This window comes from Ammospiza caudacuta, chromosome 36 (assembly GCF_027887145.1).
Source record: "Ammospiza caudacuta isolate bAmmCau1 chromosome 36, bAmmCau1.pri, whole genome shotgun sequence".
In the NCBI taxonomy this organism is placed as follows: domain Eukaryota; kingdom Metazoa; phylum Chordata; class Aves; order Passeriformes; family Passerellidae; genus Ammospiza; species Ammospiza caudacuta.
The window spans coordinates 630307-767327 of record NC_080628.1 but is presented as its reverse complement, the minus strand read 5'-3'; the positions used below and the strand labels follow the sequence as shown (position 1 = coordinate 767327).

Genomic DNA, 137021 nt, shown 5'->3' with positions numbered 1-137021 from the left:
AGCCAATGGGTGGGGCTTGTTTGTGATGTCTGTTGTGGGCGTGGCTTCACAGAAAATGGGTGTGGCTTATATAAATTGTGGGCATGCCCCCAGAAGTGGGCGTGGCTTAAAACCCACCCTTGTCCCATTCCCTCCTTGTGGGGCGGGCTCCAACAGACGTGGGTGTGGTTTTCTCTGTGTGGGCGTGGTTTTCTGTGGGTGGGCATGTCTTCCCCAGATAGGCGTGGTTTTCTGTGAGTGGGCAGGGTTTTCTTTGGGTGGGCGTGGTTTTCTTTGGGTGGGCGTGGTTTTCTGTGGGATGGGTGTTGTTTTCTGTGTGTGGGCATGGTTTTCTCTGTGTGGGCGTGGTTTTCTATTGGATGGGCGTGTCTACCAGTGGGTGGGCGTGTCTCCCCGTCGTGGGCGTGTCTTCCCGCGGGTGGGCGTGTCTTCCCGCGGGTGGGTGTGGTTTTCTGCGGGTGGGCGTGCCTCACCACTTGTGGGCGTGTCCCTCAGCGGCGCCCCCCGAGGCGGCCGAGCCCGAGGGCGCCCCCTGCCTGCACCCCGGGGCGCTGCTGTCCTGGGCCGCGCGGCGGCGCCGCCTGCGCACCATGGCCGAGGCGCTGGCCCAGGGCGCCGACCCCGGCTGGGCCAACGGCGCCGAGGGAAACCGGACCCCACTGCTGGAGGCCGTGGCCGTGGTAACTGGGAGAGAGCTGGGAGGGAACTGGGAGCACTGGGAGGGAGCTGGGAGCACTGGGAGGGAACTGGGAGGGAACTGGGAGCACTGGGAACAAATGGAGCACTGGGAGGGAGCTGGGAGAGAACTGGGAGAGCTGGGAGGGAACTGGGAGCACTGGGAGAGAGCTGGGAGGGAACTGGGAGCACTGGGAGGGAGCTGGGAGCACTGGGAGGGAACTGGGAGATGACTGGGAGCACTGGGAGGGAGCTGGGAGGGAACTGGGAGAGAGCTGGGAACACTGGGAGAGAACTCAAGAGACAACTGGGAGCTCTGGCAGCAAACTGGGAGCACTGGGAGGGAACTGGGAGCACTGGGAGATGACTGGGTGCAAACTGGGAAAGTGTGGGAGCCAACTGGGAGCACTGGGAGAGAGCTGGAAAGGAACTGGGAGCACTGGGAGGGAACTGGGAGCACTGGGAGAGAACTGGAAGGGAACTGGGAGCACTGGGAGAGAGCTGGGAGCACTCAGAGCAAACTGGGAGCTAACAGGGAGCACTGGGACCCAACTGGGAGAGAACTGGGAGAGTCCTGGGGAGGCTCTTGGAGGGTCTCCTGTGGGGTTTTGGGGGTCCCAAGGGGGTTTTGGGGGATGTTATGGCAGCAGCCCGCTGCTGGTGGCCGTGCTGGTGGTAACTGGGAGCACTGGGAGGCTGCTCCTGTTTTGGGGAGGGGTCCCTGAGCCTGTCCCCCCCTCCCCATTCCCCGAGAATTCCCTGCTGGCCTGCGAGTTCCTGCTGCAGAACGGGGCCAGCATCAACCAGAGCGACAGCCACGGGCGGGGCCCACTGCACCACGCCACCATGCTGGGACACACCGGGTACTGGGAGCGACTGGGAGGCACTGGGAGACACTGGGAGGGACTGGGAGGCACTGGGAGGGGACTGGGAGGTGCTGGGAAAGACTGAGAGGGACTGGAAGGGCACTGAGAGGTACTGGGAGCATCTGGGAGTGACTGGGAGCTACTTGGAGGAACTGGGAGGGACTGGGAGGTGCTGGGAAAGACTGAGAGGGACTGGAAGGGCACTGAGAGGTACTGGGAGGGCACTGGGAGGGCACTGGGAGTGACTGGGAGCTACTTGGAGGAACTGGGAGGGCACTGGGAGTGGACTGGGAGGTGCTGGGAAAGACTGAGAGGGACTGGGAGGGCACAGGGAAGGACTGAGAGGGAACTGGGAGGGACTGGGAAGGACTGGGAGAGACAGGGACCAACTGGGAGTTACTGGGACCAACTGGGAGTTACTGGGAGGGGACCCTGAGTCCACCCCCATTTACTCAATGGTAGTGTTGCACACCCCTAAGGTGAATGTGTGCTGAAGCTAAGCAAGGTCTGCCCTGGTCAAAGCCTGTATGGGTGACCTAATCTAGGTTGTTTAAAGAGGGTTCACCTCTTTTGTTTGGATGGTGGTTTGTTTCCTTTTGGGGGTCCTGCTGCACTTTAGGGGTTCCTATTGGCTTTTATGGAGGCCCCTGTTCAGTTTTTAAGGGTGCTGCTATTTGGTAACAATGACTAAATATCTTGGGGGGGTTCCTGTTCCCTTGGGCTGCACCTTTTCCCTTTAGGAGGTTGCCCTTCTATTTTCGGTGGTCTGGTTTTTTTAGAGGATCCGTATTTCATTTTGGGGAGATCTCTATTCCATTCTGAGAGTCCCTTTTACCTTTATGGTCTTTTTTCCATTCAGGGGTTCGTATTGTCTTGGGGGAAACCCTACTCCATTCTCGGGGGCCACTTACCCTTTAGAGAGCCCCAATCTCATTGCTAGGTGTCCGTTTTCCCTTGAGAAGGTCTCTTTTCCCTTTTAGAAGTGCAAAACCCCCAAATCTCTCAAAATTCTCCCCATTGTGGGGGGCCCATAGCACAGTTTTCCACATGGGAAGCTCAGCAGGGTCTGCCCTGGTCAGGGCCTGGATGGGTGACCTCAATATTGCTACATCCCCTCGAATCTCGGTATCTCCCCCGACCCCAATGTCCCTAAAACGTCCCAAAAATGTCCCCAAAACGCCCCCTCAATGTCCCCCTCCCCAAATTGCAGCCTGGCCTGCCTGTTCCTGAAGCGGGGAGCCGATGTTAACGCGGTGGACGCGGACGGGAGGGACCCCCTGACCATCGCCATGGACTTGGCCAACGCCGACATCGTCACCCTGTGAGACCCCAGGGGGCGCCCTCGGCCGGGGGGGGGGACACCCCAAATGCAACCCCCCCAAAAGTGACCCCAAATTCCCCCCCAGGCTGCGATTGGCCAAGATGAGAGAGCTGGAGGTGGCCCAAGGACAGACAGGTGAGTTTGGAGGGGAGTTCTGGGATTTTTGGGGGGTCTCTGGGATTTTGGGAGGTCCCTGAATTTGGGGAGGTCCTGAGGGGCATCACGGGTGGAGTTGTGGGGTGGATTCTCAGATTTTGGAGAGTTCACGTGGGAATTTTGAGGTGGAATCTGTGGGTTTTGGGGTGGATCTCTGATTTTTGGGGTCCCAAATTCGGGGTCCCCTCCCCTGCCGCCCCCAGGTGACGACACCTACCTCGACATCTTCCGCGACATCTCCCTGATGGCCTCGGACCACCCCGAGAAACTTGCCCGGGCCCCGCCCCCCAAACACTCCACCCTCTAGCCCCGCCCCCTCAGCAAAGCCACGCCCCCTCAGCAAAGCCACGCCCCTTTTACGACCAGTAGCCAATGGAATAAAGGCTCGGTTTGATCAAAATTCACTCGGGTGATCAAGAACCAAACCTGACTTGGGTGACCTGGAACCGATCCCGCCCCAAATTGTCCCCCAAAAATTTGGGATCCTAAAGTTGGGGATTCCAAAATTTGGGACCTCTCTTGGGTGATCTAGGACGGAATCACCCCCAAAATGGAGACCCCAAAGTGACCTAGAACTTATCCCCATCCAATGGTTGGGTGATCTAGAGCAGCGCCCCAAAAAAACTAAAAAAAAATTTTTAAAAAACTCAAAAAACCCTTAAAAAAACTAAAGAAAAAACAATTCCAAAACCTCCAAAAAAAACCCCCAAAAAAGCCCCCAAGAAAATCTCAAAAAAAAACCCCCAAAAAACCTCCCAAGAAAATTGAAAAAAAAAACAAAAACAAAAAAAAAAAGAAAAAAAACCCTAAAATCCCTAAAAAAACCAAAACCCCCCAATACTCCAAAATCGAGGGATTAAAAGACCTAAAAAGAATCTTAAAACCAAGGGAACAAACCCTTAAAAAAACCCAAAAACCTTGCCCCCCAAAAAATCTCCAAAACCCAAAAATAAGACCGAAAAAAGCACCAAAAAAAACCTAAAAAACCCCTCAAATACCCCAAAATCGAGGGACTAAAAAGACCCAAAAAAACCCTAAAATCAAGGGAACGAAACCTCAAAAAAAAACCCCAAAAAAACCCAGAAAACCCCAGCCCCACCACCACCCCCCAAAACCATTTTTTTGGGTCCCTCTGACCCCCCCCTCCCCCACCTTTGCCCATCCCCCCCAAAGGACGAGATCTGGGGCCGCATTTTGGGGTGATTTGGGCGGTTCTAGAGCGGCTCGGGGGGGCTGGGGGGGGGGCTCGGGGGGCGCCGGGGGCAGCGTGAGGATGAGGAGGCTCGAGGCCAGGAGGAAGGCGCCGGCCGCCAGGAAGGAGACGGTGAAATCGCCGGTGACGTCACGGAGCCAACCTGGGGGGAAATGGGAATGTTGGGGGGTCGGGAACCGCCCAAAATGGCGGCGTTGGGGGTTGGGAACCAACCCAAAATGGCGGCATTGGGGGTTGGGAACCAACCCAAAATGGTGGCGTTGAAGGTCTGGAACCACCCAAAATGGCGGCGTTGGGGGTCAGGAACCACCCAAAATGGCGGCGTTGGGGGTCAAGAACCACCCAAAATGGCGCCGTTGAGGGGGGTCAGGAACCACCCAAAATGGCGGCGTTGAGGGTCTGGAACCACCCAAAATGGCGGCGTTGGGGGTCGGGAACCAACCCAAAATGGCGGCATTGAGGAGGGTCAGGAACCACCCAAAATGGCGGCGTTGAGGGTCTGGAACCACCCAAAATGGCGGCGTTGGGGGTTGGGAACCAACCCAAAATGGCGGCATTGAGGAGGGTCAGGAACCGCCCAAAATGGCGGCGTTGAGGGTCTGGAACCACCCAAAATGGCGGCGTTGGGGGTCACCCAACCCAACTGGGACCTCCCAACTCACACTTGGGTGCTCCCCCCCATTTGAGTTCTACCTCACCCAACCCCATCCCCCCAAAACTCAACTTCTAGACCCCCAACCCTTCCAGTTCCCCCCCATGTTCTAGACCCCCCAAGCCCCCCAAACTCCCCCATGTTCAAGACCCCCAACTCTCCCAATTCCCCCCAGTCCCTCCCAGTCCTCCCAAACCCCCAGTCCTGCCCACATTCTAGACCCCCCAAACCCCCAGTCCCCCCCAATCGGCCTCAGTGCCCCCCAGTTCCCCACCACGTTCTAGACCCCCCTAACCCAAATCTTCCCCCTCTTTCTCCCACTCCCCACCACGTTCTAGATCCCTCAATCCTCCCCAAATTCTCCCCACACTCCAGACCCCCCCAGTCCCTCCCACATTCTAGACCCCCAACCCCAATCTTCCTCCTTTTCTCCCACCTCCCACCATATTCTAGACCCCCAACCCCCCGAAGCTCCCCCATTTTCCAGACCCCTAACTGCCCCAATCCTCCCCAGTCCCCCCATTCCCCCCCAGTCCTGCCCACATTCTAGAGCCCCCAAACCCCCCAGTCCCCTCCAGTGTCCCCCAATCCCTCCCAGTTCCCCACCACGTTTTAGACCCCCAAACCCCCAATCTTCCCCCATTTCTCCCACCCCCCACCACATTCCAGACCCCCCAATCCCCCGAAGCTCGCCCATTTTCCAGACCCCCCAAATCCTCCAGTCCCTTCCAAATCCCCCCATTCCCCCTCAGTCCCCCCCCATGTTGTAGACCCCCCCAAGTCCCCCAAACTCCCCCATTTTCCAATCCCACAATTCCCCCCATCGCCCCCCGTACCGGCCAGCGGCGCCCCCAGCAGGGACCCCACGCTCTCCACCATCTGCATGACGCCGATGGCCATGGCCGCCCGTCCCGCGCCCACCACCTCGGCCACGCCGGCGAACTGCAGCGGCGCCACGGCCCCGGCGCAGCCCCCGTACGCCGCCGCCAGCGCCAGCAGCGCCCCGAAACTCGTCCCCAGCGGCGTCGCCAGCGCCGCCAGCCCCGCCAGCGCCGCCCAGGCCGCCAGCTGCCGCAGCAGCACCGCCGCCGGCCGCTCCGCCAGCCAGCCGGCCAACAAGCGGCCGGCGCCGTCCAGCGCGGCCATGGCGGCCACCACGGCGGCGGCGCGGTGACCGTCGCAGCCCAGCTCCAGCGCGCGGCCGGCGCCGTGCACGAACGGGACGTAGTAGCCCAGATCCAGCAGCGCGAAGGCGGCGGCGTAGCGCAGGAAGGGCCCGTGGCGCAGCAGCCGCGGGAGGGTTCCGGAAGGTTCCGGAAGCTCCGGAGGGGCGCGGGGAGGAGGGCGGAGCAGGGCGGCGGCGGCCACGAGGTGCAGGGAGACGGCGGCGAGGAGGAGGAGGGCGCCGCGCCAGCCGTAGGAGTCCAGGGCGGGAGGGAGGAGCGGCGCCAGCGCCAGGCCCGAGACGGCGGCGCCGGAGACGGTGACGGAGGTGGCGAGGGCGCGGCGGCGCGGGAACCAGAGGGACACGGCGCCCAGGGCGGGCGTGAAGGACAGGGACCAGCCCAGGCCTGAGGGATGGAGAGGGTTCTAGATTGTTCTATGGGGCTATGTGAGGTTTGGAACCAGCGGGACACGGCGCCCAGGGCGGGCGTGAAGGACAGGGACCAGCCCAGGCCTGAGGGGACACCAGCATGGAGACGTTCTAGATTGTTCTATGGGGCTACGTGAGGTTTGGAACCAGAGGGACACGGCGCCCAGGGCGGGCGTGAAGGACAGGGACCAGCCCAGGCCTGAGGGATGGAGAGGGTTCTAGATTGTTCTATGTAGTTAGATGGGTGTTTGCGGGGTTCTAGATGGTTCTATAGGGTTAGATGGGGGTTTGGGAACCAGCGGGACACGGCACCAAGGGCGGGGGTGAAGGACAGAGACCAGCCCAGGCCTGAGGGATGGAGAGGGTTCTAGATTGTTCTATGGGGCTATGTGAGGTTTGGGAACCAGCGGGACGCGGCGCCGAGGGCGGGCGTGAAGGGCAGGGACCAGCCCAGGCCTGCTGGGGAAACCGGGATGGGGAGGGTTGGGAGGGTTCTAGGTCATTCTATGGGGTGAGGGTTTGGGTTTTAGGTCCCCAGTCCCTCCCAGTCCCCCCCCAATCCCCTCCCAGTCCCTCCCAGTATACCCCAGTATACCCCAGTACCTGTCAGCCCCCCCAGGCTCAGGTACAGATGTTCCCCAGTCCATCCCAGTATATCCCAGTATACCCCAGTACCTGTCAGCCCCCCCAGGCTCAGGTACAGATGTTCCCCAGTATATCCCAGTATACCCCAGTACCTGTCAGCCCCCCCAGGCTCAGGTACAGATGTTCCCCAGTATATCCCAGTATATCCCAGTATACCCCAGTACCTGTCACCCCCCCCAGGCTCAGGTACAGATGTTCCCCAGTATATCCCAGTATATCCCAGTATACCCCAGTACCTGTCACCCCCCCCAGGCTCAGGTACAGATGTTCCCCAGTATATCCCAGTATATCCCAGTATACCCCAGTATCTGTCAGCCCCCCCAGGCTCAGGTACAGGTGTTCCCCAGTATATCCCAGTATATCCCAGTATACCCCAGTACCTGTCAGCCCCCCCAGGCTCAGGTACAGATGTTCCCCAGTATATCCCAGTATACCCCAGTACCTGTCAGCCCCCCCAGGCTCAGGTACAGGTGTTCCCCAGTCCATCCCAGTATATCCCAGTATACCCCAGTACCTGTCAGCCCCCCCAGGCTCAGGTACAGGTGTTCCCCAGTATATCCCAGTATACCCCAGTACCTGTCAGCCCCCCCAGGCTCAGGTACAGGTGTTCCAGGCGGGTGGCGAAGGCTCCCAGGAACAGCCCCGCCCCCGCCAGGGCCCCCCCGGCCATGGCCACGCCCCTGGGGCCGAACCGGGCGCTGAGCGCTGCCGCCAACGGGCCTGGGGGGACGAGATCCTTACTGGGAGCACTGGGAGCACTGGGAGTGCCCCACCAGCCCCTACCAGTGCTCCCAGTGCTCCCAGTTCCTCCAGTTCTCCCATCAACCCTAATTCCCCCATTACCCCCAGTGCTCCCAGCCCCCCCCAGTCCATCCCATCCCTCCCAAGTTACCCCCATTCCTCTCCCAGTCTCTCCCAGTCCCTCCCAGTTCCTCCCAGTCCCTCCCAGTGCTCCCAGTTCCTCCAGTTCCCCCATTGCCCCCAATTCCCCCATTACCCACAGTGCTCCCAGTCCCTAGCAGTCCCTCGCAGTGGGTCCCAGTGTTCCCAGTGTCCCCTCCCGGTGCCCCCAGTTTGTCCGTCTGTCCGTCCCTCTGTCCCTCTTACCGCCGAGCTGCAGCGCCGCCAGGGGCCAGGAGCCTGCCCAGTGTCCCCATTGCCCGCAGTATCCCCAGCCTCTCCCATCGCTCTCAATGCCCCCAATGTGCGTCTGTCCGTCTGTCTGTCCCTCTGTCCCCCTTACCCCCGAGCTGCAGCGCCGCCAGGGGGCAGGAGCCCACCCAGTTCCCCCCAGTTCCCCCCATCACTCCCAGTGTGTTCCAGTCTCTCACAGTGTCTGTCTGTCCGTCTGTCCGTCTGTCCCCCTTACCGCCGAGCTGCAGCGCCGCCAGGGGGCAGGAGCCCGCCCAGTTCCCCCATTACCCCCATTACCCCCAGTCTCTCCCATTGCTCTCAATGCCCCCAATGTCCGTCTGTCCATCCGTCTGTCCATCTGTCTGTCCGTCCGTCCCCCTTACTGCCGAGCTGCAGCGCCGCCAGGGGGCAGGAGCCCACCCAGTTCCCCCATTACCCCCAGTCTCTCTCATTGCTCTCAATGCCCCCAATGTCCGTCTGTCCGTCTGTCCATCTGTCTGTCCGTCCGTCCCCCTTACCGCCGAGCTGCAGCGCCGCCAGGGGGCAGGAGCCCGCCCAGTTCCCCCATTACCCCCAGTCTCTCCCATGGCTCTCAATGCCCCCAATGTCCGTCTGTCCGTCTGTCCATCTGTCTGTCCGTCTGTCCCCCTTACCGCCGAGCTGCAGCGCCGCCAGGGGGCAGGAGCCCACCCAGGCCTGCGCGCGCGCCGCCGCCCCGAAGGCGCCCCCCAGCGGCGGCAGGCACAGCCCGAGCGCGCGCACGGAGCCGCTCACCAGCGCCACCTGCAGGAACGCGGCCGAGAGCGCCGGGAGCGCGCCCGGGGGGAACGGCCACCGGGGAGCCAGCGCGGGGCGGGGGGTGGACAGACGGACACCGGGACAGACGGACAGGGAGGGGAGAGAGGGACAGTGAGGGGACACAGGGACACTGGGCAATGAGGGTCACAGGAGCGCACCTGGGGGGGAACGGCCACCGGGGAGCCAGCGCGGGGCGGGGGGGACAGACGGACACCGGGACAGACGGACAGGGAGGGGACAGAGGGACAGTGAGGGGACACAGGGACACTGGGCAATGAGGGTCACAGGAGCGCACCTGGGGGGGAATGGCCACCAGAGAGCCAGCGCGGGGGGGGGGACAGAGGGACAAGGACGGGACAACGGGTAGTATGGGGACACCAGGACAGTGAGGGGGTCACCAGGGGGACACCAGAAACACCAGGGGGACACGGGGACAGCGGTCGGGGGGGGTCACAGGAGAGCGCCCGGCGGGAACAAGGATGGGAGCGCCAGTGCGGGGGGACACCGGGACAGTGAGGGGATATGGGGACACGGGGACAGTGAGCGGACACTGGGGACAATGAGGGGACAATGAGGGGACTCCGAGGGAACACCAGAGGTCACGGGGGGCTCATTGATTTAGGGGGTCACAAAAGGTCAGGGGGTCACCTGGAGGGTGATAGGGGGATTTAGAGGGTCACACGAGGTCAGGGGGAGTCAGGAGTGACCCAGGAGCTTTTGGGGGGGTCCCAGGGGGGTCCCCAAGGTGCAGCGCCTGGAAAGAAAAGGGACCTGGGGTCAGGGGGGGGGGGGTCGCAGGGGAATTGGGGGGGGACGTCCCAAGGGGCTCAAGGACCCAAAACTCTGGGGGGGACACTGAGGTCAGAGGTCACCAAGGGGTCAGGGGGGACCCTAGTGGGATTTAGGAGCGTCCCAGGTAATTGGGAGGTCCCGGGTGGGGGGTTACCAGGTAATTGGGTGGTTCGGGGCGGTGGTCCCAGGTAATTGGGGGTCCGGGGGGGGGGGGGGGGGTCCCAATGTCCGGTCCCGCTCCGTACCTGGCGCAGCTCAGGGACAGCTTTGGGGGGGGGGGGGGGAGGGGGGGGGCGAAGTCCCCTTGAGGGGGCGGGGGGGGTCACCTGTGTCCTGTGGGGGGGGGGAGGGGTCGTTGTTAATTAATCATCGATCCATTCCCCCCTCCCCCCACCACCCCCAAACCCGCGCAAAGGGCGCCCAAGAGGGGGCGGGGCCTCCTGCTCTTAGCTCCGCCCCCTTTCTGGCCCTTAGCCATGATGGCACCGCCCATTTGCCCGCACTCAAAATGGCGCCCGCAGTTAAACCCCGCCCCTTTTTGCCCTCACACAAAATGGCGCCCGCCCCAGCTCAAAATGGCGCCCGCCCTCACCAAAGATGGCGCCGTGGCTTCAAGGGCCCGCCCACCCGGCCCCGCCCCCGCGCGGGGCACGCCGGGAGTGGGGATTCCCCAGCGCGTGAGGCGCGGGAAGCACCGGAGGTACCGGGGAGGCCCCGGGGGGGGTTTGGGGGATCCCGGGCGGATCTTGGGGTGTCCCGGGGGCTCCTGAGGGGTCTCGAGGGTCCCAGAGGGGATTTCGGGGTCCCGGGCGGATTTTGGGGGTCTCAGGGGGGGTTTTGAGGGGTCCCAAGCGGATTTTCGGGGGTCCCGGGGGTTCGGGGTGCCCCCCCAGCCCTGAGGAGTCAGTGAGGGGGGGGGCACCCGAAAAACAGCGAGAGGGGAGGGGCCCAAAATGGCGGGGGGGCCCCCCGAATTTTGCCCAATTTTTCTCCAATTTTTAACCCAGATTTTCCCCAATTTTTACCTGACATTTTCCCCAAAATTTTACTCCAATTTTATCCAATTTTACCCAAATCGGGCGATTTTTGCTGCCGGAAGGGGGGAGGGGGCGTGGCTTAAAGAAAGGGGGCGGGGCTTGCGCTGGTTTTTCGGGACCCCCCTTTTAAAAAAAATGGGATTTTGGGGTGACCCCCAAAAAAAGGAGATTTCCCCCCAAAATCGGGGCTCCCCTCCCCCCTCATTGGTGGATTTTGGGGGGTCCCGGGTTTGAGGGGTCCGTGGGGGGTGGGGGGCACCCCAAAAACGGGGAGGGGATCAAAACGGGGAAGGGGTGGCCTGAGGGGATCCCCCAGATTTTACCCAAATTTTGTCCAATTTTTGCCCAAATTTTACCTAAATTTTTGTCAAATTGTACCCATAATGTTGCCCAATTTTTCCCCAACTTTTACCCATTTTTTCCCTAAACTTTACTGAAATATGACCAAATTTTGCCCAGTATTTACCCATTTGTTTCTCAAATTCTGCCCTAATTTTCACTGAATTTTACCCAAACCTTACCCAAGCTTTACCAAACTGTTACCCAAGTTTCATCCAAATTTTACCCAAATTTTATGCAAAACATGCCTGAATTGTGCCAAAATTTTTCCCCATTTTTTACCCAAGTTTTGGCCAACTTTTACTCAATTTTTGCCCAATTTTAACCCAAATTTCCCCTAATTTTGTCCAAATTTTATCCTTTTTTTACTCAAATTTTTCCTAAGCTTTACCCATTTTAACCCAATTTTGCCCATTTTTGTCCCAAATTTTACCCAATTTTTACCCAAATTTTATCTGAATTTTGCCGGGATTTTACCCAAATTTTACCCAAACTGAGCAAAATTCGCTTCCGGAATGGGAGGGGGCGTGGCTTAGAGGAAGGGGGCGTGGTTTAGATGAAGGGGCGTGGCTTGGGCTGGTTCAGCGGGACCCCCGGTTAAAAATTAAAGGGAATTTTTGGGGTCACCCCCAAAAACCCGAATTTTTCACCCAAAATCCGGAATTTCCCCTCCCCCCAGGGGTGCCCCGGGGCCGCCCCTCCCCCGCCATGGCCGAGGATCTGGAGCCGCTCCTGGGGGGCGAAGGGTTCCTGGATTTATGGAACATGTGAGGATTTGGGGCAATTTCGGGCATTTTGGGGTGTTGGGGATTTTTGGTTTTTTTTTTTGAGGGGGGTTTGGGGTGGACTTTGGGGTTTATTTGGGATTTTTGGGGCGTTTTGAGTGGATTTTTGGGTTTATTTGCGATTTTGGGGGGATTTTGGAGGAAATTTTTTGGTTTATTTGGGATTTTTTGGGGGAAATTTAGGATTTTTTGGGGGGGGACTTGTTTGGTTTATTTGGAATTTTGTGGGGGATTTGGAGAGATTTTTGGGTTTATTTGGAATTTTTTTGTGGGATTTTCGGGTTTATTTGGGGGGTTTTGTGTGGATTTTTTGCGTTTATTTGGGATTTTGGGGAGAATTCGGGGTTTTGGGGGCTTTTTGGGGGGTTTGGGATTTTGAGGGGTTTTTGGAGGGGGTTTTGGAGGGGATTTTTGGGTTTTTTTTTTGGATTTTAAGGGATTTTTGGGGTTTATTTGGGATTTTGGGGAATTTTTGGGGTTTTTTGGGGTTTGCTTGGGGAGGGATTGGGATTTTTTTGGGAGGGGTTTTGGGATTTTTTTGGGTGACCTTTGACCCTTCCAGGCTCCCCAATAACATCAGTTACATGCCCGAGGATCTGCTGGAATGGGTGAGCACCAAAAATTGGGGTCAGACCTCCAAAAAATGGGAAAAATTCCCAGAAATTCGGCCAAGTGGGTGGGGAACCCCAAAAGCGACGGGGAGGAGTCAAAATCCCCCCCAAATTAGGATTTTAACCCCCAAAAATGGGAATTTTAACCCCTAAAATGATCCCAGCTCTTTCAAAAGCCCCGAAATTTGGTTTGCCCTAAAGTAGTCCCAAACACGCCAAAAATTTGGATTTTTTCCCCCAAAAAATCCTAAAACCCCACAAATTTGCATTTTCACCCCCATAAAAATCCAAAATTCCCCAAAACCCCCCGAAGCCCCAAAATTTGATTTCCCTCCCCCAAAAAAATGCCCACAAGAATTCTCCAAGAAATTGAATTTTCTTCCCCTCAAAAAACCCCCAAACCTCCAAAAATTTGGATTTTCACCCCCCAAAAATCCCAAATTCCCGAAACCTCCTCAAACCCCTAAAATTGAATTTCCCTCCCCCCAAAAAATGACCCTAAAATCCCCCAAAAATTTGAGTTTTTCACCCCAAAAATTTGAATTTCCACCCCGCCCAAAATTTGGATTTTCTATCTCAAAAATTTGAACGTTCTCCCCCCCCCCCCCCCCAAAAATTTGAATTTTTCACCTCAAAAATTTGAATTTTTCACCCCCAAAATTTGGATTTTTCACCCCAAAATGCCCCAACCCCCCCCAATTTCTGTGTCTCTCCTCTCCCCCACAGCAGCTGAGCCCCCCGGAGCCCCCCCAGGAGGGGGAGGGGCCGGGGGCGGGGGTGGGGGAGGGGCGGGCGCTGCCCCCTCCCCCCGCCGAGCCCCCCCCGCCCCTCCCCCCCCCCTCGGCCGTGGTCCCGTCCACCGAGGATTACGGGGGGGAGCACGACTTCCGGGTGGAGTTCCGGGAAACCGGGACGGCCAAGAGCGTCACCTGCACCGTGAGTGGGGGTTGGGGGGAAAAACGGGAAATTTGGGAAAAAACGGGGAAAAAAACCGTGAAAAAATGGCAAAAAACGGCTGAAAACGGGCAAAGAATGGGGTAAAACCAAGGAGATTCTGGGGGGAGCGCGACTGCAGGGTGGAATTCCGGGAAATGGGGACGGCCAAGAGCGTCACCTGCACTGTGAGCGAGAAACGGGGGGAAAAACGGGGATTTTGGGGAAAAAATGGTGAATTTTGGGAAAAAAAAGTGAAAAAAATGGCAAAAACTGGCGAAAAAATGGGCAAAGAATGGGGTAAAACCAAAGAGATCCCGGGGGGGAGCGACTGCAGGGTGGAATTCAGGGAAACTGGGACGGCCAAGAGCGTCACCTGCACCGTGAGTGGGGATTGGGGGAAAAACGGGGATTTTGGGAAAAAACGGGGAAAAAAACGGTGAAAAAATGGTGAAAAACGGCTGAAAAATGGGCAAAGAATGGGGTAAAACCAAAGAGATCCCGGGGGGGGAGCGATTGCAGGGTGGAATTCAGGGAAACGGGGACGGCCAAGAGCGTCACCTGCACTGTGAGCGAGAAACGGGGGGAGAAACAGGGATTTTGGGGAAAAAATGGTGAATTTTGGGAAAAAAAAGTGAAAAAAATGGCAAAAACTGGCGAAAAAATGGGCAAAGAATGGGGTAAAACCAAAGAGATCCCGGGGGGGAGCGACTGCAGGGTGGAATTCGGGGAAATGGGGATGGCCAAGAGCGTCACCTGCACTGTGAGTGAGAAATGGGGGGACAAACGGGGATTTTGGGAAAAAACGGGGGAAAAAACGATGAGAAAATGGCAACAAACGGCTGAAAAATGGGCAAAGAATGGGGTCAAACCAAAGAGATCCCAGGGGGGGAGCGCGACTGCAGGGTGGAGGAATGGCCAAGAGCGTAACCTGCACCGTGAGTGAGAAATGGGGGGAAAAACGGGGATTTTGGGAAAAAAGGGGTGAAAAAACGGGGAAAAACGGTCAAAAAATGGCTGGAAAAGAGTGGGAAACAGCGAAAAAATGGGGACAAAACAATGGGAATAATAAATGGGAATAAAGGGAACGGCCAAGGGCGTCACCTGCACCGTGAGTGAGAAATGGGGAGAAAAACAGGAAATTTGGGAAAAAATGGGGAAAAAATGGCGAAAAACGGGCAAAAATGGTTGAGAAATGGGCGAAAACCAGCGAAAAACGGGTTAAAAATGGGGGGAAAGAGAGAAAATAATGGGGGAAATGGGAGGGATGGGAACGGCCAAGGGCGTCACCTGCACCGCCAGTGAGAAGTGGGGGAAAAACGGGGATTTTGGGAAAAAACGGGGAAAAATGGGGAAAAATGGGGCTAAAAAACGGGAAAATGGGGCAAAAACCGGGGAGATGCCGGGGGAAAGGGGAGTAACGGGGTTTGTGTGGGGTTTCTGTGGGGTTTTGTATTTCAGGGGGTGTTTTTGTGGGGTTTGTGGTTCTGGGGTTGTTCCCAGTGCCCTCCCAGTGCCCTCCCAGTAACTCCCAGTAACTCCCAGTCTGTCCCAGTTACTCCCAGTAACTCCCAGTAACTCCCAGTGCCCTCCCAGTAACTCCCAGTCTGTCTCAGTAACTCCCAGTAGCTCCCAGTTCCCTCCCAGTAGCTCCCAGTAACTCCCAGTCACTCCCAGTACCTCCCAGTAGCTCCCAGTGCCCTCCCAGTAGCTCCCGGTAACTCCCAGTCTGTCCCAGTAACTCCCAGTAACTCCCAGTAGCTCCCAGTAACTCCCAGTGCCCTCCCAGTAACTCCCAGTCTGTCCCAGTAACTCCCAGTAACTCCCAGTACCTCCCAGTGCCCTCCCAGTAACTCCCAGTAACTCCCAGTAGCTCCCAGTCTGTCCCAGTAACTCCCAGTAGCTCCCAGTAACTCCCAGTAGCTCCCAGTCTGTCCCAGTAACTCCCAGTAGCTCCCAGTAACTCCCAGTAACTCCCAGTCTGTCCCAGTTACTCCCAGTAACTCCCAGTAACTCCCAGTGCCCTCCCAGTAACTCCCAGTCTGTCCCAGTAACTCCCAGTAGCTCCCAGCTCCCTCCCAGTAGCTCCCAGTAACTCCCAGGCACTCCCAGTAACTCCCAGTAGCTCCCAGTCTGTCCCAGTAACTCCCAGTAACTCCCAGTGCTTTCCCAGTAACTCCCAGTAACTCCCAGTGCCCTCCCAGTAACTCCCAGTCTGTCCCAGTAACTCCCAGTAACTCCCAGTAACTCCCAGTAGCTCCCAGTCTGTCCCAGTTCCCTCCCAGTAGCTCCCAGTAACTCCCAGTCACTCCCAGTAACTCCCAGTAGCTCCCAGTCTGTCCCAGTAGCTCCCAGTAGCTCCCAGTGCTTTCCCAGTAACTCCCAGTAACTCCCAGTGCCCTCCCAGTAACACCCAGTCTGTCCCAGTAACTCCCAGTAGCTCCCAGTACCTCCCAGTAGCTCCCAGTAACTCCCAGTAACTCCCAGTAGCTCCCAGTCTGTCCCAGTAACTCCCAGTAGCTCCCAGTAACTCCCAGTGCCCTCCCAGTAACACCCAGTGCCCTCCCAGTAACTCCCAGTAGCTCCCAGTAGCTCCCAGTAACTCCCAGTAACTCCCAGTAGCTCCCAGTCTGTCCCAGTAACTCCCAGTAACTCCCAGTGCTTTCCCAGTAACTCCCAGTAACTCCCAGTGCCCTCCCAGTAACTCCCAGTCTGTCCCAGTAACTCCCAGTAGCTCCCAGTGCCCTCCCAGTAACTCCCAGTAACTCCCAGTAACTCCCAGTCTGTCCCAGTTACTCCCAGTAGCTCCCAGTACCTCCCAGTAGCTCCCAGTTCCCTCCCAGTAACTCCCAGTAACTCCCAGTGCTTTCCCAGTGCTTTCCCAGTAGCTCCCAGTGCCCTCCCAGTAACTCCCAGTAACTCCCAGTAACTCCCAGTCTGTCCCAGTTACTACCAGTAACTCCCAGTGCCCTCCCAGTAACTCCCAGTAACTCCCAGTAACTCCCAGTGCCCTCCCAGTAACTCCCAGTAGCTCCCAGTCACTCCCAGTCACTCCCAGTAACTCCCAGTAACTCCCCGGCGCTGAACGAGCTGTTCTGGGGATTTCCATGGGGTTCCTGTGGGGTTTGTTTGTTCCTGGGTGGATTTCCGTGGGGATTTTAGATTTCTGGGTGGATTTCCATGGGGATTTTTGATTTCTGGGTGGATTTCTGTGGGGATTTTTGATTTCTGAGTGGATTTCCATGGGGATTTTTTGTTCCTGGGTGGATTTCCATGGGGATTTTTTGTTCCTGGGTGGATTTCCATGGGGATTTTTGATTTCTGGGTGGATTTCTGTGGGGATTTTTGATTTCTGAGTGGATTTCCATGGGGATTTTTTGTTCCTGGGTGGATTTCCATGGGGATTTTTTGTTCCTGGGTGGATTTCTGTGGGGATTTTTTGTTCCTGGGTGGATTTCCATGGGGATTTTTGATTTCTGGGTGGATTTCCATGGGGATTTTTGATTTCTGGGTGGATTTTTCTGTGGGGATTTTTGATTTCTGGGTGGATTTTTCTGTGGGGATTTTTGATTTCTGGGTGGATTTCCATGGGGATTTTTTGATTTCTGGGTGGATTTTTCTGTGGGGATTTTTGATTTCTGGGTGGATTTTTCTGTGGGGATTTTTGATTTCTGGGTGGATTTCCATGGGGATTTTTGATTTCTGAGTGGATTTCTGTGGGGATTTTTGATTTCTGGGTGGATTTCTGTGGGGATTTTTTGATTTCTGGGTGGATTTCTGTGGGGATTTTTGATTTCTGGGTGGATTTCCGTGGGGATTTTTGATTTCTGGGTGGATTTCCGTGGGGATTTTTGATTTCTGGGTGGATTTCCATGGGGATTTTTTGTTCCTGGGTGGATTTCCATGGGGATTTTTGATTTCTGGGTGGATTTTTCTGTGGGGATTTTTGATTTCTGGGTGGATTTTTCTGTGGGGATTTTTGATTTCTGGGTGGATTTCCATGGGGATTTTTGATTTCTGAGTGGATTTCTGTGGGGATTTTTGATTTCTGGGTGGATTTCTGTGGGGATTTTTTGATTTCTGGGTGGATTTCTGTGGGGATTTTTGATTTCTGGGTGGATTTCCGTGGGGATTTTTGATTTCTGGGTGGATTTCCGTGGGGATTTTTGATTTCTGGGTGGATTTCCATGGGGATTTTTTGTTCCTGGGTGGATTTCCATGGGGATTTTTGATTTCTGGGTGGATTTTTCTGTGGGGATTTTTGATTTCTGGGTGGATTTTTCTGTGGGGATTTTTGATTTCTGGGTGGATTTCCGTGGGGATTTTTGATTTCTAGGTGGATTTCCGTGGGGATTTTTGATTTCTGGGTGGATTTTTTTGGGGGGATTTCTGGCTCCCAGTAACCCCGGTCTCCCGCAGTACTCCCCGGCGCTGAACAAGCTCTTCTGCCGCCTGGCCAAGCCGTGCCCGGTGCAGGTGCGCGTGGGGGTCCCGCCGCCCCCCGGGGCCGTGCTCAGGGCCGTGGCCGTGTACAAGAAATCCGAGCACGTGGCCGAGGTGGTGCGGAGGTGCCCCCACCACGAGCGGGCCGGGGGCGGCCCCGACGGTGAGAAACGGGGGGGACACCCCAAAAATATGGGGGAAAATACCCCAGAAATATTGGGGGAAAATGGGGGGAAACACCCCAGAAATATTGGGGGAAAATGGGGGGAAACACCCCAGAAATATTGGGGGAAAATGGGGGGGAGACCCCAAAAATATTGGGGAAAAATGGGGGGGGGTGACACGCCAAAAATATTGGGGGAAATGGGGGAGGACAACCCAGAAATATTGGGGGAAATGGGGGAAAATTGGGGGGAATTGGGGAAAAGGGAAAAAAGGGGGAACACCCCAAAAATATTGGGGAAAATGGGGGGGACACCCCAGAAATATTGGGGAAAAATGGGGGGGGACACCCCAGAAATATTGGGGAAAAATGGGGGGGGACACCCCAGAAATATTGGGGAAAATGGGGGGGACACCCCAAAAATATTGGGGAAAAATGGGGGGGGGACACCCCAGAAATGTTGGGGAAAAATGGGGGAAAATTGGGGGGAATTGGGGAAAAAGTGGGGGAAAAGGGGAAAAATGGAGGAACACCCCAAAAATATTGGGGGAAATGGGGGGGAGACACCCCAGAAATATTGGGGAAAAATGGGGGGGGGACACCCCAAAAGTATTGGGGAAAAATGGGGGAAAATTGGGGGGAATTGGGGAAAAAGTGGGGGAAAACGGGAAAAAACTAGGGGGGAAAGGGGAAAACATGGGGGAACACCCCAAAAATATTGGGGAAAAATGGGGGGGACACCCCAGAAATGTTGGGGAAAATGGGGGGGGGACACCCCAGAAATGTTGGGGAAAAATGGGGGGGACACCCCAAAAATATTGGGGGAAATTGGGGGAGACACCACAAAAATATTGGGGAAAAATGGGGGGGGACACCCCAGAAATATTGGGGGAAATGGGGAAAAAATTGGGAAAAAATGGGGGAAAATTGGAAAAAATGGGGGGAAATTGGGGAAAATGGAGGCAAAATGGGGGAAAAGTGGGGGAAAATTGGATTCGATTCTAGAAAAATTGGGGGAAAATGGGGGGAAATTGGGGAAAAATTGGGAAAGAATTGGGGAAAATTGGGGCAAAGTCAGGGGAAATTGGGAAAAAATTGGGGGAAAATCGGGGGGAAATTGCGGGGAAATTGAGAAAAAAATTGGGGGGAAATTGGGAAAAAATTGAGGGAAAATGGGGGAAAATTGGGAAAAATGTGGAAAAATTGGGGGAAAAGGTGGGGGGAAATAGGGAAAAAATTGAGGGAGAATTGAGAATAAATGGGAAAAATTGGGAAAAAATTGGAGGAAAATATGGGAAAAAATGTGGGAAATTGGGAAAGTTTGGGAGGAAATTGGATTGAATTCTAGAAAAATTGGGGAAAATTGGGAAAAACTGGGGGGAATTGGGAAAAAAAATAGATTAAATTCTGGTAAAATTGGGGTTGACTTTGGGGTTAATTTGGGATTTTTGGGATGGGTTTTGGGGCTGATTTTGGGGTTAATTTGGGGCTTAATTTGGGGATTAATTTTGGATTTTTGGGGTTAGTTTTGAGGTGGATTTTAGGGCTAATTTTGGGGTTAATTTTGCATTTTTGAGCTTGGTTTTGGGGGTGATTTTGGAGGTTTTGGTGCTGATTTTGGAGCAGATTTTGGGGTTAATTTTGGATTTTTGGGATTTATTTTGGGGTTAATTTTGAGGTGGATTTTGGGGCTAATTTTGGGGTTAATTTTGGATTTTTGGGGTTTGTTTTGGGGTTAATTTTGAGGTGGATTTTGGGGTAATTTTGGGGTTAATTTTGGATTTTTGGGCTCTCCCCAGGCAACGCCCCCGCCCAGCACCTGATCCGGGTAGAGGGGAACCCCCAGGCTCGGTACCAGGACGATGAAACCACCAAGAGACACAGCGTGGCTGTGCCCTATGAGCCCCCTGAGGTGACCCCAAAAATCCCCTGAACCCCAAAACCCCAAAAGAACCCGAACCCCAAAAATCCCCATTGAAATCCCTGCAGAAATCCCAAATAAAATCCCCAAAATCCCAAATAAAAACCCCAAAAATCCCCTCACAAACACAGCGTGGCCATGCCCTATGAGCCTCCTGAGGTGACCCCAAAAATCCCCTGAACCCCAAAACCCCAAACCCCAAAAATCCCCATTGAAATCCTAAATAAAAACCCCAAAATCCCAAATAAAAACCCCAAAAATTCCATCACAAACACAGCGTGGCTGTGCCCTATGAGCCCCCTGAGGTGACCCCAAAACCCAAAAAATCCCAGAAACCCAAAAAAAACCCGAAATCCCAAAAATCCCCATTGAAATCCCTGCAGAAATCCCAAATAAAATCCCCAAAATCCCAAATAAAAACCCCAAAAATTTCAAATAAGAGCCTCAAAATCTCACATAAAATCCTCAAAAATCCCAAATAAAAACCCCAGAAATCCCAAATAATGACCCCAAAATCCCAAATAAAAACCCCAAAAATCTCCCTATCAATGTTCCCCCCATCCCAGGTGGATTTTTGGGGCTTTTTTAGGGTTTTTTGGGGTTGGTTTGGGGGTTTTGGGGGGACTTTTTGGGTGGTTTTGGGGTGGATTTTGGGGTTTTTTGGGGTGGATTTTGGGGTATTTTTGGGTTGGTTTTAGGGTTTGTTTTGGGGGTTATTTCGGGTATTTTTGGGGGTTTTTTAGGGTATTTTTAGGGGTTTTTGGGGTATTTTTGGGGGTGATTCTGGGCTCTGTTTTGGGGTTTGTTTTGGGGTGTTTTTTGGGTTGGTTTTGGGGTTTGTTTTGGGGGTTTTTTGGTGTGGTTTTTAGGGTATTTTTAGGGGGTTTTTTGCAGTTTTTGACCATTTTTTTCCATTCCCAGGTGGGCTCGGAGTGCACCACGGTCCTGTACAACTTCATGTGCAACAGCTCCTGCATGGGGGGCATGAACAGGAGACCCATCCTCACCATCCTCACCCTCGAGGGACCCGGGTGAGCCCCAAAAACCCCCAAAAATATCCCCAAAAAAATGCCCCCAAAAATCCCCCCAACAATCCCTCAAAAAATCCCAAAATCCCCCCCAAAAAAACCCAAAAATTCTTCCAAAAAACCCCAAAACCTGGGCACGAACAGGAGACCCACCCTCACCATCCTCACCCCCGAGGGACCTGGGTGAGCCCCAAAAAACCCCCAAAAAATTCCCCCAAAAAATCCCAAAAAACTTCCAAAAAATTCCTCCCAAATCCCCTCAAAACAACCCCAAGAAACTCAAAAGAAACCCCAAAAATCCCTGCCAAAATACCCCAAAAATCCCCCCAAAAAAACCACAAAAAAACCCTCAAAAACTCCCCCAAAAACCCCCAAATCCCCCCAAAACCAGGAGACCCCATCCTCACCCTGGAGGGACTTGGGTGACCCCCCAAAACCCCCAAAAAAACCCCCAAAAATCCCCCAAAAAATCCCCCTAAAAACCCGAAAAAAAATGCCCCTCAAAAACTGTACAACCCCCCCCAGAAAAACCCCCAAAAGCTCCAAAAATCCCCCCCCAAAAAAACAAAAACCCCCCCAAAAAAACCCCAAAAATTCCCCAAAAATCCAAACTACCCCCCAAAAACCACAAAAATACCCCAAAAAACCCTACAATCCTCCAAAAAACCCAAAAACTCCCCCAAAAAAATCACCCAAAAACCTCCAAAACTGAGGAGCCGTCACCCTAAAAATCTGGGACCTCTAACCCCAAAAAATTGAGATTTTTTTTTTTTTCCCCCAAAAATTGGGGGTGTTTTTTCTCTAAAATCTATGAGTTTTAGCCCTCGAAGTTTAGGGTATTTTTAAAATATTTTGAGGAATTTCTGGATGAATTTTGGGGTCCTTTGGGTGGATTTTGGGGTATTTTTGGATGATTTTGGGGTTCCCAATGCCGTTTTCAGGGGTCAGATCCTGGGCCGGCGCTGTTTCGAGGTTCGGGTCTGCGCCTGAATTTGGGATTTTTGGGGTTTCTTGGTTGGGATTTTGGGGTTCCCCAGGTTTTCAGGGATCCCCGGGGTGTTTTTGGGGTTATTCTGGATGATTTTGGGGTTCCCAATGCCGTTGTTAGGGGTCAGATCCTGGGCCGGTGCTGTTTCGAGGTTTGGGTCTGCGCCTGAATTTGGGATTTTTGGGGTCACTTAGAGGATCAGGGTGGGGATTTTGGGGTTCCCCAGGTTTTCAGGGATCCCCGGGGTGTTTTTGGGGTTGTTTTGGATGATTTTGGGGTTCCCGATGCCGTTTTCAGGGGTCAGATCCTGGGCCGGCGCTGTTTCGAGGTTCGGGTCTGCGCCTGCCCCGGGCGGGATCGGCGCCACGAGGAGGAGACCCAGCGGAAAAGGGGCGGGGCCAAGAGAGGTGAGGGCGGGGCCAAAATGTGAGTGGGCGTGGCTTCGGGGGGCAGGGCCTGAGTTCTTAAAGGGGTGGGGCCAAGGGAGATGATGGCAGGAAAGGGGTGGGGATATAGTGGGCGTGGCTTAGGCTTGCATGGGGTGGCATCAATTCAGGAGAGGGCGGGGCTTCAGTGGGGGCGGAGCCTGGGCTGGGAGAGGGGCGGGGCCAAGGGAGATGGGGCAGGAATTGGGTGGGGTGGGGCTTTGTGGGCGTGGCCTAAGTTTGGATGGGGGTGGGGCGTCCAAAGGGTTGTGGCCTAATGCAGGGTGGGGTCAGGATAATAGTGGGTGGGGCTTGATCCAGAAGTGGGTGTGGCTAAAATGTGAGTGTGGTCTAGAATTATGTGGGGGTGTAGCTAATAGGGAGTGTGGGCGGAACTTATGGCCTGGGTGGGTGTGGCTAATTCTGCTGAGGGTGGGGCTTGTAGTGGGTGGAGCCAAAATATGTGGGCAGTGGAGTCAGGTGGGTGTGGCCTATGCAAAAATAATTGGAGGGGCCAACTTGGATGGGTGTGGCCTAAATGGACGGAGTCAAATGATTGATCAGTGTGTGGCCTAATTGGGCGTGGCTGCAGCTGCACAGAGGTGTGGTCTTAAAGGGTGTGGTCAAATATGCTAATGAGCATGTTGCTCATTAAAATGGGTTTGGCCAAATTGGGTGTGGCCTAAAAAGGTGTGGCCAATATGCTAATGAGCAGTTCTCCTGCTAATTAATAATGGGCGTGGCCTTAAAAGGTGTGATCATGGATGCTAATGAGAAGCTGTTCTGCTAATTAATAATGGGCACGGCCAAATTGGGTGTGGCCTAAAAAGGTGTGACCAAATATGCTAATTAGCAACTACCATTCTCGTGAATAACGGGAGTGGCCTCTCAGGGATCCCCCATTGATTCTGGGGGGGGTCTCTGGGTCCCTTTGGGGGTCCCTGACACCCCCCCCCCCCCCGCCCCTCCCCCAGCCCTGTCCCCCCCGGCCGAGACCCCCGAGAGCTCCAAGAAACCAATGCAGGACCCCGAGAGCGAGATCTTCCTGCTGCAGGTGGGACTGGGGGCGTCTGGGGGGATCCGGGGGTCCCAGGGGGGAAATTTGGGGTCCCTGGGGAGGATTTGGGTTCCCAAGAGGGAAATTCGGGGTTCTAAGAGGAAAATTTGGCGTTCCTGGGTGGAATTTGGGGTCCTAAGAGAGAAATTTGGGGTCCCTTAGGGGTTCTAAAGGGTGGTTTGGGGTCCCGTGGGGATACCAAGAGGCAAATTTGGGGTCCCCGGCGGGATTTTCGGGGTCCCACAGGGATTTTAGGTGTCCCAGAGACAGATTTGGGGTCTCAGGGGGGAAATTTGGGGTCCCAAGAGGAAAATTTGGCATTCTAAGAGAGAAATTTGGGGTCCCAAGAGGAAATTCGGGGTTCTAAGAGAGAAATTTGGGGTCCTGGGGGCAGATTTGGGGTTCCAAGAGGAAAACTCGGGGTTCTAAGAGAGAAATTTGGGGTCCCAGGGACGTTTTTAGGGGTCCTAAGGAGATTTTAGGGGTCCCAGGGGGAAAATTTGGGGTCCCAGGGGGGAAATTTGTTGTTCTAAGAGGAAAATTTGGGGTCCCAAGGGTGAAATTTGGGGTCCCAAGAGGAAAATTTGGGGTCTCTGAGAGTTTTTAGGGGCCTCACGGGGGGAAATTTGGGGTCCCAGGGGGGAAATTTGGGACCCCAAGAGGTAAATTTGGGGTCCTGGGGGCAGATTTGGGGTTCCAAGAGGAAAACTTGGGGTTCTAAGAGAGAAATTTGGGGTCCTGGGGAGGTTTTTAGGGGTCCTAAGGGGATTTTAGGGGTCCCAGGGGGGAAATTTGGGGTCCCAGGGGGGTTTTTAGGGTTTCTGAGGGCTGCTTTGGGGTCTCAAGAGGGAAATTGGGGTTCTAAGAGGGAAATTTGGAGTCTCAGGGGGGAAATTTGTGGTTTTAGGGGGAGATTTGGGGTCCCAATGTGACAATTTGGGGCCTCAGGGGGATTTTAGGGCTCCCAAGAGGGAAATTTGGGGTCCCTGGGGCAAATTTTGGGCTACCTGGGGAAAATTTCGGGTCCCAGGAGGATTTTTGGGGGGCTGGGAAGGACAAATTTGGGGTCCCAAGAGGGAAGTTGGGGGTCCCAGGGGGGAAATTTGGGGTCCCTGAGGGAAGTTTGGGGTTCCTGAGGGGTCTCAGCCCTTTTGGGCCCCCCCGACCCCATTATTTTTGGGGGGTTTTTGGGGGCTCTCACCCCTTTTGGGGCCCACCCTCACCCCGTTATTTTGGGGGGTTTTGGGGGGTCTCCACCACTTTCAGGGACCCCTCACCCCAATTTTTGGGGGATTTCTGGGGGATTTCCACCGCTCTATGATGCCGATTTTTTGGGGGGTTTTTGGGGGGTCTCAGCCCTTTTGGGGCTCCCCCTGACCCCAGTTTTTTGGGGGGTTCAGGTGCGGGGCCGCAAGCGCTACGAGATGTTCCGCATGGTCAACGAGGCCCTGGAGCGAACCTACGATCGGGGGGCGGCCCCCCAAAAGTGAGACCCCAAAAAGGGGGGGGGGGAGGGGCTGGGGGGCATTTTGGGGGGAGTTTGGGGTCAATTTGGGGGGATTTGGGGGCACTTTGAGGGTTTGGGGTCACTGTAGGGGGGCTGGGAGGGGTCTGGAGTCACTTTGGGGTCATTTTGGGGGGGGTTGGGGTCATTTTAGGGTCATTTTGAGGGGGTTTGGGGGTTTTGGGATCATCCTGGGGGGTTTGGGGGGATTTGGGGTCACTTTTGGGGGATTTGGGGGGGGTTGAGAGGATTTGGGGTCATTTTGGGGGATTTGGGGTCACTTTGGGTGGGTTTGGGGTCACTTTTGGGGGGTTTGGGGAGGATTTGGGGTAACCTTGGGGGTTTTGGGATCATTTTGGGGGGGGTTGAGGGAGTTTGGGGTAACTTGTGGGGGGGTTTGGGTCATTTTGGGGGGATTTGGGGTCATTTTGAAGCGGTTTCAGAGGGTTTGGAGACAATTTTGGGGGTTTGGGGTCATTTTGGGGGGATTTGGGGGCGATGTTGGGGGGAGTGGAGGGGTCTGGGCGTCACTTGGGGCAGTTTGGGGTCACTTTGGGTGGGTTTGGGGTCAATTTGGAGGGGTTTGGGGTCACTTTCGGGGGTTTTGGTCATTTTGGGTGGGTTTGGGGAGTTTTGGGGTGTTTGGGGTCACTTGGGGGAGTTTGGGGTCACTTTTGGGGGATTTCGGATCATTTTAGGGGGGTTTTGGAGTCATTTTGGGGGGATTTGGTGTCACTTTGAGGGGATTTGGGTGGGTCTGGGGGTCCCATTTTGGGGTTTTTGGGGGAGATTTGCAACCCCAGGATTTTTGGGTTCCCTTTTGGGGGAAATCTTGGAGGAATTTGGGACTCCCAGATTTTTAGGTCCCTTTTTGGGGTTTTTTTGTGGGAATTTGGGACTCTCAGATTTTGGGGGGGGGTCCCTGACTCTCCCCTCCCCCCCCCCAGGTCCAAGGGGCGGCGCCCGCGGGGGGAGGGGCGGGTGCCCCGTGGGAAAAAGCTGCTGCTCAAGGCGGAGTCGGGGGAGTCCGATTGACCACGCCCCCTTCGCCTGGAGGCCACGCCCCCTTCATATGGGAGCCACACCCCCTTCCTGACCACACCCACCCACCCTCACTTCCCATTGGCCCATTTATCTTGGTTAGCCCCACCCACTTTGGTGTAACCCCGCCCATTTGTCCTGTTCAGCCATTCCCACTTGCTGCTTAGCCACGCCCACCAATCAATCAATGCTGTAGCCACGCCCCCAGTCTTTAACCACGCCCCTTCCCCATGATAACCACCTTGCTTTAACCACGCCCACATGATTATGCCCTGCCCTTAAGCCACGCCCACACAAGTTTTATAAGCCACACCTCCTCCTGCATGACGTCATTCCCTGGCCCCGCCCCTTCGGGTTTTTAATGGTTTTTATACAATAAAGGGATTTTTATAGCGCCCCTCCCCCACCCGGGGGGTGTCTGGGGGTCCCAGTTTGGTGGGGGGGGGATCCCAGTGTGGGGTAACTGGGAGGGAATGGGGGGGTCCCAGTTTGGGGTTACTGGGATCCCAGTGTGGGGTAACTGGGAGGGAATGGGGGGTCCCAGTTTGGGGTAATTGGGATGAACTGGGATTCCAGTTTGGGGTAACTGGGATGAACTGGGGGGTCCCAGTTTGGGGTAACTGGGAGGGAATTGAGGGTCCCAGTTTGGGGTTACAGGGATCCCAGTTTGGGGTAACTGGGATGAACTGGAATCCCAGTTTGGGGTAACTGGGATGAACTGGGATTCCAGTTTGGGGTAACTGGGAGGGAATTGGGGGTCCCAGTTTGGGGTTACAGGGATCCCAGTTTGGGGTAACTGGGATGAACTGGAATCCCAGTTTGGGGTAACTGGGATGAACTGGGATTCCAGTTTGGGGTAACTGGGAGGGAATTGGGGGTCCCAGTTTGGGGTAACTGGGATGAACTGGGGGGGTCCCAGTTTGGGGTAACTGGGAGGAGCTGGGAGCCCAGTTTGGAGTAACTGGGGGGTCCCAGTTTGGGGTAATTGGGAGGAACTGGGGTTCCCAGTTTGGGGTAACTGGGAAGAAATTTCAGGTCCCAGTTTGGAGTTACTGGGAGCCCAGTTTGGAGTAAGTGGGATTAACTGGAATCCCAGTGTGGGGTGACTGGGAGGGAACTGGGATGAACTGGGATCCCAGTTTGGGGTAACTGGGAGGAACTGGGGGGTCCCAGTGTGGGGTGACTGGGAGGGAATTGGGGGTCCCAGTTTGGAGTGTCCCCGTTTGGGGGGGATCTCTCAGTTTGGGGTGTCCCAGTTTGGGGTTACTGGGATCCCAGTTTGGGGTAACTGGGATGAATGTGGGGGTCCCAGTTTGGAGTGTCCCAGTTTGGGGGGGATCTCTCAGATTGGGGTGTCCCAGTTTGGGGTAACTGGGATGAATGTGGGGGTCCCAGTTTGGGGTGTCCCAGTTTGGGGTGTCCCAGTTTGGGGTAACTGGGATGAACTGGGATCCCCGTTTGTCCAAACTGGGATCTGGGCTCTCCTTTAACTGGTCCCAGTTCAGTTCCGGCCCGGGGGGGGTTAAGGAAGGGGGCGGGGCCTCCTCACCCCCCCATGGCCCCCCCCCCCCCTTCCGACTCCTGCCAAGGAACGTTCCGGAAAATTCCGGGAAATTCCAGAAAATTCCTCCGTGCCCTTGAGCCGCCCTTGGAGCCGCCGGGATTTGGGGGGGGGTCCCCAAAATCGGGGAGGGGTCCCCAGAAACCGGGGCGGTCCCAAAAAGGCCCCGATTGAGCCCAAAAACGGCCCCAATGGCGGAGGGTGGGGGAGGGGAAGGGGGGGGCGGAACCATCTGGACGGGATTAAAGGGGGGGGGAGGGGATCAGGGGGGGATTGGGGTCAGGAGGGGGAGGGGAGGGGCCGGGCAGGCGAAATTAGTGAGGTCATCAATGAATTGATTAATTAATGAATGAGATAATTACGGGAAGGGTGATTAATATGGAGGGGGGGGGATTTTGGCATGGTTTATTCCAAAAAAAGGGAAATTTGGGATTTTGAGGGGCAATTAAGGGTTAATTAATGAATTGGTTAATTAATTTATGAGATAGTTATGGGTTAATTAATGAAGTCATTAATTAATGAAGGTGGGAATTGAGGGAGGAGTGATTAATATAGTGGGGGGGGATTTTGGGGGTGTTTATTCCAAAAAAGGGGAAATTTGGGGGGGAAATTTGGAATTTTGAGGGGTAATTAAGGGTTAATTAATGAGGAGGTGATAATTTGATAAATTAATACTTATTTTATAAATATTAACTTATTATCATGCCTTAAATTAGAAGCGTTTCTCTTAGGGGATATTAATGAGAGGTTAATTGGGTCTCAGTAATCATTAATTAGTAATTACAGGGGTCGATATTAATTATTAATTAGTGTTGCAATCAGGGCTGATCATTAATTAGAATGCATTAATTAGAAGTATTCATATTAAGGGCTAATAAATGGGGGGTGATTTAGGGCCTCCATTCAGGGGTTTTAATTTGGGTTAATTAAGAGTTATTAATCATGCGGAGGTAATTAGATCGGTCTGTATTAGTGACTATTAATTAAGCACATTATTAATTGAGAAGTATCTTGGGGTATTAATTAGGGGTTTGCATGGGGGAATTAATTAATTAGAGGATTACTAATTGGAGATCTCTATTAGCTGCTGTTAATTAGGGGCTGGTAGGAAGTGAAATGTTTATTAGGGACTGTCAATTAGGGGTGTTAATTGTGGAGTGTTATTAATTGGGGTGGTCTTAATGGGGGTCTTAATAGGGGGTGTTAATTGGGAACTGTTAATTGAGGTGACTTAATTAGAGGGTTCATTAGGGAAGGGGATTTGGGGTGTTAATTAGGGGGATGTTAATTGGGGGGTTGTTAATTTGAGGGGTTAATTGGGGGTTGTTAATTAGGAAGTTGTTAATTAAGGGTTAATTGTAGGCGGGGTTTAATTGGGGAGGGAAATTGGGGCGGGTTTGGTGGCCCCGCCCCTCCCCGGTGACGTCACTGCCATGGCCCCGCCCCCTGGCCTGAATGGGGGCGCCCCTGCCAAGGGGGGGAGGGGACCCCGCGGCCTGGCAGCGCTAACGAGCTCATTAAGGCTCATTAAGGGCCCAGCCCCCACCCGTGGCCTAATTAACGAATACACACAAAAATTCAACAAATGAACCCAAAAATCAACAAAATATTAGCAAATAAACCCAAGAAATCAACAAATGAACCTAGCAAATTATAAAATAAACCAAAACTCAACAAAATATCAACAAATAAGCCCAAAATTCAACAAGTGAATCCAAAAATCACTGAAATATCAACAAATAAATCAAAAAATCAACAAATGAACCCAAAAAAATCAACAAAAAAATCAACAAATAAACTCCAAAATCAATAAACCCAAAAATCAATGAAAAAACCCCCAAAAATAATAAAATTAACCCAAGAATTCATCGAATAGACCCAAAAAATAATCAGATATACCCAGATATCAACAATAATCAACGAATAAACGCAAAAACCAGGACATGAACCCAAAAAACAACAAAAACAACAAAAAATAATCAAATAAACCCAAATAATTGACAAAAACCACCAAAAAATCCTAAATCAACCAAAATATCATTAAATAAACCAAAATTTAACAAATATACCCCAAAAAAATCAATAAATTTTGGTCCTTTCCCCTCACGCACGGCAGCCATCTTGGCAGGCGGCCATCTTGGTCCTCATCCCCTCATGCATGGCGGCCATCTTGGTTCGTATCTCCTCACTCGCAGCGGCCATCTTGGTCCTTATTTTCCCGCCCATGGCAGCCATCTTGGGCCTTATAAACCCGCCCACAGTGGCCATCTTGACAGGCGGCCATCTTGGTCTTTATTTCCCCACTCACAGCGGCCATCTTGGTCCTTATCACCACACCCATGGCAGCCATCTTGGTTCTTATCTCCATGCCTATGGTGACCATTTTGAGAGGCAGCCATCTTTACAGGTGGCCATCTTGGCAGGCAGCCATCTTGGTCCTTATTCTCTCACCGATGGTGGCCATCTTGGTTTTTATCCCCATACCTATGGCAGCCGTCTTGACAGGCAGCCATCTTGGTCCTTATCCCCATACCTATGGGAGCCATCTTGGTAGGTGGCCATCTTGGTCCTTATACCCCCACTCACAGTGGCCATCTTGGCAGGTGGCCATCTTGGTCCTTGTCCCCTCATGCGTGGTGGCCATCTTGGTCCTTATCCCCACACCTATGGCAGCCATATTGGTAGGCAGCCATCTTGACAGGCGGCCATTTTGGTCCTCATTCCCACACCCATGGAAGCCATCTTGACAGGTGCCCATCTTGGTTCTTATCTCCGTACCGTATGGCAGCCATCTTGGCCGGCGGCCATCTTGCCCTCCCCCAACATCACCAAACTCCTCCAGACCCCCCAAAAACCCCCTCAAACCCTCCAAAACTCCCCCAAAACCCCCCAAACTCCCCCCGGACCCCCCACCCCCAAACCCCGAGCACAAACCACGACCACTTTTATTCCACGACGGAGGCGGGAGGGGACGAGCCAGGGCCCTACTGCACCGTTTAATCGATTCCTCATATAAAAAATATCTATGTACATTTATTATCCTCAGATTAGGAGCATCCCGACGGGGGCGGGGCGGGCGATTAGACCCGAGCTGGGGGCGGCGATGGCGGCGCTGGTGGGGGCGGAGCCGGGGGGCTACGGGGGGCTGGGGGCGGGGTCAGTCGCGGTTGATGCGCAGGCGGAAGGCCACGCGCCCGGCGAACTTGTCGCGCTCGTCGTCGGTGCGCAGGCCGGCGGCGTTGAGGCGACACTCGACGTGGTGATCCACGTTGGCCGTGGCGTTGGAGAACTGCACGGCCACCACCGGCTGCGTGTAGTTCACCTGAGGGGGCAAATTGGGGGGGCTTTTAGGGGTTTTTGGGGGGCTGGAGGGGGGATATTTGTGGGTTTGGGGGTTGGGGGGATTCCCAAAATTCTGATTTCTGGGAGTAGGTGTAAAGGGGATTCCCAAAATCCCGATTAACAGGGGTTCAGGTGTCCAGAAGATCCCAAAAATCTCGTTTTTCCAAGGATTTGGATGTCTTGGGGGTTCAAAAAAATCTCATTTTTTAAGGATTCAGGCGTCCAGAAGATCCTAAAACCCCATTCCCAAGGGTTTGGATGACCAGATGATCCCAAAATCCCGATTTCCAAGAATTTGGTTGTCCAGAAAATCTCATTTTCAGGAATTCAGGTGTCCAGGTGACCCCAAAACCCCTTGGGGAGATCTCCACATCTCCAGGAAAAACCCCCAAACCTTCCCAAAATCCCGTCAAAATCTGTTCGGGGGACCCCAAACTTCCCCCACATCCCTTTGGGGTGATCCCAAACCTCCAAGAAAAACCCCAAAACCTCCAGAAATCCCCCCAAAACCCTTTTGGGGGACCCCAGGTGCGCCTGAGCCCCCTCCCAGGGGAATTGTGGGGTCTCCCCATTCCTCCTAAAGGAGTCCCAAGTTTTGGGGTGCCCGGGTGGGATTTTGGGGTTTTTAGGGTGCCCGGGGGGGGGATTTGGGGTGCCCAGATGGGGGAGGTTGGGGTGCCCAGATAGGGGGATTTTGGGGTTTTTGGGGTGTCTGGAAGGGAATTTGAGGGTTTTGGGGTGCCCAGAGGGGTTTTTGGGGTGCCCGGGGAGGGTTTTGGGGTGGATTTTGGGGTTTTTGGGGTGCTCACGTGGACGCGTTTCCCGTAGTAGGGGAAGTACATGAGGTCGATGGTGCCGTTGGGGGGGAAGAGCTGCATGGGGCCCAGCAGGGCGGCGTCCTCCTCGCGCTGTGGGGTGGGGGGGACACGGGGGGTCCCCAAATGTCCCCTGAAGGGGTGGGGGGACACCCCCCCAAAAAAAACCCTCCATATCCCCCCAAAAAAATCCCCCATATCCTCCCCAAAAAATCCCCCATATTCCATCCCCAAAACCCCCTAAAAAATCCACAGAACCCCCCAAAACAATCTTAAAATCTTCCTGACCCCCCACCCCAAAAAAAAGACCCCGGGAGCCCCAAAAGTGAAGACCAAAATAGCCCCAGAACCCCCCCCAAATATTCCTAGGAACCCCCCAAAAAAAACCCAAGAGCCCCCAATAAATTCGCCCCCAGAACCCCCCTGGGACCCCCAAAATATTCCAGGAACCCCCCGAAATAGTCCCCAAGCACCACCCCCCTTTTATGCCCCCCGAAATTTCCCCCCAGTGCCCCCCAGTTTGTCCCAGTTTGCCCCAGTTTGTCCCAGTTCATCCCAGTGCCCCCCCAGTTTGTCCCCCCAATGTCCCCCAGTTCATCCCAGTTTGTCCCAGTTTGTCTCAGTGCCCTCCCACTTTGTCCCTCCCAAATTGTCCCCTCAGTGTCCCCAATGTCCCCTAGTTTGTCCCAGTTCCTCCCAGTTTGTCCCAGTTCATCCCAGTTTGTCCCCGTGTCTCCCCAGTTTGTCCCCCCAGATTGTCCCCTCAATGTCCCCAAAGTCCCCCAGTTCATCCCAGTTCATCCCAGTCTGTCCCAGTTCATCCCAGTTCATCCCAGTCTGTCCCAGTTCGTCCCAGTGTGTCCCAGTTCCCTTACGGTGGTGGCCGAGTGTCCCTGGGCCTCACGGGCAGCGAGAGAGAGACAGTGAGAGGGACATGGGGACAGTGGGGACATTGGGGACAATGGGGGGACAATGAGGGGACATTGGGGACACGGAGACATTGGGGGGACATTGGGGACAATGAGGGGACATTTGGGGACATTGGGGGGAGTGGGGACAGTGGGGACAGTGGGGACAGTGAGAGGGACACTGGGGACACCCTGGGGACATTGGGGACAGTGAGGACAATATGGGGACACTGAGGGGACATTGGGGACAATGAGAGGGACATGGGGACATTTGGAGGGACATTGGGGGAGGCAGATTGGGGACAATGAGAGGAACAATGGGGACATGGGGACATTGGGGACAGTGAGAGGGATATGGGGACATTGAGGGGTGCATTGGGGGGATTGGGGACAGTGGGGAGGGACATTGGGGGGACATTGGGGACACCCTAGGGACACTGGGGACATTGGGGACAACGAGAGGAACAATGGGGACATTGAGGACAGTGATAGGGACATGGGGACATTTGGGGGGACATATGGGGAGGCAGATTGGGGACAATGAGGGGGACACTGGGGACATCAAAGACATTGGGGACAATGGGGGGACAATGAGGGGACACTGGGGACAGTGAGAGGGACAATGGGGGGGCATTGGGGACAATGGGGACACATTGGGGGACACTGGGGATATGAGGGACATTGGGGACATTTGGGGCGTTGGGGAATTGGGGACATTGTGGGGACACTGGGGACATTGGGCTCAATGAGGGGACAGTGGGGGACATTTGGGACATCAGGGGGACAGTGGGGACAATGAGGGGACATGAGGGACATTGGGGATATTGAGAGGATTGGGGACAGTTGAGGACATTGGGGACACAGACACTCTGGGGACACCCAGCGGGATTTGGGGTGAAATCAGCAAATTTTGGGGATCTTAGAAGGATTTTGGGGCGAAATTCTGGGATTTTGGGATTCCTAAATGAATTTTGGGGTGAAACTCCCCAGTTCTTGGAATTACAAAGGATTTTGGGGTGAAACGAGCAGATTTGGGATTCCTAGAGGGATTTTGGGATGAAACTCTGGGATTTTGGGATCCTAAAAGGATTTTGGGATTCCTAAAGGGATTTTGGGGTGAATCTCCCCAGATTTGGGAATTCTAAAGGGATTTTGGGGTGAATTAAGTAAATTTTGGGACCTTTCCTCCCTTACCAGGTCACCCTTAGTCCGGGGCCGCTGGGCAGAGACAAGAGACAGTGAGGGGACAATGGGGACAGTGAGGGGACATTTGGGGACATTGGAGACATTGGGGGACATTGGGGCACTGGGGACATTGAGACATTTTTGGGACATTTTGGGGACATTGGGGACCTTGGAGACAATGAGGGGACATTGGGGACTTTGGGGACATTTTGGCAATTGGGGACATTAGGGACATTGGGGACATTTTAGGGACATTTACACCAAGGGGACATTGGGGACACCGGGGGGACAATGAGGACATTGGGGGACATTGAGAGGACATTTGGGACATTTTGAGACATTTGGGGACATTGGGGGGACTGGGGACATTTGGGGACATTTTTGGGGAGACACCAAGGGGACACATTGGGGACACCTTGAAGTGACACTGAGGGGGACACCTGAGTGGACACAAGATGGACACTGAAGGTGACACTTGAGGACACCTGAGGTGACACTTGGGGACACCTGGGGGACCTGGGGACAATCCAGGTGACACCTGGGGACACTGGGGGGGGGGGTTGGTGACACTGAGGGGGGGTTTGGTGACACCGGGAGGGGACAGTGACGTCACCTTGGCGGCGCAGACGATGTTGATGCTCTTGTTCTTGCCCGGGAAGAAGTTGATGACCTGCGGGACCAGTAGGGACCAGTATGAACCAGTAGGGACCAGTACAGAGCGGTATGGACCAGTGTAAACCAGTATGGACCACTGTGGACCATTATGGTCTAATATGGTCCAGTATGAACCAGCGTAAACCAGTAAGGACCAGTACACTGTCCCAGTACCTCCCAGTTGCTCCCAGTTCATCCCAGTCCCTCTCAGTCCATCCTAATCCAACACAACTCATGGCGAGACACCACCAGGCACCATCCCAGTGCTCCCAGTATAACCCAGTATATCCCAGTATAACCAGTATAGCCCAGCTCACCCGGTTGACCTTGACCAGCACGCAGGGCCGGCCGCTGCCGTAGTGGTAGTCGCCTCCCAGTATAACCCAGTATATCCCAGTCCATACCAATACTCCCAGTCCATCCCAGTATAACCAGTCCCATGTCTCACCCGGTTGACCTTGACCAGCACGCAGGGCCGGCCGCTGCCATAGCTGTAGTCGCCTCCCAGTATATCCCAGTATAACCCAGTATAACCCAGTGTATCCCAGTATATCCCAGTATAACCCAGTATAACCCAGTGTATCCCAGTATATCCCAGTATAACCCAGTATATCCCAGTATATCCCAGTATAACCAGTATACCCCGCTCACCCGGTTGACCTTGACCAGCACGCAGGGCCGGCCGCTGCCATAGCTGTAGTCGCCTCCCAGTATATCCCAGTATAACTCAGTATAACCCAGTGTATCCCAGTATATCCCAGTATAACCCAGTATATCCCAGTATATCCCAGTATAACCCAGTATAACCCAGTGTATCCCAGTATATCCCAGTATAACCCAGTATATCCCAGTATATCCCAGTATAACCCAGTATAACCCAGTATATCCCAGTATATCCCAGTATAACCAGTATACCCCGCTCACCCGGTTGACCTTGACCAGCACGCAGGGCCGGCCACTGCCATAGCTGTAGTCGCCTCCCAGTATATCCCAGTATAACCCAGTATATCCCAGTATAACCAGTATACCCCGCTCACCCGGTTGACCTTGACCAGCACGCAGGGCCGGCCGCTGCCGTAGTGGTAGTCGCCTCCCAGTATAACCCAGTATATCCCAGTCCATACCAATACTCCCAGTCCATCCCAGTATAACCAGTCCCATGTCTCACCCGGTTGACCTTGACCAGCACGCAGGGCCGGCCGCTGCCGTAGCCGTAGTCGCCGTGGGGCCCCAGGCCGGCGCACGGCCCCAGCTGGGAGCGCTCGAAGCGACACGCGCGCTTGGGGTAGTTGGGCACGGCGTCGTCCGGCTGCTCGTTGTAGCGCCCGGCCGGGCACGCCGCGTTGCGGGCGGCCTGCACGCTGTCGTTGTACGCTGCGGAGGGGACAGGGTTGAGCGGGGCTGACCAGTACGGGTTAGGGTCATCCCAGTATGAGTTTGTTGTGTTCCAGTATAGATAAAGTCATCCCAGTGCGGACTGGGAGCAGCCCCGAGTGTGCCTGGTGCCATCCCAGTATGGGTAGGGTCATCCCAGTATGGGTGTATTGAGTTCCAGTATGAGTAGGGTCATCCCAGTATGGGTTAGAGCCATCCCAGTAAGGGTTAGAGCCATCCCAGTATGGGTTTGTTGTGTTCCGGTATGGGTTAGAGTCATCCCAGTATGGTTATGTTGTGTTCCAGTATAGATAAAGTCATCCCAGTGTGAGTAGGGTCATCCCAGTATGGGTTAGAGTCATCCCAGTATGGGGTGGGGTCATCCCAGTATAAGTAAGGTCATCCCTGTATGGGATTGTTGTGTTCCAGTACAGGATAGAGAATTCCAATGTGGGTTTGTTGTGTTCCAGTATAGATAAAGTCATCCCAGTATGGGTTAGAGTCATCCCAGCATGGGTTAGAGCCATCCCAGTATGGGTTAGAATCATTCCAGTATGAGCTTGTTGTGTTCCAGTATGGATACGGTCACCCCAGTATGGGTTGGGTCATTCCAGTATAGGTTAGGGTCACCCCAGTATGGGTTTATTGTGCTCCAGTATGGGAAAGGTCATCCCAGTATGGGTGAGGTCATCCCAGTATGAGTAGGGTCATTCCAGTATGAGCTTGTTGTGTTCCAGTATAGATAGGGCCATCCCAGTATGGACTGGGAGCAACCTTGAGCGTGCCTGGTGCCATCCCAGTATGAGTAGAGTCATCCCAGTTTAGATGAAGTCATTCCAGTACAGGATAGAGTCATCCCAGTATGAGCTTGTTGTGTTCCAGTATGGGTAGGGTCATCCCAGTATGGGTAAGGCCATCCCAGTATTGGTTAGAATCATCCCAGTATGGTTACAGTCATCCCAGTATGGGTTTGTTGTGTTCCAGTATGGGGTAGGGTCATCCCAGTACGAGCTTGTTGTGTTCCAGTGTAGATAAAATCATTCCAATATTGATAAACTCATCCCAGTATGGGTTAGAGTCATCCCAGTATGTGTAGGGTCATCCCAGTAAGGGTTTATTGTGTCCCAGTATGGGTTACAGTCATCCCAGTATGGGTTACAGTCATCCCAGTATGGGTTACAGTCATCCCAGTATGGACTGGGAGCAGCCCTGAGCACAGCTGGTGCCATCCCACTATGGGTAAGGTCATCCCAGTATGGGGTGGGGTCATCCCAGTATGGGGTGGGGTCATTCCAGTATGGGTTCGTTGTGTTCCAGTATAGATAAAGCCATTCCAGTATTGATAAACTCATCCCAGTATGGGCGTGTTCCATCCCAGTATAAATATGATCATCCCAGTATGGGGTTGGGCCATCCCAGTCCTCTCCCAATGCCTCTCAGTTCCTCCCAGTCCCTCCCAGTCCCCTCCCAGTATAACCCAGTCCCTCCCACTCCCTCCCAGTCCCCTCCCAGTATAACCCAGTCCCTCCCAGTATAACCCAGTCCCCTCCCAGTCCCCCCCAGTGCACTCACGCTCCAGGAACTGGTGCAGGGCTCTCACGTACGGCTGCCAGGTCTGGCTCTGGCTCACGTTGAAGGTGACATCGAGACCCTCGGCGCAGGGACGGATCATCAGCCCTGGGGACATCGGGGGACATTGGGGACATCGGGGGACATTGGGGACATCAGGGGACATGGGGGCATTGGGGGGACATCGGGGGCATTGGTGGCGGTTGGGGACATTGAGGGGGTTTGGGACATTGGGGACATCAGGGGACATCGGGGACATTGGGAGGGTTGGAGACATGGGGGGGATTGGGGACATTGGGGACATTGAGGGGACATTGAAGGGATTGGGGACATTTGGAAGACATTGGGGACATTATGCAGGTTGGGGACATTGGGGGGACAATGGTGACGTTGAGGACATTGGAGACATTCGGGGGATTGGGGACATTGGGGGGATTGAGGAGGTTGGGGACATTGGGGACATCAGGGAGACATTGAGGAAATGGGAACATTGAGAGGACATTGGGGGGATTGGGGACGTCAGGGGCAATGGGGACATTGGGGACAATGAGGGGACATTGGTGACATTGGGATGACGGGGGACATTGGGGATACTGGGGAGGTCGTGGACATTGGGGACATTTGGGGGATTTATGGCATTGGGGACATTGAGGGGACATTAGGGGATTGGGGACATCAGGGACAATGGGGACATCAGGGGGACATTGGGGAAATGGGGACATTGAGAGGACATCAGGAACATTGGGGACATTTGGGGCAATGGGGACATTGGGGACATTTATGGGATGTTGGGGACATTGGGGACAATTGGGACATTGGGCACATGGGGCAATGGGGACATTTTTGGGCATTGGGGACATTGGGGACATTGTGGGGAGGTGCCACAGGGTGACAAGGCGAGGGTGACACAAAGGTCACAAAGGGGTCACAGGAGGACATGGGGGAAGGGGGGGGGAGAGGAGACACACAGGGGGTCCCAAGTCTCCCCAAACCCTTTCCCCATCCAGGACCCCCATCCAGGACCCCAAATTCAGGAACCCAAATCTCCCCCAGACCCAAATCCAGGACCCCAAATTTGGGTTCCCAAATCCAGGACCCCTCCCAAGGACTCCCACCCAGAGACCCCCACCTAAGACCCCAAATCCAGTACCTCAATTCCAGGCCCCAATCCAGGACCTCAAATGCCCCCCAGACCCAAATGCAGGAGCCCAAATCCAGGTCCCCCCACCCAATACCCCCCACCCAGGACCCCCAACCCAGGACCCCCATCCAGGATTCCAAATCCAGGACCCCAAACTCAAGCCCCCCACCCAGAACCTCAAATCCAGGACCCCAAATCCAAGCCCCCTCCCAGGACCCCCATCCAGGACCTCAAATCCAGGACCCCAAATCCCCTCCAGACCCCAAATCCAAGCCCCCCACGAAGGACCCCAAATCCAGGACCCCCACCCAGGGACCCCCCCAGGACCCCCCGTGCCCACCCCGGGGGTCTCACCGGGGGTCAGCAGCCGGTCCTGGTACTTGGGCACGTGGGGGTCGACGCTCTGCAGCATCACCCACATGGTGAGGGCGAAGAGCCCGGCCAGGAACCCGTAAAACACCAGGTAGAACAGCAGGATCAGCCCTGGGGGGGCAAATTGGGGCGTCGGGGACCCCAAAAATGAAACCCCCGAGAGGAAAAACCCCCCAGGGGACAGAAACCCCAAAAATCCCAACGGAAATGGGTGAAAAAACCCTCAAATTCTCATTAATTTACCCCATAAAAGTCAAATAATCCCAAAAACTGTCCCAAATACCCCCAAAACTGCCCCAATCCCATTAAAACCCCCCAAAACTGCCCCAAACACCTCAAATTCTCATGAATTCACCCCATAAACATTAAAAACCCCCAAAACTGCCCCAAATAGCCCCAAAATTGCCCCAATCCTGTAAAAACCCCCAAAACTGCCCCGAACACCTCAAATTTTAATTAATTCACCCCATAAATGCCGAATCCCCCCCAAACTGCCCTGAACACCCCAAATTCTCACTAATTCACCTCATAGACATTAAATACCCCAAACCTGCCCCAAATACCCCCAAAATTGCCCCAATCCTATAAAAAAAAAAACAAAAAAACTGCCCTGAACTCCCAAATTCTCATGAATTTACCCCATGAATGTCAAATGCCCCCCAAAACTGCCCCAATCCTATAAAAACCCAAAAAGCTGCCCCAGACACCTCAAATTTTCATTAATTCACCCCAAAAACTCCGAATCCCCCCCAAAACCCCCCCAAACGCCACAAATTTGCCCCAATCCCATTAAAAAAACTCCCGAAAATCTGCCCCGAACCCCCCAAATCTCCACTCGGAGACCCCAAAATTCCCATAAAATCCCCCTAAAATCCCATAAAATCCCCCAAAATCAACCCCGACCCCTCCCCCCAAAACCCCCCCTGAGCCTCCCCAAATCCCCCAAAATCGCCCCAAATTTGCCCCAATTCCATTGAAAAAAAACCCAAAAATCTGCCCCAAAACCCCCAAAACTCCACTCGGAAACCCCAAATTTTCCCAAAATTCCCCTAAAATTCCCCTAAAATCCCCCAAAATCAACCCCGACCCCCCCAAACCCCCCCCCTGAGCCCCCCCAAATCCCCCCAAAATCGCCCCGAACGCCCCAAATTTGCCCCAATTCCATTGAAAAAACCCCAAAAATCTGCCCCGAACCCCCCAAATCTCCACTCGGAGACCCCAAAATCGCCCTAAAATCGCCCTAAAAATCACTCGGACCCCCCCAATCCCCCCCGAGCCCCCCCAAATCCCCCCCCCCAGACGCTTTAAATCCCCCCGCAGCCATCTGGACCTTTTGGGGGATGGGATTTTTGGGGGGGTTTTGGGGATTTTGGGGGTTCCCCGCGCCCCCCAGCCCAATTTTGGGGGTTCCCCCGTTATGGGGGGGGGTCCGGCTGGTTCGGCCCCCCCCGTTTTGGGGGGGGGTCCCGGCCGTTCCCATCCCCCACCCCCAGCCTGACCTACTTTTGTCGCCTCAGCGCGACAGATGGGGGGGGGTGGGGGGGGGCACAAAGCCACCCCCGCCCCCCCCCCCGCCCCCACCCCCAATTTGTCCTTTTGAACCCCCAAATTCCCCTCCCCCAACGCCGCTTTTTGAGGATTTTGGGGGGGTCAAGCCCTAAAAAAAGAGGGGGGGGCTTTAAGCAGCCCCCACCCCAAATTTTGCTCGTTTTTTGGGGGGGGGGTCTTGCGTTAATTCCGCCCCTCCTCGAATGGAGCCCCCCCCCAAAAAAAGCGGCGTTAAAAGGGGAGGGGTCCCCAATTCTCACCCAGGTTTGGGGAGGGGTCCCCAATTCTCACCCAGTTTTGGAGGGGCTCCTATGGGGTGGGGAGACCCCCCTAAAAATTGATGGGGGGGGTTTTAAGCACCCCCACCCCAAATTTTGCTCATTTTTGGGGGGTCTTGGGTTAATTCCGCCCCTCCTCAAATGGAGCCCCCCAAAAAAAGCAGCGTTTAAGGGGGGGGGTCCCCAATTCTGACCCAGTTTTGGGGGGGTCCCCAATTCTGACCCAGTTTTCGGGTGCCCCCATGGGGTTGGATTGGGGGGGGTCTCCGCACATTTCGGGGGGAGCTCTGAGCAGCCCCCCCTCATTTAATGCACAAATTTGGGGGGGGGGGGGTTGGGGGGTCAATGCGCCCCCTCCCACCTCCCCCTTATTTAGGGGGGGGGTTTTAGCATTTTTTGAGTGGGGGGTTCAAGGACACCCCAAAATTTCCTTCCCCCCCCCCATTAACCTGTTGAGAGGGGGGGGGGGGGATCCCAAAACCCCCTCATCCATCGTCACCCCCCAAAAAAAAAAAAATAAAACAGGGACTCCCCAAAAAATAATTGGGGGGGGGGGTCACCCCATAAACCCACCCCCCCAAAGAATAAAAATAAAAATAAAACAAAAATAAAAATAAAAATAAAAATAAAAATAAAAATAAAAATAAAAATAAAAATAAAAATAAAAATAAAAATAAAGCAAACTAAAAGCCCCAAAAAGCGCGGAACTCACCCCAGCTGGAGCCGGTCCTGCCCAGGAACTGCCGGGTGCGGGGGTCCCACAGGAACGCTCGCCACTCGGCCACCACCTGCCCGCAGCTCCGCTTCTCCTTGTCCCGCGCCATGCTCGGGCCCCCCCCGGTGTCCCCGGGGCCCTCCCCGCCGTCCCCCCCCCCCCCGCCCGGTGTCGCTGTCGCTGTCCCCGGTGTCCCCCCCCCCCCCTCCCGCTGTCGCCGCCGCTCCCGCCGGGACTCGAACCCGCGAACGCCGCGGGGGCCGCGAGCGCCGCCGCGCTTTATGGGCTCGGGGGACACGCCCACCGCCGCCTAGGCCACGCCCACAAAGGGGTTTACCACGCCCCGTCCTGCTGAGGCCACGCCCGTGGGGATTTTTCTGACCACGCCCCCTTTTAAAGCCCGTTTGGCGCAGCCTCTTCTGCTGGCCGTGGTTTATAAATGGGTGTGGCCACGCCCCCTATGCTAATGAGGAGGGTTAAAGCCCAGTTTGGGAGTGCGAAAGCTTCATTTGCAATGGCCAATATGCTAATGAGCAGCGCTTAATCTCTGTTTGACATGCCCCTTATGCAAATGAGGAGGATTGAAGCTCAATTTGCAACACCCCTTATGCTAATGAGGAGGGTTAAGGCTTAATTTGCCATGCCCCTTATGCTAATGGGGAGGGTTAAATCTCTGGTTGACATGCCCCTTATGCTAATTAGGGCTGTTTAAGCTTAATTTGCCATGCCCATTATGCTAATAAAAGGTGGTAAAAGTTAATTGGGAGTGTTAAAGCTTAATTTGCCATGCCCCTTATGCAAATGAGCCTTGTTAAAGCTTAACTTGCCATGCCCTTTATGCTAATGAGGAAGGTTAAAGTTCAACGTGTCATGCCCTTCATGGTAATGAGGAGTATTAAAGCTGGCAAGCCCCACCCCTTATGCTAATAGCATTTATGAACCCCCAGAATGCCCCTCCCCTTATGCTAATAATGACAGGTTTTAATTATGCCCCACCTCTTATGCTAATAATCCATTATAGAGCCCATATGCCCCGCCTTATATGCTAATCACATTTAAAATCCCATTTACACCATCCTCTATACTAATAACTCATTATAATATCCTGATACCCCACCCCTTATGCTAATTCTCCATCTTGAAGCTGCCTGGCCCCTCCCCTTATGCTAATATTGATTGCCAAACCAAACACCACGCCCATTATGCTAATTAATCAATATTTAGCCATGCCCATTATACTAGTAGACTTTCTAAGTCCCCAAACTCCACCCCTTATGCTAATTACGCACTCTGCATGTCTGTGCCCCGCCCTTTATGCTAATAACCAGGTCAAAGTCTCACAAGACACGCCCCTTATGCTAATCCCAGGTTTAAACACCCCTAGACCCTGCCAGGCCCCGCCCCCAACACTGCTCCACCCCTTTATCCATATAAGGAGGTTTAATGCTCTATGCTAATGAAGGGGGCGTGGCCTCAGCTGCGTTCCCACCGTCCCCATTGAGAGATTTGGGGCCGGCGGTGGTGGGGGGGGGGCTCTTAAAGGGCCCGCGCGGGAACGGGGAGAGGGGGCATACTGGGGGAACTGGGAACACTGGGAGGGGGAACTGGGGGGAACTGGGAGAGGATACTGGGGGGTTACTGGGAGCACTGGAAGCACTGGGGGGTACTGGGAGTACTGGGAATGGGAACTGGGGGGACTGGGAGGGAACTGGGAGCATTGGGAGCATTGGGGGGGGCACTGGGAGTACTGGGAAACGGGAACTGGGAGCACTGGGAATGGGAACTGGGAGCACTGGGAGCACTGGGGGGGAACTGGGGGGACTGGGAGGGAACTGGGAGCATTGGGAGCATTGGGAGAGGATACTGGGGGGAACTGGGAGCACTGGGAGCATGGGGGGGGCACTGGGAGTACTGGGAAACGGGAACTGGGAGCACTGGGAATGGGAACTGGGAGCACTGGGAGCACTGGGGGGGAACTGGGGGGACTGGGAATGGGAACTGGGAAAGGATACAGGGGGGAACTGGGGGATACTGGGAGCACTGGGAATGGGAACTGGGAGCACTGGGAGCACTGGGAATGGGAACTGGGAGCACTGGGAGCACTGGGGGGGAACTGGGAGCACTGGGAATGGGAACTGGGAGCACTGGGAGCACTGGGAGCCCTCAGACCACCCAGGCTCCTCCGTAATCAAAGCGGTGGGCGGGGCTAATTTGAGGCGGGGCTAACTGGGGGCGTGGCTATTTGGGGGCGTGGTTTGCACGGGGTCACTCGAGGTCAAGTCCGTCCCCCTCCCCCCTCCGGGGGAGCCCCCAACGCTCCCAGTTCGCTCCCAGTTCAACCAGTCCCGAACTGGGAGACCCCTCCTCAAACTGGGGGGGCTCGGGGGTCTGGGGGGGGCTCAGGAATCCCGGGGGGGTCCCGGAATTTTGGGGGGGCTCCCCAGAATTTGTGGGGGGTTCTCGGAATTTTGGCGGTGCCCAAGAATTTGAGGGGGGGTCGGGAATTTTGGAGGGGGTCAGGAAATTGGGGGGGGGAGGGAGTCAGGAACGCGGGGTGGGGGTCTGGAATTCGGGGGGGTCGGGAATTTGGGGTGGGGGTCCCGTATTTTTGGGGGGACACCCGAGAATTTGGGGGGGGGTCGGGATTTTGAGGTGGTGGGCCAGGAATTTAGGAGGGGTCAGAAATTTGGGGAGGGGTCGCAAAGGTTTGGGTGGGGCTGAGGAGTTCGGAGAGATCCCAGATTTTGAGGGGGGGGGGTCCCCAAAATTCCAGGAGAGACCCCCAAAATTCCAGGGGGGGTCCCAGATATCAATGAGAGAACTCAGATTTTGGGGTGGGGGTCTCAAGCATGGATGGGGGGGGGGGGATCCCCAAAATTCCGAGGGGAGGATCCAATGAGGGAACAGATTTTGGGGTGGGGGGCTCATTTTGGGGGGTCCCGAAAATTCCACGAGGGACCCCAAATTTCCAGTGGGGGGGGGTCTCAGTTATCAATGAGAGAACTCAGATTTTTTGGGGGGGGGGGCGGGTGTCTCATTTTGGGGGGGCTCCACGAGGACGCGGTGACCCCAAAGCGTTCCGGGGGGCCCCAAAAAGGATCCGGGGGGGCCCAAAAGGGATCCGGGGGGTCCCAAAAAGGGATCCGGGGGGTCCCAAAAAGGATTCGAGGGGGGCCCAAAAGGGATCCGGGGGGTCCCAAAAAGGGATCCGGGGGGTCCCAAAAAGGATCCGGGGGGTCCCAAAAAGGACCGGGGGGTCCCAAAAAGGATCGGGGGGCCCCGAAAGGATCCGGGGGACCCAAAAAGGATCGGGGGGGGTTCCCAAAAGGATCCGGGGTGTCCCAAAAAGGATCGGGGGGGCCCAAAAAAGGATCGGGGGGCCCCGAAAGGGCCGCGCGTGCCCGGGCCGGCGCTCCCGGCTCCCCGGTAACGGCGCGTCCCGGCCCGGCCGCCGCCAAAACCCCCCCGGGGCCCCCCCGGAACCGCACCGGGAACAGCGGGGGGGGGGGGCACGGTTACCGGGGGGGGGGGGGGGAAACCGGGGGGGGTCAGAAATTACCGGGGGGGGGGTCAGAAATTACCGGGGGGGTCCCGATTTCTGGGGGGATCCAGAATGGGGGGGGGGGGGGTCTCGAAATTACCGGGGAGGTTCCGAATTTCTGGGGGTTCCCGAATTCTCGGGGGGGGTCCAGAATTTACCGGGGGGGTGGATCCCAATTTCTGGGGGGGGGGTTGTCTCAAATTTCTGGGGGGTTCCCGAATTCTTGAGGGAGTCCAGAATTTACCGGGGGGGGGGGGGGTGTCCTGAAGTTTGGGGGGGTTCTGAATTTCTTGTGGGGGGGGGGTCCCGAATATTTTCGAGGGGGTCCGGAATTCCTGGGGGGGTCCAGAATTTCTGGGGGGGATTCCAGAATTTACCGGGGGGGGGGGGGGTCCCGATTTCCCGGGGCCTTCCCCGAGCTATGAAAGAGATCCGGAATTTCCGGGGGGGGGGGTCCTGGGGGGGTCCCGAATTCCTGGGGATTCCCCAGGATTAACTGGGGAGGGGGGGTCCCCTGGGTTTCATGGGGGGTCCTTGGGGATAATTTGGGGGGGGGGGCCCTGCGGTATAATGGGGGGGGTCCCCTGGGGTTAATATGGGGGGGTGTCCCGGGTGTTAAGGGGGATTGCCTGGGGTTAATTTAGGGGGGGGGGGTCCCGGGGTTTAAGGGGGGGGTCCCTGGGGTTAATTTGGGGGGGTCCTGGGCGTTATTCGGTGGTCGCGGCTGCCTGAGCCCCCCGTTATTAATGAGTGGGGGGGGGTCCCGCGACAATTTGGGGGGCGTCCCAGCAATCCGGGGGGGGTCATTGGGGGGTTTGGGGACGGGGGGTCACTGGGGGGGGTTTGGGGGGGGTCACTGGGGTTAATTTGGGGAGGGGGGGCCATTGGGGGTTTGGGGAGGGTGGTCATTGGGGGGGGTCCCTGGGGATAATTTGGGGGGGGTCCCAGCAATTCAGGCTCCCTGTGATCAATGAGGGGGGTCACTGGGGTTAATTTGGGGAGGGGGGGTCACCGGGGGGGGCCGCCCCCGGGGGATTTGTCGCCGTTTAATCCCCGGGCGGGGCTAATCCGGCCCCGGGGCACCGGGACCCGCCGCGGGCCGGGGCAGCTGCGCAGGTGAGAGCGGGGCGGGGGTCCCGGGGGGGGCGGGGGTCGTGGGGAGGGGTCCTCGGGGGGGGTGACAGGGTGGGGGTCGTGGGGTGCCGGGTGTCGATGGGATTTGGGGTCCCTGGGGGGGTCCATGGGAGCGGGGGGGGCTCTAAGGGATGAATGGGGGGATTATTGGGGCGGGGGTCCCGGGGGGGAGGTCACAAGGGTGAGGGTCGTGGGGTCTCGAGTACCGGGGGGGATTTGGGGTCAGGGGGCTCTGGGGGGGTCCCTGGGGTTATTAAGGGATGAATGGGGGGGTTATTGTGGGGGGGGGGTCACATGGGCGGGGGTTTTTATGGGGTAACTGGGCTCCCAGTCCCTCCCAGTTCCCCCAAACTGGGACCCCCAATTCCCTCCCAGTGACCCCAAACTGGGCTCCCAGTCCCTCCCAGTTACCCCAGACTGGGACCCCAGTTCCCTCCCAGTTACCCCAAACTGGGCTCCCAGTTATTCCCAGTTACCCCAGACTGGGACCCCAATTCCCTCCCAGTTACCCCAAACTGGGCTCCCAGTAACCCCCAGTTCCCCCTCAAACTGGGAACTCCCCCAACTGGAACCCCCTCTCCAAACTGGGTCCGTGGATTTGGGGGGGGGTCTCCCCAGAGAGGAGGGGTCCCGCAGGGTCAGGAGTCACGTGGACACCTGAAGGGGCGGGGCTAATGCGGGGGAGGGATGGTCTCTCCCCCCCCCCCATCGGACCCACCCTATTTTTTGGGGGGTGGTCTCTCTCCCAGAATCCTTTGCGCCCCGTCATTTTTTTGGGGTGAGGGGGTGTGACCCCGTTTTCCCATCGCCCCCCGCGGCCCCGGGGCCTGTCGGGATTCCCGGGGGGGGGTCCCGGGGTTGGGGGGGGGGAATCTCGTGCGAGGGGCCCCGAAAGCGGCTTAAGGCACGCGCTGAGCCGCTTAGGCTAATTATAGCGCGGGCCCTTTAAGAGCCGCGACCCCCCCCCCCCACCCCTCCCCATACACACACCCCCCCACCACCAACACCTTACCTGGGGGTGGGCAGGGGGCGTTAATCCGGGGGGGGGGGCGTGGTCACATCCTCGTGCAGCGCGCGAGACCCCCAGACCCCCCCACGTGTAACAAGAGGGACCCCCAGACCCCCATTTGGCACAGGAGGGACCCCCTGACTCCCCCATTTGCACCGGAGGGACCCCCAGACCCCCCAGTTTGGCACAGGAGGGACCCCAGACCCCCCACGTGTCACATGAGGAACCCCCAGATCCTCCCATTTGGCACAGGAGGGACCCCCAGACCCCCCAAACCCCTTCATGTGTAACAGATGGGACCCCCAGACCCCCCCTCGTGTCCCATGAGCACCCCCAAACTGCCCCCCACCCCAAAACCCCCCCCAAAACACCCCACCAGTGCTGCCCAGTCCCACCACCAGTCCCACCAGTATCCCCCCACACCCATTCCCAGGTGTGCCACACCCCAAAACCCCCAGAAGATCCCACCAGTCCCACCAATATCCCCCCACCCATCCTCAGGTGTCCCACCACCCCCAAAGCCCCCCAGAACATCCCACCAGTCCCACCAGTTATCCCCTGACCCCTCCCCAGGTGTCCCATGACGCCCCACACCCCCCAAATCACCCCAGAAGATCCCGCCAGTCCCACCAGTGACCCCCCACCCCATTCCCAGGTGTCCCACACCCCAAAACCCCCAGAAGATCCCGCCAGTCCCACCACCAGTCCCACCCCCCAGTCCCACCAGTATCCCTGACCCCTCCCCAGGTGTCCCACCGCCCCCCACACCCCCCCCAGCCATGGACATCGGGGGTCTGGAGACCGTGGTGGCCAACTCGGCCTACGTGTCGGCGCGCGGCGGCCCCGGCGGCGGCACCAAGGACCGGGGGCGCTCCAAGGCGCGGCTCCGCCTGCCCCACATCTCCCAGTGCGAGGCCCTGCGCGCCCAGCTGGGCGGCACCGCCGGCACCCAGAACGGGGGGCCCGGAGCCCCCAACGGGGCCCCGCCCGGCCACACCCAAGATGGCGGCCAGGAGACGTCGTTCCGGTGGCAGTGCGTGGAGCAGCCCATCGGCAAGCTGCTCTTCCGGAGGTTTCTGGAAGGTTCCGCCGAGTTCGCGGCGGCCGGGGCGTTGTGGGCGGAGATCGAGGCCTTCGAGCAGTGCGAGGACGCCGAGAGGGAGGAGGCGGCCAAGAAGCTGCGGAGCCGGTTCTTCACGCCGGGAGGGGCGGAGCACTGCGGCTTCCTGAGCGCCACCGCCACCGCGCCGCCCACGGGTGAGGGGGGAGCTGGGTGGGGGCCAATATGGCGGCTGTGATGTTGGTATGGCTGACATGGCTGCAATATGGCGGCCGTGAGATTGATACAGCTGACATGGCTGCAATATGGCGGCCGTGAGGTTGATATGGCTGACACGGCTCCAATATGGCGGCCGTGAGGTTGACATGGTTGACATGGCTCCAATATGGCTGACATGGCTCCAATATGGCAGCCGTGATGTTGATATGGCTAACATGGCTCCAATATGGCTGACATAGTGCCAATATGGCAGCCGTGATATCAACATGGCTGACGTGGCTCCAATATGGCGGATGTAGTGCCAATATGGCGGCCATGATTTGACATGGCTGACACAGCTCCAATATGGCTGACATGGCTCCAATATGGCTGACACGGCTTCGATATGGCTGACATGGTTCCAGTATGGCTGCCATGGCTTCGATATGGCTGACATGGTTCCAGTATGGCTGCCATGACGTTGATATGGCTGACGTGGCTCCAATATGGCTGACATAGCTCCAATATGGCAGCTGTGACATCAAACATGGCTGACATGGCTCAAATATGGTGGCTGTGATGTCAACATGGCCAACATGGCTCCAATATGGCGGACGTAGTGCTAATTTGGCGGATGTAGTGCCAATATGGCGGCCATGACACCAACATGGTGGCCATGACACCCCAACCTCAGCAGCCACGACACCCCAATGGCAGCCATGACGGGATTGGCAGCCATGACACCCCAATGGCAGCCATGTTTGTATTGGCAGCCATGTTTGTATTGGCAGCCATGACACCCCAATGGCGGCCATGACACCCCAATGGCAGCCATGACACCCCAACAGTGGCCATGACACCACAACGGCAGCCATGACACCCCAACGGCAGCCATATTGGTATCGGCAGCCATGACACCCCAATGGCGGCCATGACACCCCAATGGCAGCCATGTTTGTATTGGCAGCCATGACACCCCAATGGCAGCCATGACATCCCAACCACATCCATGACAACTTTGACAGCCATGACACCCCAAAGGCAGCCATGACACCCAATGGCGGCCATGACACCCCAACCATGTTCACAATTACCTCAGCAGCCATGACACCCCAACGGCAGCCATGACACTCCAATGGCGGCCATGACACCCCTCTGCCCCCAGGCTCGACGCTCCCGGGCGACGCCTTCGTGCCGGCGCGGCAGGAGCTGCTGGCGCACCTGGAGGCGGCGGCGTGGGCGCCGTACCGCGGCTCGCCCGAGTTCAGCCGCTTCGTGCAGTTCAAGTGGCTCGAGAGCCAGGCCGTCAACGCCGACGCCTTCGCCGAGTTCCGCGTGCTGGGCAAGGGCGGCTTCGGCGAGGTGTGCGCCTGCCAGCGCCGCGCCACCGGCAAGATGTACGCCAACAAACGCCTCAACAAGAAACGCCTCAAGAAGCGCAAGGGATACGAGGTGGGTGGCACCAGGTGGCACCAAGGGTGGCCCTTTGTTCCCAAGAGTGTCCCCAATGGTGGCCTCAATGGTGTCCCCAGGGTGGCACCAAGGATGGTCCTTTGTCCCCAAGGGTGGCACCAATGGTGTCCCCAATGGTGGCGATCCCAAGGGTGTCCCCAAGGGTGTCCCCAATGGTGGAACCAAAGGTGGCACCAAGGATGGCCCAAGGATGGCACCAAGGATGGTCCTTTGTCCCCAAGAGTGTCCCCAATGGTGGCCTCAATGATGTCCCCAGGGTGGCACCAAGAGTGGCCCTTTGTCCCCAATGGTGGAAGCCAAGGTGGCCCCAAGGACAGCACCAAATGTGGCCCTTTGTCCCCAAGGGTGGTATCAATGGTGGAAGCAAAGGTGGCACCAAGGGTGGCACCAAGGGTGGCCTTTTGTCCCCAAGGGTAGCACCAATGGTGGAACCAAAGGTGGTAGCAAGGTGACCCCAAGGATGGCCCAAGGGTGGCACCAAGGGTGTCCCCAAGGGTGGCACTAAAGGTGGCCCCAATGGTGGCACCAAGGGGGCACCAAGGGTGGCCTCAAGGGGTGTCCCTCAGAACCCTCAAATGTTCCTCTGTCCTCAAATTCATCCCTCAGTCCCCTTGGATGTTCCTCTGGCCCCACTTGGTCCCCTTGGATGTCCCTCTGTCCCCAAATCTGCTCCTCTGTCCCCAAAACTGTCCCTCTGTCCCCTCGGATGTCCCCTCCATCCCTGTCCCTCTCCAATCCATGTCCATGGTGGTGCCATCCCACGTCCCCAACGTGTCCCCAGGCGGCGCTGGTGGAGAAGCGGATCCTGGCGCGCGTCCACAGCCGCTTCATCGTGTCCCTGGCCTGCGCCTTCCAGACCAAGACCGACCTCTGCCTCGTCATGACCATCATGAACGGCGGCGACCTGCGGTACGCGGCTGCGGTGGCCTCGGGGACAGCGGGGTGGCCTCGGGGTGCCCTTGGAGTGGCTTTGGGGTGGCTTTGGGGTGGCCTTGGGGTGGCTTTGGGGTGGCTTTGGATTGGCCTTGATGTGGCCTTGATGTGACCTTGGTGGGATCTTGATGTCACTCTGGTGTGACCTTGATGTGGCCTTGATGTGACCGTGGTGTGACCTTGGCACTGTGCTGGTGCCACACTGATCATGTCTCCGCCGTGTCCCCGATGTCCCCGATGTCCCCAATGTTCCCAATATCCCCAACGTCCCCAGTGTCCCCAAGGTCTCCAGTGTCCCCAATGGCCCCAATGTCCCCAAAGTCCCTGATGTCTTCAATGTCCCCAATGTCCCCAGGTACCACATCTACAACGTGGACGAGGAGAACCTGGGGTTCACAGAGCCGTGTGTCCCTGTCATGTCCCCATGGTGTCACTGTGGTGTCCCTGTGGTGTCCCCAATGTCCCCAATGTCCCCAACGTCCCCAATGTCACCGATGTCCCCAATGTCCCCAACGTCCCAAACGTCCCTGATGTCTCCAATGTCCCCAATGTCCCCAATGTGCCCAATGTCCCCAACATCCCTGATGTCCCCGATGTCCCCAATGTCCCCAATGTCCCCAATGTCCCCGCTGTCCCCAGGTACCACATCTACAATGTGGACGAGGAGAACCCGGGTTTCGCGGAGCCGCGCGCGGTTTTCTACACGGCGCAGATCCTGCTGGGCCTGGAGCATCTCCACCAGCACCGCATCGTCTACCGCGACCTCAAACCCGAGAACGTCCTGCTGGACGACGCCGGTGAGACATGGGGACACTGGGGGCGTTGGGGACATTGGGGGCGTTGGGGACATTGGGGGATGTGAGAAAGGAGGGGGACGCGGGGACATTGATGGTCACCGATGGTGATTGGTGGTCATTGGTGGTCACTGATAGTGACTGATGGTCACTGATGGTCACCGATGGTCACCGGTGGACACTGGTGGCCATTGATGGTCACCGGTCATCATTGATGGTCAGTGGTGGTCATCGGTGGTCGTTGATTGTCACCAATGGTCACTGGTGGTCATTGGTGGTCATTGATGGTCATTGGTGGTCATTGATGGTCATTGATGGTCATTGGTCATCATTGGTGGTCACTGATGGTCACTGGTGGTCACAGTGGTCATTGATGGTCATTGGTCATCACTGATGGCCACTGGTGGTCACTGGTGGTCATTGAGGGTCACTGCTGGACACTGGTGGTCATCGGTGGTTGTTGATGGTCACTGGTGGTCACTGATAGTCATTGATGGTCATCAGTGGTCACAGGTGGTCATTGGTGGTCTCTTGTCCCCAGGCCACGTCCGTCTGTCCGACATGGGCTTGGCCGTGGAGCTCAAGGATGGCGAGAGCAAAACCCGCGGCTACGCCGGGACCCCAGGTGGGGACAGGGGACATTGGGGACACTGTGGGGACATTGGGGGGACACTGGGGGTCCCCTGTCCCCTCAATGTCACCTGACCCCCCCAATGTCCCCTCACTGTCCCCGCAGGGTTCATGGCCCCCGAGCTGCTCAAGAACGAGGACTACGATTGGTCGGTCGATTACTTCACGCTGGGGGTGACCATCTATGAGATGCTGGAGGCCAAGGGACCCTTCCGCCGGCGGGGGGAGAAGGTGACCCCACCCCAATGCCCCCCAGTGCCCCCCAGTGCCACCCAGTACAGACCAGTATGGTCCAGTACAGACCAGGAACCACAGGAACCCCCAGGAACCCCAAGGAACAGCTGAGAACTTCCAAAAACCTCCCCAGAACCACCAGGAACTCCTCAAAACTCAGCTCAGGGTTCCCAGAAACCTCCCAGGACCTTCAGGATCCCACAAGAAACCCCCCAGGACATTCAGAACCCCTCAAGAACACCCCAAGGTCCCTCAGAACCTCCCAAGAACCTCCAAGAAACCTCTGAGGACCTCCAAGAACCCCTCCAGGACCTTTAGAACTCCCCAAGGTCCCTCAGAAACCCCCAAGAACCTCCAAGAACCCCCCTGAGGATCTCCAGAACCCCCCAAAACCTCCAATAAACCCCCAAGAACCTCCAAGAAAACCCTCTGAGAACCTCCAGAACTCCCCCAGGTCCTCCAGAACCCCCCAAGAACCTCCAAGAACCCCCCAAAACCTCCAAGAACCCCTCTGAGAACCTCCAGAACCCCTCCAGGTCCTCCAGAACCCCCCAACACCCCCACCAAAGGTGACCCCAAGGACGCCCCGCCACGTTTTTGGTGTCCCCCCTCGCACCAGGTGGAGAACAAGGAGGTGACGCGGCGCATCCTGCACGACCCCGTGTCCTACTCGGACAAGTTCAGCGCGGCCGCGCGCGAGGCCTGCGAGGGGCTCCTGGCCAAGGACCCCCAGGCCCGCCTGGGCTTCCGCGACAACGGCTGCGCCCAGCTCAAGGCCCACGCCTTCTTCAGGACCATCAACTGGGGGCGCCTCGAGGCCGGTAACGCCCAACGGGGGCTCCAGGAGGGTCTCCGGGGGGTTTGGGGTCTCCAGGGCGTGGTGGGTGGTCAAGAGTTGGGGTCTGGAATGAGTTTTGGGGTCTCCATTGGGTTTTGGGGTCCTTGGGGTCTCATTTCCTGGAGATTTTGGGGGGTTCTGAAGGTTCTCAGGGGGGTTCCTGGAGGTTCTTGGAGGGGATTCTTGGAGGTTCTTGGGTGATCAAGACTTGGGGTCTCCAATGAGTTTTGGGGTCTCCATTGGGTTTTGGGGTCTCCAGTGGGTTTGGGGTCCCCATTGGGTTTGGGGTCTCCAATGAATGTTGGAGGTCCAACAATGGGGTTTCCACTCAGTGTTGGAAGACATGGGATGAACTTTGGGGAGTTCCTGGTGGTTCTTGGGAGGTTCTTGGAACTTCTCAGATGTTCTTGGGGTTCCTGGAGGTTCCTTGGGGTTCCCGTGGTTTACTGGCCTATACTGGGCTGTACTGGGAGGTTTCTGGTAGCAATGGGCTGAATTGTTAAGAGTTCCTGGTGGTTCTTGGGAGGTTCTGGGGAGGTTTTTGGAAGTTCTCAGATGTTCTTTGGGGTTCCTTGGGGTTCCTGGAGTTTCCTGTGGTTACCGGGCTATACTGGGCTGTACTGGGAAGTCTCTATGAGCCATGGGATGAACTTTGGGGAGTTTCTGGTGGTTCTTGAGAGGTTTTTGGAACTTCTCAGATGTTCCTTGGGTTTCCTTGCGGTTCCTGTGATTACTGGTCCATACTGGGCCATACTGGGAAGTTTCTGGGAGCCCTGGGTTGAATTCTGGGGATTTCCTGATGGTTCTGGGGAGGTTTTTGGAACTTCTCAGATGTTCCTTGAGGTTCCTTGGGGTTCCTGGAGTTTCCTGTGATTACTGGCCCATACTGGCCCATACTGGGCTATACTGGGACTATCAATTGTCTCTCTGTGGTGACCCCAAAAATAACGGGGTGTCTCCCCCTTCCCCAAGGTCTGGCGCCGCCGCCGTTTGTGCCAGACCCGCGCCGGGTGTACGCCAAGGACCTGGGGGACGTGGGGGCTACTGGGGAGGTCCAGGGGGGCTACTGGGGACGGGGCACCAGGAGGTACCTCAGACATTTTTGGGGAGTTCCTGGTGGTTCTGGGGAGAGTTTTGGAACTTCTCAGATGTTCCTTGGGGTTCCTTGGGGTTCCTGTGATTACTGGGCTGTACCGGGAGCCATGGGATGAACTTTATGGAGCCCCTGATGGTTCTGGGGAGGTTTTTGGAAGGTCTCAGACGTTCCTTGGGGTCCCTGGGGGTTCCTGTGATTACTGGACCATACTGGGGCTATCAAGTGCGCCAACCCCAAACCCACCGCGGCGTCCTCCCCCTTCCCCAAGGTCTGGTGCCGCCGCCGTTCGTGCCGGACCCGCGCCGGGTGTACGCCAAGGACCTGGGGGACGTGGGGGCGTTCTCGACGGTGAAGGGCGTGGAGCTGGACGCGGGGGACGCGGCGCTGTGCGACGCCTTCGCCTCGGGCACGGTGCCCATCCCCTGGCAGGAGGAGCTCATCGAGACCGGCGTCTTCGAGGAGCTCAACGTGTGGGGGGCGCCGGGGACGCTGCCCCCCGACCTGGACCCCAGCGCCGCGGGGGGCGCCGCGGGGAAGTCCTCGACGTGCCGGCTGCTCTGAGGACGGGGGGACCCCGAAATCTGGGGGGTTCTACAGCTGGTGTGAGGAGGGGGGCACCCCGAAATCTGGGGAGATTCCATCTGGTGGATGGGGGACCCCGAAATTTGGGGGTGGGACCCCAAAATTTGGGGAGGGTATCCCGAAATTTGGGGGGGTTCTACAGCTGCTCTGAGGGGGGGCACCCCGAAATTTGGGGGGGGATTCCATCTGCTGTGAGTGGGACTTGACCCCAAAATTTGAGGGGGGGGGGCTTCACCTGCTGTGAGGGGGGCAGCCCGAAATTTGGGGGGAACCTCAAAATTTGGGAGAGGGACCCCAAAATTTGGGAGGGGGCTTCACCTGGTGGGACAGGGGGCATCCCAATAATTGGGGGCAGTTCTACACCTGGTGAGACAGGGATTGCGCCCCAAAAATTTGGGGGGGATTCTATGCCGGGTGTGAGGGAGGTACTCTGAAATTTGGTGGGGGGACCCCAAAATTTGAGGGGGATTCCATCTGCTGTGAGTGGGATTGCACCCCAATATTTTGGGGAGTTCCTACATCTGGTGCGAGTGGGATTGCACCCCAAAAATTTGGAGGGACGATGGGGACACGTGAAATGTGGGGGGCTCTAAAATGGGGGGGCTCCATCCCGAAGGGGCTCGAAATTGGGGACCCCCCCCTTTGAGGATACCAGGAGTTGGGGCCCAAATTTGGGGTGTCCCCCCCCCTTTTTGGGGTGTCTGGAATGGGGGTGGAAAAAAAGGAAAAATTCCCCAAAAATCAACGCCCCCTCCAAAAAAGGAGAGACACCAAAACTCGAGGGACCCCCCCAGATTTCAGGGACCCCCCCCAATCTCAGCTCGGTGCCACCTGGGGGGGTCCCCAAAATTTACCTCATGGCCCTCCCTGCCCCCCGTGACTCAGGGACCCCCCCAAAAAATGGGAAGCCCCCAAAAAATTGGGGAACCCCCCCTAAAAATGGGGAAACCCCCCCCAAAATTGGGGTCCCGTCCCCTCCCCCGTTCGTGTACAATAAATCGTGGTTGTTGCTGCTCCGTGGGGGGGTCTGGATTTGGGGACCCCCCGATGTCCCTCGGTGTCCCCACAATGTCCCCTCAGTGCCACCCTCAACGGGAACCGTCCCCCCAATGTCCCCAAATGTCCCCAAATGTCCCCAATCCCCCAGATGTCACCAATGTCTTCAACGTCCCCAACATCCCCAATCCTACCAATGTCCCCAAATGTCCCCATTGTCCCCAATCCCGATTTCCCCAAATGTGCCCGATGTCCCCAGTGTCCCCAATGTCCCCCTGATGTCCCAAATGTCCCCAGTCCCCCAATGTCCCCATTGCCCCCATTGTTCCCAATCCCCAAATGTCCCCAATCCCCCTATGTCCCCAAATGTCCCCCATTGTCCCCAGTCCCCCAATGTCCCCAATGTCCCCAATCCCTGCAATGTCCCCAATATTTCCAATGCCCCCATTCCCTCAATCCCCATAATGTCCCAAATCCCCCCAATGTCCCGATGTCCCCCAATGTCCCTGTTGTCCCCAATGTCCCCAATCCCTCTGATCCCCCAATGTCCCCAAGGGTGTCCTCAATGTCCCCAACTCCCCAATGTCCCAAATCCCTCCAATGTCCCCAAGTGTCCCCAATCCCCCTGATTCCCCCAATGTCCCCCATCCCCAAATGTCCCCCAATCCCCCCAATGTCCCCACTTCCCCCCAATGCCCCCAATGTGCACAATCCCCCCAATGTCCCCAATGTCCCCAACGCCCCCAATGTCCCCGCTGTCCCCAAGTGTCCCCGATGTCCCCGCAGCCGGCTCAGCTCTACGGTGTTTATTGGCGTCTCTAACACTCACTGATGCAGATAAATAGTGGACATTTGTCACCACTGCCACCCCCGCCTTGGGGACACCCCGGGGACCCCCCGCCACCCCCTGGGACCCCTCCCCTGTGGGGACACCCCCGAGGGGACAAACCCATGGGGACACCCCGAGGGGACAGACAGCCCAGAGGGGACGGACGCCGTGGGGACACGAGGGGGAGTGGGGACATCCTGGGGGGGACATCCATGGGGTCACCTCGGTGGGGACAGGGCCACCCCGTTGGGGACATCCCGGGCAATATCTGTGGGGTCACCTCATTGGGGACATCCCGGTGGGGACAGGTCCAGCCCTTGGGGACATCCATGGGGTCACCTCAATGGGGTCGCCTTGTTGGAGACATCGCCTTGAGGACACCCTCAGGGCCACCCCATTGAGGTCACCCCCTTGGGGACATCCCCCATTAGGGTCACCTCAATGGGGACATCCCCAGGGCCACCTCCTTGGAGACATCACCTTGGGGACATCCCCCATTAGGGTCACCCCTTGGGGACATCTTCAGGGCCACCCATTGGGGACATCCCATTGGAGACATCCCCTTGGGGACATCTTCCATAAGGGTCACCTCAATGGGGACATTATCTTGGGGACATCCCCAGGGCCACCCCTTGGGGACATCCCATTAGGGTCACCACACTGGGGACACCCCCAAGGCCACCCCATTGGGGACATCCCATTTGCGCCATCACCTTGGGGACATCTTCCACTGAGGTCACCCCATTGGGGACATCCCAGTGGTGACATCCCCCGTTAGGGTCACCTCACTGGGGACATCACCTTGGGGACATCCCCCGTTAGGGTCACCCCACTGACGTCACCCCCGGGTGTCCCCGCCCCATTTCTGGTGCCACCCCCCGATGTCCCCTCCGTGTCCCCGTCCCCGTTTTGTCCCCGCTCCGTTTTTTGCCCGTTTCTGTTCGGTTTTGCCCCTAAAGTGCGCTCGGGAGGGGGGAGGGGACACCGGGGGGGGGCATCGGTGGGGGAGGGGACATTGGGGACACTGGGGACAGTGGGGGAGGGGCATCGGGGGGTCCGTCAGTAGCAAACGCGGCCACCAAAGTGCAAAAGGGGGCGGGGCCGCGGGGAGAGGGGCGGGGAGAGGGGCGGGGCTTGCACGGGGATCCTTGCACGGGGACCATCCTTGCACACGCGCTCTGCACGAGGAACGTCCCTTGCCCGTGAAAGATCCTCGCACCAGGACGAAGTTTTTGCACAAGGATTTGCACCGGGATCAGGCCTTGCACGAGGATTTGCTCGCTCACACGCCCGCCTTGCACGAGCACAGCCCGTCCTCGTGCAAGGCCCCCCTCGTGCAAGGCGTGCAGGGGCCCCTCGCACGCTCGGCGGGTGTGGCAGAGCGTGGGCGTGAGCTGAGTGTGAGTGGGTGTGCAACGGAGCGGGGAGGGGCCGTGGGTGTGCAAGGGGGGGGGTCAAGGGGTGTGCAAGGGGAGGCCGTGGGTGTGCAAGGGGGGTTTTGCACGAGGATCGCCCCCAGTGCCGTGCATTGCACGAGGGCGGCGGGGGAGGGACTGGCCTTGCACAAGGGGGGGCCTTGCACACTCAGAATTGCACGAGGATCCATTTGCACGCTCAGAATTGCACAGGGACTCGTTTACACACTCACCATTGCACAGAGACCCATTTACACACTCACCATTGCACGTGGTGGGGGCCTTGCACACTCAGAATTGCACGGGGACCCATTTGCACACTCAGAATTGCATGCGGACCCATTTGCACGATCACAACTGAATGAGGAGTCCTTTGCAAACTCAAAATTGCACAAGGACCCCATTTGCACACTCAGAATTGCACGGGGATCCAAGTGCACACTCACCATTGCACAAACACCCCCATTTGCACACTCGCACTGACACCAGGCCCCCATTTGCACACTCAGCACTGCACAAACACCCCCTTACACACCCACCACTGCACAAGGACCCATTTGCACACTCACCCCACATCCAGGCCCCTCCTCACGCTCCCCCCGCCCCCTTGCACGCCCGCCTTGCACACTCGCCCCTCCCCCCAGCTGGAATGTCGCTGCGATGCCGATAAGGTGCCAAAGGGGGGGGGAGGGGTTTGGGATTTGGGGATTTTGGGATTTTGGGGGGCCCCGGGATAGTGGGGGGGGCCCCGATTGGGGGAGGGGGGAGGGGAGGGGTCCCCGTGGTGGGGGAGGGGCCTCTGGGGGGGGGGGGGTGCAAAACGCTGCGGGGGGGGGGAGGGGCGGGGCCCGAATATTTTGGGGGGGGGCGTCCCTGTATTTGGGGGGGGGCTTTGCTGTATTTGGGGGGGTCCCTGTATTTGGGGGGGTTTCCCTGTTTTTTGGGGGGGTTTCCCTGTTTTTTGGGGGGCTTTGCTGTTTTGAGGGGGTCCCTGTGCTTGGGGGGGGGTGGGGACCCCTCCCCACCAGTCTGGGGTGACTGGAAGCCCCTCCCACCTCCCAGTATCCCCAGTGCCCCCCCCCCCCCAGTCTCATACTGGTCCCTGGGCCCCCCCCTCTCAAATTCCTATGGGGGTCCCCATTTCCTATGGGAAATTATTTTGGGGACCCCCAACATTTTTGGGAGCCCCTAAACTTCAATGGGGTCCCTAAACCGCTGTGGGACCCCCCCCCAAAAAAATTTATGGGGATCCCCAAATTCCCTATGGGGACCCCGAACCTTCTGGGCCCCCCCCCAAATTCCATGGGGTCCATAAACCTCTGCTGGGACCCCCTCAAAATTTATGGGGACCCCCAAATCTCTTATAGGTACCCCCAAATTCCTTATGGGAGCCCCCCCAAATTTTATGGGGTCTCTCATTTTCTATGGGGTCCCCCCAATTTCGGTGGGACCCCCACTCCCTCCATTGCCCCCCAATATGGGACAGGGACCCCTCCTCATTTTTGGGACCCCCCCTCATTTTGGGACCCCCCGCCACGTTTTGGGGACCCCCCCTCACTTTTGCGGACCCCTCTCACTTTTGAGGCCTCCCCTCACTTTTGGGACCCCGCCCCCCCCTCATTTTCGGGGCCTCCCCTCCCCCACCCCTCAGGTGCCCCCCCCCGCTTTCCGGGGCCTCTCCCCTCCCCCCCCCCCCCGGGGAACCCAAAGCTGGGGGGGGTGGGGGCGGGGGGCTGGGGGGGGGCGGTGCTGGGCGGTGGGGGGAGGGGCGCCCCCCCCGCCCCTCCCCCCCCCAGGAAGCCGCGCTCGGGCTCGGGCAGGACGAGCGCGAGCGGGAGCGGGAACGGGAACGGGAACGCGGCCACGAGGCGGGGCCCGAACGGCAGCGGGAACGCGCCGGGAGCGGGAGGGGGCGGGGCCGGGGCCGGAGGGGGAGGGGCGCGGGGCGCTGTCCCCGCCCCCCCAGCCCCGCCCCCAGCCCCGAGCTCGGGGTCCCCCCCGGCCGCGGCCCGGCAGAGCAGCGCCAGCGGCCGCTCCTGCACCGGGAACGCCCCCGCGGGGGCGGAGCCCGTGACGTCACCGGTGATGTCATCGCTGCCGCCAGCGTCACCCGGGGGTGGTGGCACCGCGGGGGACACCGGGAGCCCCCCTTTGTCTGCGGCCGGGGGGGTGTAGGCAATGACCGTGGGAGGCGCCGGTGACCCCGGCGGTGACCCCGGCGGTGACCTCGGTGACCTTGACGGTGACCTCGGTGACCCCGGCAGTGACCCTTGCGATGACCCTTGTGGTGACCCCGCTGACCCCTCCAGTGACCCCGGCGGTGACCCCGGTGGTGACCCCGGTGGTGACCCTTGCGGTGACCCTTGTGGTGACCCCGGTGACCCCTCTGGTGACCCCACTGAGCGCCGCCGGTGCCGCTGGGCGTGGCGGCTGAGCGCGGCTGCCGTCTTGCACACCTTGGCGCAGGTGGGGCAGGTGAAGCGCAGCGACGGCCGCCGCCCCACGCGCCCCGACGACGATGACAACGACGTCCCCACCGATGACGATGACGACGTCCCCACCGGCGTCACCGCGGCGCCGCCCTCGTGTCCCCGCTGGTGCTTCCGCAGCTTCCGCAGCGCCGGGAAGCTCTTCCCGCACACCCGGCACGGGTGGTGCCGCTCCCGGCGCCGCGCGGCGTCGCCGTCGCCATTGTCACTGCCGTTGCCATTGTCATTGTCACCGTCACCGCCGTCCCCCGGCGCCCGCCGCAGCGAGCGCAGCTTGCGCCGCCACCGCGCCTTCTTGGTGACCCCGGTGACGCCCCCGGTGGCGGCGTTGGTGGCATTGCCACCCGCCTTCCTCTTGGGCTTGTAGGAGTAGTAGGGCCGCCAGAGCCGGTCCTCGGCGTCGCTGTCGTTGTCGCCGTCCCCGCGGCGCTCCCCGGCGCCGTCCCCGCGCAGGTCGGTGCCGGAGATGCGGCGCTTCACGATGGCCTCCTCGCCGATGCGCACGGTGATCTGGCACAGCCCCTCGCCCGCTGAGCCCGCGTACGCCGGCTTGGCCACGTAGGTCATGGTGCGCCCGCCCCCGGACGGGTTTTGGGGCGTTGTCGTTGTCGTCCCCTCCTCGGCGGCGGCTGTGGTGGCACCGGCGATGGCGCGCTGCGCCTCGATGTACTCCCGCAGCACCTGCTTCTTGATGGGCACCGCCGGCGTCACCGGCGCGGCCGCCGGCGCCTCGGCCGCTCCCGGCGCCTCCTCGCCCGCCCGCCCGTTGTAGGCAATGACCGAGGCGGCCCCGCTGCCGCCGCCGCCCCGCACGATGACCGACGGCGCCGTGCGGCCGAAGGCGATGACCGAGGCGGGCTCCGGCCGCGGCGGCGGCACCGACGCCGGGAACGCCGTGACCCCGGCGTCCCCCGGTGCCGCCGCGGGCGCCGGCGCGGCCCCGTCGGGCACGGCGCCCTGGCTGTAGGTCTTGTAGGGCCGCTTGTTGGCCCGCATGGGCAGCAGGCGGTAGAGCTTGAGCGCGTTGAGCTTGGGCCGGTAGCCGCCGTTGGGCGTCTTCTCGGAGGCGATGAGCCCCGGGCTGATGCCGTGGAAGGCTTTTTGGTGCGTCTTGAGGTTGTAGTAGGTGACGAAGGTGTCCCAGCAGAAGATGCACTGGTAGCGGCGCTCGCCCGTGTGCCACACCTCATGCTTGGTGCGGTACTCGGCCAGCGCGAACACCTTGTCGCAGTAGCGGCACGGGTACTTGCGGCGCCACGAGTGCACGTTGGCGTGGCGCTTCAGGCTCGACAGGGTCATGTAGGAGCGCTGGCACACCCCGCACAGGTACAGCACCTGCCCGTCCACCACCTTGACCAGCGGCTCCTGCTCGGCGCCCGGCTCCAGCGCGCGGTGCCGCAGCAGCAGCGCCTTCTTGGCCGCCCTCGGCGTTGCGGTGGTGCTGCTCGTGGTGACGGCAGCGGCGACAGCGCCGCCGGTGCCGGTGACGTCAGTGCCGACAGCGCCGGCGGCGCCACCGTCCCCATCCTTGTCGCCGTCGCGACAGCCGACCTCGTGCGTCTGCAGGCGCTTGACGTGGATGAAGCTCTTGCCGCAGTGCCGGCAGCACAGCCCGCGGCGCCCGCGGTGCAGCTTGGCGTGGAAGCCCAGCGCCGCCGCCGAGCCGAAGCCGCGCCCGCACAGCCCGCAGCGCAGCGACGACGGCGACGACGGCGACACCTCCGCGGCCGCCTCCTTGCCCGCCTCGCCCGGGCTGAGCTCCGCGGCGGAGGGCGCGGGCGGCGTCCAGGTGCCGTTCATGTCCCGCGGCGCCGGGGCCGGAGCCGGAGGAGCAGGAGGAGCAGCAGGAGCAGCAGGAGCAGGAGGAGGAGGAGGGGGCCCGGCCTCCAGGCCCTGCAGCGAGGGGATGCCGAGGCGCCGGCCCACGGCCCCCAGCGCCCGCGCGGCCGCCGGCGAGGGCACGGCCAGGCGCGAGTTGTAGATGAAGTTGAGCACGTCGGAGAAGACGCCGGCCTGGACGCCCGGCAGCTCCAGCACCTGGGCGGGCGAGGGGCACGCGGGCTCCTGCGCCAGCGCCCGCTTGAAGAAGGGGCTGGAGGCGGCCAGGACGTTCTTATGGGCGCGGAACTTGGTGTCCTCGGCGATGATGGTGACGTCGCAGAACTGGCCCCGCAGGCGCTGCTCGTTCAGCTCCAGCAGCAGCGCCCGGCAGTGCCCGGCGTCCGACACCTCCACGACCGGAGCCATCCCCGCGCCGGCCACCTGCGGGAATCAGGGGATGGGGTCAACTGAGGGGTGGGGACCATGGTTTGGGGTCATCCAGACACCTGGATCCCACATTTGGGGTCACCTGCAGGGGTGGGGACACGGTTTGGGGTCATCTGGGTAGGCAGGGCCATGATCTGGGGTCTTCCAGACACCTGGATGCCACATTTGGGGTCACTTGGGTGGGTGGGGACATGATTTGGGGTCACCTGCATGGATGGGGACATGGTTTGGGGTCACCTGGATGGGTGGAACCACGGTTTGGGGTCATCTGGGTGGATGGAGACCATGATTTGGGGTCACTTGAGTCCTTTCCATGGGGCTGGATGAACACCTGGGTGCTCTTTTTGGGGTCACCTGCATGGGCAGAGCCATGATTTGAGGTCACCCAGACACCTGAATCCCACATTTGGGGTCATCTGGGTGGGTGGGGGCACAGTTTGAGGTCACCTGGGTCCTTATTTGGGGTCACCCAGACACCTGGATGCCCTTTTTAAGGTCACCTGTGTGGCTGAGTCTTTATTTGGTATCACCTGTGTAGGTGTGGCCACAATTTGGGGTCACTGTGGGGTTTTGGGGTCAATCTTGTCCCCTGTCCTGGGGGTTATTGTGGGGTTTTGGGGCCACTTCGGGGTTTTGGGTCTCCTGTTCCCTGTCCCGGGGTCACTCTGGGGCTCTGGGGTCACTCTGTCACCTGTCCCGGGGGTTATTTTGAGGTTTTGGCTCCCCTATTCCCTGTCCCGGGGTCACTGCGGGGTTCTGGTGTCACTCTGTCACCTGTTCTAGGGGTTGTTTTTAGTTTTTGTAACCCCTATTCCCTGTCCCGGGATCGCTGTCCCCGGCCCAGCGCCGCCATTTTGTGTCGGGGCCTGCCCGGCCTGAGGCGGCTCAAAATGGCGGACGGGACTGAACCAACGGGGAGCAACCGCGGGGGGAGCCGGGGCAGAACCAACCGGAGAACAGCGGGGGGAGCCGGGGCAGAACCAATGGGGAGGAACTGCGGGGGGAGAAGGGGCAGAACCCACGGGAACTGCGGGGGGAGCCGGGGTAGAACCCAGTGCCCCTCCAATATGCCCCAGTCTCTCCCAGTGCCCCCCAGTGCCCCTCCAGTCCCTCCCAGTGCCCCCCAGTGCCCCTCCAGTCCCTCCCAGTGCCCACCTGTGCGCGGGGCCCTCATGGACTGGGTGTTGCAGCTCCGGGGGTCCTCGGGGGGGGGTCACAGCCGGCCGGGCCTCCTGGGAGGGGACACACCAGGAGAGGAGGGGTCACAACACCCGGATTTGGGGTGAAACAACCGGGTTTGGGGGGAAAACATCTGAATTTGGGGGGGAACACCTGGATTTGGGAGGAAACAACTGGATTTGGGGGGGAACACCTGGATTTGAGGTGAAACAAGCAGATTTGGGGGGGAAGACACGGATTTGGGGGTGAAACACACGAATTTGGACGGAACACCTGGATTTGGGGGGAATACCCAGATTTGGGGTGAAACACCCGGGTTTGGGGTCACTGGAGGAGCCACAACACCCGGATGGGGTGACAAAGTGACAGCAAGAGATTCTCCCACGTGACATCACAATCACAGCAAAGGTATGTGTGTGACGTCATCACATGGTGATGTCATCGCATTGTTTAGTGATGTCACGTGTTGTCTATCACTGAGAGGGGACGGGTGTGACGTCACGGCGCGGGGGGAGGGCTGAGTGGCATGACGTCACCACGAGGGGACACCGGTGACAACACAGGGGAGGGATGGCGGGACAGCGTGACGTCATCGCTGTGACGTTGTGGGGGGTGACAGCTGAGGGCAGGGGGTGACACCTGGGGGGGGAGGTGACACAGGTGGGGGGGGAGGGGCCCCGAGGGAGGGGGAGGGGCTGGGCCAACCGGAACCTCCCGGGGGAATTTTGGGGTGGGGGGGATGGAAAAGGCGCAGGGACCCTCCCGTGCACCCCCTCCCCCCCCGGGACCCCCACCCCATCCCCCCCCAGCCCCCCACGCCCCTCCCCCGCCCCCCAGGTACCCCCGGAGCCGCCTGACAGCGGCGTCCCGTCCGCGACGTCACCGGGGGGGAGGGGGCAGTGTCACCCAACGGTTGCCATGGAAACAACGCCCCCTCCCCCCTCAGACCCCTCCCCCCTCTGCGGACCTTTCACCTGCGGCCAATCAGGGGGCAAGGAGCGCTCCGGGCCACGCCCACCCCCTCCGGGACCACGCCCGTCCCGTGCGAAAGGGAGCGCGCGCGGCCCTGACGTCATGGGCTCACCTGGATGCTCATTGGCTGGGCTGGGAATGACGTCACGGGGCCCCGTCCTGCCGCGGGCGGTGTGGAAGGAGCGGGCGGAGGCTGAGGGGGCGGGGACAGAAAAGGGGGCGGGGTTAAAGGGGGTGTGTTCAGAAAGGGGAGGGGTTAAGGGGGATTGAGGGGGGGGACCCGGAAGTGTCAGCGCGGGAAGGGCGGGAGGGGGAGAGACGGGGGGGGGGGGGGAACAGGGCACGGGTGGGACAGAAAACACAAAAAACCACAGAAAAACACAGGCGTGACACACACAAACACAGCTGGGACACACACAGAGGTGTGACAAAGACAGAAACACAGGTGAGACACAAAAACACAGGTGTGACACAGGTGTGATACAAACACACAGACGCGTGTGACACAAAAACACACAAAACCACACAAAAACAGGTGTGACACACAGAGAGAAAAATACGAATGTGACACACACGGGTGTAACATAAAAACACAGATGTGACACACAGAGAAAAACACAGGTGTGTGACACGCACACACACACACAGGTGTGACACGCACACACAGGTACAGCACACAGCACCTGCACACATACAGGTGTGACCCACACACCTGCACCTGCATACAGGTGTGATACACATTCATACACACAGGTGTGACACACACAGGTGACACACCCACACACAGCAGCCACAGCACCTGTTGCACACGCACAACACACGTGACACGTGTTGGACACAACAGCCGTGCACGGATAAACAACCGCACACAGATAAACACCTTCACACGGACACACAACACCTGCACATGGATAAACAACCACACAAGGACACACAACCAGACACAGACACAACACCCGCAGCCTCACAACCTCGCACAACTGTGCCCAGATGCATAGGTACACACGGACACAGCGCACAACCGAACACAGGTGTACAACCACACAGGGACAGCTGACACGAGCACAGCCGTACAATGAACACTCACACAACCATCAGATGGGTGCACAACCGCACAACAACGTCACACAACCACACACGGGCCAACAAACGCACAGGGACAGCTGACATGCCCCCGTGGGGAGGGTGCACGAACATAGTCACAGAAACAACACACACACAACACTCAGATGGGTGCACAATTGCACAACAACATCACACAACTGAACACAACCACACAACCACGCAAAACCCCCTCATACAACCCTCAGACAGGTGCACAACCACGCAACAACATGACACAACCGCACGGGGATGCTTGACAGGCAGAGACACGACCGCACACGGACAAACAACCCTCACACAACCCTCATAGAGGCACACAACCCCACAGGGATGTGACACAACCACAGGCGCACAGCCAAACACGAACAACCCCCAGACACCTCAAAGGGGGGCACAACCAGACACAGACAAACAACCGGACACAGGACTTGACACAAACAACTGGACACGGACAAACACACACACACGCACAGCCCCAGATGGACACAACGCACTTGGACAGATGGACAAACAACCAGATACGCACGCGCAACCCCACACCCACACAACACGCTGACAAACACCCAGACACGCACAACCCCACATGGACACGACACGCTCGAACAGACGGACAAACACCCGCACACTTACAGCCCCACACAGACACAATACACTTGGACAAACAGACAAACAACCGGACACGCACAGCCCCACACAGACACCACACGCTCGCACAGACGGACAAACAACTGCACGAACAACCAGACACAGGACCTGACACAAACAACCCGATACGCACAGCCCCACATGAATGCAACACGCTTGGACAGATGGACAAACAACTGGACACACACAAACACACACACATGCAGAACCCCACACGGACACGACACGCTCGGACAGACACACAGACACACAAACAACCGGACGCACACAAACAGCCACTTACGCAGAACCCCACACAGATGTGACATGTTCAGACAGACTGGCAGACAAACAGACGCACAAACAACCGCACACACACAAACACACGCACACGCACAGCCCCACACGGACACAACACGCTTGGACGGACAGACGGACAAACACCCACACAAACAACCGGACACTTACAGCCCCACACTCATGCGACACGCTGGGACAGACGGACGGACGGACGGACAAACACTCAGACACGCACAAACAACCCCCGGCACGCGCCCCCCACACCCCCCTCGGGCCCCCCCACCCCGGCACAAACATGCAGCTGCCCCCCCCAACTCCCGCGTCACCCCCGGTGTCACCCCCGGTGTCACCCCCGGTGTCGCCCCCCCGGGGTACACCCACCCCTCCCAGCAGCGTTTGGGGGGTGCTCGGTGACATTTGGGGGGGGTCCTGGGCAGGGGACGGGCTGTTTGGGGTGGGGGGGCACTTTGGGGGGTCCCGGAGCACTTCGGGGGACCCTGGGGACACTTTGGGGGACCCTGGGGACACTTTGGGGTCCTGCCAGGGGCGCTTGGGGAGGGTCCGGGGGGGCTCAGAGGGGCGGGCAGGGGGCGGGGGGGGTTGAGGGGGGTGGGCGTGACCCGGGGCAGTGCGGGGGGGGGTGGGGTGGGTGGGGGTCGCGGTGTCCCCCCCCATCCCCCTCCCCCTCCCCTCCCCCATCCCGGGGGGTCGCGCTGCGGTGACAGCGGCGGGAGGGGGGCGGGGGGCGTGGGGAGGGGGCAGGGCAGGGGTTCGGGGGGGTCCCGGCGGCGCTCGGGGGTCCCGGGGGGGGCGGGGGTCGTTACCGGGGCCTGTCCCGGGGCCGGGGATGTCGCGGCGGCGGCGGCGGCGGCGGCACAAGATGGAGGCGGCGCGTTGGGCCCCGGGTGGGAGGGAGGGAGGGACCCCCCCCGCCCCACGGAGCGGGGACACGGGGGGGACACCGGGGGGGACACCGGGGAGGACACGGGAGGATGAGGGGGGGGACACCGGGGAGACACCGAGGGGACATGGGGGGACACTGGGGGGGCACAAGAGGGGACACCGGGGAGGATATGAGGGGGATACGGGGGGACACCGGGAGACACCGGGGGACACCGGGGGGACATTGAGGGGACACCGGGGGGGACACGGGGGGGACATTGGGGGGGTCACGGGGGGGACACGGGGGGGACACCGAGGGGACATGGGGGGAGATGGGGGCGACACTGAGGGACTTGGGGAGGACAAGAGGGGACACGGGGCAGATATGGGGGAGACAGCGAGGGACACCGGGGGGGACACCGGGGGGGATGTGGAGGGAGATGGGGGGGACATGGAGGGACACCGGGGGGATATGGGGGAACACTGGGGCGGCATGGGGGGACATTGGGGGGACACCGGGGAGACACCAGGGGCAGACAAGAGGGGACATGGGGGGACACCAGGGGGATATGGGGGGACACTGGGAGGCATTGGGGGGGGACACGGAGGGGACATGAGGGGATGAGGGGGGACATAGGGGGAACATTGAGGGGACACGGAGGGGACATGGGGGGGATATAGGGGAACATTGGGGGGACATGAGGGGACACTGGGGGGGGACACAGGGGAGACACGAGGGGACATTGAGGGGACAAGGGAGGGGGAAATAGCTGGGGTCACAGTGGGGGGACCTATGGGGGGACACATGCAGGGACACAGGGGGACATTGGGGGACACAACAGTTGGGGGACAGGGGGACAGAATTGAGGGGGACAGGAGGATGGAGTGGTCACAATTGGGGGGTAAAAGTGGGGACACAGCTGGGGGGACAGGGAGACAGAAATGGGGGACACAGCGACATTTGGGGACAGAACTGTGGGGGACATTTGGGGACACAGAAGTGGGGGACACAACCCCGGGGGGGGGGGCACAGGCGGGCAGGGGGACGTGGAGGGGACAGGGGACACTGGCAGGGGTGACAAAAGTGGGGACAGAGTTGGGGGACAGAGGGGACACAAATGGGGGACAAAGTGACACAGGAGGGTTCACAACAGGACACAGGTGACAGTTGGGGACACAATGGGACACGGGTGACACAGTTGGGGACGCAAGGGAGACAAAAAGTGAGGACAAATTTGGGGTTACAGTGACACAAAAAAGGACACAACGAGAGACGGATGGGGACAAAAGCAGGGACACCACTGAGGACACAACCACAGTGCCACGGCCCCAAAACGGTGACAAAACAGGGACAAAATAGTGACAAAACCAGGTGACAACAATGTGAGGGCCATAACAGGCATGGCCGAGTGTAGCAGGGACCCTGCTCAGGGTGTGTGGGGGGGGGTTCAGGTGTCACCGCATCCTCGGTGTCACCTCGTGTGGCGTTGTCACCATAGTGGGGGTGTGGGGTGTCCGACTGTGCTGTGTGGGGCTGTCACACAGTGTGAAATGTCACATTTGCCACATTTTGTGTCTGACTATACTGTGTGAGGCTGTGTCAGGTTGTACTTTTAGGCTGTACTTCAGATTATGTCACATTTGGCACATTTTGTGTCACATTTGGCACATTGTATATCCGACTGTACCACATAAAGCTGTGTCAGGTTGTACCTCAGACTTGTGACATTTTGTGTAACATTTGTCACATTTTGTGTCTGACTGTGTAGTGTGGGGCTGTGTCAGGTTGTACTTTTGGGTTATACCTCAGACTGTTACATTTGTGACGTTTTGTGTCACATTTGGTGTCCGACTGTGATGTCGGGGGCTGTCACATGATGTCACATTCGTGTCACCTGTTACTTCACGTCTGGCTGTGCTGTGCTCATACCATGGCCCAGTGACACCCCGTGATGTCACACCCTGTGATGTCACCCCTCCCCTGGTGACAAGGGGGAAACTCCCCCCACTCCTGACCTCCCAGATTTCTCCTTCTCTGCCCCCAAATCCCCCCAAACCCCTCTTGTCCCTCACAAAACCCCGTTTTCCTTCCCCCAATCCCTCTCTCTGCTGTTTTTCCCCCAAATTCCCCTTTCTTGCCATAATTATCCCCAAAACCTCCTGCTCCTCCTGGATTCCCCTCCCTGATCTCCAAACACCAAAATTCTCCTTTTCCCCCCCATTTATGGCCCCTAGTCCTTCCTGCCCCTCCAAAATTCTCCTCAAACATTTTTTTTCTGCTCCTGCCCCTCTAAAAGTCCCTTTCCATTCCACAATTATAACCCCACCCCCCTCCTGCTCTGCCAACAACCTTCAAGCCCTTAATTGCACCCCCAACCCCTCCTGCCCCCTAAGATTTCCCTTTCTCGCTCCTAAAATACTCCTGAATCCCACTGCGCCTCGCTAAACCCCTTCCCCAGCTGCCCTCCAGGACAGGCCGCAAAGCCTCGGCCTTTCCTAGCGGCCACAGCCGGGTCGGGAGCGCCGGGAGCGGCTGGGCCGGGCGGGCGAGGCCGGGGCTGCGCAGGCCGCGGCTGGAGCGGCTCTTTGCCCATTTCCGGCACTTTCCGCCTTTGCTTCGGCATCTTTCGTCAGGTATTCGGCAATTTCCGGTATTTTCCGGTCACACTTCGGCACCTTTCGATAACTTCCGCCAATGCTGCGGCCAGTTCCGGCTTTTCCCGTCAACATTCGGGCACCGCCGGTTAACTTCGAGCATTTCCGTCACTCTCCGGAGGCACTTCGGCGGTCTCCGCCCACTTTCGTCAGTACTTCGGAACTCTCCGTCCATCTCCGCCAGCTGTGAGGTCACTCCGTCACCCTCCCTCCGCCCCCGCTATCTCTCGGCATTCGGGCTCAGGGGGGGCGGCGCTTTTAAAATAAATTATTCATGAACCGATCCCACCGTGCTGGAAGAGGGGGGTCCGACCACAGCGCGTCCCGTGAGGGCTTCACGGAGCAGCCGCCGACTCGCTGCCCCTTCCCCGCTCCTCGCTCGCCTCACGGATCGTAACGGGACTCGCGTCTCCCTTTCCTTCCCGCCGCTTTTTTCCCTACTTCTGCCCCCTTTTTCCTGTGAGGCGTTTGGTACGCTCCGGCCACGCCCCCACCGGCGGCGCGTGGGGGCCGAGTCTATATAAGGCGCCGCCGGTGCCTCCGGCCGCTCAGTCGCGCCTTGAGCGCGGAGCGGCCGGAGCGGAAAGGGGAGAGCTCCGCGCCCTGTGCTCCGTGAGGCGCCGGTTCCCGGTTCCCCGGTGGGGTTCAAATCCCCCGCTCCTTTCACCCCCTCCGTGAAGGGGTCGGTTCCGAGCAGTCGGAGCGGCGCGAGGCCGCGGCCCCACCGGCGCCATGCACGGCGGGCCGCCCTCGGGCGACAGCGCCTGCCCGCTGCGCACCATCAAACGAGTCCAGTTCGGGATCCTCAGCCCCGATGAGATGGTACCGGGGCCGGGGCGGCGCGGACGGAACCGCGGGGCCCGCGGAGGGAGCGGGGCCGGCGGCTGAGGGCGAGAGCGGCGGCGGGAAATGGCGCCGGGGCAGCGAGAGCGGGGAGCGGAGCGGCCCCGTGAGGGGACAGCGCCCCCCACAGGCCCGGGGGGCTGAACGGGGCTCAGAGGGGGATTTGGGGGCTCCTCAGGAGGTTCGGGGACACAAAACGAGGTTCTGGGGGGTGTTGGGGTGCCCAGGGAGCCTCTGGAAGAGTTTTGGGGTGTCTGAAAGTGCCTCAGAATCCCCTGGCAGCATTTTGGCCTCCATAGGAGCGGCTCAGGGAGCCTCGGGATGAATTTTGGTGTCCCCAGGAGGCCTCGGGAAAAGTATTGGGGTGCCTTGGGTGGTTTTAGGGTGTCCTGAGGGACTTTGGGTCTCTGGAGGTGTTTGTAAAGCCTTAAAAGAGTTTCAGGCTTCAGTGAAGGAGACTTGGCGTACCTGGAGGTTTTTAGGGGAATTTTGGACGAGATTTGAGTGTCCTGGAGGGGTTTTGAGGTCCCTGAGAGTTTTTCAGAGGACTTTGGAGGAGTTTTGGGGTCTCTGAGAGTCACTCAGGGAGCCCTGGAGGGGTTTTGGGGTCCCTGGGAGTCACTGAAGGAGCCTTGAAGAGATTTTGGGGTCCCTGGAAATCACTCAGGGAGCCCTGGAGGGCTTTTGGGGTTCCTGTAGGGATTTTGGGGTCCCTGGGAGTTGCTCAGGGAGCCTTGAAGGAGTTTTGGGGGCCCTGGAGGGGTTTTGGGGTGCCAGGAGTTGCTCAGGGAGCCCTGATGAGATTTTGGGGTCCCTGAGAGTCACTCGGGGATCCCAGGAGGAGTTTTGGGGGTCTCTGTGAGTGGCTGAGCGAGCCTTGAAGGAGTTTTGGGGGTCCTGGAGGGGTTTTGGGGTTCCTGGGAGTCGCTTTGGGGGTCTCAGAGTCACTCAGGGAGCCCTGGAGGGGTTTTGAGGGTCCTGGAGGCGTTTTGGGGTCCCTCAGGGAGTTTAGGATTTTTGGGGGGCTCGTGGATGAATTTGGGGGTCCCCGGTGCCTCAGTTTCCCTTTCCCCCCTCAGAAACGGATGTCGGTGACCGAGGGGGGCATCAAGTACCCCGAAACCACCGAGGGGGGGCGCCCCAAACTTGGGGGGCTCATGGACCCCCGGCAGGGCGTGATCGAGAGAACGGGGCGCTGCCAGACCTGTGCCGGTGAGCTGGGGGGCCTGAACCCCAAAATCCTTCTGGGACGGGACCCTGAACCCCAAAATCCTTCTGGGACGGGACCCTGAACCCAAAATCCTCCACCCTGAACCCCAAAATCCTTCTGGGACAGGACCCTGAACCCCAAAATCCTCATTGAGGGGACCCTGAACCCAAAATCCTCATTGAGGGGACCCTGAACCCCAAAATCCTCCACCCTGAACCCCAAAATCCTTCTGGGAGGGGACCCTGAACCCCAAAATCCTCATTGAGGGGACCCTGAACCCCAAAATCCTTCTGGGAGGGGACCCTGAACCCCAAAATCCTCCACCCTGAACCCCAAAATCCTTCTGGGAGGGGACACTGAACCCCAAAATCCTCATTGAGGGGACCCTGAACCCCAAAATCCTTCTGGGAGGGGACACTGAACCCCAAAATCCTCATTGAGGGGACACTGAACCCCAAAATCCTCCACCCTGAACCCCAAAATCCTCATTGAGGGGACCCTGAACCCCAAAATCCTCATTGAGGGGACACTGAACCCCAAAATCCTCCACCCTGAACCCCAAAATCCTCTTGGGGGGACCCCAAAGCCTCAAATCTTCACAAGGACCCCCTGAACCCCCAAATCTTCACAGGGAAAAGGCCCTAAACCCCCTAAAATTCCCTTTTTTCTCAGGGATTTCTTGTTTTTAGGGTGTCCTTTTTTTTGGGGTTCCCCTTTTGGGGAGCTCCCCTCATTCCCCCCTCCCCGAATTTCAGTTTTGCTCCATTCGTGGGGTTTCTTGAGGGAAATTCTGTTATTTTTTGGGGGGTTTCTTTCTTTTATCTTGGGGTCCCTTTTTTGGGGATGGTGTCCCCCTTTTTTTTGGGATTTTAAATTTTTGGGGATTTTCATTTTGTGGGGGATTTTCTTTTAAAATTTTTTTAAATTTTAATTATTTTGGGGGGTTTTCTTTTTTAAAATTTTCTTTTTTGTATTTGTTTTTGGGATTTTCATTTTTTTTGGGATCTTCATTTTTTCAGGATTTTATTGTTTTGGGGGGGGGTTTATTTTTTAGGGCTTTTCATTTTTGGGATTTTCTTCTGTTTTAGATTTTCTTTGTTTTTGGATTTTAATTTTCTTTTAATTTGATTGTTTTGGGAATTTTTATTTTAGGGCTTTCCTTTTTCTTTTGGGTTTCCCATTTTTTGGGGTGCTCATTTTTATAGGATTTTTTTAGGATTCTCCCTCTCCCACCCCAAAACCGCATTCGGGGAGGGTTCCCTCCATCCCAACCCCTCCCAACCCAATTTTGGGGTGTCCCCAGGGAGCATGACAGAGTGTCCCCAATGTGATTTTGGGGTGTCCCCAACCCAATTTTGGGGTGTCCCTGATGTGACTTTGGGGTGTCCCCCAGTATAATTTTGGGGTGTCTCTGACGTGATTTCGGGGTGTCCCCAGTGTGACTTTGGGGTGTCCCCAATCCAATTTTGGGGTGTCCCCAATGTGATTTCGGGCTGTTCCCAGTATAATTTTGGGGTGTCCCTAATCCAATTTTGGGGTGTCCCCAGGGAACATGACAGAGTGTCCCCGATGTGATTTTGGGGTGTCCCCAGTCTGATTTTGGGGTGTCCCTGATGTGACTTTGGGGTGTTCCTGATGTGATTTTGGGGTGTTCCTGATGTGATTTTGGGGTGTCCCTGGTCTGATTTCGGGGTGTCCCTGACATGACTTTGGGGTGTCCACGATGTGATTTTGGGGTGTCCCCATTCTGATTTCGGGGTGTCCCCAATGTGATTTTGGGGTGTCCCCATTCTGATTTCGGGGTGTCCACGATGTGATTTTGGGGTGTCCCCATTCTGATTTCGGGGTGTCCCCAGCCCGATTTTGGGGTGTCCCTGATGTGACTTTGGGTGTCCCCAGGGAACATGACGGGGTGTCCCCGATGTGGCTTTGGGGTGTCCCCATTCTGATTTCGGGGTGTCTCTTGTCTGATTTCGGGGTGTCCCCAGGGAACATGACAGGGTGTCCCCATTCTGATTTCGGGGTGTCCCCATTCTGATTTCGGGGTGTCCCTGACGTGCCTTTGGGGTGTCCCCAGGGAACATGACGGGGTGTCCCTGGTGTGACTTTGGGGTGTCTCTGGTGTGACTTTGGGGTGTCCCCATTCTGATTTCGGGGTGTCCCTGGTCTGATTTCGGGGTGTCCCCAGGGAACATGACGGAGTGTCCCTGGTGTGACTTTGGGGTGTCCCTGGTGTGACTTTGGGGTGTCCCTGGTGTGACTTTGGGGTGTCCCCGATGTGATTTTGGGGTGTCCCTGGTCTGATTTCGGGGTGTCCCTGACGTGCCTTTGGGTGTCCCCAGGGAACATGACGGAGTGTCCCGGTCACTTTGGCCACATCGAGCTGGCCAAGCCCGTGTTCCACGTTGGGTTTTTGGGTAAAACCATGAAAATCCTGCGCTGCGTCTGCTTCTTCTGCTCCAAGCTGCTCGTGGACTCGGTGAGACCCCAAAGAACCCCAAAAAACACAAAAAAAAACCCCCAAAACCCCCCCAAAAAAACTCAAAAAACCCTAAAAACCCCCCCAAAAAAACCCCAAAAACCCTTCTGCCCCCACAATTCCATTTCTGACCCCAAAACCACAATGTGACCCCAAAACCCCATTTCTGCCCCCAAAATGAATTTTTTAACCCCAAAACCCCATTTCTGCCCCCAAAATGAAATTTTTAACCCCAAAACTCCATTTCTGACCCCAAACCTGGATTTTTAACCCCAAACCACCATTCCTAACCCCAAAATACCGTTTCTGACCCCAAACCTGCATTTTTTAACCCCAAAACCCCGTTCCTGACCCCAAAATGCCATTTCTGCCCCCAAAATTCCATTCCTGACCCCAAAACGCCATTCCTGACCCCAAACCTGAATTTTTTAACCCCAAAACCCCATTTCTGCCCCCAAAATGAATTTTTAACCCCAAAACTCTATTCTTGCCCCCAACCTGAATTTTTTAACCCCAAACCCCCATTCCTGACCCCAAACCTGAATTTTTTAACCCCAAAATGCCATTCCTGACCCCAAACCACCATTCCTGTCCCCAAAACGAATTTTTTAACCCCAAACCCCCATTCCTGCCCCCAAAACGAATTTTTTAACCCCAAAACCCCATTCCTGCCCCCAACCTGAATTTTTTAACCCCAAACCACCATTCCTGCCCCCAAAACCCCATTCCTGCCCCCAAAACGAATTTTTTAACCCCAAAACTCCATTCCTGCCCCCAAACCATTCCTGACCCCAAACCTGAATTTTTTAACCCCAAACCCCCACTCCTGACCCCAAACCTGAATTTTTTAACCCCAAAACCCCATTCCAGCCCCAAACCTGAATTTTTTAACCCCAAACCCCGTTCCTGACCCCAGAGCTGTTGGTTTTTGCCAGAACAACCCCAAGATCAAGGACATCCTGGGCAAGTCCAAGGGGCAGCCCAAGAAGCGCCTCACGCACGTCTACGACCTCTGCAAGGGCAAGAACATCTGCGAGGGCGGCGAGGAGATGGACCACAAGTTCGGCGTGGAGCAGCCCGAGGGCGACGAGGACCTCACCAAGGAGAAGGTGGCCCCCAAAATCCCCCTTTGTGACCCCAAAATCCTCATTCGTGACCCCAAAATCCTCGTTTGTGACCCCAAAATCCCCCTTTGTGACCCCAAAATCCCCATTTGGGGCACGAAATTCCCATTTGTGACCCCAAAATCCCCCTTTGTGACCCCAAAATCCCCATTTGTGACCCCAAAATCCCCCTTTGTGACCCCAAAATCCCCATTTGTGACCCCAAAATCCCCATTTGGGGCACGAAATTCCCATTTGTGACCCCAAAATCCCCCTTTGTGACCCCAAAATCCTCATTTGTGACCCCAAAATCCTCGTTTGTGACCCCAAAATCCCCCTTTGTGACCCCAAAATCCCCATTTGTGGCACGAAATTCCCATTTGTGACCCCAAAATCCCCCTTTGTGACCCCAAAATCCCCATTTGGGGCACAAAATTCCCATTTGTGGCCCCAAAATCCCCACTTGGGGCACAAAATTCCCATTTGTGGCACGAAATCCCCATTTGTGACCCCAAAATCCCCATTTGTGGCCCCAAAATCCCCATTTGGGGCACGAAATTCCCATTTGTGACCCCAAAATCCTCCTTTGTGACCCCAAAATCCCCATTTGGGGCACAAAATTCCCATTTGTGGCACGAAATCCCCATTTGTGACCCCAAAATCCCCATTTGTGGCACGAAATTCCTATTTGTGACTCCAGAATTCTCATTTGTGGCCCAAAATCCCCATTTGTGGCACGAAATTCCCATTTGTGGGAATTAAACCCCATTTTTAACCCATTTTTAACCCATTAAACCCCATTTTTAACCCCATTTTTAACCCACTAAACCCCATTTTTAACCCATTTATCCCCATTTTTAACCCATTTTTGCCCCGTTTCAGGGCCACGGGGGCTGCGGGCGGTACCAGCCGCGCATCCGCCGCTCGGGGCTGGAGCTCTGTGCTGAATGGAAACCCCAATAACCCCATTTTTAACTCATTAAACCCCATTTTTAACCTCCTATTTCCCCTGTTTCTGTGTTTTCAGGGCCACGGGGGCTGCGGGCGGTACCAGCCGCGCATCCGCCGCTCGGGGCTGGAGCTCTGTGCTGAATGGAAACCCCAATAACCCCATTTTTAACCCATTGAACCCCATTTTTAACCCATTGAACCCCATTTCTCCCCGTTTCAGGGCCACGGGGGCTGCGGGCGGTACCAGCCGCGCATCCGCCGCTCGGGGCTGGAGCTCTACGCCGAGTGGAAGCACGTCAACGAGGACTCGCAGGAGAAGAAGATCCTGCTGAGCCCCGAGCGCGTGCACGAGATCTTCAAGCGCATCTCGGACGAGGAGTGCTTCGTGCTGGGCATGGACCCCAAGTTCGCCCGGCCCGAGTGGATGGTGTGCACGGTGCTGCCGGTGCCGCCGCTGTCCGTGCGTCCGGCCGTGGTCATGCAGGGCTCAGCCCGCAACCAGGTGGGGTTTGGGGTCATTTAGTGGGGTTTGGGGTCATTCTGGGGGGTTTTGGGGTCATTTAGTGGGGTTTGGGGTGGTTTTGGGGGTTATTGGGGTGTTTGGGGCACGGTGCTGCCGGTGCCGCCGCTGTCCGTGTGTCCGGCCGTGGTCATGCAGGGGTCGGCTCGGAGCCAGGTGGGGTTTGGGGTGGTTTTGGGGGGTTTTGGGGGTGTTTGGGGTCATTCAGTGGGGTTTGGGGTGGTTTTGGGGTGTTTGGGGCACGGTGCTGCCGGTGCCGCCGCTGTCCGTGTGTCCGGCCGTCGACATGCAGGGCTTGACTCACAGCTAGGTGGGGTTTGGGGTGATTGTGTGGGGTTTTGGGGTCATTTCCTAGGGTTTTGGGGTGTCATTTTGTGTGGCTTGGGGTGGTTTTGGGGTCTCTGGGGCACCGTGCCCCCCGTCCATGTGCCCAGCCATGGTCATGCAGGGCTCTGCCCACATCCAGGTGGGGTTTTGGGGTGATTTTGGGGGGGGGTTTAGGGATCATTTTGTGGGGTTTTGGGGTCATTTTGTGAGGTTTGGGGTAATTCTGTGGGGTTTGGGGTGTATTTGGGGTGGTATTGGGGTCCGTGGGGCACCGTGCTGCCCCTGTCCGTGTGTCTGTCTGTAGTCATGCAGGGCTCTGCCCACAGCCAGGTGGGGTTTTGGGGTGATTTTGGGGGGTTTAGGGATCATTTTGTGGGGTTTTGGGTGGTATTGGGATCCCTGGGGCACTGCGCACAGGCAGGTGGGCACTGGGGCAGCTTTTGTGGGGTCCTAGGGTGGGTTTTGGGGTCCCTGATGCCTTTTGGGGTCCCCAGTCCCCTTTTGGGGTCACCCCCAACACTCTTTGGGGTTTCCCCGTTTTTCTCCCGCCCTAAACCCACCCTCCACCCTTCCCGCGCCCCTTTGGTCATTCCCACCTCCCTCCACCAACCCCAGCCCCGCCCAGGAACAAATTTTGGGGTCACCCCGCGAACGTTGGGGTCGCCTCACGGATTTTGGGGCGTCCCCAGGATGACCTGACCCACAAACTGGCCGACATCGTCAAGATCAACAACCAGCTGCGGCGCAACGAGCAGAACGGGGCGGCCGCGCACGTCATCGCCGAGGACGTCAAACTGCTGCAGTTCCACGTGGCCACCATGGTGGACAACGAGCTGCCCGGCCTGCCCCGGGTACGGCAGGGGTCACAGGGCGGTTTGGGGGTCACTGGGAGGTTTTGGGGGGTCACAGGGCGGTTTGGGGGTCACTGGGAGGTTTTGGGGGGTCACTGAGGAGTTTTGGGGGGTCGCTGAGGGGTTTTGGTGTGACACAAGGTGAGGGACATGCAGGTGGTGGCCCCATGTCAAGTGGCTCCAGGTCCACGTGGCCCCCAAGGAGCTGCCCAAGGTCCAGGAGAGTCTGGGGGGGTCACTGAGGGGTTTTGGGGGGTCACAAAGTGGTTTTGGGGATCACTGAAGAATTTTGGGGTGTCCCAGACGGGACAGAGAGGGGACAAACAGGGACAGAGCCCAAAGTCCCAGCAGGACCTGGGGACATTCCCAGGGTGATCCATTCATGTCCCCTGGTGGGTTCTGGATTTTTGGGGTGATTTTTGGGATGATTTCTGGGATGATTTTGGGATGGATTTTGGGATGATTTCTGGGGTGATTTTGGGATGAATTTTGGGATGATTTTTGGGATGATTTCTGGGGTGATTTTGGGATGAATTTTGGGATGATTTTTGGGATGATTTTGGGGTGAATTTTGGGATGATTTCTGGGGTGATTTTTGGATGATTTTTGGGGTGATTTTGGGATGAATTTTGGGATGATTTTTGGGATGAATTTTGGGATGATTTTTGGGGTGATTTTTGGGGTTCTGACCCCCCAGTTTCTCTACCCCAGGCCATGCAGAAGTCGGGGCGCCCCCTCAAGTCGCTGAAGCAGCGGCTGAAGGGGAAGGAGGGTCGGGTTCGGGGCAACCTCATGGGCAAACGCGTCGACTTCTCGGCCCGCACGGTCATCACGCCCGACCCCAACCTGGCCATCGACCAGGTGGGCGTCCCGCGCTCCATCGCGGCCAACATGACCTTCGCCGAGATCGTCACGCCCTTCAACATCGACAGGTGGGCATTTATGGGGCACTTATGGGGTTTGGGATGGATTTGGGATGGATTTATGGAGGTTTGGGATGGATTTATGGGGTTTGGAATGGATTTATGGAGGTTTGGGAGGGTTTGGTGTTGCTGTTTCCTCACTTCGTTGGCACCGTGACCTTTGCCGAGATCGTCGCCCCCTTCATCATTGACAGGTGGGGATTGATGGAGGTTTGGGGTGGAGTTATGGGGTTTATAGGGGATTTGGGATGGAGTTATGGAGGTTTTGGGTGGAGTTACGGAGATTTGGGATGGAGTTACGGAGATTTGGGATGGATTTATGGAGATTTGGGATGGATTTATGGAGGTTTGGGATGGATTTATGGAGGTTTGGGATGGAGTTATGGGGTTTATAAGGGATTTGGGGTGGAGTTATGGAGGTTTGGGGTGGAGTCAAGGAGATTTGGGGTGGAGTTGTGGAGGTTTGGGGTGGGAGTCTTCTGCTCCATTGATGCCACCATGACCTTCGCCGAGATTGTCACCCCGTTCAACGTTGACAGGTGGGATTGGGGATGGATTTATGGGGTTTGTAGGGGATTTGGGATGGATTTATGGGGTTTCGGCACGGGTATCTCCTGTTCCATCACCGTAATCTTTGGTGACGTTGTCACCTTCAACAGCGCCTGGAGGAGTTTGGGGAGGATCTGGGCGACTTTGGGGCAGATTTTCGGGTGTTTGAGGTGGTGTGTGGTGTGGTTGGAGGAGTCAGGGAGATTTAAGGGTTAAATTAAAGGGATTTTGAGGCTTTTTGGGGGATTTTAGGACAAATGTGGGGTGGTTTTGGGATGATTTGGGACCATTCAGGGAACTTTGGGGTGGTTTTGGGGTCACTGTGGAGTTTGGAGTGGTTATGGGGGGGAGGATTAGGGTTATTTTAAAGAGATCCGAGTAATCCAAATCCAGCCCAAACCACCCCAAACCCCTTTAACCCTCACTGCTCCTTCTCCAGCTGACCCTGAGAGTTGTGGGGTGACTCCCAGAGCCCCAAAATCCCCTAAATTGACCCCAAACCCCTCAGGCTGCAGGAGCTGGTGCGCAGGGGGAACAGTCAGTACCCGGGGGCCAAGTACATCATCAGGGACAACGGGGACAGGATCGACCTGCGCTTCCACCCCAAGCCCAGCGACCTGCACCTGCAGATCGGCTACAAGGTCAGCACCCCAAAAACCCCAAACCCCCAAATCTGGGGGACACCAAAAACCCCAAACCCAGTGACCCCAAAAACCCCAAACCCAGCGACCTGCACCTGCAGATCAGATACAAGGTCAGCACCCCAAAAACCCCAAACCCCCAAACCCAGCAACCCCAAAAACCCCAAAAACCCCAAACCCAGCGACCCCAAAACCCCACGCGCAGCGACCTGCACCTGCAGATCGGCTACAAGGTCAGCACCCCAAAAACCCCAAACCCAGTGACCCCAAAAACCCCAAACCCAGCGACCTGCACCTGCAGATCGGATACAAGGTCAGCACCCCAAAACCCCAAATCTGGGGGGCACCAAAAACCCCAAATGTGAGTGACACCAAAAACCCCAAACCCAGTGACCCCCAAAACCCCAAACCCAGCGACCCCAAAACCCCACGCGCAGCGACCTGCACCTGCAGATCGGATACAAGGTCAGCACCCCAAAAACCCCAAAACCCCAAATCTGGGGGGCACCAAAAACCCCAAACCCAGCGACCCCAAAAACCCCAAACCCAGCGACCTGCACCTGCAGATCGGATACAAGGTCAGCACCCCAAAAACCCCAAAACCCCAAATCTGGGGGGCACCAAAAACCCCAAACCCAGCGACCCCAAAAACCCCAAACCCAGTGACCCCAAAAACCCAAACCCAGCGACCTGCACCTGCAGATCGGATACAAGGTCAGCACCCAAAAACCCAAATGTGGGGGACACAAAAAACCCCAAATCTGGGAGGGAACCAAAAACTCCAAATGTGGGGGACACCAAAAACCCCAAATCCGGACAGGGACTCCAGATCTGGTCAGGGACCCCAAAAACTGCAGTGGGATCCCAAAAATTTGAGGGACTCCAAAAACGGTGTGAAACCCACAGCTGTGGGGGGATTGTTGGTTTTAGGATTCAGAGCTCTGGATTTGGGGTTCAAGCCTTGATTTTGGGGTTCCCAATTTTAGATTTGGGGTTCAGTCCATCATTTTGGGGTTTGCCACCACCAGGGAGTGAATTTCACCCCAAACCCTTTGTTCTCCTCACTCTGACCCCACAGTTTTGGGGGAAAGATGCCGTTTTTTGGGGTGTCCCCCGTTTTTGGGGTGTCCCCTTGTTTTTGGGGTGTCCCCCTGACTTTTGGGGGTGTTTGGGGACAGGTGGAACGTCACATGTGCGACGGGGACATCGTCATCTTCAACCGACAGCCCACCCTGCACAAGATGTCCATGATGGGCCACAGGGTCAGGATCCTGCCCTGGTCCACCTTCCGGCTGAACCTCAGGTAAGACACCCCAAAAACCCCCAAAATCACCCCAAAAATAACCCCAAAAATAACCCCAAATCCTGCCCTGGTCCACTTTCCATCTGAACCTGAGGTAAAACAGCCCCAAAACCCCAAAAATAACCCTAAAATAACCCCAAAATTAACCCTGAAAACCCCAAATCCTGCCCTGGTCCACCTTCCGGCTGAACCTCAGGTAGAACACCCCAAAATTAACCCCAAAATCACCCCAAAAATCACCCAAAATTAACCCAAATCCTGCCCTGGGCCACCTTCCGGCTGAACCTCAGGTAGAACACCCCAAAAACTCAGAAATTCACCCCAAAATTAACCCTAAAATTAACCCCAAATGCTGCCCTGGTCCACCTTGTGTGGTGAGATGAATCCATCCCTGGTGTGTCCCCAATGTCCCCGTGATGTCCCCAGTGTCTCCATGATGTCCCCTCAGTGTCACCACACCCTACAACACCAATTTCAATGGCGACGAGATGAACCTGCCCCGTGTCCCCATGATGTCCCCAATGTCCCAGAGATCCCAGATGTCCCAATGTCTCCATGATGTCCCCTCAGCGTCACCATGCCTTACAACGCGATGAGATGAACCTGCACCACGTCCCCACAATGTCCCCAATGTCCCAGTGTCCCCACAATGTCCCTTTGGTGTCCCCTCAGCGTCACCACGCCGCACAACGCCGACTTTGACGGCGACGAGATGAACCTGCCCCATGTCCCCAATGTCTCTGATGTCCCTTTGGTGTCCCCCCAGCGTCCCCACGCCGCACAACGCCGATTTCGACGGCGACGAGATGAACCCGCCCCATGTCCCCACAATGTCCCCGTGATGTCCCTTTGGTGTCCCCCCAGCGTCCCCACGCCGCACAACGCTGATTTCGACGGCGACGAGATGAACCCGCCCCATGTCCCCACAATGTCCCCAGTGTCCCAGAGATCCCAGATGTCCCCAATATCTGTGATGTCCCCGATGCCCCTTTGGCGTCCCCACGCCGTACAACGCCGATTTCGACGGTGACGAGATGAACCCGCCCCGTGTCCCTGCCGTGACCCCAATGTCTCAGATGTCCCCACAGTGTCCCCGTGATGTCCCTTTGGTGTCCCCCCAGCGTCACCACGCCTCACAACGCCGATTTCGACGGTGACGAGATGAACCTGCCCCATGTCCCCAATGTCTCTGATGTCCCTTTGGTGTCCCCCCAGTGTCACCACGCCCTACAACGCCGACTTTGACGGCGACGAGATGAACCTGCACCTGCCGCAGTCGCTGGAGACGCGGGCGGAGATCCAGGAGCTGGCCATGGTGCCCAGGATGATCGTCACCCCCCAGAGCAACCGGCCCGTCATGGGCATCGTGCAGGACACGCTGACGGCCGTGCGCAAGTTCACCAAGAGGGACGTCTTCCTCGAGAGGGTCCGTGTGAGGGCATCTCGGGGGGTTTGGGGTCATTTATGGTGGTTTTGGGGTGGTTTGAGGGGTTTTAGGGCAGGTGTTTGAGGTGGGACATGTTGATGGCCATGTGCAGGTGCACCAAGAGGGACGTCTTCCTCGAGAGGGTCCGTGTGAGGGCATCTCGGGGGGGTTTGGGGTCATCTCGGGGGGGTTTGGGGTCATGTTTGGGGTTTGAGGAGGATTTGGGGTGGTTTGAGGTCATTGATGGTGGTTTTGGGGTGATACCAAGAGGTTTAGAGGGTTTCATTTAGGACACACTGAGGGTCATGGACAACTTCTCCAAGAGGGACATCTTCCTCGAGAGGGTCCGTGTGGGGGCACCTTGGGGTCATCTTGGAGGTTTTGGGGTCATCTTGGGTGGTTTGAGGTCATTGATGGTGGTTTTGGGGTGATACCAAGAGGTTTGCAGGGTTTCGTTTAGGACGCATCGATGTCCACGTGCAAGTTCACCAAGAGGGACGTCTTCCTCCAGAGGGTCTGGTTTGGAGGAATTTTGGGGACTTTTAGGTCATTTTTAGAATGTTTTGGGTTCTCCATGGATTCTTCTGGGTTGGTGACATCTTTGGGATGTCCCTCAGAGCAAGGTGATGTTCCTGTCCATGTGGGACATGGATTTTGGGACATCTTTGAGGTGTTTTGGGTTCTCCATGGGTTCTCCTGGACTGATGACATTTTTGAGGTGTCCCTCAGGGCGAGGTGATTAACCTGCTGATGTTCTGTCCACGTAGGACAGGGATTTTGAAAGAATTTGGATATCTTTGAGGTGTTTTGGGTTCTCCATGGGTTCTCCATGGGTTCTCCTTGATTGATGAGATCTTTGAGGTATTTTGGGTTCTCCATGGGTTCTCCATGGGTTCTCCATGGGTTCTCCTGGATTGATGAGATCTTTGAGGTATTTTGGGTTCTCCATGGGTTTCTCCTGGGTTGGTGACATCTTTGAGATGTCCCTCAGGGCGAGGTGATGTTCCTGTCCATGTAGGACATGGATTTTGGGGGAATTGGGACATCTTTGAGGTGTTTTGGGTTCTCCATGGGTTCTCCTTGGGTTCTCCTGGATTGGTGAGATCTTTGAGGTGTTTTGGGTTCTCCATGGGTTCTCCTGGGTTGGTGACATCTCTGGGGTGTCCCTCAGGGCGAGGTGATGAACCTGCTGATGTTCCTGTCCACGTGGGACGGCAAGGTGCCCCAGCCGGCCATCCTGAAGCCGCGGCCGCTGTGGACAGGGAAGCAGATCTTCTCGCTCATCATCCCTGGTCACATCAACTGCATCCGCACGCACAGCACGCACCCCGACGACGAGGACAGCGGCCCCTACAAGCACATCTCGCCCGGGGACACCAAGGTGGGGCTGGAGCAGCTCCAGGGGGCTTGGGGGGGTGGGAAGGTCACCTGAGGGGGTGTGGTGGGATCTGAGGGGGCTTTGGTGAGGTTTGAGGGGGCTTTGGTGGGATCTCAGGGGCTTTGGTGGGATCTGAGATAGTTTTGGTGGGCTCTGAGGGAATTTGGGGTGGTTTGATGGGGTTTTGGTGGGATCTGAGGGGTCTTTGGTGGCATCTGAGGAGGCTTTGGTGGGATCTAAAGGAGTTTGAGGTGGCCTAAGGGGCTTTGGTGGGATCTGAGAGGGCTTTGGGGTAGTTTGATGGGGTTTTGGTGGGATCTGAGATAGTTTTGGTGGGATCTGAGGGGGTTTTGGTGGGATCTGAGGAGGCTTTGATTGGTTTGATGGGGCTTTGGTGGGATCTGACAGAGCTTTGATGGGATCTGAGGGAGCTTTGGTGGGATCTCAGGGGGTTTGGTGGGATCTGAGGGGTCTTTGGTTGGTTTGATGGATTTTGGTGGGATCTGAGAGAGCTTTGGTTGCTTTGATGGGGTTTTGGTGGCATCTTATGGGGCTTTAGTTGGTTTGATGGGGCTTTGGTGGGATCTCAGGAGGCTTTGGTGGAACCTGAGGGAATTTTAGGTGATCTGAGGGGCTTTGGTGGGACCTGAGGGGCTTTGGTTGGTTTGATGGGGCTTTGGTGGGATCTCAGGGGCTTTGGTTGGTTTGATGGGGCTTTGGTGGGATCTCAGGGGGCTTTGGTGGGATCTGAAGGACTTTTGGTGGATCTTTGCAGCCTCTGAGCTGCCCTGGGGTGGTTTTTGGGGTGCTCCAGGTGCATTTTGGGGTTTTTTGGGACCTTTGAGGTCCTGACCCACCCTTGGACCTCCGCAGGTGATCGTGGAGAACGGGGAGCTCATCATGGGCATCCTCTGCAAGAAGTCCCTGGGGACCTCGGCCGGGTCCCTGGTGCACATCTCCTACCTGGAGATGGGACACGACACCACGAGGCTCTTCTACAGCAACATCCAGACGGTCATCAACAACTGGCTGCTCATCGAGGGTCAGCGTGGTCCTGGGGACCTTCTGGGGGCATCTCGGGGGGGTTCGGTCACCTGGGGACCTTCTCAGATCCCACCTTGGTGGAGCCATGGAGCTCTTGGACCCCATTCTTGAGGTCCTGGTGGTTCTTGGTCTCCAATTTTGGAGACTAGGGGGGCTGGGGACCTTCTTGGTGGCATCTCATGAGCGTTTGGTCACCTGGGGACCTTCTCAGATCCCAGCTTGGTGGAGCCCTGAGTCCCAGATGTCCTCTCCAGGTCACACCATCGGCATTGGAGACTCCATCGCTGATGCCAAGACCTACCAGGACATCCAGAACACCATCAAGAAAGCCAAGCAGGACGTGATCGAGGTGGGGCTTGGAGGAGCTCAGGGGGGTTTGGTTGGTTCCTGAAGGATCTCAGAGGGTTTGGAGCAGTTCCTGGAGGATCTCAGAGGGTCTGGAGCAGTTCCTGGAGGATCTCAGCAGGTTCTGGGTGGTTCCTGCAGGATCTCAGCAGGTTCTGGGTGGTTCCTGCAGGTTCTGGGTGGTTCCTGCAGGATCTCAGCAGGTTCTGGGTGGTTCTTGCAGGATCTCAGGGGTTTGATTGGTTCCTGGAGGATCTCAGCAGGTTCTGGGTGGTTCCTGCAGGATCTCAGCAGGTTCCTGGAGGATCTCAGCAGGTTCTGGGTGGTTCCTGCAGGATCTCAGCAGGTTCTGGGTGGTTCCTGCAGGATCTCATGAGGTTCTGGGTGGTTCCTGGAGGATCTCAGCAGGTTCTGGGTGGTTCCTGGAGGATCTCATGAGGTTCTGGGTGGTTCCTGGAGGATCTCAGCAGGTTCCTGCTGCTTCCTTTGGATTTTTTTGGCTTTTCTGAACTTCTCAGCTGCTTTTGCCCACCAGGACAATCCAGACCACCCCAGTGACCGTTCTGGGGTGGCTTTTGTCATCTCCAGGTGATTGAGAAGGCGCACAACAACGAGCTGGAGCCCACGCCGGGGAACACCCTGCGCCAGACCTTCGAGAACCAGGTCAACCGGATCCTCAACGACGCGCGCGACAAGACCGGCTCCTCGGCCCAGAAGTCCCTGTCCGAGTACAACAACTTCAAGTCCATGGTGGTCTCGGGGGCCAAGGGCTCCAAGATCAACATCTCCCAGGTTTGGAGGGTCCAGAAGGTCTTGGGGAGCTCCTGGGTGGGGTTTGGGGTTGTTCTTGGAGGGTCTCGGGGGGTTTGGAGCAGTTCCTGGAGCATCTCAGAGGGTTTGTGGTGGTTCCAGGTGGATCTCAGGTTCCTCCAGTATCTCAGGGGGTTCCTGGAGGATCTCTGGGGGTTCCTGGAGGTTCCTGGAGGATCTCAGGGGGTTCAGGGAGGATCTCAGGGGGGTTCCTGGAGGATCTCAGGGGGGTTCCTGGAGGATCTCAGGGGGTCCCTGGAGGATCTCATGGGGTTCCTGGAGGATCTCAGGAGGTTCCTGCAGGATCTCAGGGGGTTCCTGTAGGATCTCAAGGGGTTCCTGGAGGGTCTCATGGACTTTTGAGCGCTTCCTTTGGAGGTGTTTTGGCTTCTCCTCCTTGCCGCCCTCGCGGTCCCCACCGCGGTGGTGGGGCAGCAGAAGGTGGAGGGCGAGCGGGTCCTGCCGTCCACAGGTGATGGCGGTGGTGGGGCAGCAGAAGGTGACTGTGGTGGTGGGGCAGCAGAAGGCAGAGGACACACAGGTCCCTCTGTCCCCAGGTGATCGCGGTGGTGGGGCAGCAGAACGTGGAGGGCACACAGGTCCCATGTTCTCCATGTGGTGGTGGTGGGGCAGCAGAAGGTGACCATGGTGGTGGTGGGGCAGCAGAAGGCAGAGGACACACAGGTCCCGCTGTCCGCAGGTGATCGCGGTGGTGGGGCAGCAGAACGTGGAGGGCAAGCGGATCCCGTTCGGCTTCAAGCACCGCACGCTGCCGCACTTCATCAAGGACGACTACGGCCCCGAGAGCCGCGGCTTCGTGGAGAACTCGTACCTGGCCGGGCTCACGCCCACCGAGTTCTTCTTCCACGCCATGGGCGGCCGCGAGGGGCTCATCGACACGGCCGTCAAAACCGCCGAGACCGGTGAGGGCACCGGGGTGGGCACCGGGATGGGCACCGGTCAGTGCCACCGGGGTGGGCATCAGGGTGGGCACCGGTCAGTGCCACCGGGGTGGGCATCAGGGTGGGCACCGGTCAGTGCCACCGGGGTGGGCACCGGTCAGTGCCACCGGGGGGGCACCGGGAGGGCACCGGTCAGTGCCACCGGGGTGGGCATCAGGGTGGGCACCGGTCAGTGCCACCGGGATGGGCACCGGTCAGTGCCACCGGGGGGTGGGCACCAGGATGGGCACCGGTCAGTGCCACCGGGGGGCACCGGGGAGGGCACCGGTCAGTGCCACCGGGGTGGGCACCGGTCAGTGCCACCGGGGTGGGCACCGGGATGGGTACCGGTCAGTGCCACCGGCGGGTGGGCACCGGGGAGGGCACCGGTCACTGCCACCGGGGGGCACCGGGGAGGGCACCGGTCACTGCCACCAGCATGGTCACCATGGGGTGGGCACCGGTCAGTGCCACCGGGATGGTCACCATGGGGTGGGCACCGGTCAGTGCCACCAGGGTGTCACTAGGATGGTCACCGGTCAGTGCCACTGGGGGGGACACCAGGGGGGTGGGCACCAGTCAGTGCCACCAGGATGGTCATCTTGGGGTGGGCACCGGTCAGTGCCACCGGGGGGGGCATCAGGGTGGTCACCGGTCAGTGCCACCGGGGTGTCACTGGTCAGTGCCACTGGGGGGGGCACCGGTCAGTGCCATCGGGGTGTGGGCATCTTGGGGTGGGCACCGGGATGGGCACCAGTCAGTGCCACCAGGGTGCCACCGGGATGGTCACCATGGGGTGGTCACCGGTCAGTGCCACCGGGGTGTCACCGGTCAGTGCCACCGGGGTGGGCACCAGGGTGGTCACCGGTCAGTGCCACCGGGGTGTCACCGGTCAGTGCCACCGGGGTGGGCACCGTGGGGGAAGGAGGTCAAAATGCCACCCCGGGGGGTTGAGGACGTTGGAATGGTGAGGGGAGCAAAGCCTCCTGAGATGGCTCCTGGAACTCCAAACCCTCCTCAGATGCCTCCTGGGTACCTCAAGGAATCCAAACCCTCCCCAGATGCCTCCTGGGGACCTCCAGGATCCCCAAACCCTCCTTAGACGCCTCCTGGAGATCCCAACCCTCCCCAGATGCCTCCAAACCCATCTCAGATTCCTCCAGGATCCCCAAACCCTTCCCAGATGCCCCCTGGACACTCCCAACCCCACCCCAGATGTCTCCAGGATCCCTAAACCCATCCCAGATGCCTCCAAACCCTCCCCAGATACCTCCTGGAGATCCCCAAGAACCCCCAGCCGTCTCCTGACCCGTGCCACCCCTCAGGGTACATCCAGCGGCGGCTGATCAAGTCCATGGAGTCGGTGATGGTCAAGTACGACGCCACGGTGAGGAACTCCATCAACCAGGTGGTGCAGCTGCGCTACGGCGAGGACGGGCTGGCCGGGGAGAGCGTCGAGTTCCAGAACCTGGCCACGCTCAAACCCTCCAACAAGGCCTTCGAGAAGAAGTGAGGACCAGGGGGGGACAATGGGGCAGGGTGGGGTCAGTGACCACGGTTGGGGTCTTCAGAAGAGTTGGGGACATCTTGAGGTGTTCAGACTTGGGTTGGGGACATCTTGGGGTCTTCAGAGGGGTTGGGGACATCTTGAGATGTTCAGACTTGGGTTGGGGACACTTTGAGGTCTTCAAAAGGCACGAGGACGTCTTGGGGTCTTCAAGCGGTTCATTCCAAAAGTTGGGAACATCTTGAGATGTTCAGATTTGGGTTGGGGACATTTTGGGGTCTTCAGATGGGACTTGGGGACATCTTGGGCTCTTCAAGTGGCTCCTCCCAAGGTTTCAGACCCATCTTGGGGTCCTCAAGTGTTCCAGAACCTGGCCACGCTCAAACCCTCCAACAAGGCCTTTGAGAAGAAGTGAGGACCAGGGTGGGACAGTGGGGCAGGGTGGGGTCAGTGACCACGGTTGGGGTCTTCAGAGGAGTTGGGGACATCTTGGGGTCTTCAAAAGACCTGGAGATGTCTTGAGGTCTTCAAGTGGTTCATTCCAAAAGTTGTGGGGACATCTCGAGGTTTTCAGATTTGGGTTGGGGACATTTTGGGGTCTTCAAAGGAGGTGGGGACATCTTGGGGTCTTCACGTGGTTCATTCCAAGGTTTCAGACCCATCTTGAGGTCCCCAAGTGGCTCCTTCCAGAGATGTCCTCGAGGTGTCTCCAGGATGTCCCTGAGGTGTTCCCAGGTGTCCCCAAAGTGTCCCCAGGATGTCTCTGAGATGTCCTCGAGGTGTCCTCAGGCTGTCCCCAGGGTGTCCCCGAGGTGTCCCCATGTCCCCAAGGTATCCCCTTGTCCCCCAGGTGTCCTTGAGGTGTCCCCAGGATGTCCCCGAGGTGTCCCCAGATGTCCCCAAGATGCCCCAAGGTGTCCCCAAAGTGTCCCCGTGTCCCCAGGGTGTCCCTGAGGTGTCCCCAGGGTGTCCCTGAGGTGTCCCCAGGGTGTCCCCTCAATGTCCCCAGGTTCAAGTTTGACTACACCAACGAGCGGGCGCTGCGCCGGACGCTGCAGGAGGAGCTGGTCAAGGACATCCTGTCCAACGCCCACATCCAGAACGAGCTGGAGCGCGAGTTCGACCGCATGCGCGAGGACAGGGAGGTCCTCAGGGTCATCTTCCCCACCGGGGACAGCAAGGTGACACCAAAACCCCGTCCAGATACCCCAAAACCCACCTGAGATCCACCAAAACCCCACTGAGATACACCAAAACCCGCTCCAGAAACGCCTGGGGCACACCAAAACCCACCTGAGATCCATCAAAACCCCATTGATGTCCTTCAAAACCCAACTGAGATACCCCAAAATCCACTCAGATTCCACCTTTTGGGGTGCATGGAGGTCCTCAGGGTCATCTTCCCCACCGGGGACAGCAAGGTGACACCAAAACCCCATTGAGATACCCCAAAACCCCATTGAGATACCCCAAAACCCCATCGAGATACCCCAAAACCCCATTGAGATAGCACAAAATCCAACCAAGATCCACCAGAACCCCACTGAGATCCTCCAAAACCCCACTGAGACACCCCAAAACCCCATCGAGATACCCCAAAACCCAACCAAGATGCCCCATTTTGGGTTCTTCCCCCGTTTTAAGGTTCTCCCCCCATTTTTGGGATTCTCCCCCCGTTTTTGGGGTTCTTTTCCCATTTTTGGGGTCCCTTTCTCCATTTTTGGGGTCCCTTTCTCCATTTTTGGGGTCCCTGTCTCCATTTTTGGGGTCCTTTTCCCATTTTGGTGTCCCTGTCCCACTTTGGTGTCCATGTCCCATTCTGGGGTCCTTGTCCCATTCTGGGGTCCCTTTCTCCATTTTTGGGGTCCCTGTCCCATTTTGGGGTCCCTGTCCCATTTTTGGGGTCCCTTTCTCCATTGTTGGTGTCCCTGTCCCACTTTGGTGTCCCTGTCCCACTTTGGTGTCCCTGTCCCACTTTGGTGTCCCTGTCCCATTTTGGTGTCCCTGTCCCATTTTTGGGGTCCCTGTCCCACTTTGGGGTCCCTGTCCCATTGTTGGGGTCCCTTTCTCCATTTTTGGGGTCCCTTTCTCCATATTTGGTGTCCCTGTCCCATTTTTGGGGTCTCTTTCTCCAATTTTGGGGTCCCTGTCTCCATTTTTGGGGTCCCTTTCTCCATTGTTGGTGTCCCTGTCCCACTTTGGTGTCCCTGTCCCACTTTGGTGTCCCTGTCCCATTTTTGGTGTCCCTGTCCCATTTTTGGGGTCCCTTTCTCCATTTTTGGTGTCCCTGTCCCACTCTGGTGTCCCTGTCCCTCAGGTGGTGCTCCCCTGTAACCTGCTCCGCATGATCTGGAACGCGCAGAAGATTTTCCACATCAACTCCCGGCTGCCCTCGGACCTGCACCCGGTCAAGGTGGTCGAGGGTGAGTGGGGCCTGGGCTGGGGTCCTTCAGGAACGTTCTGGGGGTCCTTGAGTCCCTCAGGAACGTTCTGGAGATCCCTGAGTCCCTCAGGAAGCTGTGATGGGTTTGGGGTCCCTCAAGAAGGTTTTTGAGGTCCTTCAGTCCCTCAGGAAGGTTCTGGAGCTCCTTGAGTCCATCAGGAAGCTGTGATGGGTTTGGAGATGTTTTGGAAGGTTCTGGAGATCTTTGAGTCCCTCAGGAAGGTTCCTGAGATCCTTGAATCCCTCAGAAAGCTCTGATAAGTTTGGAGAGATGCTCGGGAAGGTTCTAGAGGTCTTTGGGTCCTTCAGGAAGCTCTGATGGGTTTGGAGATGTTCTGGAAGGTTCTGGAGGTTCTTTGGTACCTCAGAAAGCTATGATGGGTTTAGAGATGCTCTGGAAGGTTCTGGAGTTCCTTAGGTCCTTCAGGAAGCTGTGACGGCTTTGGAGATGCTCTGGAATGTTCTGGAGATCCTTGAGTCCCTCAGGAAGGTTCTGGAGGTTCTTGAGTCCCTCAGGAAGCTGTGATGGGTTTGGCGTCCCTCAGGAATATTCTGGAGGTTCTTTAGTCCCTCAGGAAGCTGTGATGGGTTTGCAGATGTTCTGGAAGGTTCCTCAGGAAGCTGTGATGGGTCCGGAGATGTTCTGGAAGGCTCTGGCCGCCCTCAGCCCCCCCAGTGACCAGGTTGTCCCCGCAGGGGTGAAGGAGCTGAGCCGCAAGCTGGTGATCGTCAACGGGGAGGACCCTCTGAGCCGGCAGGCGCAGGAGAACGCGACGCTGCTCTTCAACATCCACCTGCGCTCCACGCTCTGCAGCCGCCGCATGGTGGAGGAGTTCCGGCTCAGCGGGGAGGCCTTCGACTGGCTGCTGGGCGAGATCGAGTCCAAGTTCAACCAGGCCATCGTGAGTGGGGCTTTGGGGGGTTTGGGGTCATTTTGGGGGGTTTCGGGTGGGTTTGGGGTCAGGGTTTGGGTTTGGGGCTAGTGTTTGATGGTTTGGGGTCAGGGTTTGGGGTTTGGGGTCATCTTTGGGGGGGTTTGGGGTCAGGGTTTGGGGTGCCTTCGTCTGGCTGCTGGGGGAGATCGAGTCCAAGTTCAACCAGGCCATCGTGAGTGGGGGTTTGGGGGGTTTGGGGTCATTTTGGGGGGATTTGGGTGGGTTTGGGGCCAGTGTTTGATGGTTTGGGGTCAGGGTTTGGGGTTTGGGGTCAGTTTTTGGGGTGCCTTCGTCTGGCTGCTGGGGGAAGTCGAGTCCAAGTTCAACCAGGCCATCGTGAGTGGGGGTTTGGGGGGTTTGGGGTCATTTTGGGGGGTTTGGGGTCATTTTGGGAGGTTTCAGGTGGGTTTGGGGTCTGGGTTTGATGGTTTGGGGTCAGGGTTTGTGGTTTGGGGTCAGGGTTTGGGGGGTTTGGGGTCAGGGTTTGGGGTGCCTTCGTCTGGCTGCTGGGGGAAGTCAAGTCCAAGTTCAACCAGGCCATCGTGAGTGGGGGTTTGGGGTCATTTTGGGGGGATTTGGGTGGGTTTGGGGTCAGGGTTTGGGGTCATCTTTGGGGGGTTTGGGGTCAGGGTTTGGGGTTTGGGGTCAGGGTTTGGGGTGCCTTCGTCTGGCTGCTGGGCGAGATCGAGTCCAAGTTCAACCAGGCCATCGTGAGTGGGGCTTTGGGGGGTTTGGGGTCATTTTGGGGGGATTTGGGGTCATCTTTGGGGTTTGATGACCTCACTGTGCCACTCTGCTGTCCCCACGTCCCCTCAGGCCCACTCTGGTGACGTGGTTTGGGGTCACTGTGCACAGTTTAAGGTCACTGTGGGGTTTGGGGTGACTCTGGATGGTTTGGTGACACTGCTGTCCCCTCAGGCCCACCCTGGTGAGATGGTTTGGGGTCACTGTGGGGTTTGGTGACGTTGTCCTGTCCCCGTGTCCCCTCAGGCCCACCCCAGGGAGATGGTGGGCGCGCTGTGGACAGTGTGGGGTCCCTCTGGATGGTTTGGTGACACTGTGGGTGGTTTGGTGACACTGTGGGTGGTTTGGTGACACTCTGTTTGTCCTCTCAGGCGCACCCTGGTGAGATGGTTTGGGTCACTCTGGATGGTTTGAGGTCATTGTGGGGTTTGGTGACATTGTCCTGTCCCCTCAGGCGCACCCTGGGGAGATGGTGGGCGCGCTGTGAACGGTTTAGGGTCCCTCTGGACGGTTTGGTGACACTGTGGGTGGTTTGGTGACACTGTGGACGGTTTGGTGACACTGTGGACGGTTTGGTGACGCTCTGTTTGTCCCCTCAGGCGCACCCTGGTGAGATGGTGGGCGCGCTGGCCGCGCAGTCGCTGGGCGAGCCGGCCACGCAGATGACCCTCAACACGTTCCACTACGCCGGCGTGTCGGCCAAGAACGTCACGCTGGGCGTGCCGCGCCTCAAGGAGCTCATCAACATCTCCAAGAAGCCCAAGACGCCGTCGCTGACCGTGTTCCTGCTGGGCCAGAGCGCCCGCGACGCCGAGCGCGCCAAGGTGGCACCGGGGACGCGCTGGGGACACGCTGGGGACAGCACATGGGGTGGGATGGGGGTGGTGGCTGTCCCCAGTGTCCCCTGACTGTCCCCAATGTCCCTGTGTCCCCTCCATGTCCCCTGACTGTCCCCATGACATCCTGTGCCGCCTGGAGCACACCACACCCAATGTCCCCAATGTCCCCAATGTCCCCAATGTCCTCTTACTGTCCCCAATGTCCCCATGTCCCCTGACTGTCCCTGATGTCCCCAATGTCCCTCTGTCCCCAATGTCCCCTGACTGTCCCCAATGTCCCCAGGACATCCTGTGCCGCCTGGAGCATACCACAGCCTATGTCCCCAATGTCCCCTGACTGTCCCCAATGTCCCCAGTGTCCCTCTGTCCCCATGTCCCCTGACTGTCCCCAGTGTCCCCAGGACATCCTGTGCCACCTGGAGCGCACCACAGCCAATGTCCCCAATGTCCCCTGACTGTCCCCAGGACATCCTGTGCCGCCTGGAGCACACCACACCCAATGTCCCCATGTCCCCTGACTGTGTTTAATGTCCCAATGTCCCCGTGTCCCCAGGACATCCTGTGCCGCCTGGAGCGCACCACAGCCAATGTCCCCATGTCCCTCTGTCCCCAATGTCCCCTGGCTGTCCCTGATGTCCCCGATGTCCCTCTGTCCCCAGCGTCCCCTGACTGTCCCCAATGTCCCCTGGCTGTCCCTGATGTCCCCAATGTCCCTCTGTCCCCATGTCCCCTGACTGTCCCCAATGTCCCTCTGTCCCCAGCGTCCCCTGACTGTCCCCAATGTCCCCAGTGTCCCTCTGTCCCCATGTCCCCAATGTCCCCAATGTCCCTCTGTCCCCAGCGTCCCCTGACTGTCCCCGTGTCCCCAGGACATCCTGTGCCGCCTGGAGCACACCACACCCAATGTCCCCAATGTCCCCTGGCTGTCCCCAGTGTTCCTCTGTCCCCAGTGTCCCTCTGTCCCCATGTCCCCTGACTGTCCCCAATGTCCCCAATGTCCCCGTGTCCCCAGGACATCCTGTGCCACCTGGAGCGCACCACACCCAATGTCCCCAATGTCCCCTGACTGTCCCCAATGTCTCTGTGTCCCCTCCATGTCTCCAATGTCCCCTGACTGTCCCCGTGTCCCCAGGACATCCTGTGCCGCCTGGAGCACACCACACCCAATGTCCCCATGTCCCCTGACTGTGTTTAATGTCCCAATGTCCCCGTGTCCCCAGGACATCCTGTGCTGCCTGGAGCACACCACAGCCAATGTCCCCAATGTCCCTCTGTCCCCAGGACATCCTGTGCCGCCTGGAGCACACCACGCTGCGCAAGGTGACGGCCAACACCGCCATCTACTACGACCCCAACCCGCAGAGCACGGTGGTGGCCGAGGACCAGGAGTGGGTCAACGTCTACTACGAGATGCCCGACTTCGACGTCAGCCGCATCTCGCCGTGGCTGCTGCGCGTCGAGCTCGACCGCAAGCACATGACCGACCGCAAGCTGACCATGGAGCAGATCGCCGAGAAGATCAACGCCGGTGGGCGGGCAGGACACGGGGTCTGGGGGGACCTGAGGGGGTTTGAGGGCATCTGAGGAGCTTTTGGGGAGTTCTGAGGGGGTTTGGAGGGTCTTTGGGAGACCTGGAGGGGGTTTGGGGTGATTTGGAGGAGGTTTGTGGGCATCTGAGGAGCTTTTTGGGGCTTCTCAGGGGGTTTGGGGGACCTGGAGGGAGTTTGAGGCGACTTGGAGGAGGTTTGAGGGTGATTGAGGAGGCTTTGGAGTGTTCTGAGGGTGCTCAGGGGATCTGGAGGGGGTTTGAGGTGACTTGGAGGAGGTTTGAGGGCATCTGAGGAGCTTCTGAGGGACCTGGAGGGCTTTGGGGTGACCTGGATGAGGTTTGAGGGTGTCTGAGGAGCTTTTGGGGGTTTCTGAGGGGGTTTGGGGTGACCTGGATGAGGTTTGAGGACATCTGAGGAGGGTTTTAGGGGTTCTGAGGGGGTTTGGAGGACTTGGAGGGGGTTTGAGGTGACTTGGTTGAGTTCTGAGGGCGTCTCAGGAGCTTTTGGAGGGTTTTGAGTGACCCTTGAAGGCATCTGAGAGCTCTTCAGGGAGCTCTGTGTGAGCCTGGAGGAGCTTTGGGATGATCTGGAGGAGCTTTGGTGGTTCCTGGCCGATCCTTGAGGTCCCCCTGGGTGCCGTCACCTCGGGGGTGACCCTGTCCCCACGCCGTGTCCCCTGCCAGGCTTCGGTGACGACCTCAACTGCATCTTCAACGACGACAACGCCGAGAAGCTGGTGCTGCGCATCCGCATCATGAACAGCGACGAGAACAAGATGCAGGAGGTGGGCGGGGACCCGGGGACACCTCGGGGGACACCTGGCGTGGCCTGGGCCTCACCCGTGTCCCACCGTGTCCCCAGGAGGAGGAGGTGGTGGACAAGATGGACGACGACGTCTTCCTGCGCTGCATCGAGTCCAACATGCTGACGGACATGACGCTGCAGGGCATCGAGCAGATCAGCAAGGTGGGGACACCTGGGGGGGCTTGGGGACACCTGGAGGGGCTTGGGGACATCTAGGAGGGCTTGTGGACATCTGGAGGGGTCCATGAACGGATGGGAGGTCTCCAGAGATACCATCAAGCAGATCAGCAAGGTGGGGACACCTGGGAGGGCTTGGGGACACCTCGAGGGGCTTGGAACCACCTGGAGGGGTCCATGAAGGGATAGGAGGTCACCAGAGATACCATGGTGACCTTCAGGAGATTCCAGAAGACCTTTAGAAGGTCCAGGATGGTCCGTGGTGGCACCTGAAAAAGTATTTGGGTACCACCAGGTGCTCTGAGGGTTTGAGATCTCCAGGTGGATCTTGAGGAGCATCAGGAGCTCTCCATGGAGAATTTAGGTGGTTCTAAGAGACCTTTAGGAGATCTGGGACACCGATGGTGACACCGTGGTGACACCTGCTGTCCCCCCCGGCCAGGTGTACATGCACCTGCCGCAGACGGACAACAAGAAGAAGATCATCATCACCGAGGACGGCGAGTTCAAGGCTCTCCAGGAGTGGATCCTGGAGACCGACGGCGTCAGCCTGATGCGGGTGCTGAGCGAGAAGGACGTGGACCCCGTGCGCACCACGTCCAACGACATCGTGGAGATCTTCACCGTGAGTCACTGGGGACACCTGGGGGTGTCAGGGACACACCTGGGGGCTCATGGAGATCTTCACCATGAGTCTCCTGGGCTGGGGTTTGAGGGACATCATGGTCCTCATGGTGCATGATCTCCAAAAACATCGTGGAGATCTTCACCGTGAGTCTCCTGGGCTGGGGTTTGAGGGACATCATGGTCCTCATGGTGCACAATCTCCAATGACGTTGTGGAGATCTTCACCGTGAGTCACCTGGGACAGGGACACAGCTGGGCTGGGATTTGAGGGACATCTGGGTCCTCATGGTGGAGATCTTCTCCAGGAGTCACCTGGGACAGGGACTCCTGGGTTGGGATTTGAGGGTCGTCATGGTCCTCATGGTGGATGATCTCTAATGACATCATGGAGATCTCCACCGTAAGTCACCTGGGGACACCTGGGCTGGGGTTTGAGGAACATCATGGTCCTCATGGTGGAGATCTTCACCGTGAGTCACCTGGGCTGGGACACACCTGCGTCCCCAGGCTAATGGGATTCCCACCCTCTGGATTTTGGGATTTCCCATCCCCTGGATTTGGGATTCCCCACCCCTTCTGGATTTTGGCATTTGTAGATCCCTGCGTTTGAGAATTCCCACCCCCTGGATCTGGGGATTCCCACCCGCTGGATTTTGGGAATTCCAAAAGCTGTGGATCTCAGGATTTCCGACCCCTCGGATTTGGGGATTCCCACCCTGAATTTTGGTGTTTTGGGGTCCCCGCAGGTTCTGGGCATCGAGGCGGTGCGCAAGGCGCTGGAGCGGGAGCTCTACCACGTCATCTCCTTCGACGGCTCCTACGTCAACTACCGGCACCTGGCGCTGCTGTGCGACACCATGACCTCCAGGGGACACCTGATGGCCATCACCCGGCACGGCGTCAACCGCCAGGACACCGGGCCGCTCATGAAGTGCTCCTTCGAGGAGACGGTGCGGGGACAGCGGGGACAATGGGGACAATGGGGGCAGTGGGGACAGTGGGGACAGTGGGGTGGGAATGGAGATTTGGGAACGGCCAGGACACCGGGCCGCTCATGAAGTGCTCCTTCGAGGAGACGGTGCGGGGACAATGGGGACAGTGGGGACAATGGGGTGGTAATGGAGATTTGGGAACGGCCAGGACACCGGGCCGCTCATGAAGTGCTCCTTCGAGGAGATGGTGAGGGGACAACGGGGACAGCAGGGACAGTGGGGACAACGGGGTTTGGGAACCACCTGGACACCGGGCCGCTCATAAATTGCTCCTTCAAGGAGATGGTGAGGGGACAGCAGGGACAATGGGGACAGTGGGGTTTGGGAACCGCCAGGACACCGGGCCGCTCATGAAGTGCTCCTTCGAGGGGACAATGGGGACAGCAGGGACAATGGGGACAGCAGGGACAATAGGGACAGCAGGGACAATGGGGACAGTGGGGACAGCGGGGACAATGGGGACAGTGGGGTGGGAATGGAGATTTGGGAATGGCCAGGACACCGGGCCGCTCATGAAGTGCTCCTTCGAGGGGACAGCAGGGACAACGGGGACAGTAGGGACAATGGGGACAGTGGGGACAATGGGGACAGTGGGGACAATGGGGACAGTGGGGTGGGAATGGAGATTTGAGAACCGCCAGGACACCGGGCCGCTCATGAAGTGCTCCTTCGAGGAGATGGAGCGGGGACAATGGGGACAATGGGGACAGCGGGGTTTGGGAACAGGATTTGGGTTTGGGAATGGGGATTGGGGTTTGGGAACCGCCAGGACACCGGGCCGCTCATAAATTGCTCCTTCAAGGAGATGGTGAGGGGACAATGGGGACAACGGGGACAGTGGGGAATGGGAATTGGGTATGGGGTTTGGGAAGGCGGTTTGGGGTGAGAATGGGGTTTGGCAATGGGAATTGGAGTGGGAATGGGGTTTGGGAATTGAGAATGGGGTTTAGGAATGGGGGATTGGGGTGGGAACAGGGTTTGGGAATGGAGATTGGGGTGGGAACGGAGTGGGAACAGGAGTTGGGGTAGGAATAGGGATGGGAATGTGAATTGGGGTGGGAATGTGGTAGGAATGGGGTTTGGGTGCTGGGAACGGGAGTTTCTGTGAACATTTTCCACGATTTGGGGTTCAAGAATCACAGTTAACGATTGAAGCTGATTTCGGGGCGTCCCCTCACTCAGGTCGACGTCCTGATGGAGGCGGCCGCCCACGGGGAGAGCGACCCCATGAAGGGCGTGTCCGAGAACATCATGCTGGGCCAGCTGGCCCCGGCCGGCACCGGCTGCTTCGACCTCCTGCTGGACGCCGAGAAGTGCAAGCACGGCATGGAGATCCCCAGCGCCCTGCCCGGGCTCGGCGTCGGCGGCCGTGAGTCCCCAAAAACCCTGGGGACACCCCAGAACCCTGGGGACACCCCCCGAGAAAACTGGGGCAACCCTGGGACAATTGGGACAGCCCCAGAACCCTGGGGACACCCCCCGAGAAAATTGGCACAACCCCGGGAAAGTGGGGACAACCCTGGGACAGTTGGGACAACCCCAAAACCCTGGGGACACCCCCCAATAAAATGGGGACCACCCCAGAACCCTGGGGACAGCCCCCAGGAAAGTGGGGACAACCCTGGGAAAATGGGGACAGCCTCAGAACCCTGGGGACACCCCCTGGGAAAATTGGGACAACCCCAGAAACCTGGAGACACCCCCAAAACCCTGGGGACAACCCTGGAACCCTGGGGACAACCCCTGGGAAAATGAGGACGACCCCAAAACCCTGGGGACAACACCAGAACCCTGGGGACAGCCACGGAACCCTGGGAACACCCCCTGGGAAAGTGGGGGCACCCCCAGAACCCTGGGGACAACCCCTGAGAAAATTGGAACAACCCTCAAGAAAATGGGGACAGCCCCAAAACCCTGGGGACACCTCCTGGGAAAATGGGGACAACCCCAGAACCCTGGGGACAACCCCAGGAAAGTGGGGACACCCCTTGGGTTGGTGGCCAGGTTCCTCCAGGAGCAGCTTGGGACAGCCCAGGGGTGGTGGCACCCCAAGGGTGGTGGCACCAAGATCTTCAAGGTCATGGTGGTCATTGGGCACTTGTGGGCAAGAGGGGACAGCCTCAGGTTTTGGGGTCCACCAGGACTGGATCCTACAAGGGTGGAGTTGGGGACACCTCTAGGGTGGTGACACAAAGACTGCTGATGTCACTGTGGCCACCACCGTGTCCCAGCCCTGGTCACCTGGTGTCCTTCAGATGTTGATGTCCCCCAGATTTTGGTGTCCCCCTAATGTTGCTGTTCCCATATTTTGCTATCCTCCCAATGTAGACGTCTCCAGATGTTGGTGTCCCCCCAGTGTTGGTGTCCCCCCAGTGTTGATGTCCCCATATTTTGCTGTCCCCATATTTTGGTGTCCCCCCAATGTTGATATCCCCCCAAAGTTGCTGTCCCCATATTTTGGTGTCCCCCCAATGTTGATGTCCCCATATTTTGGTGTCCCCCATATTTTGGTGTCCCCCCAATGTTGATGTCCCCATATTTTGGTGTCCCCCATATTTTGGTGTCCCCCCCATTTTTGGGGTGCCCCTGACCCCTTTCTCTCTCTCTCTCTCTCTCTCTCTCCCCACAGCCACCGGGATGTTCTTCGGCTCCGCCCCCAGCCCCATGGGGGGGATGTCCCCGGCCATGACCCCCTGGAACCAGGGGGCCACCCCGGCCTACGGAGCCTGGTCCCCCAGCGTGGGTGCGTGGGGCACTGGGGGGAACTGGGGGGAACTGGGTTAAAATGGGGGTCACTGGGATTGCAATGGGGAGAATATGGGGTGTCCTGGGTGCATTGGGGATGGTTTTGGGGTCCTGGGCCGGTTTTGGGTTCCCCCTGACCCCCATTTCTCCCCACAGGCAGCGGGATGACCCCGGGCGGGGCCGGGTTGTATTTGGGGGTGGATTTGGGGTCCTGGGCAGTATTTGGGAGTGGTTTTGGGGTCCTGGGCTGGTTTTGGGGTCCCCCTGACCCCCATTTCTCCCTACAGGCAGCGGGATGACCCCGGGCGGGGCCGGGTTGTATTTGGGGGTGGATTTGGGGTCCTGGGCTGTATTTGGGGCTGGTTTTGGGGTCCCCCTGACCCCCATTTCTCCCCACAGGCAGCGGGATGACCCCGGGCGGGGCCGGGTTCTCCCCCAGCGCCGCCTCCGACGCCTCCGGGTTCAGCCCCGGTTACTCCCCGGCCTGGTCACCAACACCCGGATCACCGGGGTCACCCGGGCCCTCCAGCCCCTACATCCCCTCCCCCGGTGAGTACAGCCCCAAAAACACCCCAAATACCCTGAAATAACCCAAAATACCCCGAAATAACCCCAAAATACCCTGAAATAACCCCAAATACACTGAAATAGCCCCAAAATACCCTTAAAATAACCCCAAATACCCATAAAATACCCTGTAACACCTAACAACAGCCAAAACACACTGAAACACCCCAAACACCCTGTAACACCCTAAAATACCCCTGAAATAACACAAAGACACATGAAACACCCTGTAACCTGTCACAACACCCCAAAACACATTGAAACATCCCAAAACACCCCGAAAATAACAGAAAATAACAGAAAACTCCCGGAGAGTACCCTGTGACTTGTAACAATATCCCAAACACCTTGTAACACCCTAAAACACCCTGAAATAACCTTAAATAATCCGAAACACCTGTAACCTGTAGCAACACCCCAAAATTCACTGAAACACCCCAAAATACCCCTAAAATAACAGAAAGTAACCCAAAACACGCAGAGAGTACCCTGTAACTTGTAACGATATCCTAAACACCCTAAAATAACCTCAAATAATCCAAAACCCCCGTAAAACACCCAGTAACCCCTGACAACACCTTGAAACACCCCAGAACAGCCCCATAACACCCGAACAACATCTCAAATGGACCCACAATATCCCAACACCACCCACAGCCCCACAACACCTGACCAACACCTCAAAGGGCCTCACAACCCTCCACAACACCCCAACCACCCCGTCCCAACACCCTCGTGACCCCCGTGTCCCCTCTCCGCAGGTGGCGCCATGTCCCCCAGCTACAGCCCGACGTCCCCCGCCTACGAGCCGCGGTCGCCGGGGGGCTACACCCCACAGAGCCCCAGCTACAGCCCCACGTCCCCCAGCTACAGCCCCACATCTCCCAGCTACAGCCCCACCTCGCCCAACTACAGCCCCACCTCGCCCAGCTACAGCCCCACCTCTCCCAGTTACAGCCCGACCTCGCCCAGTTACAGCCCGACCTCGCCCAGCTACAGCCCCACATCCCCGAGCTACAGCCCCACGTCCCCCAGTTACAGCCCCACCTCGCCCAGCTATAGCCCCACATCGCCCAGCTACAGCCCCACATCTCCCAGCTACAGCCCCACTTCTCCCAGTTACAGCCCGACCTCGCCGAGCTACAGCCCCACATCTCCCAGTTACAGCCCAACCTCCCCCAGCTACAGCCCGACCTCGCCCAGCTACAGCCCGACCTCGCCCAGCTACAGCCCCACCTCGCCCAACTACAGCCCCACCAGCCCCAACTACACCCCGACCTCTCCCAGTTACAGCCCCACCTCTCCCAGCTACAGCCCCACCAGCCCCAACTACACCCCGACCTCGCCCAACTACAGCCCCACCTCTCCCAGCTACAGCCCCACCTCCCCCAGTTACAGCCCCACCTCTCCCAGCTACAGCCCATCCAGCCCCCGCTACACCCCGCAGTCGCCCACCTACACCCCCAGCAGCCCCAGCTACAGCCCCAGCAGCCCCAGCTACAGCCCCACGTCCCCCAAGTACACCCCGACCAGCCCCAGCTACAGCCCCAGCTCCCCCGAGTACACCCCGACCTCGCCCAAGTACAGCCCGACCTCGCCCAAGTACAGCCCCACGTCCCCCAAGTACAGCCCCACCTCGCCCACCTACAGCCCCACCACGCCCAAGTACAGCCCCACGTCGCCCACCTACAGCCCCACTTCGCCCGTCTACACCCCGACGTCGCCCAAGTACAGCCCCACCTCGCCCACCTACAGCCCCACGTCGCCCAAGTACAGCCCGACGTCGCCCACCTACAGCCCCACGTCGCCCAAGGGCTCCACGTACAGCCCCACGTCCCCCGGCTACAGCCCCACGTCGCCCACATACAGCCTCACCAGCCCGGCCATCAGCCCCGACGACAGCGACGACGACAACTGAGGGCTCCGACTGTGGGCACGGGGGTGGCACAACCCAAAAACACCCCCAGATCCATGTGGGGATGGGGGTGGTACAACCCAAAAACACCCCCAGATCTGTGCGTGTGGGGACGGGGGTGGCACAACCCAAAAACACCCCCAGAATCCGTGTGGGGACGGGGATGGTACAGCCCAAAACACTCCGGAATCCGTGTGGGGACAAGGTTGTTGTTGTTCTCAAAAATCCCCACATGGATACAGGGTCGGGGTTGTTGTCACCCCAAAAACCCCACAGGCCATGGGGGTGACCCCCGGATCCATGTGGGGACATGGTTGTTGTCACACCCCAAAAACCCCACATGGATATGGGGTTGGGGTTGTCACCTCTTGAACCCTGAAATTCTGATGGGGTCGGAGTTGTCACCCCAAAAACCCCACATGGATACGGGGTCGGAGTTGTCACCCCCAAACCGCACAGGCCATGGGCGTGATCCCAACATTTATTTGGGGACAGGGTTGTGTCACCCCAAACCCCCAAATTCTGATGGGGATGGGGTTGTCACCCCAAAATCCCCACATGGATACAGGGATGGGATTGTTGTCACCCCCAAACCGCACAGGCCATGGGGGTGACCCCAGAATTGATTTGGGGCTGCGGCGGTTGTCACCCCCCAGACTCCCACATGGATACGGGGTCAGGATTGTTGTCACCCCAAAAACTCTCACATGGATATGGAGTCGGGGGTGTCAACCCCAAACCCCCAAATTCTGATGGGGACAGGGTTGTTGTCAACCCCAAACCCCACAGGCCGTGGGAGTGACCCCAAAATTGATTTGAGGACGGGGTTGTTGTCACCCAAAACCCCCACATGGATTTGGGGTTGGGGGTGTCACCCCCAAAACCCAAAAACCCAAAACTGGCTGTGGGGGTGACACACGAATTTCCATGAGAAAAGGGTTGTCACCCCAATAAAACCTCTACAGGTTGTGGGGGTGACCCCAATATCCAACGGTGACGGGATTGTCACCCCCAGATGGAAACGGGGTTGGGGTTGTCACCCACAAATCCTGAAATTCCAGTGTGGACAGGGCCGTTGTCACCCCCCGTTGTCACCCGGACTGTTGGGGTGACCCTGGAGTTAGGGTGACACCAAAGGATGGTGGTGGCCAAATTTGAGGTCACCCCTAAATTGGGGTCACCCCCAAAGTTGGAAACACCCTCAAGTTTGAGGGGGAACCCCTGAATTGAACTTTTGGGGGACCCCAAAGCTCAGAGGGGGCAACCCCCAAACTGTGGGGGACCCCTAAGCTGGGGAGGACCCCAAAATTGGGGAGAAAACCCAAAATTGGGGTGAAACCACTTAAATTGGGGTGTAACCTTTAAATTGAGGGGTTGAACCCTAAATTGGGGTGAAATCTCTAAATTGGGGTGAAATCTCTAAATTGAGGGGTTGGACCTTAAATTGGGGTGAAATCTCTAAATTGAGGGGTAGATCCCTAAATTGGGGTCAAACCCTAAAATTGGGGGGTTGATCCCCAAACCTTGAATTTGGGGTGACCCCCAATCCGAGGGTGCCCCCCCCAGTTTAGGGGTGACCCCCCCAGTTGGGGTGGGGGAGGGGCAGACGTGGGAGCCCCTCCCCCATTTTGGGTTTTTTTGGGGGGTTGTAATTTATGGGGTTCATTAATGAGGAGGGGGAGGGGGGTGGGGGAGGGGCGCTCGTTGGTGGCGGTTTTGGGGTTTGGGGGGGGGGTGTTCTTTGCCCCTCCCCCACCTCCCTTTGTTTTGCTGTTTTCACTTTCGGGGTTGTTGGGGGTGGGGGGGAAATGAATTTTGGGGAATTTCTGATTTTTGGGGGGAAGTTAATAAAAGTTTTACTGATTTTCATCTGCGGCTGTTTTTGGGGGAGGGGGGACACCCCAAAACTCCTCGTTTGGGGACAGCTGGGCACAGCTGGACAGCTGTGGTGGCCCTGGAGAGCTTGGGGATGTGGAGGAACATCAGGATGGGCACGGAAGAACATCGTGATGGCCATGATTGGGTGATGGTGGCTGTGGTTTTGTCATAGTGGCTGTGGTTGAGTCATGGTGGCCATGGTTGGGTCATGGTTAACATGATTGGGTTGTGATGGCCATGGTTGGGTTATGGTGGCAATGGTGGGGTCATGGCGGCCATGGTGGGGTCATGGCGGTCATAGTTGGATCATCATGGTCATGATTTGGTCATGATAGTCATGATTGGGTCATGGTGGCCATGGTTGAGTCCTGATGGTCATGGTTTGGTCATGGTGGTCATGATTGTGTGATGGCGACCATGGTTGGGTCATGGTGGCCATGGTTGAGTCATGGTGGCCATTGTTGGGTTGTGATGGCCATGGTTGGGTCATGGTGGTCATAGTTGGGTCATCATGGTCATGGTTGGGTTGTGGTGACCATGGTAGAGTCATAGTGGCCATGACTGGGTTACGGTCAACATGGTGGGGTGATGGCAGCCATGATTGGATGTAGTAGTCATGGTTGGATGGTGGTGGCCATGGTTGGGGCATGATGGTCATGATTGAGTCATGGTGGCCATGGTTGGGTCATGGTCGCCGTGGTTGGGTCATGGTGGTCATGGTTGGGTGGTGGTGACCATGGTTGTGTCATGGTGGCCATGGTTGGGGTGCCCTCTGTCACTCTTACCCCCTCAGGTGCCATTTTGCGGACCCCCAAACCCTCAGGTGCCATTTTGGTGTGTCCTGTGTCACTCTGACCCCCCAGTCACATTTTGGGGTCCCCCAAACCCTCCGGTGCCATTTTTGGTGTCCCAGGTCCCTCTGGACCCTTTTGGGGCGCCATTTTGTGGTCCCCGAATCCCCTTTTTGGCGGGAAAAGCCGAAACCCCGCCCACAGAGGGAGGAGCCAATCAAAATCGCGCCTCATTCCAAATATGGCGATAGAGGCGTGGCCAAAACAGCGAGCCGTTAAGGGGCGTGGCCACCAGGGGGCGTGGCCTCTCGCAGTCATGGCGGCGCCCATGGCGGACGGTGCGCGTGAGGGGGGCGGGAGAATTTGGGGATTTTTGGGTTTTTTGGGTGTTTTTTGGGGCGATTTTGGGTTTTTTGGGGGCGGGGGCGGCGCTCTGACCTCTCCCCTCCCCCCGCAGCCCCTCTGGGGGTCCCCGAACCCCCCGGGACCCCTCAGGACGCGGCCGCGGCGGAGCCCGAGGAGGAGGAGGAGCTCGAGTAAGTGTTGGGTGACATTTTTGGGGGGTCCCTGAGGGGTTTTGGGGGGTCTCTGAGGGATTTTGGGGGTCCCTGATGGGTTTTGGGGATCCCTGAGGGGTTTTGGAGATCCCAGAGGCGTTTTGGGGGGTCTCTGAGGGATTTTGGGGCTCCCTGACGGGTTTGGGTGGTCCCTGAGGGGTTTTGGGGTTCTCTGACCCCCCCCCCCCCCCCGGCTCTCCCCAGTTTCCCCCAGTTCGATTTCGGCCGCCACCCCCACCCGGTTTGGGGGGCTCGGGAGGAATTCGCGAAGCGCCCCGAGAATTACCTGCGAGGCTGCAAATGGTGAGAGACCCCAAAAATCAGCCCAAAACCGCCCCAAAAATCACTCCACTTCCCCCCCAAAAAAATCACCCCCAACCTCCCTAAAAATCACCCCAAATCCTTCCTAAAACCTCCCTAAAATACCCGAAAATCACCCCAAAGCCCCCTCCAAAACTCCCCAAAAATCACCCCAAAACCTCCTAAAAATCATCCCCAAAATCCCTCTAAAACCCTCCGTAAATCATCCCCAAAAGCCCCCAAAATCACTGCAAAATCCCTCCCAAAACCTCCCTAAATCACCACAAAATCACCCCCAAAACATCTCAAAAATCACTCCAAAAATCCCCCCAAAATCAGCCCTGAAAATCACCACAAAACACCCCAAAAATCACTCCAGAATCCCCCTAAAAATCACCCCAAACTCCCCAAAATCACCCCAAAAATCCCTCCCAAAAACCTCCTAAAATAACCACAAGATCACCCCAAAAATCCCTCCCAAAAAACTCCATAAATAGCCCCAAAAATCTCCCCAAATAACCCCCAAAATGTCCCCAAAATCACCCCCAAAAATCACAATACACCCCAAAAATCACCCACCCCAAAAATCATCCCAGAATTCCCCCAAAACTCCCCCAAAAATCACCCCAAAAACCACCCTAAAAATCATCCCAAAAATCTGGGGTGACATTTGGGGGTCCCCAATCCCCATGGGTTCATTTTTGGGGTGACATTTTTGGGGTCCCCAAGCCCCGAGTTCATTTTTGGGGTCCCCAACCCCTGGCTTTATTTTGGGGTGACATTTTTGGGGTCCCCGCCAGGGCCCCCGACGGTTCCTGTGTCCTCACCTGCAGCAACGACAACGCCCTGAGGATCTTCGACCTCCCCCTGCCCCCGGGACCCCCCCCGGGGGCGCCCCTCCCCCAAATGGTGGGTGGGGGGGTGGGGGGGTTTGGGGCACTTTGAGGGGGGGGGTTGGGGTAATTTTGGGGGGCATTTGGGTCACTTTGGGGGGGTTTGGGGTCATTTTGGGGGGCATTTGGGTCACTTTGGGGGCCTTCTGGGGGGGGATTTGGGAGGGTTTGGGGTCACTTTGGGGGGAGTTTTCGCCATTTTGGGGGTGGGTTGGGGTCACTTGGGGTGTCCTGGGGGGGTTTGGGGTCACTCGGGGGGACCTGGGGGGGTTTGGGGTCACTTGGGGGGGTCCTGGAGGGGATTTGCAGGTTTTGGGGTCATTTTGGGGGAATTTGGGGTCACTTGGGGTGTCCTGGGGGTGTTTGGGGTCACTCTGGGGGGTCCTGGAGGGGATTTGCGGGGTTTGGGGTAATTTTGGGTGATTTTGGGGGGTTTTGGGGTCATTTTGGGGGAATTTGGGGTCACTTTGGGGGGGTCATTGTGAATCTCCAGGTGTCACTCATTGGTCACTCAGGGTCACTCATTGGTCACTGTGGTCACTCAGTGGTCACTCAGTGGTCACTGTGGTCACTGGGGTTACTCAGTGGTCGGTCTGGGGTCACTCATTGGTCACTGTGGTCACTGTGGTCACTCTGGTCACTCAGTGGTCACTCAGTGGTCACTGGAGGTCAGTGGTCACTCAGTGGTCACTCAGTGGTCACTGTGGTCACTCAGTGGTCACTGTGGTCACTGTGGTCACTCAATGGTCACTGTGGTCACTGTGGTCCCTGGGCAGCTCCCGGCCGTGCAGGTGGCCGAAGGTGACACCATCTACGACTTCACCTGGTACCCCCTGATGGACTCCAGCGACCCCCCCAGCTGCCTGTGAGCACTGGGACACACTGGGATGGACTGGGATATACTGGGAATGGACTGGGAGGGACTGGGATGGACTGGGATACACTGGGGGCACTGGGATATACTGGGAATGGACTGGGATATACTGGGAGGGACTGGGATACACTGGGAGGGACCTAGGATGGCACTGATTGTTACTGGGATGAACTGGGAGGGTGTTCTGGGAGCAGAGGCAATTCCTGGGAGGTCATTACTGGTCCGTACTGGTCTGTACTGGTTCATACTGGTGTGTACTGGTTTATACTGGTCCGTACTGGTCTGTATCGGTCTCTACTGGTCTGTACTGGTCCATATCAGTCCATACTGGTCCTTACTGGTTCGTACCGGTCCATACTGGTCCATACTGGTCCATCCTGGTTTATACTGAACCACACTGGTTTATACCAGTCCATACTGGTTTATACTGGTCCGTACTGGTCTATACCCGTCTGTATTGGTCTGTACTGGTCCATACCAGTCCCTACTGGTTTATACTGGTCCGTACCGCTCCATACTGGTTTATACTGGTCCATACTGGGCAGGGTGGCCGCCAGCAGCCGGGACAGCCCCGTGCACCTCTGGGACGCCTTCGATGGGAGCCTGAGGGGATCGTTCCGGGCCCACAACCACCTGGTGGGGACTGGGGGGACTGGGACAAACTGGGGGGAACTGGGAGGGACTGGGATCAAACTGGGAGGGACTGGGAATGGACTGGGATCGAACTGGGGGGGACTGGGAATGGACTGGGATCAAACTGGGGGGGACTGGGGGGAACTGGGAGGGACTGGGAATGGACTGGGATCAAACTGGGAGGGACTGGGGGGACTGGGACAAACTGGGAGGGACTGGAAATGGACTGGGATCAAACTGGGAGGGACTGGGGGGAACTGGGAGGATTTGGGGACCCCTGGGATGTCCCTGGGTGGGTTTTGGGGTCTCCCCATTCCCTGTAGGGTTTTTGGGCCCCCTCACCTGTCCCAGGTGGCTTTTGGGGTGCTCAGTTTTGGGGTGCCCCCAGGACGAGCCCGTGGCCCCACGGGTGTCCCGGGCAGTTTTGGGGTGTCCCCGGGCAGTTTTGGGGTGCTCTCAGGTGGTTTTTGGGGTGCTCATTTTCGGGGTGTCCCAGGACGAGCCCGTGGCCCCCCACTCGCTGGCGTTCTCCCCGGACGGCTCGCGGCTCCTCGGGGGCTTCGACGGCGCCGTGCGCGAGTTCCCGACCGAGCGCCCGGGCCGGGGCGGGGCACAGCGCAGCCTGCACCGTGAGGGGCGGGGCCCGAGGGGGCGGGGCTCAATGGGGTGGGGCCTGTGGGAGGGGCTGGGGCGGGGTAAGCGCGGTTCCTGCCCTTTCTTTGGGGTTAAAATGGGGTTTCGGTGGGAAACTCAGGGGTTAAAAGGGGGTTGGGGATCACAAAAAGGGGCGTGGTCTAAAGGAAAGGGGCGTGGCCTACATGGGTGGTGTCTAGGAGTGGGTGTGGCCCTGGGGGCAGAGCCTAAAGGCTGGAAAGGGGTGGGGCTTAAAGAGGCGAAGCAGGGAAAATGTAAATGAGGGCGTGGCTTTGATGGGCGTGGTTTTGGTGGGCGGCATCTAAGGGGGTGTGGCCTCACTGAAGGGGTGTGGCCTAACCTTTATCTCCACCGCCTCCCAGAGGGCGGCCATGGCCAGCGAGGCCTGATTGGCTGCCTGGCCTTCAGCCCCAGCCAATCGCTGTTCGCCTGCGGCTCCTATGGGCGGAGCCTGGGGCTGTACCCGCTGGAAGGGGGCGGGGCCGTGGCGCTCTGGCCCCGCCTCCCGGCCGCGCCCACTCATCTGCGCTTCAGCCCCTGCGGGACGCACCTGTACGCCGGCGGGAGGAAGGTGGGCGTGGCCAACTGCTGATTGCCCCTGGGTGGGCATGGCCAACTATGGGTACAAAATTTGGGTGGGTCATGGGGTGGGCGGGGCTTGTGGATTGTTATGAGGGTGTGGCATCATGGTGGGCAGGGCTTTGTGAAGGTGGGTGTGGCCTCAGTGCTGGGGACGTGGGCTCTGGGCGGGGCTTTAGGGGCATGGTTTGAGGTCTGATTGACATTTCTCAGTAAGGTAGGAGGGGCTTTGTTAAGGTGGGTGTGGCCTCATTGCTTGGGGTGTGGCCTCTTGCGCATTGCACAAACTGGGCATGGATTTAGGGGCGTGGCTTTGGTATGATTGACATCTCCTAGTGCTGTGGGCGTGGCTTAGGGGCTGTGAGGTGTTTTGCTCATTAAGGGGGCGTGGCTCCAGGCCTGATGGGCGTGTCCCGGTCTGGCCCCGCCCCCAGGACCGCCACATCCTGTGCTGGGACCTTCGTGTCCCGGAGCGCCCCCTCCTGGCGCTGCCGCGGCGCGTGGCCACCAACCAGCGCGTGACCTTTGACCTCGACCCGTGAGTGACCCCCACCCCCCAAAAATGGGGCACCTCTGGGGACACCTGAGGAACCTTTGGGGACATTGGGGACACCTGGGGAACATTTGGGGACATTGAGGACACCTGGGGAACCTTTTGGAGACACCTGGGGCACCTTAAAGGGGATTTTTGGGGGGTCCTGAACACCTGGGTCACATTTTGGGGGGTTCTGGACACTTGAGTCAACTTTTGGGAGAATTTTGGGGCCCTGGACACCTGGGTCACCTTCTGGGGACATCAGGGACACCTGGGGCACCTTTTGGGGGGATTTTGGGGGGGTCCTGGACATCTGGATCACCTTTAGAGTGGAATTTGAGGGGTCCTGGACAACTGGGCAACCTTTTGGGGACATCCTGGACACCTGGGACACATTTTGGGGGGTTCTGGACACCTGGACCTTTTCCTGGGGGAGATTTTGGGGAGGTGCAGAACCCCTGGATCAGATTTTGGGGGATCTTGGGTGGTCCTGGACACCTGGGTCACATTTTTGGGGGTGCAGACCCCCTGGATCAGATTTTGGCTGTGGCTCCGAGGGGGTTTTTGGTCCCCCCATTTTCGGGGTGTTTTTAGGGGGTTGGGGTCTCTCACTGCCCCCTGTCCCCCCAGCTCGGGGCGGTTCCTGGTCAGCGGTGACACCGATGGCTTTGTCACCGTCTGGGACACGCTGGCCCCTCCTCCCGGCCACGGGGACCCCCCCGAGCTGCCCCCCCTGCTCCGGTTCCGCGCCCTCCGCGACTGCGTCAACGGCACCAGGTAACCCCAAAAACCGGGGGTTTTACCCCAAAAAAATTTGGGGTTTGCCCCATAAAAACATTGGGAATCCCCTCCTAAAAATTGGGGTTTCCCCCCATAAAAACGTTAGGAATCCCCCCCCCCCCAAAAAAAATTGGAAATCTCCCCCCAAAAAGAACAGGGACCCTCCCTAAAAAATCCCTGTGAGCACCCCAAAAGCTGGCGTTTGCCCCCCCAAAATACCTTGGATCACCCCCCGACCCCCAAATTTTCACCTCAAACTCCCCCAATTTCCATCCCAAACTCCTCCAAATTTCTTTCTTGAACTTCCACCCCAAGCTCCCCCAAATTTCCACCCCAAATCGTCCAGATTTTCACCCAAATCCCCCGAATTTCCACCCCAAATCCCCCAAATTTCTACCTCAAACACCCCCAATTTCTACCCCAAACTTCCACTGCAAATCCCCCCAGTTTTCATCTCAAACTCCCCCAAACCCCATAAATTTCCACCCCCAATTTTCACACTAAACTTCCCCAATTTTCACACCAAACTCTCCCAATTTCCACCCCAAACTCCCCCCAATTTTCACACCAAACTCCCCCAAATTTCTACCCCAAATTCACCAGATTTCCAATTCAACTCCTCCCCAATTTCTACCCCAAACTTCTAGTCCAAATCCCTCCAGTTTTCACCTCAAACTCCCCCAAACCTCTAGATTTCCATCCCAAACCCCCAAATTTCACTGAAATTCCCTCAAATTTCCACCTCAAACCTCCCCAGTTGTCACCCCATATCCTCCAAATTTCCACCCGAAACCCCCAAATTTCCACATCGACCGCCCCCAATTTCTACCCTAAATTTTCACCCCAGACTCACAAATTTTCACCCAAATCCCCCAAATTTCCACCACAAATCTCCCAAATTTTTACCCCAAACTCCTCCAAACTTCCACATCAAACCCCCCCCCCCCCCGATTTCTACCCCAAATTTCCACCCCAAACTCCCAAATTTCCCCCCATTCCCAGCCTGCACCCCGCGCTGCCGCTCCTGGCCACGGCCTCGGGCCAGCGCCTGTTCCCGGCGCCGTGGGACAGCGGCGGTGACAGCGACGGGGACAGCGCGGGGACACCGGAGGGGCCGGCGCCGGGCGGGGACATCCGCCTGCAGCTCTGGTGGTGGGGACACGAGGACACCCACGGGGACACCCACGGGGACACCCCTGGGGACACCCCTGGGGACACCCCTGGGGACACCCCCGGGGACACCCACGGGGACAGCGGGACCGACCATTGTCACCTACCTGGGGACACCAATTGTCACCTCTCTGGGGACACTGGGACTGGAGATTGTCGCCTCAGCGGGGACAGCAGGACTGGCGATTGTCACACCCCTGGGCACACCAATTGTCACCTCTCTGGGGACACTGGGACTGGCGATTGTCACACCCCTGGGCACACCGATTGCCACCTCTCTGGGGACACTGGGACTGGCGATTGTCACCTCCCTGGGATGGAGTTACACTGAGTGTCACCTCTCTGGGGACAACAGAACTGGTCATTGTCACCTCCCCGAGGACGTCAAATGTCACCTCCTTGGGGACACCTGGACCAGCCATTGTCACCCTCCTGGGGACATTGGGACCTGAGATTGTCACCTCCCTGGGGGACGCTGAGTGTCACCTCTCTGGGGATATTAAGAGAGGCAATTGTTGCACCCCTGGAGACACCCAGAATGGAGATTGTCACCTCCTTGGGGACACTGATTGTCACATCCCTGGGGACATTGGGACTAGAGACTGTCACCTCCCCGGGACACTGTGACCACTGACTGTCACCTCCTTGGGGACACCTGGACTGGAGATTGTCACCCACCCCAGGGACAGTGACTGTCACCTTTGGGGACCAGAACTGTCACCCTTGAGACCCCTGGAGGGTGACAGACCCCTGGTGACCCCAAATGTCCCCCCCAGGCCTCGGTTGTACTAAAGCCATTGTGACTGTCACCCTCTGTCACCCCTGTGGCTGTCACAGGTGGGGACGTGGCCAGACCTGCCCCGCCCTCCCTGCCAGGTGCCCCAAAATCTTCCCCACCCCCACGGTGGTCCCCACCCTGCAATTCTAGCGTTGCCCCTTTAAGAGACCCCCCCACAAAGGGGAGGAGCCTGTTCCTAAGCAGCTTCACTGTCACCATGGCAACGGTGTGGTTGTGGTGTTGCCATGGAAATCTGTGTGGCGCTGCTGGCCACGCCCCTGCCTTAAAGCCACGCCCATCCATGTGGCCACACCCACAACATGGTCAGATGTGTTGGTGTGGCCACATTAACTTTTGGCCACACCCCTTCCAAAGGACCGCACCTCATTTTAAGCGCCTGCTCATGCTAATTGCATTAAGCCACGCCCCCAAATACACACCCCCATCCCCAAAGCAACGCCTTTTAAATATTCAAACCACGCCCACCTTTTCAGGCCCCCCATGTCTCCCTAATAACGACTACACCCATTTGTGACCACGCCCCTTTACCAACCTCACCCATCCACTCCACTGCGCGGCCACGCCCATTCACGAGGCCCCTCCCCTTCTCTAAACCACGCCTTTCACCCCCAAACCACGCCCCATGAGGCCCCGCCCCTCCGAAGCCCCGCCCCTCCCCCGGCGCGGTCGCAGCCGGGGCGGCCCCGCGGGGTCCCGGGTTCGAGTCCGGGGGCGGCTCCGGGGGGTCCCGGGTTCGAGTCCGGGGGCGGCTCCGGGGGTCCCGCGGGGGTCGCGGCCCCCGGGGGCGGGGGGCGATGGCGGGGCGCGCGGCCGCGCTGCTCGTGGCCGTGCTGGGCGCGGGGGCCGCGGGGCTCAGCCTGGAGCCGGTGGTGTGGCACACCGGGAACCGGCGGTGAGAGCGGGGGAACGCGGGCGGGCGGGGGGGATTGGGGGGTCTGGGGGGGATTGAGAGTTTTGGGGGCACCGGGGGGATTGAGGGGTCTGGGGGGGGGCCGGGGGCATTGAGGGGGTCTGAGGGTGTTGGGGGGCACCGGGGGCATCGAGAGGTTGGGGGGATTGAGGGGTCTGGGGGGCACTGGGGGAAATTGAGGGGTTTGGGGGGAATTGAGGGGTTGGGGGGCACTGGGGGGGGGGATTGAGGAGGTCTGACGATGTAGGGGGGCACCGGGGATTGAAGGGTTTGGGGGGAATTGAAGGGGTTTGGGGGTACCGGGGGAAATTGAGGGGTTGGGGGGGACTAGGAGGATTGGGGGATCTCAGGGGTCTTCAGGATATAAGGGGGGGGTCTGAGGGAATTGGGGAATTTGGAGGTCCGAAGGGTTGGGGGGCACCGGGGGAATTGAGGGGTCTGGGGGGGGGGGATTGAGGAGTTTGGGGAGTACCGAGGCTTTGAGGGGTTTGGGGAGTTTTGATGGAATTGGGGGGTCTGGGGGATATTTAGGATATTGGGGGGATCTGAAGGATTCGGGGGTCCGAGGGGTTGGGGGGCATGGGGGGATTGGGGAGTCTGGGGGTTCTTTAGGATATTGGGGGGATCTGAGGGAACTGGGGGGTCCAAGGGGTTGTGGTGTACTGGGGGGGGTCTTGAGGAACCTGGGGGGGCCTGGAGGTATTGGGGTGTCTGGGGGGGGATCAGGGGGGGCCGGGGGGCGTTGATGGGGGTGGGAGGGGCTTGAGAGGATTTGGGGGGGTCTTGAGGGGGCTTGGGGGCCTGAAAAGGTGGAGAGGGAAAGGGGGGGCAGGTTGGGGGGGGCCTTGGGGATGTTGTCACCCCCTTCCAGGTGACCCCGAGAGATCGGGATGGGGACATGGGGGGGTGACACTGTGTGGGTGACACCGAGGGGGACACAACAGGCTGCGGGTGACATCATCTGTGTGACACCGTGAGTGACACCTGGTGCTGTAGCTGAGTGTGACACCCTGAGTGTGACAATGTGAGTGACACCATGGCCGTCACCATGACCACGCGTGTGGCATCATTATGACGCAGACAGTGTGACAGGGACACTGCCAGCGCAGGTGTCACCACACCTGTTACACACTGAGCAGGTGTGACACAGCTGGGGCACAGGTGACACTGACACAAGAGGGTGACACCATCACGGGGAGGCGACGCCGGGTGCCCCTCCGTGTGTGTGTCACGGTGACAGTGACACGGTGACAGTGTCACGGTGACAGTGACACGGTGACATCCCCATCCCCCCCTCTGTCCCCCTCGGGTGCCCCCGGCCCCGGGTCCCCCCTGCTGTGTCCCCTCCCCCCCCCCAGGCCCCCCACAGAGCAGGTGGGGGAGGGGCAGCGGCACCGTTGCCATGGTGACAACAATGGCTGCCCAACCCCCCCTCCCCCCCCAGCGCTGCAGGGGCGCCTGATAGGGGGTGTCACCGTGTCCCCACACCTGACGGGGGTGTCACCGTGTCACACACACGGAGTGTCACACACACCTGGCGTCGTCACCATGTCACCACACCTGATGAGAGTGTTACCCTCCTGTGGTGTCACACAGTGTCACCTCCACGGTGTCACCATCATGGTGTCACCCCCTCGGTGGCAGTGTCACACCTGTCACTGTGTCACCACCATGGTGTCACCCTCATGGTGGCACTGTCACAGGTCCCTGCTGTGTCACACCTGTCACTGTGTCACACATACAGTGTGTCACCTGGTGTCACCTCTGCTGTGTCACCCTGACTGTGACAGTGTCACACACAGTGTTCACACACACAATGTCACACAGTGTCCCCACAGGTTCCAGGACGATGGTGGCTATGTGCTGTACCCTCAGATTGGTGACCGCCTGTACTTGGTGTGCCCGGGGGGGCAGTGTCACACACACAGTGTCACACACAGACAGTATCACACATACACAATGTCACACATTGTCACACACAATGTCACACATTGTCACACTGTCCCTGCAGGTTCCTGGCTGCTGGTGGTTACGTCCTGTACCCCCAGATCGGTGACCTGGTGTGCCCGGGGGGGCAGTGTCACACAGACAGGATGTCACACACAGGATATTGCACACTGTCACAGTGTCACACACACAGGATGTCACACGCACAGTGTCACACACAGGATATTACAGTGTCACAGTGTCACACACAGGATATTGCACACTGTCACATTGTCACAGTGTCACAGACAGAATGTCACAGTGTCACAGTGTCACACACAGGATATTGCACACTGTCACAGTGTCACAGTGTCACACACACAGGATGTCACACACACAGGATGTCACACACAGGATATTGCACACTGTCACAGTGTCACACACAGGGTATTGCACACTGTCACAGTGTCACACACACAGGATGTCACACACACAGGATGTCACACACAGGCTATTGCACACTGTCACACTGTCACAGTGTCACACACAGGATATTGCACACTGTCACAGTGTCACAGTGTCACACACAGTGTCACGCTGTCCCCGCAGGTTCCAGGACGACGGTGGCTACGTGCTGTACCCGCAGATCGGTGACCGCCTGGACCTGGTGTGCCCGGGGGGGGCGGGGTACGAGTACTACAAGCTGTACCTGGTGGGGGGGGCGCAGGCGCGGCGCTGCCAGGTGCAGGCGCCGCCCGGCCCCGCCCCCCCCGGCCCCGCCCCCACGCTGCTGCTCACCTGCGACCGCCCCCAGCGCGACGTGCGCTTCACCATCAAATTCCAGGAGTTCAGCCCCAACCTCTGGGGACACGAGTTCCGCCGGCAGCATGACTATTACATCATCAGTGAGCCGTGACGTCATCACCGGGGGGGGTGGCATCGTGGGGGGGTGGTGATGTCATCCACGGGTTGGTGATGTCATTGGGGAACAGGTGGAGGGGACGGGGGTGTTTGGTTATGTTTAGGGTGTGCTGGTGATGTCATCAGGGTGATGATGTCATAGTGAGGAGTGGTGATGTCATCAGGGAGGGGGTGGAGGGGAGGGGGCAGCTCTAGGGGGGGCTTTGGGGAGGGTCTTGGGGCTCTTTTGCTATTTGGAGGTCCCAGTGACGTCATTGGGTTGTGATGTCATTGGGATACGATGTCATCAGGGTATGATGTCATTGGGGTGTGATGTCATTAGGATGTGATGTCATCAGAGAGGAGTGACGTCAATGGCGTGATGCCATTGGGGAGGTGACAGTGGAAGGGCAGGGATGATGTCATGATGATGTAATTGCTACCGCTGTGATATCATCCATGTACCAGGCTGTGATGTCATTGGAGTGGGCAATAACATCATGGTGTGTGACATCATCAGAATGAGCGATGACATCAGGGGAAGGGAATGACCATGGAAGGGGGTGTTTTGTGATGCGTGTGATGACATCACCGATGACGTCACCAATCCCCTCCCCCTTTTCAGCCACGTCGGACGGGACCCCCGAGGGGCTGGAGAACGGCCAGGGCGGGGCGTGCCTGACGCGGGCCATGCGCGTCACCCTGCGCGTGGGACAGCGTGAGTGTGGCCCCGCCCCTCCCCGCCCTGCCCCTCCCCCTAAGCCACGCCCCCCTCTTACCCTCCCTCCCCTCCCCCACAGGCCCCGGGGCGGAGCCTCCGCCAGACCCGGACACAGGTAAAGGTGTGAGGGGGCGGGGCAGGGGGCGGGACTTTGCTCACATAAAGCCCCGCCCCTGACTCCTCCCCTTATTTCAGGTCCAGCCAATCAGACGAGCCCGCCTGGGCCGGGCCCGCCCCCCGCGCGGGAGGGGGCGGTGCTGGGGGCGGCGGGGGGCGGGGCCGCGCTGCTGGCGCTGCTGGGGGGGGCGGGGGGGGCGCTCTGGTGGCGGCGCCGCCCCCGGAGAGCCCCAAAAACCCCGCGGGGAGGGGCGGGGCCCGCCAGGCCACGCCCACACGGGACAGGCCCCGCCCATCCACTGCGCGAGCTGCCCCTCCCACCCGCAGCCCCGCCCCCCGCCTATTACAAGGTGTGAGGGGGTGGGGGAGGGGCGGGAGACCAAAAATGGGGAGGCCCCGCCCATAAAAATGGAAGGACACGCCCCTTCCTGAAGCTCCGCCCTCTTGGGGAAAATGGGAATGAAGGACCCAAAAAGGGAAGAATTTGCCCCAAAATGAACCCCCAGTTGTGGGGGTGGGGCTTAACAAGGAGGCGTGGCCTGAATGAGCCATGCTCACCAAAGGGGCGTGGCTTAACACGTGTACGGTGCAGCCTAAGGGCGTGGTCAACCAAATATGGGCGTGGCTTCACCTGGGGAGGCGGAGCTTGAGCATCTTTGAGGCGTCACCCCTGTGAAAGGGGTGGGGCTTGATGATGCTGTCCCCCCATTGGCAATGATGAAGCCCCGCCCACACAAAAGGGGTGGGGTCTCTTAGGCCACACCTCAATGGCAAAAGGGGGCGGGGCATTCCCATCCCAGCAACATGGCCACCACCAAGCTGATGATCCAGAAATGATGTCATAGTGATGAAGAGGCGGGGCTTCCTATGTGACGTCACACCGGGGGTGTGGCCTGACTGTGCGCCCGCTGCTGATTAGACAGTTTTGTGCAATTGGCTCCGCCCCTTTGCTGTCAATCAAACGGTGGGCGGGGCTTGGGGAGGTTTTGGCGCCCTCTGGTGGTGGGTAAGGGACTGGAAAGGGGCGTGGTCACCTGGGGGGGGCGTGTCCCACCTGGCCAGTGTCACCTGTGTCACTTGAGGCCCCAAATCTTTATTTTTTCACCCAAAACCCCAAAATTTTCCCTTTCTAGCCTCGTGCTTTTGAGGCCAAATCCCTCCATTTTGGGGAAAAAACCAAAAATTTTTACCCAACCCGTCTTCAACCCAAGTCATCATTTTTAGGGTCTGAAATAATTTTTTTAATGAAGAAAAGATAATTTTTAGCATCAAAATCCTCTCTTTTACCAACCTAAACCTTCATTTTTAAGATCTAATCCTTCATTTTATTCCCAATTAATAATTCTAAAAATTAAGGCCTCATTTTGGACATAAATCCCCAAATTCCTGCATCCAAAACATCTTTAAAGATCCAAATTTCCCTTTACATATAAAAGATTCTTTTTCTGACCCAAATTCTCAAAATTTTTAAATTAAAATTTGAATTTTTAGTGTTCCAAACCTCATTTTAGGCTCCAAATCCACATTTCTAGGACCACAATTATTAATTTAAGGTCTAAAGCTGCAATTTCCCTCATTTTGGAGGGAAATCCGCTTTTTACAAGCAAACCTCCACTTTTAGGGTTTAACCCTTTTTTTGGACATAAAAAATCCAATTTTGGGCTCACAAACATCATTTTTAGGGCCAAAATCCTCATTTAGAGCCAAAATTTTTCCTTTATAAGACCCAAAATTACATTTTTGGGTTCAAACTTTCATTTTCAGGGTGGAAATCCACAGTTTTAGGCTTCAAGCCCAAATTTTTGGGCCAAACGCTTCATTTTTAGGATTTTGAGGAGGGTTTAAACATTTTTGTGGGTACAAAAATTGAATGTTTAATGTCTCAAACCCCATTTTTTGTGCCAAAATTTTCATTTCAGGGTCTAAACCTTCACTATTGGGTCCAAATTCTCAAGTTTAGACTCCAATCCCTCTCTTAAAGTTAAAACCACACATTTTTACACCCTATTTTAAGGAGAAACCCCTCATTTTTGGACCAAAATCTTATTTTTTGGAGTGTAAGTGTTCATTTAAGTGCCAATTCCTTTTTTTTTAGGAGTAGAAACCTCATTTTTAGAGCCTTGTCCCACATTTTTAGGACCAAACATATTTTTGGGACCAAAACTTCTTTTCTGGGACCCACCCCCTTTTCGGGTGGAAAAAATGATTAATTTCAAGGCCAAACTTGCAGGTTTTGGACCAAAAATCTCATTTTTGGAGGTGTAAATCCCAATTTTAGGCCAAAAAATTTTACATTTAGGTGCACATGCAGCAATTTTAGTGTAAAATCTTCAACTGTGGGCCCAAATTCTGCATTTTTAGAGCCCTTTGTGGTCTCCAGCCGTAATTTTTGGGTCATTTTAATTCGGTTTTTGGTCCAAATTTCCCTTTCCAAGGCCTCCACCTCCCCCCTCCCCTCAGCTCCCGCAGTCGCCATGGCAACGGGCCCGGCGCGCCCTGCCGTGACGTCACGGCGGAGCTGGCCAATCAGAGCGCGCCTCGGCCGTTGTTGCTGAGGGGCGGGCGGGGGTCACGTGACCCCGAGGGGGAGTCCGGGGGTCCTCGTGCAAGGGGTCACGTGATCCCCCGTGTAAATCCCGAATTTCCCCCAAAAAATCCCAAAATTCCGCATTTAAACCCCAAAATTCCGCATTTAAACCCCAAATTTCCCCACACAAATCCTATTTCCTCACACGAACTCCAAATTTCCTCCTCCAAATCCCAAATATCCTCATTTAAACCCCAAATTTCCCCGTGAAAACCCCAAATTTCCTCAATTCCAAATTTCCTCATTCAAACCCCAAATTTCCCAATTCAAACCCCAAATTTCCCCATCCAAACCCCAAATTTTCCCATTTAAATCCCATATTTCCCCACACAACCCCGAAATTTCCCCATTTAAACCCCGAATTTCCCCATTTAAACCCCAAATTTCCCCGTGCAAGGGCCGGGCACGAGGGTGGGGGTGTTGGGAGGGGTCTGCAGATTCCCCCCCCCCCCCGCCAAGAGCCCCTCCCCGCTTTTGCACACGCGCGTGCCAGCCCCGCCCCTCCCCCTCCCCCGGGCACCTCGGGGTTAAATTCGGCCCCTCCCCCACCCCGCGCCCCTCCCCCACCCCGCCGGAGCCTCCCGGGGGCGGGGCGAGGCCGAGGGGGCGTGACCAGGCCCGGCGGAGGCCACGCCCTCATTGGGCACGTGCGGTCCCGCGCGCTGCCCGAGGGGAGGGGGGAGCACGGGGCGGGGCTTGGCGGAGCTGCCGCGCCCTGATTGGTCGGCGATGGGAAGGCGATTCTGCCATTGGCTGGAGCGTGGTGTCCCCAGGGTGGCCCCGCCCCTGGGGTGCCAGGGCGCCCCCTGCTGGTCCCAGTGCGATTCCAGTCCCAGTGCCCGTTTATACTGGCCCCAGTGCCAGCTTATACTGGCCCCAGTGCCTCCCAGTCCCAGTATCCTTCTGTACTGGTCCCAGCACCGCCTCATACTGGTCCCAGTGCCTCCCAGTCCCAGTGTCGCTGTGTACTGGTCTCAGTACCAGCTTATACTGATTCCAGTGCCTCCCAATGCCACCCTGTACTGGTCCAGTGCCTCCCAGTGACAGTCCCAGACCCTCCATCACACTACACTGGGCCCAGTACTTCCCGGTATGGTTCTATACTGGTCTCAGTGCCCTCACTGTTATCTCATCCTATTCCAGTCCATCCCAGTTCATCCCAGTTCTGTCTCAGTCCATCCCAGTCTGATTCCAGTCCTATAGCAGCCCAGCCCCGCCACCTCCCACGACATCTCAGACCTCCCCCCAGTCCCTCTCAGTCACCCCCAGGCCGTCCCAGTCCCCCCCAGTCTCTCTCAGTCCCTCCCAGTTCCCCCCAGTCCCTCCCAGTCTCCCCCGGCCGCCGCCGCGATGGGCGTGGCCTCGCAGCGGAGTGGGCGTGCCCCTCTGCGGGGCGTGGCGCGCGGTGGGCGTGCCATCTCCATATATGGGCGTGCCTCGCGCGCGCCCTCCCTCCGTGGGCGTGACCAGCGCTCCCTCATCCCCTTTGTGGGCGTGGCCCGGCGGCTCGGAGGGCGGTCCCTCCTCGGTGGGCGTGGCCCGGAGGTGGGGGCGTGTCCATCTCCCCCCTGTGGGCGTGTCCGGGGGCGTGTCCGGGGCGGGCGGGGCGCGCGGCTCTCGGGTCCTTTGTTTGAGCGAGGCCGGAGCCGCGGAGCCGCCGCAGCGCCGGGGCCGGGCCGGGACCCCCGGGACCCCCGGGACCCTCCCGCACCCGGCACCCGCCGGGACCCCGCCGGCACCCCACGGACACACCGGCACCGGCAGCGCCGCAGGTACCGCTGAGGGACGAGCGGCGGGGGCAGCGCGGCCGGGGCGGCCGGGCCGCGGCCTGAGGGGAAGGGAAGGGGGGGGTGTGTGTGTGTGAGGGGTGAGGGCGGTGGGGAGGGGGCTGAGGGGGGTGGGGAGGGTGGGGAGGGGGTGTCAGGTGAGGGGGGTGGGGGGGAGGTGAGGGGGAATGAGGGGTCTGGGGTGGGGGGGGGCAGTGTGAGGGGAAATTGGGGGGGGTTGGCGTGAGGGGAATGGGGGGGCTGCGCTGAGGGGGCGGCTCTGAGGGGGAATTTGGGGGGTGGGCTGAGGGAAATGGGGGGGGCTGGGGTGGGGGTGAGGGGTGCGGGGTGAGGGGGGAGAACTGAGGGGGATTTGGGGGGTTTGAGGTGCGTGAGGGGGAAACTGAGGGGAAACTGAGAAAATTGAGGGGTGCGGGGTAGGGAGGGGGAAACTTAGGGGAATTGGGGGGGGTCCGGCCTTGTTTGGGGTGAACTGAGGGGATTTTGGGGCGGGGGCATCAAACCTGAGGGGGAATTTGGGGGGTTTGAGGTGCGTGAGGGGGAAACTGAGAGGAAATTGAGAAAATTGAGGGGTGTGGGGGGAAAACTGAGGGGAAATGGGGAGGGGGGAGCACGGCTGAGGTGATTTCGGGGGGTCTGGCCTGGTTGGGGTGAACTGAGGTGATTTTGGGGAGAGGGCGTCAAACCTGAGGGGGAATTTGGGGGGTTTGAGGTGCGTGAGGGGGAAACTGAGGGGAAATTGAGGGGTGCGGGGTAGTGGGGGGGGGAAACTGAGGGGAAATTGGAGGGACTGAGGGAAACTGGGGGGGCTCCGGCCTGGTTGGGGTGAATTGAGGGGGGGGTGTCAGCATTGGGGTGAATTCAGGGGATTTTGTGGAGGGGCCTTCAAACCTGAGGGGAAGTTTGGGGGTGTCTTGGCTGAGGGAGATTTGAGGAGGGGTCTGGGTTAAGGGGGGGTAAATTGGGGGGGGGTTTGAGGTGGGCAGGTAAAATCTGGGTAAAATTAAAGAGGTTTGGGTTTAGGGAAGGAGAAGTTGAGGTGAAATGGGGGGGTCAGGTGTGAGGTGAAATTGGGGTTTTTGGGGGGTTTGGGGGAAAATTGAGGTGAAATGGGGGGGGGGGTTCTCACCTGGAGGGAGTCAGGAGAAAATTGAGGTGAATTTGGGGGGGGGTCCTGGCTTTTTTGGGGTGATTTGGGGGGGGTCAGATTGAGGTGAAATTGGGGTATTTTGGGGGGGTCAAATATGAGGTGAAATTTGGGTTTTTTGGGGGTTTTTGAGAGAAAACTGAGGTGAAATGGGGGGTGGTCTCATCTGGAGGAGGTGATTTGGGGGGGTTCTGGCTTTTTTGGGGTGATTTGGGGGGGTCACATTGAGGTGAAATGGGGGGGTCACACCTGAAGGGGTGAATTGGGGGGACTAATTAAAATTTGGGGTTTTGGGATTAGGGGGGTTCAAACCTGAGGTAAAAGGGGGGGGCAAAGCTGAAATAATGGGGGGGGGTAAATTTGGGATTTGGGGGGGGTCAGGGCTGAGGTGAATTTAGGGGGGCCCAGGTGTGAGATAAAGGGGGGGGGTCAAATTTGAGTTAAAATTTGTGAGTTTGGATTTTGGGGGGGGGGGTCCAGATTTTGGGGGGGGGTAAAGCTTAGGTAAATATGAAATATGGGGGGGGGGTTCTGCCCCCTCCCCAAATTGATTTGGGGGTGTCTGGGCTGAGCTTATTGAGGGGCTCTGCCCCCCCCATGTGTGGATTTTGGGGCGGTCATTTGGGGTGAAACCCTGCCCCCCCCCCCCAGTGAATTCAGAGGGGGATTTTGGGGTGAAACTGGGGGGGTTTGGGTCTTAAAGGGCCAGCACAACTTTGGGGGGGCACCTTTAGTGACCCCAACCCCTCAGTTTCCCTGTTTTTGGGGGTGTCCCTCTTGTTTATTTTGGGGGGGGGGCACAGGAAAGTTTTGGGGTTCAGGGGAGGGGTTGAGGTGTCAAGGGGGGATTTTGGGGGTCTCAGGAGAGGATTTGGGGGTGCTGAGGGGTCTGGGGGGATTTGGGGGGTCTCAGCGAGGGATTTGGGGATTTTGGGGGGTGTGGGGGGGGTTGAGGTGTTTTTAGGGGAGGATTTGGGGGTTTTGGGGTGTCTGGGGGGGTCAGGTTGTGCTTTGGGGGGCTCAGAAAGGGGGGGGTCAGGTTTTGCAGCCTTATTGGGGTGTAGCGCCCTCCTGAGCCCCCCAAAATGCGCCTGGGACCCCTAAACACAACTGGGAACCCCCAAAGTGCACCTGGGACCTCAAAACGCACCTGAAACCTTCTCCAAATACATCTGGAACCCCCAAAATATATTGGGGAACCCCAAAAGACACCTGGGACCCCCTCAAAAGCCCGTGGGACCCCCAAAATGCACCTGGGAGCCCCAAACTCACCTGAAATCCTCCCCCAAATACACCTGGGACCCCCAAAATGTATTGGGGAACCCCAAAAGACACCTGAAACCCCCCCAAAACCGTACCTGGGACCACCAAAACCGCACTTGGGATCCTCCTAAACGCACCTGGGACTCCCAAAATTGCACCTGAGACCCCCTAAAGGTGTCAGGGACCCCCAAAATGCACCTGGGATCCCCAAAAACACACCTGCCCCCCCCCCGTCAGGGCGCCCCGGGCCGGGCTGGGCGCGGCCTCCTGATAAGGCGGGTGTGGGGCACTGGGAGGGACTGGGAGCGCGGGGCAAGGGTGAAGGTTGGACTGGGAGCACTGGGAACGGGGTAAGGGCTGTACTGGGAGCACTGGGAACAGGGTAGGAGCTGTACTGGGAGCACTGGGAATGGGGTAAGGGCTGTACTGGGAGCACTGGGAAGGACTGGGAGCAGGGTAAGGGCTGTACTGGGAGCACTGGGAGGGACTGGGAGCGCGGGTGAAGGTTGGACTGGGAGCACTGGGAACAGAGTAAGGGCTGTACTGGGAGCACTGGGAGTGGGTTTAGGATTGTATTGGGAGCACTGGGAGGGTCTGGGAGCACGGGGCAAGGGTGAAGGCTGCACTGGGAACAGGGTAGGAGCTGTACTGGGAGCACTGGGAGTGGGTTTATGGCTGTACTGGGAGCACTGGGAGGGACTGGGAGCACTGGAGCTGGGGACAACGGTGAAGGCTGCACTGGGAGCACTGGGAAGGGGGTAAGGGCTGTACTGGGAGGGACTGGGAGCACTGGGAACAGAGTAAAGGCTGTACTGGTAGCTCTGGGAACAGGATAGGGGCTGTACTGGGAGCACTGGGAGGGACTGGGAGCCAGGAACAAGGGTGAAGGTTGTACTGGGAGCACTGGGAGCAGGGTAAGGGCTGGACTGGGAGCACTGGGAGGGACTGGGAGCAGAGTAAGGGCTGTACTGGGAGCACTGGGAGTTGGCCCAGCAGATGTTTGTGTACTGGGAGCGCTGTGTGAATCTGTACTGGGAGCACTGGGAATTGCAGATCTTGGTGGGAACTAGGATTGCCAGTTACTGGTGTTACTGGGAGCTGGGAATGACAGTTACTGGTGTTACTGGGAGCTGGGATTGCCAGTTACTGGTGTTACTGGGAGCTGGGAATGACAGTTACTGGTGTTACTGGGAGCTGGGATTGCCAGTTACTGGTGTTACTGGGAGCTGGGATTGACAGTTACTGGTGTTACTGGGAGCTGGGAATGACAGTTACTGGTGTTACTGGGAGCTGGGATTGCCAGTTACTGGTGTTACTGGGAGCTGGGATTGACAGTTACTGGTGTTACTGGGAGTAGCGAACGGCCACTACCGGTTATACTGGGAGCACTGGGAGCTGAGTATGGTTATTGGAGCCAAGAGTGTGAGATACTGGGAGTACTGGGAATGGAAGCGGCTGTACTGGGAGATACTGGGAACAGCAGTACTGGTCATACTGGGAGCACTGGGAATGGAGGTGTCCGTACTGGGGATACTGGGAGCACTGGTACTGGTCGTACTGGGAGCACTGGGGATACTGGGAACAGCGGTACTGGTTATACTGGGAGCACTGGTACTGGTCATACTGGGAGCGCTGGGGATACTGGGAGCAGCCCCCTGGGCCGTACTGGTCCCAGTAAGGCTCTGGGAAGGGGCAGGGGTCTCCCAGTGCTCCCAGTGCGGCTCTGTGTGTGTGTCCCAGTGCTCCCAGTAAGGCTCTGTGTGTGTCCCAGTGCTCCCAGTAAGGCTGTGTGTGTGTCCCAGTGCTCCCAGTAAGGCTCTGTGTGTGTGTCCCAGTGCTCCCAGTAAGGCTGTGTGTGTGTCCCAGTGCTCCCAGTAAGGCTGTGTGTGTGTCCCAGTGCTCCCAGTGCTCCCAGTAAGGCTGTGTGTGTGTGTCCCAGTGCTCCCAGTGCTCCCAGTAAGGCTGTGTGTGTGTCCCAGTGCTCCCAGTAAGGCTCTGTGTGTGTCCCAGTGCTCCCAGTGCTCCCAGTAAGGCTGTGTGTGTGTCCCAGTGCTCCCAGTAAGGCTGTGTGTGTGTCCCAGTGCTCCCAGTAAGGCTGTGTGTGTGTGTCCCAGTGCTCCCAGTGCTCCCAGTAAGGCTGTGTGTGTGTCCCAGTGCTCCCAGTAAGGCTGTGTGTGTGTGTCCCAGTGCTCCCAGTGCTCCCAGTAAGGCTCTGTGTGTGTCCCAGTGCTCCCAGTGCTCCCAGTAAGGCTCTGTGTCCCCCCCAGGCCATGGCTGGAGCGTAGCCCCTCCCCCACCGGACACAGGACGACCCTCGGACACGTGAGTGCCCCGCCCCCCATGGCCACGCCCCCTCCTGTCAGGTGTGTGTGACACCAGGTGTGGCGGTGTCACACCTGTCCAGGTGTGTGTGTGACAATGTGGGACAGTGTCACTCATCTGCCCAGGTGTGTGTGTGACACCAGGTGTGTATGTGACAGGGTGTGACAGTGTCACACACCTGTCTAGGTGTGTGTGTGACACCAGGTGTGTGACACCAGACGTGACAGTGTGACACTTGTCCAGATGTGTGGGACAGCAGGTGTGGCAGTGTCACATCTGTCCAGGTGTGTGTGACGCCCGGTGTGACAGTGTCACATCTGTCCAGGTGTATGTGTCACCAGGTGTGCATGTGTGACAACAGGTGTGACAAGGGGTGCACGCCTTTGTCGCACACGTGTCACACCTGTAGGACAGTGTCATCCTCGTGTCACATCCACAGCACAGTGTCACACTCATGTCACCTCTCTAGGACAGCATCGCACACATCTAGAACGGTGTCACACCTGTGTCACCTTTCTAGGACAGCATGCCACCTGTGTCACCTCCACAGGACAGTGTCACACACGTGTCACCTTTCTAGGACAGCATGCCACCTGTGTCACCTCCACAGGACAGTGTCACACACATGTCACAGCCATAGGACAGTGTCACGCACGCATTGCACATGTGTTAGCTCCATAGGACAGCGTTACACGCATGTCACCTTTATTGGACAGTGTCACACCTGCGTCACCTCTGTAGAACAGTGTCACACCTGTGTCACACCTGTAGAACAGTGTCACACGCGTGTCACCTCTCTCAGATGCTGTCACACCCCTCCCCTGCTGTCCCACCCTCCCACGCGTGTCGCTGTCCCTGTCCCTCACCCGTCCCTGCTCCACCGAGGCTCCCCCGGATCCAGGGACACCCCAGTATCACAGGGACACCTCGGGGACACCCTGGGGACACCCCAGTGTCTCAGGGACACCCTGGGGACACCTCAGGGACACCCTGGGGACACCTCAGGGACCTCAGGGACACCCCAGTATCACAGGGACACCTCGGGGACACCCTGGGGACACCCCAGTGTCACAGGGACACCCTGGAGACGCTTCAGGGACACCCTGGGGACACCCCAGGACCTCCCAATGTCACAGGGACACCTCAGGGACATCTCAGGGCCACCTCAGTGTCGCAGGGGCCATCCCAGGGTCACTCCATTGTCACAGGGACACCGCAATGCCACCCCAATGCCATAGGGACACCTCAGGGGCACCCCAATGTCACAGGATCACCCCAGGGACACTCCAGGGACACTCCAGTGTCACAGGGCCACCCCAGTGCCACTCCAATATCACAGGGACACCCTGGGGACACTCCAAGGACACCCCGGGACACCCCAGTGTCACAGGGACAGCTCAGGGACACCCTGGGGCCATCCCAGTGCCACCCCAATGCCACAGGGACAGCTCAGGGCCACCTTAAGGACACCCCAATGTCACAGGATCACCCCAGGGACACTCCAGGGACATCCCAGTGTCACAGGGCCACCCAAGGGCCACCCAGAACAGCGGACAGCAATGACACGGGTGTCACACATGTGTGTCTGACCGTGCATAGTCACACGTGGGGTCACACAGGGTCACACGCGTGTCCCAGCCGTGTCACCTGGTGCAGTTGTCCCTGTCCCCAGGTGTCCCCTGTCCTCACCTCACCCTGCGTGTCCCCGTGTCACCCCATGGCTGCTGTCCCCGTGTCACCCCCTGTGTCACCCCACATGGCCCTGGGTGTCCCCAAGTGCCCTCTCTGTGTCCCCAGGTGGGTCTGTGCCCTCCTTGTGTCCCCAGATGTCCCCAAGTGCCCTCTTTGTGTCCCTAGGCGTGTCCCCAAGTGCCCTCTCTGTGTCACCACGTGTGTGTCTCCCATGTCCGCCTGTGACCCCGTGTCCTCCCCACCTGTCCCTCGGTGTCCCCAATGTCCTGTCCCCACTCTGTTTCCCTCAATGTCCCATTTCCTATGTCCCCCAGTGTCCCCCCATGTCCCCCCATCCCGTGTCCCCCAATGTCCCCCACAATGTCCACCCTGTATCCCCCGTCCCATGTCCCCAATGTCCCCCTCGTGTCCCCTCCATGTCCCCCATCCCGTGTCCCCTCTGTGTCCCCCCTGTGTTTCTCCATCCCGTGTCCCCAATAACTCCCCAATGTCCCTCCCAATGTCCCCTCTGTGTCCCCGTGTCCCCGCCGTGTCCCCCTTGTGTCCCCTCCATGTCCTCCTTATCTCATGTCCCCAGTGTCCCCAGTGTCCCCCCATGTCCCCCCATCCCCTGTCCCAAATAATTCCCTAATGTCCCCCCCAATGTCCCTTCCATGTCCCTCCATCCCATGTCCCCAATGTTCCCCGTGTGTCCCCCAACCCGTGTCCCCTCCATTGTCCCCAGTGTCCCCCCAATTGTCCCCCCCATGTCCCCCATGCCATGTCCACAATGTCCACCCACGTTTCCCGTCCCATGTCCCCAATAACCCTCCAATGTCCCCCCCGTGTCCTATCTGTGTCCCCCATCCCGTGTCCCCAATGTCCCCAATGTCCCCCCGTGTCCCCCATGCCATGCCCACCATGTTGCCCCAATGTCCCTCCAATGTCCCCTCTGTGTCCCCAGTGTCCCCCCCATGTCCCTCCATCCTGTGTCCCCAATGTCCCCCCATGTCCCTCCATCCTGTGTCCCTTCCATGTCCCCTCTGTGTCCCCCAATGCCCCCCCGTGTCCCCCATCCTGTGTCCCCAGTGTTCCTCCATCCCATGTCCTCAATGTCCCCCCGTGTCCCCAAGGTCCCCCCAATGTCCTCCCCGTGTCCCCCAATGTCCCCCCTCCGTGTCCCCCCCTCCCGTGTCCGGGATTCCCCCTCCCCCCCACTCCGTCACGGGCATCCGCTGACGTCACGGCGGGGGGCGGGGCGGGGACACCCACGCGGGTCCGGGTGACTCACGGGGGGTGGCGGTGTCACCACGCGGGGCGGCCGTGTCACCATGGCCGGTGACTCACGGGGGGGGGGGGGGGGGGGGCGGTGTCACCACGCGGGGCCACCACGCGGGGCCGGCACACGCGGGGCACACCGGGGACGGGTGAGGGACACGGCGGGACACACCGGGGACATCTGGGGACACCCAGGGACGGGTGAGGGACACGGGGGGACACCCGGGGACATTTGGGGACACCCGGGGACGGGTGAGGGACACGGGGGGACACCCGGGGACATCTGGGGACACCCAGGGACGGGTGAGGGACACGGGGGGACACCCGGGGACATTTGGGGACACCCGGGGACGGGTGAGGGACACGGGGGGACACCTGGGGGGGAGTGAGGGACACCCGGGGCACCCCGGGGACGGGTGAGGGACACAGGGGGACACCCGGGGTGGGATGAGGGACACCGGGGGGACACCCGGGGCACACGCGGGGACGGGTGAGGGACACGGGGGGACACCAGGGACACCTGGGGGGCGGTGTGAGGGACACGGAGGGGACACCATAGGGGGACACCGGGGGGTGCGTGGTGAGTGACACGGGGGACACCTGGGGGGGGTGAGGGACATGGAGGGACACCTGGCGGGGGTGAGGGATATGGGGACACCTGGGGGGGTGAGCATGGCGTGGGGGGGGGGTCAGGGGTGGGGGGACGGTGATTGTGTGTGACCGAGGTCATTGGGGGGGACGGGGTGGGGACACGGGTGGGACCAGGGGGCAGCCTGGCCGGGGTCACTGTGACCGTGGGTCAGTCTGGCTGTGGGTCACTCTGGCTGTGGGTCAGTCTGGCTGTTGGTCACTGGCTGTTGGTCACTCTGGTTGTTGGTTACTCACGTCTCTGAGTCACTGTGGCTGTGGGTCACTGGTGACCATGGGTCACTCTGTTTGTGGGTCAGTGCGATTATTGGTCACTCTGGCTGTGGGTCACTGGTGATTGTGGGTCACTCTGGCCGTTGGTCACTCTGGCCGTTGGTCACTCTGGCCATGGGTCAGGCTGGTAGTTGGTCACTCTGGTTATTGGTCACTCTGGTAGTTGGTCACTCATGGTTGTGGGTCACTCTGGCCGTGGGTCACTCTGGTTACTGGTCACTCTGGCTTGTGAGTCATTGGTGGCCATGGGTCGCTCTGGCCAGGGGTCACTGGTGGCTGTGGGTCACTCCGGTTATTGGTCAGTGGTTCAGGCTCACTGGTGACCATGTGGTTGTTGGTCATTTATTGTTGTTGGTCACTCTGGCTGTGAGTCACTGGTGACCGTGTGGCTGTTGGTCACTGTGGCTGTGGGTCATTCTGGCTGTGGGTCATTCTGGTTGTTGGTCACTCTGGCCATGGTCACTGTGGCCGTGGGTCATTCTGGCTGTGGGTCACTGTGGCTGTGGGTCACTGTGGCCGTGGGTCACTGTGGCCGTGGGTCAGGCTGGCTGTGGGTCACTCTGGTTATTGGTCACCGGTTCAGGCTCACTGGTGACCGTGTGGCTGTTGGTCATTCATGGTTGTTGGTCACTCTGGCCTCACTCTGGCCGTGCGTCAGTGTGGCTGTTGGTCACTCTGGTCACCCATGTCTGGGGTCGCGTGGTGCCGTGTCTGGGTGGCTCTGTGCCACCACCTGTCCCTCAGTGTCACCGTGTCCTGATGTCACCCTGTCCCTCAGTGTCACCCTGTCCCTGGTGTCACCCTGTCCCTGGTGTCACCCTGTCCCTCAGTGTCACCCTGTCCCTGGTGTCACCCTGTCCCTGTTGTCACCCTGTCCCTGTTGTCACCCTGTCCCTCATTGTCACCCTGTCCCTGTTGTCACCCTGTCCCTCATTGTCACCCTGTCCCCCAGTGTCACCCTGTTCCCTGGTGTCACCCTGTCCCTCATTGTCACCCTGTCCCCCAGTGTCACCCTGTTCCCTGGTGTCACCCTGTCCCTCAGTGTCACCCTGTCCCTGGTGTCACCCTGTCCCTCAGCGTCACCCTGTCCCTGGCGTCACCCTGTCCCTGGTGTCACCCTGTCCCTCATTGTCACCCTGTCCCGTTATGTCCCCGAGTGTCGCCGTCCCCTTCCCGCTCCCCGTGGGCGTCGCGGTCTCCCCTTGGCCACGCCCCCAGCCGTGACGTCACGGGAAGGCCCCGAAATTCTCCCTCAGCGGTGGCCATGACGTCACGGCTGGGGGCGGGGGAAGGCCCTGCCCCTCCCCAGTGTCCCCAAATGTCCCCAAATTGTCCCCAAACCCCTCCCAACGCTTCTCCTCATTCAGCCCCACAGGGGGCGTGGCCCCGCCTTGCCCCGCCCTCCCCTCTCCTCATTGGCCAGCACCAGCCTGACCCCTCTCTCCATTGGTCTCCCTCAGGCTGAGCCAGAGCCAGAAGGGAGCGATGATTGGCTGCCAGGCGAGAGGCGCGCTGTGATTGGCCGGTTCCTGGAGAGCGTCGCGTCATCGGTGAGGGGGCGGGGCGTGGGTCGAGGGGGCGGGGTCTGTGGCGCGTGTGGAGCCCTGCCCACTTCCGCATCACGTGATCGCGGGATTGCCCGCCCCCTCCCGCTGGGGGCGGAGCCTCAGAACTGCTCTAAAACTGCCCCAGAATTGCATTAAAACTGCCCCAGAACTGCCCCCAAAAATGCCCCAGAATTGTCCTAAAACTGCCCCCAAAAATGCCCCAGAATTGACCCTGAAAGTGCCTCAGAACTTCCCTAAAATTGACTCAGAATTGCCCTAAAACTGCCTCAGAATTGCCTCTAAGTGTCCCAGAACTGCCCTAAAACTGTCTCAGAATTGCCCTAAAAATGCCCTAAAAGTACCCCAGAATTGACCCTGAAATTCCTAAAAGTGCCCCAGAATTGCCTCTAAAATTGCCCCAGAATTTCCCTAATAATGCCCCTAAAACTGCCCTGAAAGTGCCCCAGAATTACCCTGAAATTGACCCAGAATTGCCCCTAAAAGTGCCCCAAAACTCCCCGTAAAATTACCCCAAAATTGCCCTAGAAGTGCCCCATAATTGACCCTGAAACTCCTAAAAGTGCCCCACAGCTGCCCTGGAGCTGACCCCAAACCTCGCCCTGGCCCCAGGTGCCCCCCAGGTGCCCCCCAGGTGCCCCCCAGGTTGCCGTTGGTGCCCCAGGTGGATGCGGCAGTGAGGGAGGGGCCGCCCCCGCCCAGCAGCCGCCCCCTCCCCCCCCCACGGGGGGGCCACGGGGGGACCCAGCCCAGCCCCCCCACCAGTGGTGAGTGGGGGATTTGGGGGGTTATGGGGCTGGCTGTGGGGTTTTGGGGGGTTATGGGGCTGGTTATAGGGATTTGGGGGTTTATGGGGCTGGTTGTGGGGTCATGGGGGGTTATGGGGTCATGGGGGGTTTATGGGGCTGGTTGTGGGGATTTGGGGGGGTTATGGGGCTGGTTGTGGGGATTTGGGGGTGGTTATGGGGTCATGGGGGGTTATGGGGCTGGTTGTGGGGATTTGGGGGGTTATGGGGCTGGTTGTGGGGATTTGGGGGGGTTATGGGGCTGGTTGTGGGGTCATGGGGGGTTATGGGGCTGGTTGTGGGGTCATGGGGGGGTTATGGGGCTGGTTATAGGGATTTGGGGGGGTTATGGGGCTGGTTGTGGGGTTTTGGGGGTGGTTATGGGGTCATGGGGGGGTTATGGGGCTGGTTTTAGGGGGTTATGGGGCTGGCTGTGGGGTCACAGGGGGGCTTTTGGGGTGGTTATGGGGCTGGTTGTGGGGATTTGGGAGGTGGTGAGGGGTTATGGGGCTGGCTATGGGGTCACAGGGGGGATTTGGGGGGTTATGGGGCCGGTTATGGGGTCATGGGGGGATTATGGGGCTGGTTTTCGGGGGTTATGGGGCTGGCTGTTGGGTCACAGGGGTGGTTTGGGGTGGTTTTGGGGTATCCATGGGGCAGGGATGGATCTATAGGGCAGGGATGACCCCTGTGTTTCCCCCAGGCTAGTGTATTGCACCGTGGAGCCCCTGGGCGGCGGGTCCATGGGGCAGGGATGGATCCATGGGGCAGAGATGGGTCTGTGGGATGGATCCCTATAGGGCAGGGGTGACCCCCATGTCCCCCCACTGTGCCCCCCAGGCCGATGCATCGCGCCGTGGAGCCCCTGGGGGGTGGATCTATGGGGCAGGGATGGGTCTGTGGGTCTGTGGGATGGATCCGTGGGGCAGGGATGGGTCTGTGGGATGGATCCATGGGGCAGGGATGGGTCTGTGGGTCTGTAGGGTGGATCCATGGGGCAGCAATGACCCCCATGTGTGCCCCCCAGGCCGATGCATCGCGCCGTGGAGCCCCTGGGGGGTGGATCCGTGGGGCAGGGATGGGTCTGTGGGTCTGTGGGATGGATCTGTGGGTCTGTGGGATGGATCCATGGGGCAGGGATGGGTCTGTGGGATGGATCCGTGGGGCAGGAATGACCCCCATGTGTGCCCCCCAGGCCGATGCATCGCGCCGTGGAGCCCCTGGGGGGCCGCGCCGCTCGGGACCCCTTTGCCGTGGGGAGCCTGGGCTGCGGCGGGGGCTGGGCCGGCTGCCCCCCCCGGGCCTGGCTGCCCCCCCCCAGGTATGACCCCACACTGACCCCTGAGTGACCCCCAACTGACCCCAACACTGACCCCTAACTGACCCCACAGTGACCCCTACAATGACCCCCTTATTTCCAGGGGTCTCCCCCATTTTTGGGGTCTCCCCATTCCTGGGGGTCTCCCCCATTATTGAGGGGTCTCTCCCCCATTATTTTGGGGGTCTCCCCCATTCCCAGGGTCTCCTCCATTTTTGGGGGTCTCTCCCCCATTTCGGGGGTCCCCCCTGACTCCCCTCCCCCCCAGGTGCTCCTCCAGCCTCGGGCCGGCGCCGCTGCCCCCCCCACACCTGACGCCCCCCCCCCAGCGGCAATGGGGGGCCGCCCCTCCCCCACAAGGCCTTCTACCCCCCGGGGTAAGTGCTGACCCCCCCCCAAATCCCCGGATTGGGCTCCCTTGGGGGTCCCTATGGGGCTGAGACCCCCAAATCCCCATTTTGGGGGATCTTTTGGGGGTCCCTATGGGGCTGAGACCCCCAAATCCCCATTTTGGGATCCCTGAGGGTGAGGGAGGGCTGAGATCCCCCTAAATCCCCATTTTGGGGGTCTCTATGGGGCTCAGATCCCCATTTTGGGGGTCCCTATGGGGCTGAGCCCCTCAGGTGTCCCCATGTCCCCCCAGAGCCCCCCCTGGACCCCCTCCAGGGCTGTGTTTGGGGGTCTCTATGGGGCTCAGATCCCCATTTTGGGGGTCTCTATGGGGCTGAGCCCCTCAGATGTCCCCATGTCCCCTCGTGTCCCCCCAGAGCCCCCCCCAGGCCCCCTCCAGGGCTGTGTCTGGGGGTCCCTATGGGGCTCAGATCCCCATTTTGGGGGTCCCTATGGGGCTCAGATCCCCATTTTGGGGGTCCCTATAGGGCTCAGATCCCCATTTTGGGGGGTCCCTGGGGGTCCCCATGTTGAGGGTGTCCCTGTGAGCCCCTCAGATGTCCCCACGTCCCCTCGTGTCCCCCCAGAGCCCCCCCCCAGGGCTGTGTCTGGGGGTCCCTATGGGGCTCAGATCCCCATTTTGGGGGGTCCCTGGGGGTCCCT

At 58.2% G+C, this 137021-nt stretch overlaps 10 protein-coding genes across 10 annotated transcripts in view; 7 read left to right on the top strand and 3 right to left on the bottom strand.

Annotated features, from left to right (window-relative positions):
* The window catches only part of ACAP1 (ArfGAP with coiled-coil, ankyrin repeat and PH domains 1), an 18377-nt gene extending 14970 nt beyond the window's left edge, over positions 1–3407 (top strand). Inside the window, exons 18-22 of the mRNA XM_058822976.1 lie at positions 496–680; positions 1429–1538; positions 2752–2862; positions 2948–2997; positions 3222–3407. Of these exons, the coding sequence (XP_058678959.1) occupies positions 496–680; positions 1429–1538; positions 2752–2862; positions 2948–2997; positions 3222–3325 (560 nt within the window). The 3' untranslated portion in view covers positions 3326–3407. The remainder of the gene's footprint in view (positions 1–495; positions 681–1428; positions 1539–2751; positions 2863–2947; positions 2998–3221) is intronic.
* A 624-nt stretch (positions 3408–4031) lies between these two features.
* Positions 4032–9090, bottom strand: LOC131570567 (monocarboxylate transporter 13-like; the record flags this gene model as incomplete). The annotated part of the gene is made up of 5 exons (XM_058822931.1): positions 4032–4052; positions 4171–4373; positions 5720–6454; positions 7699–7842; positions 8910–9090. Coding segments are annotated over 5 exons (1284 nt in total), but the record flags the coding sequence as incomplete, so codon positions are not given.
* Positions 9091–10505: 1415 nt separating this feature from the next.
* Positions 10506–26517, top strand: TP53 (tumor protein p53). Its single transcript, XM_058822968.1, has 11 exons — positions 10506–10546; positions 11902–11989; positions 12570–12615; positions 13345–13554; positions 17971–18157; positions 19957–20069; positions 21000–21109; positions 22392–22501; positions 23494–23573; positions 24977–25062; positions 26028–26517. The coding sequence occupies exons 2-11, from the start codon at positions 11931–11933 to the stop codon at positions 26113–26115; spliced, it is 1089 nt and encodes a 362-aa protein (XP_058678951.1). The 5' UTR covers positions 10506–10546; positions 11902–11930; the 3' UTR covers positions 26116–26517.
* Positions 26518–30652: 4135 nt separating this feature from the next.
* On the bottom strand, positions 30653–41722 carry ATP1B2 (ATPase Na+/K+ transporting subunit beta 2). Its single transcript, XM_058822984.1, has 7 exons — positions 41581–41722; positions 39025–39153; positions 37533–37637; positions 35755–35960; positions 34546–34602; positions 31834–31932; positions 30653–31004 (listed from the first exon to the last, which is right to left on the bottom strand). The coding sequence occupies exons 1-7, from the start codon at positions 41690–41692 to the stop codon at positions 30840–30842; spliced, it is 873 nt and encodes a 290-aa protein (XP_058678967.1). The 5' UTR covers positions 41693–41722; the 3' UTR covers positions 30653–30839.
* Positions 41723–48046: 6324 nt separating this feature from the next.
* GRK1 (G protein-coupled receptor kinase 1) lies at positions 48047–55084 on the top strand. The gene is made up of 8 exons (XM_058822960.1): positions 48047–48524; positions 49691–49977; positions 50780–50907; positions 51571–51728; positions 52267–52350; positions 52462–52586; positions 53209–53410; positions 54792–55084. Exons 1-8 carry the CDS (start codon positions 48047–48049, stop codon positions 55082–55084), a joined length of 1755 nt encoding a protein of 584 aa, XP_058678943.1.
* Positions 55085–59937: 4853 nt separating this feature from the next.
* Positions 59938–68165, bottom strand: LOC131570566 (zinc finger and BTB domain-containing protein 4-like). The gene is made up of 4 exons (XM_058822930.1): positions 68106–68165; positions 65366–65446; positions 64258–64334; positions 59938–63096 (listed from the first exon to the last, which is right to left on the bottom strand). Exon 4 carries the CDS (start codon positions 63079–63081, stop codon positions 59938–59940), a length of 3144 nt encoding a protein of 1047 aa, XP_058678913.1. The 5' UTR covers positions 63082–63096; positions 64258–64334; positions 65366–65446; positions 68106–68165.
* Positions 68166–71401: 3236 nt separating this feature from the next.
* On the top strand, positions 71402–105979 carry POLR2A (RNA polymerase II subunit A). Its single transcript, XM_058822992.1, has 29 exons — positions 71402–71640; positions 72741–72873; positions 75214–75350; positions 76286–76459; positions 77625–77906; positions 78941–79102; positions 79814–80034; positions 81083–81215; positions 82394–82518; positions 83734–83944; positions 85116–85325; positions 86196–86364; positions 86621–86715; positions 87300–87503; positions 88222–88444; positions 89788–89971; positions 90979–91150; positions 92287–92392; positions 93109–93314; positions 94691–94915; positions 96212–96458; positions 97164–97264; positions 97342–97446; positions 97904–98086; positions 98835–99038; positions 100263–100449; positions 101710–101823; positions 102225–102374; positions 103154–105979. Exons 1-29 carry the CDS (start codon positions 71551–71553, stop codon positions 104308–104310), a joined length of 5910 nt encoding a protein of 1969 aa, XP_058678975.1. The 5' UTR covers positions 71402–71550; the 3' UTR covers positions 104311–105979.
* A 1313-nt stretch (positions 105980–107292) lies between these two features.
* Positions 107293–114879, top strand: WRAP53 (WD repeat containing antisense to TP53). Its single transcript, XM_058822929.1, has 12 exons — positions 107293–107320; positions 107434–107512; positions 107738–107836; positions 108634–108742; positions 109503–109591; positions 110146–110236; positions 110730–110862; positions 111250–111458; positions 111901–112004; positions 112632–112778; positions 113784–113933; positions 114789–114879. The coding sequence occupies exons 1-12, from the start codon at positions 107293–107295 to the stop codon at positions 114877–114879; spliced, it is 1329 nt and encodes a 442-aa protein (XP_058678912.1).
* A 665-nt stretch (positions 114880–115544) lies between these two features.
* On the top strand, positions 115545–122630 carry EFNB3 (ephrin B3). Its single transcript, XM_058822928.1, has 5 exons — positions 115545–115642; positions 118196–118491; positions 119112–119322; positions 121785–121927; positions 122371–122630. Exons 1-5 carry the CDS (start codon positions 115545–115547, stop codon positions 122628–122630), a joined length of 1008 nt encoding a protein of 335 aa, XP_058678911.1.
* Positions 122631–128392: 5762 nt separating this feature from the next.
* The window catches only part of KDM6B (lysine demethylase 6B), a 28639-nt gene continuing 20010 nt past the window's right edge, over positions 128393–137021 (top strand). Inside the window, 6 exon segments of the mRNA XM_058822927.1 lie at positions 128393–128430; positions 133761–133850; positions 134489–134632; positions 135846–135971; positions 136237–136306; positions 136308–136345. Of these exon segments, the coding sequence (XP_058678910.1) occupies positions 135850–135971; positions 136237–136306; positions 136308–136345 (230 nt within the window). The 5' untranslated portion in view covers positions 128393–128430; positions 133761–133850; positions 134489–134632; positions 135846–135849.

Coding starts and splice junctions, on each gene's coding strand:
- GRK1 (XM_058822960.1), top strand. CDS start 48,047: ATGGACATCGGGGGTCTGGAGACCGTGGTGGCCAACTCGGCCTACGTG. Junction 49,978..50,779: donor AGAAGCGCAAGGGATACGAG/GTGGGTGGCACC, acceptor ACGTGTCCCCAG/GCGGCGCTGGTGGAGAAGCG. Junction 53,411..54,791: donor CTGGGGGCGCCTCGAGGCCG/GTAACGCCCAAC, acceptor CCCTTCCCCAAG/GTCTGGTGCCGCCGCCGTTC.
- WRAP53 (XM_058822929.1), top strand. CDS start 107,293: ATGGCGGCGCCCATGGCGGACGGTGCGC. Junction 107,837..108,633: donor TACCTGCGAGGCTGCAAATG/GTGAGAGACCCC, acceptor GGTCCCCGCCAG/GGCCCCCGACGGTTCCTGTG. Junction 113,934..114,788: donor ATCCGCCTGCAGCTCTGGTG/GTGGGGACACGA, acceptor TGGCTGTCACAG/GTGGGGACGTGGCCAGACCT.
- TP53 (XM_058822968.1), top strand. CDS start 11,931: ATGGCCGAGGATCTGGAGCCGCTCCTGGGGGGCGAAGGGTTCCTGGAT. Junction 12,616..13,344: donor CCGAGGATCTGCTGGAATGG/GTGAGCACCAAA, acceptor TCTCCCCCACAG/CAGCTGAGCCCCCCGGAGCC. Junction 22,502..23,493: donor AAGGGGCGGGGCCAAGAGAG/GTGAGGGCGGGG, acceptor CCCCTCCCCCAG/CCCTGTCCCCCCCGGCCGAG.
- EFNB3 (XM_058822928.1), top strand. CDS start 115,545: ATGGCGGGGCGCGCGGCCGCGCTGCTCGTGGCCGTGCTGGGCGCGGGG. Junction 115,643..118,195: donor TGGCACACCGGGAACCGGCG/GTGAGAGCGGGG, acceptor CTGTCCCCGCAG/GTTCCAGGACGACGGTGGCT. Junction 121,928..122,370: donor GGGGGAGTCCGGGGGTCCTC/GTGCAAGGGGTC, acceptor CCCCCCGCCAAG/AGCCCCTCCCCGCTTTTGCA.
- POLR2A (XM_058822992.1), top strand. CDS start 71,551: ATGCACGGCGGGCCGCCCTCGGGCGACAGCGCCTGCCCGCTGCGCACC. Junction 97,447..97,903: donor GCATCGAGCAGATCAGCAAG/GTGGGGACACCT, acceptor CCCCCCGGCCAG/GTGTACATGCACCTGCCGCA. Junction 100,450..101,709: donor CGGGCTCGGCGTCGGCGGCC/GTGAGTCCCCAA, acceptor CTCTCCCCACAG/CCACCGGGATGTTCTTCGGC.
- ATP1B2 (XM_058822984.1), bottom strand. CDS start 41,692: ATGGCGCGGGACAAGGAGAAGCGGAGCTGCGGGCAGGTGGTGGCCGAG. Junction 39,154..41,580: donor CAGGACCGGCTCCAGCTGGG/GTGAGTTCCGCG, acceptor TTGCCCCCCCAG/GGCTGATCCTGCTGTTCTAC. Junction 35,961..37,532: donor CCTGCACCAGTTCCTGGAGC/GTGAGTGCACTG, acceptor TCCCCTCCGCAG/CGTACAACGACAGCGTGCAG.
- LOC131570566 (XM_058822930.1), bottom strand. CDS start 63,081: ATGGCTCCGGTCGTGGAGGTGTCGGACGCCGGGCACTGCCGGGCGCTG.